The sequence below is a fragment of the Taudactylus pleione genome, unplaced genomic scaffold, assembly GCF_031769625.1.
Source record: "Taudactylus pleione unplaced genomic scaffold, aTauple2 ptg000449l, whole genome shotgun sequence".
In the NCBI taxonomy this organism is placed as follows: domain Eukaryota; kingdom Metazoa; phylum Chordata; class Amphibia; order Anura; family Myobatrachidae; genus Taudactylus; species Taudactylus pleione.
The window spans coordinates 1,726,509-1,870,687 of NW_028284851.1; positions in this window are offsets into that span (position 1 = coordinate 1,726,509).

A 144,179-nucleotide genomic window follows, 5' to 3' on the forward strand; every position below is an offset into this window, starting at 1 on the left:
TCAAGTTTACAGGGGCTGTCCTGTGTGGTGTAGGGGTACGCTGCCCTTTATCCAAATATTTTTTACAGGGGCTGTCCTGTGTGGTATAAGCTGCCCTTCATCCAAATAACTTTTACAGGGGCTGCCCTGTGTGGTGTAGGGGTACGCTGCCCTTTATCCAAATATTTTTTACAGGGGCTGTCCTGTGTGGTGTAAGCTGCCCTTCATCCAAATCATTTTTACAGGGGCTGCCCTGTGTGGTGTACGCTGCCCTTCATCCAGATAACTTTTACAGGGGCTGTCCTGTGTGGTGTAGGGGTATGCTGCCCTTCATCTAATTAATTTTTACAGGGGCTGTCCTGTGTGGTGTAGGGGTACGCTGCCCTGTGCTCTGTGTGCCGCCCACTTGTCTCACTTAGCATAGTCATCCAGTTACCTCGGTGCAACCTTTTGGCCTAAAAACAATATAGTGAGGTGTTCAGAATAGACTGGAAATGGGTCTAAATGAATGTTATTGAGGTTAATAATAGCGTAGGAACAAACAAAAAACAAATTCTGTGATTTTAGCTTTTTTTATGCTTTTATCCAAAAAAATACAGAACCAAAACCCGGAAGGGTGGTTTTGGCTTAACCAATCCAGATCAAAAAAACACGAAGAAAGATCCAGATCCAAAACCAAACACAAAACACGACAAGTGGCCAGTGCACACCCCTAATATATACCTAATATATATATATATATATATATATATATATAATTTTATGGCACTGGTGAGCAGCAGATTCTGTGTGGGGCAGGGGAGATCCGCCCACACAGACTAGAAAAGCATTGTGGGAAGATGCCTAATTGCTGCCTTGTGGATAGAGCTCAGATGTGCGCTGGATAGACCAGTCAGGCTGCTGGGGGGAAACAATCTATGTGGGATTGTGGCAGCCAGAGAGCCCAGTGAAACTGAGCGAGCCATTGGGGGCCAGGAGGCCTGTGTCTGGACCTTGCAGGAGGCAAGAGGGGACAACAAACTCTCAGACTGTGTAAAACTGCAGGCTGAGGAAGCCAGGGTCTATATCTGTATGATACAGGGAAGGCCACCAGGGAATGGGTATGCGGCCGGCGGTTCGATTCCCATCAGCGGCAGCCCGACAGGAGCAGAGTGCGATGCAGCGGAAGCCCGACAGCGCTGGAAATCCCGATCGTGGATAGGTAAGTATCCATTAACCTAACCTAACCACCCTAACCCTCCTTAGGGGTGCCTAACCCTAACTTCCCCCCCAAGAGCCTAACCCTAATCCCCCCTCTAAGTGCCTAACCCTAACCACCCCCTTCCCCGCTACCTAATCCTAAGTCCCACGGGGGGGGTGCCTAACCCTGTCCCCCCGGGGGTGCCTAACCCTAACCCTCCCTCCCCCTAGGCTAGCCCTAACCCTCCCGGGGGGGTGCCTAACCCTAAGTCCCCCCCGGGAGCCCTAAACCTAACCCTCCCCCCCCCGGCTGTCCGCTCGCGGCGCCCGGCATCACTACGATCGTGATGCCGGACGCTGGTCTCCCGGCGTCGGGGAAATGCGGGCGTCTACATCTAGACGCCCGGCATTTCACCCATGCCGGGATAAGACAGTCGGGAAGCCGGCTGCCGGTATATAGGTAGTCGGCTTCCCGATTGCTTCCCACCACCAGGACTGTTATTGGCAGACTAGCTGCACCATTGATAGAGAGGGTTCAAGAAGTGAGCTAGTGCCCTAAGAGAGGGCTAGGTTGTTTTTTATTCTCTATTCTTGTTTCCTAACTATCATGCTGAAGTAAAGCACCATTTCCTTTATTTTACTGGAATGCCGAATGTGGTCCCTCATTAAGCACCTAAACACGGCATCAATCCACCCTCTGCCGAGCTAATTAACCCCAAACCATCACAATATATATTTAACTCATTTTGGATCGAGTTGGACTCTGTGCATCTGTGTTCCAGATCAATAAAATTCCCTCAGGACCCGAGTGTATTTAACTCTTGCATTGCTTCTTCTTGACATTGTATTCGGACTTGTTAACTTGTATTAATTGTAGTATAAACTGGATACTGGATCAGAGTTTTAATAGTGAATAACATCTTACATTGTTTTAAAAAGTACATTGGTAAAACACCTTGTTGCCTACATTAACGCCCAATTTACTGTGAGAACTGACAAGAATCGAGAGATAAATCAGACCGGTAAGGACACCTCTATATTACACCACGATTGGGGCCAAAGTAACAGGGGCTTATCACAAAGGGCCACATGGGTCTGAAGCTGAAAATGATCAAGGGCCTATTATATGAGGAGCTGAGTAGGTGTGACCAGTGCTGTGTGGGTGTGACCAGTGCTGTGTGGGTGTGACCAGTGATGTGTGGGTGTGACCAGTGCTGTGTGGGTGTGACCAGAGCTGTGTGGGTGTGGTCAATGATGTGTGGGCATGATCAGTGCTGTGTGGGCATGTACACTCCCTACACCATCAGCCTCAATGTCTCCCTAAATATATAAAAGTAGAAACATTTTATAATTCTGTGAGAAAAATAATAAATACAATGTTAATACTTATGATTTATGACCAACTGTGGCAGTTGGGCTGCTGCTCTTAATGCCGTCATGCTGATGGGCCTATTATGTATGTGGAGGCCAGGGTCTGTAGTCCTAGCCACCCCATTGTTAATCTGGCCCTTGCAACCTAATCCTAACCACAGCAACCAATTAATAACTCCAAATTAATAATGCAGTTCCCAAATGTTATATAAATGTATCATGCCATACTCCAACACTACATAAGTAACCATTAACACTGGCTCCCAACGTTTTATACCCCTATCCCAAATTCCAAGCCATAAATCCTGCACATCAGGCCAAGGTTCTTAACTGAAAGTCCCAATTTCACTTCCTATTCCCTAACCAAAACCACAATCTACAATCCCACATCCCAGTCCATAATGTGTATTCCAAAAATTTGACTCTAAATAAATGTTGCAACCAACCAGAGTCTAAACGAACTGAACCTACATCATAGAGCAGACCAGATTCTAATTTGGCAGCAAAGCAAATACAGCAGTAACTTTGCCCCTGAACAGACCATGCTGTAATGCAAGGGGGGCAAATACATTTATTATTTTTGCATGCAGTGTAAATACTGGATGCTTTTGCATGTAGCCCACAAGCGCTGGTCAGTTTTATTTTTATGCGGTCATTTTGATCTGAGTTTAGACTCTCCCTTCCCAAATCTAAATCTCTCTGCACATCGTATATATCTGTCTCACCTGCAGTGCAGCCTGGTGTTACCCAGGGGCAAAGTTACTGGTTCTTTTTTGCTCTCCTTGGCCAGGAACTGCCCCCCGGCCATACAATCAGGAATAATCTGGGGCTATGGGGCTGTAATTCAGAATGCTCTGCACAGTTTAGCAAAATATATTAAATGACATAAAAACACTGTGTTTCTCTAAACTGGACCTGACCTTCCTCTCCATAAGTTGTTTAGCAGTGCTCCTTATTGTGATTTTAGCAGGTGACTGTAGGGAACCATGTCTTCAAGCACTGAAGAGGATGCTGGATAGACAGATAGATAGTAGGGATGTGCATGCTCGGTTCTACTCGGTTCCGTACGGTTTTTTTTCCCGAATCTTATTGGGTTTCAACTGTCACGAGTTTTGGATAGCCAATAAGATTCGGTAAAAATAACCGAACGGAAGCGAGTAGAACCGAGCCTGCACATCCCTAATAGATAGATAGATAGATAGAGCAGGCTTGCCAATTTGGTCGGGAGCCTCCCGAATATCGGCTGCCGCCTGCCGCCCCGACTACCTACTAGAAACCCTGATGACGATTTGCGCTGAATCGCGTCATTGTGCCTCCTCCCCCTGCTTCACAATGCCTTTATTTTCGGCATTGTGAGGACACGGACCCATAGCCCAGCCACGCCCCCCACTTTCTGCAGGCATTCTTCTCCCTCCCGGAAGATAGATAGATAGATAGATAGATAGATAGATAGATAGATAGATATGAGATAGATAGATATGAGACAGATAGATATGAGATAAATAGACGATAGACAGATATGAGATAGATAGATAGATAGATAGATAGATAGATAGATAGATATGAGATAGATAGATGATAGACAGATATGAGATAGATAGAGAGATAGATAGATAGATAGATAGATAGATAGATAGATATGAGATAGATAGATAGATAGATAGATAGATAGATAGATAGATAGATAGATCCGGCATAAACATCCCAGTAATGACTATTCCATTACCTTGTTCTGTTATTTACTGTATTATGTGTGTCAGATGTTACAAATAAATACAATGCCGACATTAAATGATTAAACTAAATCACTATCATGTATAAATACAGAAAGTTGCTCCCAGTTTATAGACAATGGGTGTTTAGTTGAGAAACATTCAGAGAGCTGGGGGTCTGTACCTCATTATTATTGCAGGGATTCCTTGTTTGTACCGGTCTGTGGACTCAGGGCATGTTTACCTCACACGTTACGGTAGGAAGGCAATGTAATCATTTTCCTTCAGAAACACTTGCCTATGTTACAGCTGACTTCCTGCTACTGCCTCTGGGCCCCGCCGAGCACGCCACATTTCTTATTGCAGGAAATGTGGGTTTTGTTTTTTTGTACCATGTTAGACACTTGCATCTAAATGCTTAGTGTTTACTAATTTATTCATATGTGCTTCAAGCATTCATTGGCTCCCAGTTATGTACGTGGAAGGGAAAGCAATGCAGGCATCAATTCTGTCTCAGTCCTCTGAAGTGAGAGCACCACGAGTAAATGCGAGGTCACAGTAACCTGTTTCTGGCAGCTTTTGTGTCATTATGTCTTTCAGCTATTACATTTACTGTATATGTGGCTGCCTTTATGTCTATTAAAGATTCTTTCCAGAGGGTCAACAACACTTCCTAACAATACATAGCGACTCATTGGTTCTGTCCTCTGTCCTTCCCTGAAATGTCCCACTTGAGTCACATGACTAGTGACCTAAAGCTAACTTCTGATTGGTCGTGGCCTACCTCTTGCACAAAAAATGATAAAAGCATACTGTATATGACCACAGCTTTTTTTAAACTCTATTATAACCGTATATGCCAACACCGGCATACTACGCAGGCACAATTATTGCGTCGAGGGCTTCTCAAATAAATCCCTTGGGCTTAATTGCCCATTATAACTGACTAACTTTAAACAAACCAGTTAACTAACTTTACATATGAAAGCTTTAACAATAATGAAATGCAGCTATCAGTATGTAAAAACTACACTCATTACAAAGTTGGACCTCTCTGCGATCTGAATCTCCCATCCACACTCATTACCTCCCATCCGCGGTTACATGAGTTTTTCAGGCTCGGTGGAAACCTCTAGTTTAGAGTCGTATTCAATTTGAGCCGAGCTGCGATACTTTTTCGCCTCCCGGACTTTTCGTCTGTGTTGTAGGCGGAAAAGTATTGCGCGTATGCAGGCCTGCTGAGAGCTGCGGTGGGCCTGGGTAATAGGGGCGTGGCCTAATCGTGGGAGGCGTGGCCACGCCCCCTTCCCGGAACATTTTTTGAGTAATGTCTGACCAGTTGTACATGTGCGTGAGGGGCCGATGTTACTCCTTGTACTCAATGTATACGTAGGACTGCAAGGTATTACGGATGTGAGATAGCGTAGCGGTAGTGGGCGTCTCTATGCTGGCTTTGGGCGGCTCTACACTAGATTTGCGATTTCAGTCATTAGCATACTTTTGCAGCATACCTGCGTGCGTAATCACATCTGTGATTGCAATAGCGATCCGTAGTGAATCAGGGCCTAAGTCACGTGTTAAATATAACAATGTTTGGGGGGTGATTTAGGAGAAGGTAAAACTTTGGTGAGCAAAATGCAGAAAGTTTAACTAATAATAAAACAATTGTATCATTTTCAGAAAAGTGGAGCAATAAGGATGCGATATAAAGAAATGTTATTAGTTTCACACTTTGATACATTTTTAACAAGGCAATGGGTCAATTTCATTTAAATCACTAAAAGCATAAAGTGTCTGCACCCTCCGAGTAGTTTGTGTTATAGGTGTATGTGACAGCATATTTATAATGGAGCGAATGTTTAGTTTGAAAGGTACAGTAGCATCTCTAGCTGACACTGGGCCTGATTCAGAGCCAGACGCAATTAGCGCTCGCTCGTCCAGAAAATAGGGGCTGGCTATTCAAATGAACCGTTCGCGCTTTGCGGTCTGTTCACGCCTCCAGGTCTGAATGAGCGAACAAAACTTGCGGTCGTTTTTTGGATAAATACGCCCCCTGGCCGCTCGCATCCAACGTCATGTCCGCTATTTATTAGATTAATCGAGTACATCGACCAGCGTATGAACTGCTCGCTATTCTTGTGGTTGGTTTTTGCTACCACAATCTTGCGAGCAGTTCTGGCTATAAAATAACCTAGTGACGTGGTCAATGACGCTGCTGTTTTAATTATGCACACCCTTAAAACGCCCGTTTTGACCTTTAAGCACGCCTGCGTTCGGATCTCCACTCCCCGTTTTCAAGCACCTTCCCCTGTTACCACCCACATACGCCTCATCCTGTCACTCAAATTATCAGGCATTCGCTATTTTGCGAGCACATGAATTTCGACCGCACTGACTGGTTCGCGCATGCGTATAACGATCCGTACGCATGCGCAGTTGGGCAAACATCGCTCGGAGCGAACGAGCGGCCGCTTACGAGCGGCTCTGAATCAGGCCCACTGTTTGCAGCGATAAGAGATGTTGTACCTGGACCACCAGGGACAGTCTGCCGACAGTACATCATGTAAACATGTAATCCGTTTGTACACGATGATTGTCGGCAGTTCAACTATGTCGACATTCTATGTTGACCTGACAAATCATACCACATCCCAGAAATAAAGGGTTGGTAACATCGGGCCCTGTACCATGAAGAAAGCTCCGTCCACATTATGGATTCTTTTCCGGCCACATGAGGGAGCCGAATGTGAACAATAAACATCACCCATCCCAGCACTATGGCTTGGAATAACTGCAGCTGGCACCCAGAGGTGCATGTGCAGTATTGTGCATGTCAGCAGGAGTATTGAGGAAATACAATATAAAAAACACTTGAAAACCTTCTGCGAGTTTCATAAGATAGAAACAGAATAATGACTAATATTAAAGTTCTACAAACAAAAGTTCTGTGATACAGAAGGTGTCACTGTATCATTCGCCAGTCACAGGATTTGCGGCACCCTTTGATATCAGTGGGTACAGAGCTGCTGTGTATATTGGTGCAGGCAGTAACGGTCACTTACTAGCCGCACAGCAAATTTACAGTTACCTATCTGACCAGCAGAAATGCAGGGTTACTTCCCAATCTATTGTCAGTGCCTCGGTGCAGATGCTAGTGTAACAATTTCTAGGGTCGTGGTTCCCCATAGCAGTGGCGGGCTGGGCCGGGGGGCAGGATGCCATGTGCTCCCTGGGCCGCAGCGCCATGCGGGCCACGGGCAGTCTGTGTCTGTGTGACACAGCTGCACCGCGCGTGTAGCGCTGACCGGACGGAGTTCGGTCACCGCTACACAGTTACAAACACACAGCCGCCGGCTCCGGCAGCTGTTTGTTTGTTTTGAGTGGCAGCCAATGAGAGAGAGTCTGCCGCTGCGCCCACTGCAGGAGTCGCTCCATCATGACGTCTCTCCCCTAATGCAGAGCGGCCCGGCCCGGGAGGACAGACGGAGGAGCGAATGGCAGCGGCGGGGATTCAGGTAAGTGTATTTTTTAATATTTTTTATGTGAGTGTGTGTGTTTGTACTGTGGGAGGGGGGGACCACTACTGGGGGCACTACAAGGGGGGGGACTACTACTGGGGGCACTACAAGGGGGGGGACTACTACTGGGGGAGAACACTACTGGGGGCACTACAAGGGGGAGAACACTACTGGGGGCACCACAAGGGGGGGACTACTACTGGGGGAGAACAGTACTGGGGGCACTACAAGGGGGAGAACACTACTGGGGGCACCACAAGGGGGGGACTACTACTGGTGGCACTACAAGGGGGGGACTACTACTGGGGGCACTACAAGGGGGAGAGCACTACTGGGGGCACTACAAGGGGGAGAACACTACTGGGGGCACTACAAGGGGACTAATACTGGGGGCACTACAAGTGGGGAGACTACTACTGGGGGCACTACAAGGGGGAGAGCACTATTGGGGACACTACAAGGGGGAGAACACTACTGGGGGCACTACAAGGGGGAGACTACTACTGGGGGCACTACAAGGGGGGGACTAATACTGGGGGCACTACAAGGGGGGAGACTACTACTGGGGGCACTACAAGGGGGAGAGCACTATTGGGGACACTACAAGGGGGAGAACACTAATGGGGGCACTACAAGGCGGAGAACACCACTGGGGGCACTACAAGGGGGGGACTAATACTGGGGGCACTACAAGGGGGAGACTACTACTGGGGGCTCTACAAGGGGGATAGCACTACTGGGGGCTCTACAAGGGGGATTACTACTGGGACACAACAAGGGGGGGCTACTACTGGGGGCACTACAAGGGGGAGAACACTACTGGGGCCACTACAAGGGGGGGACTACTACTGGGGGCACTGCATAGGGGGTACCACTACTAGGGATACTATATAAGAAGCTTACTACTGGGGGCACAAGGGGCACTGCACAGGGGGGACAACTACTGGGGACACTATATAAGAAGCTTACTACTGGGGGCACAAGAGACACTGCACAGGGGGGACCACTACTGGGAGCACTGTATAACGGGCACTCCATAGGAGGATCACTACTGGTGGCCTGTATAAGGGGGTCCTCTCCTGGGGCACAGGGGGCACTGCATGTGGGCATCACTACAGGGGGCTTCCCCATATCTTTATTTTTACTTTACATTAATTCCATATGGACCCGCCTCCTCCCTGGAACATTGAGCGCGCACGTGCTCCGGGCACCCTAGCTACACGCTACTCCTCTGCCAGGGCCACCTGCATGCATTTGCCCCCCAGGCTAAAAGTTGCCAGCCTGCCCCTGCCCCATAGGATTATATTGCTCCAGAGATATGCCTATTATTACTTTGGGAGCACCACTCATTCATTTTACAGATGTTTCATCGTGTTTTGAGTCATTGGAGTCTGATTTATGTCTTAAATAAGTCACGAGAGTAAGGGAGCATCTCAGGAATCTTTATGTTGTTGTCACATTACTACTTTTCAATTACATTGGAAGACCTGCTATTATAAATGAGATTTCTTGCATAAAGTAGATTTGCTTGGTGTAACCAGTGTCTTAGTGTGTGCAGGCTGGATTGTGGCAGATAGACACTATATGCTCATGGGAAAATCAGGTCATTTTGCGTAGGGTTAGAGGATTGCTGGTGCGCTGGATGCCCCCCTAAATGTCGGATATTGCTTGCAGGAGCCTCATTTAAATTCCTAATTCAGAGTTGGGAGCAAAACAAAAAGGAGGCAGTAACTTTGCACCATGGCAGGAGTATGCTGCACGGCAGGGGGGGGGGGGCAGATGTTACATGTGCAGTGAGATTTAAATTTGGGAGGGGCGTGTTCTAACTCAAATCTAAAAATAAAGCTGTCCAGCATTTGTGGGCTACAGGCAACAGCAGCCAGTGCTGACCCTGCATGCGGAATGATAAATCTATTTGTACCCATTGCAGTGCAACATGTACATAGCTACTTGCTATTACTCTCTGCTCCCAGCTCAGAATTAGCCGCATAGTTCACGAGACAAAGGGCCTGAATCAGAGCCGGACGCAAGTGGCTGCTTGTTCGCTCCGAGCGATGTTTGCCCAACTGTGCATGCGTACGGATCATAATACGCATGCGCGAACCAGTCATTGCGGCTGAAAATCGTTTGTTCGCTAAATTGCGAGTGCCTGCTATTTTGAGTGACAGAATGAGGCGTTTGTGGGTGGTAACAGGGGAAGGTGCTTGAAAACGGGGAGTGGAGATCCGAACGCAGGCGTGCTTAAAGGTCAAAACGGGCGTTTTATGGGTGTGCATAATTAATACAGCAGCGTCATTGACCACGTCACTGGGTTATTTTATAGCCAGAACTGCTCGCAAGATTGCGGTAGGAAAAACCAACCACAAGAATAGCGAGCAGTTCATACCCTGGTCGATGTACTCGATTAATCTAATAAATAGCGGACATGACGTAGGATGCGAGCGGCCAGGGGGCGTTTTTTCCTAAATTACGTTCTCATGTTTTGTTCGCTCGTTCAGACATAGAGGCGTGAACAGACCTCAAAGAGCGAACGGTTCATTGAAATAGCCAGCCCCTTTTCCTGAACGAACGTCCGCAAATTGCGAACGGCTCTGAATCAGGCCCAAATTCTCTTATTTGCACATAGCAGAAGTGAGTAGTGCATCTCTCAATCACTACAGCGCCCCCTATCTAAAGAAGATGTGAAATACTGCGCCCCCTGAGCTGCTGCTATCTTGATGCGTTAAGCTACCCATAAACAGGCACATGGCTTTGGTACCGTGCTTTTACTCAATGGAACTTTTTGTCTTACCTATGTCCTGGTAATCTGTAGCTTTTGTGCAACTACATATCCCAGCAAGCCCTGCCATCCAAACACCAGGCCGTGCGGCCGGGGAGAGACAGGTTTCCCACCTCTGATATAATAAAACACCACGGCCCACTCTTTGCAGTGTGGTTAAAAAAAGACCTCACATTGGGCGCTGTCCGCACTGGGAAGGTGCTGAATGTCATTGTTGGAGAGCCCTGAATAGGCTGGATATTGACTCCAGCTCAAATAATTTTACTGCAATTATCCTAAACCCATTTTGCTTTACCTCTGTAAAATGTACTAGAGATATTTTCCTTTGTGGACTTGTATCTAGCTCCTGGAAATATTATACTCTATTTCTATGTACTTGTCTGACATTCTGCTGGTCGGTTAAAACAACACCCACGCATGCAGGCACCTTTCTGTAATTATAAGTGATCTATGAAGGCCAGTTCAGTGTAATGATCCAGCATACGGCAGGGCATGGAGGAGCAATGGTTTACAGCTCACGCGCTGTTTGTGCAAGGTCAGGCAGCGCAGAAAAATAAAACTTTCTAAAGTGCTTTATTCCATATTATTGTACTTAGCTAGTTAGACCTGTGCAGCAGCGAAATAGAATTTGTTGACACCGAACGCAGCACAGCCCTTCAGACTTTAGCGCGGGTCACTTTGTCGGCGGTGGTTTGGCCGCTCGTCGTTTACCCAAGTGATGACACAGACAACCCGCCTAACATGTGCACTGATGAAAACGGTAATAGGAAAATTAGAGAGCCCAATTAATTGCAGGCTTTATAGAGGCTCAGGGGGATCTAGCAGACTTGTTATTGCAATGTGTATTTCTGCGCAACACTACTTAGTACAGTATAAGGTCAACATTTGTCACATTCCCAAACCGTACAATTAATGCAACGCCTCCATACTAGATGTTAGTTGAGGATTTTTGTAAACATTAACAGTCGCTGGTGCAGAACATGCCACAAGATTTCAGTGAGAGTGAGCTCTAATTTGATGTGGACGAATGATGTTCCTGGGCAGGATAATCTATATTAAATAAAACAAATGCACCCCTACGGGCATGAGTCAAGTATGGATACTCAGGGCCAGCTGCAAAGGGGCTGCATTAGCCGAATGAGCTTACTTAGGCACCAGTGCAGATCGGCGGGGATATTCCCAGTAGCATGGAAGGGGTGTGGTATATTCTGTTGACATTGACCAAGTCGACATTTCTCATGTTGGCACTGATGAAATATTAACATGATTAAAATGTCGACAAAACGTCCCTGGTGGTCTAGTGGTGACTTACCTAGTAAGGCGGCTAAAGCTGTGTCTTCCATGTCCGACAGTGATGTCATGATGACTTCCAGCGGATCCTGCGGTGCTTCCAGTGGTATGACTTATCCTAACCCCTGTTCCCTAGTGCCTAACTCTAACCCTCCCCTCCCGTAACCTAACCCTAACCTCCTCTCCTGTAGCCTAACCCTCCCTCTAGTTCCTAACCATCACCTCCTCTCCTGTAGCCTAATCCTCCCTCTAGTGCCTAACCCTCACCTCCTCTCCTGTAGCCTAGCCCTCCCTCCAGTGCCTAACCCTCACCTCCTCTCCTGTAGCCTAACCCTCCCTCTAGTGCCTAACCCTCAACTCCTCTCCTGTCGCCTAACCCTCCCTCTAGTGCCTAACCCGCAACTCCTCTCCTGTCGCCTAACCCTCCCTCTAGTGCCTAAACCTCGCCTCCTCTCCTGTAGCCTAATCCCACCTCTAGTGCCTAACCATCGCCTCCTCTCCTGTAGCCTAACCTTCCCTCTAGTGGCTAACCCTCGCCTCCTCTCCTGTAGCCTAACCCTCCCTCTAGTGCCTAACCCTCACCTCTCCTGTAGCCTAACCCTCCCTCTAGTGCCTAACCCTTGCCTCCTCTCCTGTAGCCTAATCCCACCTCTAGTGCCTAACCATCGCCTCCTCTCCTGTAGCCTAACCTTCCCTCTAGTGGCTAACCCTCACCTCCTCTCCTGTAGCCTAACCCTCCCTCTAGTGCCTAACCCTCACCTCTCCTGTAGCCTAACCCTCCCACTAGTGGCTAACCCTTGCCTCCTCTCCTGTAGCCTAATCCCCCCTCTAGTGCCTAACCCTCGCCTCCTCTCCTGTAGCCTAACCCTCTCTCTAGTGCCTAATCCTCACCTCCTCTCCTGTAGCCTAATCCCCCCTCTAGTGCCTAACCCTCACCTCTCCTGTAGCCTAACCCTCCCTCTAGTGCCTAACCCTAAACTCCACTCCTGTAGCCTAACCCTCCCGCTAGTGCCTAACCCTGACTTCCCTTTTTATAGTCTTACTCTACCCAAAGCCTAACCCTCTGCTGTCCCCTCCTATATCCTAACTATGACCCTCCTTCTAGTGCCTAACCCTAATCTTCCCCTCCGTATTTTAACCCTAACCTTCCCCCTAGTGCCTAACCCTAATCCTTTCCTCCCATAGCCTAACCAACCTCTTCTGTAGCCCAACCCTAACCTCCCCTCCTGTAGCCTAACCTAACCATCCCCCTAGTGCCTATCCATAACCCCTCTTCTGCAGCCTTACTCAAATGCACATCCTCCTGCAGCCTAACCCTCCCCTCCCCTTCTGTAGCCTAACCCTAAGCTCCCCTTCTGTAGCCTAACACTAACCCTCTCCCTAGTGCCTAACCCTAATCCTCCCCCTAGTGCCTAACCCTAACCTCTCTTCTGCAGCCTAACCCTAGTGCACATCCTCCTGCAGCCTAACACTAATGCTCTCCTTAGTGCCTAAACCTTACCAATCCTTCCATAGTCTAACCCCAACCCTCTGCTGCCGGTCCACATAGAAGGTCACATGTTGCCATTGTGAACATGGCGACATTCTGCAGGTGGCGACATGTTCAAAGTCAGCTTTTTGCCAATGACGTGTGGTTTCAAAATGATAACTGTCGACATTGTGTCCACATCCTGTATGGAAGTCCTGATCGTCACCCGTAGCCACATACAGTAGGTGTAGTTGGGCGTAGAAAGTTTATCCATACATGTTTGCAGTTGGCATGTTGCGGGCATGTAGATGGAACTGCAGCCTATTCAGAGGTGAGCGTACACAGCTGTCCTTACAAGCCAATGAATAGGGGTGCGGGCGACTCTGCGTACAGGCGCGTAATGCCGCCCTCAATGATCAAATTGGTAGTTTAGAGGTGACCGTATGGAAAATGTACAGTTAGTGAATGGAATTCGATAGCGCTGCTGATGAAGCAGAAGGAGAAATGGTAATATGCGTACATCGCCACATACCAGCCCACTATAACCGCTAATCTTACCACAAATATATAGTGTTTTAAAAACCTAAATCCTATATAGTTGTGTAACTTATTCAGAGTAACGGATGTGAACAGATGCTTCAGTTTGATAACATGAATTGGCCACTTAGGGATCTGTGTACTAAGCCTTGGAGAGAGATAAAGTACCAACCAGTCAGCTCTTAACTGTTACTTTACAGGCTGTGTTTGAAAAATGACAGTTAGGAGCTGACTGGTTGGTACTTTATTTCCATCCACTTCATCTCGCTCCATGGTTTAGTATATAGACCTGTAAGCCTTAAACACAAAACTACCTTACCAACGGCAAGCAAATATGTGCAGAAAAGTTGCAGGAGCTTATCAGAATGGAAGATGTGTGGGAGACGTCCGTATACCGCCACAGCGCTGGCTTTCGCAGAAGCACTGAGGATATCCTAGTGCAAATATTGTTTTTAATATAATTGAAATATAAATGGAACTTTGGAAATAGACTCACGGCGGTGAGATGAAGTGATAGCAGTTTGCATACAAAGTAGCATTCGGCAGACGGCTCATCCCAAACCTGTGACCATGCAATGGAGAACGGACTGACCATGTAGCTCGCTAGACAGTGTTTAAAGACAGAAACATGGATATCCGACATTACTGAGCCTGGGGCATGAAAACACCATTCACATTCAGTCCCTGCCTGACCCCAATGGAGCTTACAGTCTAAGGACCTGATTCAGAGCCGGACGCTATTTGCGGACGGTCGTTCCAAAAAAGGGGCCAGCTATTTAAATTGAGCGCTCGCTCTTTGCGGTTTGTTGACGCCTGTATGTCTGAGCGAGCGAACGAAAAAATGTGCTCGCTATTTTGTAAAGACGCCCCGTTGCCGTTCGCATCACACGTCATCTCCGGTATTTATTAGATTAATCGGGTACATCGAAAGGCATCTGAACTGCTCACAGTGCTTGTGGTAGGTTTTTCCTACCGCAGTGTTGGCTAACCTTGACACTCCAGCTGTTATGGAACTACATAACCCAGCATGCACTGCTACAGTTTTGCTATTATGGCATGCTAAAACTGTGGCAGGGCATGCTGGGATATATAGTTCCTGGAGTGTCAAGGTTAGCCAACACTGTCCTACCGCAATCACTGCGAGCAGTTCAGGCTAAAAGACAACCAAGTGACGTGGTCGATGACGCTGCTTTACTAATTATGCACACCCTTAAAACGCCCTTTTGACCGTTTGGCACGCCTGCGTTCGGATCTCCACTCCCCCGTTTTCAAACACCTTCCCCTGTTACCACCCACAAACGGTACATTCTGTCAATCAAATTAACAGCCCCTCGCTGTTTTGCAAGCGCACGATTTCCGACCGCAATGACTGGTTTGCGCATGCGCATTACGACCCATATGCATGCGCAGTTGTGCGAACATCGCTCAGTGTGAACGAGCGGCCATTTACGAGCGGCTCTGAATCAGGCCCTAAATTCGTTATAACACATACACACTAAAGTCCATTACAGCAGAAGTCTATCAACCTACCAGTATATTTTTGGAATGTGGAAGGAAACTAGAGTATGCAGGGGGGTTGGGGGGGCAAACATGCAAACTCCACACAGCGACAAGGCTATCATCAAGCTGACGAGCCCAGTGCTATGTGGCTGTTATGCTGACCACTGTGTCACCATGCCAGTTGAATCTGGCAATGCTGAGGCCATGAAGAACTAAAGTGATTGGAGTGGGGTGGACACAGTAACCCAAGGGGATAATATTGGAGATTTGGGCACAATGCTTTGGATCTATGCTTGAATGCAACAGATGTAAAGCAATCATGCCACCAGGCTGTTGAGAGAAGGCATCCTGGCCATTTATATTGCAGCTGAATGGCTGCCTGCATCACAATGTATCTTAGGAGGAACAATTAGACAAATCAGACACATGTTAAGACCGGAAGGCCATCCATTACAGGGATAACAAGGAACACAATCTGACGGACATGGTCTAATGTGCGTCTACACAAACTCCTCAATTAGCATCCACCTTCCCTGGCGTACAGAACATCTGGATGCAGTGTTTCCCAATGCTTTCTGCTCTCGTTTACGGCTGTGATGGAGAAGCCCATTATCTGAGTGTTTGGATCATGTATGGATAGTACATATGAGTCCCGTCCAGTCATCCAGGTACATCAATCCCATGTGCCAGGGCTTGCTGTGCTCGCGTGAATGATCGTTCCTGGGGAGTTGGCGTAAACTCCTGTTTTGAATGAACCGTTGCTACATACAGTAGCTGTAGAGCATAGTCTTTAATTGCAGAGTGATCTGACATGGATTACAGCATTCATTCTATCATTATCACGCCCCTGTTATTGTATAATATCTATCTATCAATCATGGCTGGACTGGCCAACTTGCTCTTCTGACGGTTGACCTGATGGGTTGGTCCGACCCCAGAGCCTGGCCGGGCAGCTCCACATCCTGTGAGGCCACACCCCCGAGTCTCAATCTATCTGTCTATCTGTCTACACTAAGTAGACAAAAACTGATTGGTTACTGGCAGCAAATAGATCACTGAGATTTTATTGACGTCAGTACTTTGTAGGTCACCATGTGGCAGTGATTACTGCTCTCCCCCTTCTAGGTAAACTGTCCACAAGTTCCTGGATAACAGCAGGCAGTATGTTTTGCCATTCCGCCTTATGTACAGTGACCAACGGTGACATTGAAGAAGGGCGAATCAAACCAGCTGAGACGCAAGGGTGTCCAATCACTCTTGGACTATCATGCCCGGACTAATTACAGTATCTTGAAAGACCTGTATATTTACATATTTAAATTAACTGGGGGGGGGGGATGATTTGTCATTTATTCCTGCAATTCTGCCAAAATAATTAAGTTATTAAAAACTACTAATGTGACACATGAAATGAGAACAGTACCTACGCCGTTTTATTTATTTGTATATCTATGAGACTTATAATAGCTGTGCTTTAGGAGATAGTATGGAAATGATACAATCTGTAAGTAAGTCATGGGAATGATTCCTAAGCGATCATTACCTGCAGTATGATGGGCGCACAGTCTCATCTTAAATATTTTGAGTACATTACTGTTGTCTGGATACAAAAATGTATTAGCTGGATAGAAATAAAAATCTGATTAATTACCCCAAAGTTTCTAATAAACAGACTCCTGACATTTATCCAACAGACTGAAGGTAGACATATGCAAAAAAAAAGTTGCACGGGTACATTTTTTAGGATCGCTATGGTTTGCAGGCCTAGCGTTTTTTATTTTTCTGGCCTGGCACGTATGTGTGTAAGGATGCCAATGCAATTTGACATCGCCAAGTCATTTGGCCACACGTGTTGAAGGCTAATCTGCACAGGTCTGGCACATGGCTAAACAGCAGGTTTGCAATGTAGAAATGACACCAAGGAGCTTATTCAGAGGCGGCCGTACGCTCTACGACCGCACGGCCGCCTCGATGTTTTGCCAGTGCGCATGCGCACGAGGGAGCCGGCTCCCTCGTGCGCATGCGTGAGACCCGCTACGACCGACAGCGCTGGTCGTAGCGGGTCTCTTTCCAAAGGGGACGAGCTGTCGATGTTGATTGACAGCTCGCCCCGTTTGGAAGTCGGGCCGGGGGGGTGGCAGCCCAAACGGAGGCGTTCCTATGGGAACGCCTGCCATTTGGGGGAGGCCCCACTGACATCACTAGTGATGTCAGTGGAGAGCTTCCGGCTCAGACAGAGCCAGAAGCTCTCCGGGGCTTACGACAAGTGAGACCCTACCCTAGGGTCTCGTCGTAAGCCCCAATGGTCGTGATGGTCTATGACCACTGCGATCATCACCCTAGCGGTCGTTAGAGCTGTGGGTGTTAACTCACAGCCTAACGACCGCAACAGAGGCGGGCGGTCAGGATGCAAGTGGCCGCCCAGTTTCTGAGCGATCGCTTGCATCCTCCGACCACCTCTGAATGAGGCCCCAAGTACTTTCAGGTCAGCTAATGATTTACAAATGCACTTATTGAGCTGACTGACTGTCTATTATTACCAAATGAACCTTACGCAAAGAAATAATTGTTGTTTCAGAATAAGGTGTGAAGAAGGGCAGGAATAACACACTTGGCGAGTACTGTAAGATCTATCCATGTCTTTACAACCTTAGTTACTCTCTACTATGTGGGCAAAGAACCAACATGTAGCCAATCAAATCCTAATTTAAAGTCAAGTCAACAATTTGATATGTGCCATAGCAATATGGATGGGCTTGGTAAACGGTTCCTGCTTTGTGCAGTGTTTAAACTACTTCTATATCTTTTTGTTGGAGGATCTGTCATCATGTACAGAGGAAACCAGTAGTGGAACTACCATGGGTGCAGGCAGTGCACCCTTCCACCCACCCCTGTTCCCCAAGGCGCCTGCAGCCCTCCCAGAGGCCTTTCAACTGTACTGCGTATGCGCAGTAGGCGGACACACTGGGAGTCATGCTCAGAAAAGTAAGTGTGGTACCTCTATAACAAACTACATCAATACGGCGAGACTACCTTGTAGGCACCGTACATAAAAATAAGAAACCAATCTTGAAATCCAGGGATTTATCTTACTGTAGAAATAAAATTCAGATAATTAATTTACTAACTCACGTAACCTTATCAGTAAGAAAGCAAAGTGCCATGAATCTGCTGTGTGACCCTTTGTTCTGTTTTTCATTATTACTGTTTTTCTATTTAATTACTTTCTGTTGTCTACATAGTATATAATTTTTCAAAATGTAATGAATAGAAAAATTAATTAGTGTGTTAGTTGGTAGAATATGTGCACCTGTACAAACCACTTGGTGATGCAAGGGGTGGAAATGCTATTTATTTTCCATGCAGACAGGCCAGCGCCTGATTTTTCCATGTAGTGGACAAATACTGGACACTTTTATTCTTACACTGAGATTTAGAGTTGAGAGAGGACGAGACTCTCTTCCGCCTTTACACCTGTTCCCCCCCTTGCAGAGCAGCACTTTGTAGCTGGATTTACTCCTAGTTCTTAATGAGAACCTGTCAGGATGCAGCCTGGGATCGGCGTCTACTCACTGCTGAACTGGCGTCCTTGGGCTCTGAGGCATTCAGACGCCAGGTGTAAGTGGAAAGTTGTGGCTGAAGATTCTCCCCGGGGTCGGCTAGGACTTCCCTGCATGCGTCCTGGTTCCCGCAGTGGAGGACATGGGCGCAGCCATGTTGGTCTGTGTCACCTGTTCAGTCTCCTCCAATGGCAGCCCTGTGGTCTCTCAGCTGATCTCACGATCCTATGACCAACTGCCTAGGGGTAATTAGGTCTGGATACTGGAACAGGAAGTTGCCTGTTCTACTTCGCTGTATGACAGAATGCTGCTGTCCTTTCAAGACCTTCACTACTTCATGTCTCCAGTGTTCCAGTGACTTCCAGCTATACTCTCTCTAGTGTGCTGTTCAGATCCCTAGCTGAACTTTCTGTGTTAACTGATGCACCTGTGAAGCTGTTTTCAAGATTTCCAAGTTTATCCCTTTATGGTGAAATCCTAATATGCTGTTCAGACTCCAAGCTAAACTGTCTGTGTTAACTCTTTCAGCTGTGAAGCTGATTACCAGTATCTCTGTGCAAGTCCATGTCCGCACCTTCAGGTGTCTCAAGCTACCCTCTGTGCACTCTCTACCCGAATCTAAGTACAAGTCTATATCTGGATTTTCTCATCCTAGTGTTTCAAGTGCCATTTCTTTTCAGTTCCCTTTTAGTGTTTTTTTAGTTTCCAGTATCCCTAGTGTTTCCAGTCCTCATAGTGTTAGTATTTGTTTTGGTCTTCTGCCATTCCCAGGTACCTGTCCAGAGGGCCCCAACCTGCTCACTTGGTGCGGTGAAAACCAAATTCCAATTGGAGGGGTCACTGCAGAAAACCACCAAGAGAGTTAGACTCCGCGCATCTGGGCAGGTCTAGCCAAACCTGGGTTTTGCCACAACTAGGAGACCTAGTTACTGTCCCTCCCATCATTTATTCATCCTTATCCTAACCCCCCAGGTCTCGACCTGAACAGAGGTATCCCTAGTACCCAGTTGTGACAGAACCTATGTTTGCAAACAGAGAGGATCATTGGAAACCACCTTAAAAGTCTTGTGGAAGACCAACTTTCTTCCAGTTTCCTCAGCTATAAATGTTCCCTGAAGATACAACTAATTGACTAAAGTCTACCAGCCCCCTTCCAACTCTTCTTCTCACTCCCTCTTCCTACACTCCATGTCTGAATATCACATTCTTGCAGACCAAGTACACCCCTTTATGGCAACGGTATTCCCTGATAGCAGTGGCCTCTTTTAGCAGGATATTGCGCCCTGCCACACTGCAAACATTGTTCAGGAATGGTTTGACAACGATGACAAAGAGATCAAGGTGTTGACTCCAAATTCCCCAGAACAGTCCATTCGAGCATCTGTGTGATGTGCTGGGAAATCAAGTCTGAGCCATTGAGACCCCACCTCACAACTTACCGGACATACAGGACCTGCTGAGAACATCTTGGTGCCAGATATCACAGGACACTTTCAGAGGTCTTGTGTAGTCCATACCTCAATGAGTCACAGCTGTTTTGGTGGCACGAGGTGGATATATGCAATATTAGGTGTCTTTAATGTCATGGCTGATGGGTGTATGTATCAGAATATATGAAACAACACCCACTTTACTGTATTTCATCTAATCAGAAACAGTGCCCACCAAAGTGTTTCTATAGAGGTGTATTGTGATTTCTGCACCAGATGGCACAGTGAGTGGCATGGTGGCGCAGCGGTTAGTATTTCTGGCTCACAGAGCTGGGGTCATGGGTTTTCTGTCCCACCCCTGTGTCTGCATGTGCTTCTCTCCCACTGTTAGAGACATATTGGTAAGTTAGTTGGCTTTTGACCAGATGGGATCTGCAAATTCGCAGCACTAAACACTCGTCCAAAAATAAAACTAAAATTAGAGTATTCATTTTAAAAAACAAATCTCGGTGGATGTATCGAAAACAAATATTTAATTAACGCATTTTGCAAATACTCTAAAAGTAAAGTGCACACTATAAGGAATAATATTAATCTGGTAGCTGGCAGTGAAGAGATAGTGCTATCGGTGAAGAGAGTTGTTGAGTTACACTGAGTGGTATGGAAGAGCTGGAATGCGGGTTCCGGACTACAGACACACAGTAATTAGTTAGACAATGTCTAGATAGACACCAGATGTTAGACAGTTAATAGTTAGACAAGGATAAAAGTTTGACACAGACAAAAGTCAGACACACTAAAGTTAGACATGTAAAAAGTTCGACAGGTACAAAAGATCGACAGGATCAAAAGTTCGACATGAAAAAGATCGACACAAAAATGGTCGACACATTTTTTTTTATTTTTTTTTTAAGGATGAGGGTTAGGTTTAGGGTTAGGCACTTACTGGAGGGTTAGGGTTAGGCACTTACCCCCACTGTTAGGGTTAGGCACTTACCCCCACAGGTAGGGCTAGACACATACCCAGATGGTTATGGTTAAGTACCAAGGGAAGGGTTAGGGTTAGGTGAAGATTAGGGCTAAAAATAAATAAATAAATAATTGTCGACCATTTTTGTGTTGATCATTTTCATGTTGAACTTGTGACCCTGTCAACCTTTTGTACCTGTCGAACTTTTTACACGTCTAACTTTAATGTGTCTGACTTTTGTTTGTGTCTAACTTTTTTCCCTGTCTAACTACTGACTGTCTAACATCTGGTGTCTATCTAGACCTTGTCTAACTGATTACTGTCTATCTCACACCACCGGAACGCTGACATTACTAATTCCTTCTACGGAAAATGACCAAAAACTACAGCAGGAAAAACATCTTTCTAAGAGATTCTGATGTCTGAGGTCAGGTTCACAGGAGTCTGGAAAGTTAATAAAGAGAACAGAGAGAAATCTCATTAGTGCGAAGCCTTTGTGGTTCCACAATTATCCCCGGCATCAGCAGCTCAATTAACACTAATTGATAAAGGGGTGAGGACACATGCTTAGCTGGAACGCCAGCATCTTAACTGCAGCTACAGGGCATGTGCCAGGCACACAAAGCCGCAAAGCAGCCACAAACAAACTTCCCCCCTCCAACCTCCAGCGCTCGCCGTTTCTCCCAGTTTTCCTGGCGCTCCTGAACTTTCTTCGTCGCAACATCCAAGGGCTGATAGTTTCTTCCTATTAGTCTTGTTGAAAACGTAATTACCATTTTCCATAGTGCAGGTTTCTGTGCGCTTTGTAGGCACCGCAGAATATTATTAGAGACATAGCAGAGGTCTAATTGAGCTGGGTAACAGGATGTGTTTTCTCTCTAATTGATAAGGGTACGTTTTATACTCAGAACAGGCAGAACATCATTAGGTGGGATATTTATTCATTATTTGGGATGTAACTTGGTGATCTAAAGGTAATGAAACTTTCAGAGTTCTCACTTAGCTGCAAACTGAGCTATGTCCCACCACGGCGTAAGTATCGAGTGCCTTTGACATTCAGTAATATAGTTCACCTCGTCTGACCAGAGCCTTCCCCAACCTTCAAACGTTTTCAAAACATAACTCTTTACTAGTGGCAATCCCACTCCCACCAAATCCTACTCACTGCTGATCCCACTCCACCCTGATCACACTCCCTCCAGGTCCCACTCACACCAGATCCCACTCCCACCTGATCACTGCTGATCCCACTCCTCCCTGATCACACTCCCTCCAGGTCCCACTCACACCAGATCCCACTCCCACCTGATCACTGCTGATCCCACTCCTCCCTGATCACACTCCCTCCAGGTCCCACTCACACCAGATCCCACTCCCACCTGATCCTACTCACTGCTGATCCCACTCCTCCCTGATCACACTCCCTCCAGGTCCCACTCACACCAGATCCCACTCCCACCTGATCCTACTCACTGCTGATCCCACTCCTACCTGATCACACTCCTTCCAGGTCCCACTCACACCAGATCCCACTCCCACCTGATCCTACTCACTGCTGATCCCACTCCTACCTGATCACACTCCTTCCAGGTCCCACTCACAGCAGATCCCACTCCCACCAGGTCCTACTCACTGCTGATCCCACTCCCACCAGATCCTACTCACTGCTGATCCCACTCCTACCTGATCACACTTCCTCCAGGTTTCACTCACAGCAGATCCCACTCCCACCAGATCCTAGTAACTGCTGATCCCACTCCCACAAGATCCTACTCACTGCTAATCCCAGTCCTACCTGATCACAGTCCCCCCAGGTCCCACTCACAGCAGATCCCACTCCCACCATATCCCACCATATCCCACCAGATCCTACTCACTGCTGATCCCACTCCTACCTGATCCCACTCCCACCAGATCCCACTCCCACCAGATCCCACTCTCACCAGGTCCCACTCTCACCAGGTCCCGCTCCTACATGATCTCTTTCCAACCTGATCCCACTCCCACCAGATCACATCACACTCAGGGCCTGATTCAGCAAGGATCGCTATTGCTAAAGCGTACTCAGACGGGCGACCGTTGCGTATTACGCATGCATATGCATTGCAGTGCGTGAAGGCACCACTGCGATCGCACTGTGATCACGGAGACCACGTAGAGCCATCGCAGAGTGATGTACAGACAGTGAACATTTGGGGATGGTGATGGGGGTGGGTGGTCGGAGAGACGCAGTGGTGCCTGACTATTTGAACGCCGTTGCGTGGGTGTGCATAAATTAGCCTTTGCGACGGCATACGCAGCTTGTGTACTCACTGTGTGCAACGAGGTTAGCAATTTCTAAGTAAGGTCAGGGCTGCTGTAATTCTGCGCGAGGAGCCGATGGTACATGATGTTACCCATCTATATATGTAGGTTTGCAAAGTATTACGGATGTGAGATGGCGGGTAGTGGGAGGCAGTGGGCGTCTCTATGCTGGCAGTGCGACGGCATGGCGATAGCAATCATTAGCATATTTTCGCAGCAGACCTGCGTGCGATTACGAAGCTGCAATCGCAATAGTGATCCATACTGAATCAGGCCCTCAGTCCTGATCCCACTCCCACGTGGTTCCACTCTCACTAGGTCCCACTCCCACATGATCCCACTCCCACATGATCCCACTCCCACCTGATCCCACTCCCACCTGATCCCACTCTCACTAGGTCCCACTCCCACATGATCCCACTCCCACCTGATCCCACTCCCACCTGATCCCACTCTCACTAGGTCCCACTCCCACATGATCCCACTCCCACCTGATCCCACTCCCACTGGGTTCCACTCCCAGCAGGGTGCACTCTCACCAGGTTCAACTCTCACCTGATCCCACTCCCACGTGGTTCCACTCTCACTAGGTCCCACTCCCACATGATCCCACTCCCACCTGATCCCACTCCCACCTGATCCTACTCCCACCTGATCCCACTCCCACTGGGTTCCACTCCCAGCAGGGTGCACTCCCACCAGGTTCAACTCTCACCTGATCCCACTCCCACATGGTTCCACTCTCACTAGGTCCCACTCCCACATGATCCCACTCCCACCTGATCCCACTCCCACCTGATCCTACTCCCACCTGATCCCACTCCCACCTGATCCCACTCCCACTGGGTTCTACTTCCAGCAGGGTGCACTCCCACCAGGTTCAACTCTCACCAGATCCTACTCCCACCTGATCCCACTCCCACCTAATCCCACTCCCACCTGATCCCACTCCCACTGGGTTCCACTCCCAGCAGGGTGCACTCCCAGCAGGTTCAACTCTCACCAGATTCTACTCCCACCTGATCCCACTCCCACCTGATCCCATACCCACTTGATCTCGTTCCCACCTGATCCTATTTCCATCTAAACCCACTGTCACGTGATCCTACATCCACCTGATCTCACTTCCAACAGTTCCTCCTTCCACCAGATCCCACTCCCACAAGATCCTACTCCTACAAGGTCCCACTCCCACCTGACCTGATACCACTCTCACTACTTACTATTAAATCTTACTACTGCTTCAGTTTCCACTCTGAGGGTTCTTAGATCAGTGGTCGCCAACCTCAATTGAGGTGTGAGCTACTCCTGAAGAGCTACTAAAATTGTAGAAAAAAAATCTGTTTAATAACCAAACAATTGTACGTCAATTAATGACAATGTAAAAAAAATGTTTCACAGAAAACAACAATGTATTTCATTAATATTGTTGCAATTTGTAAATACATTTTAGGATTTGGCACATTTCACTGTTAATTACCATATCTAAGGAGGTAAAGTGCAGTAGAGGAGCAAAAGATATAGGCAGGGCTGGGCAGGAGTCACTTGCGGTGCTCGTCACGTATTGTGCCACACCGCCGTGGCATAGACGCCGTCGGTGGAACCACGGGGAAGCACATCAGGTGATTGCCTTAGCGGCTACGACAATCACTTTGCTTCCCCATGGCTCCATACATGGCGTTGAGGCCACAAGGGAGCATGCATCAGAGATCACTTCCACCTAGTTGACTCCTAGCTGACTCGGCAGTACTGCAGCTAGAAGAGCTACCAAACTTAAGACTGCGAACTACGGGTTGGAGACAGGTGCCTTAGATGGAGATAAAGTGAAATGAGATAAAGTATCAGCCAATCAGCTCCTAACTGCCATGTCACAGGCTCTGTTTGAAAAATGACAGTTAGGAGCTGGTTAGCTGGTACTAGGGAGGCAAATCCCAGGAACGGGATCAGTGGGATCCTGGGATTTTGGGCCAAAATTGTCCGGGACTGAATCCCGGGATTTCAGGATTGGCCTATTTTTTAAACGCCACGCAGCGCTGAGCACCTTCTGCAGAGTGCTCAGACGCTGCCCAGCTCCCCCTGCCTCCGGCTGCGTGCACTGCACAGCATGACGTGATGACAGAGGTCATGCACTACAGCTAACTTAGGCAACTTTGAGCTGCTACGTGCCATTCTGACTCGTACATATCTGTCGCTTCTCAGCAACTGTAGAATGGGAGTCACTGAGTGGCAACTAGGCAGCGATGGGACGTTTGCGCTTGAGATACAGTATGCATCCTGCAGGTGCACTGTAGGAGTTGAGCGCGCGGATTGGGCACGCCATTTTCAGTCATATGTTCTGCACCAAGCATGGGGCAGGATTAAGTGGTGGATAGTAGCTCCGATCACTGCAGGCATCCGGAATGGTGACCGCATTCCATGCGTCTGAGAATCGGGCTCTTTGTTTTCCCCAGTGTTGGGTGCTATGGAGCATTTTAGCGCCCGACAAATATACAATGATGATTTCAAGGCCTCTTATCATTTATTATTAGTTTTTGCAGTAATGACAAATACCATCCATCAACTCAGTCACTGCCATCCCCCCTCCTCTCCCCTCCCTGCTGGAGTTGGAACTCCACTCTCTTCATTCTCATCCTGCACTACCCTTGTCTCCAGTGCCCCCCTACTCACATTCAGCGTCTCTGATCCTTACTGTCCGCCCCTCCCGGTGACATTGGGTCACTGAGTGCTATTGTTAATAACTGTCACTGTCCCATACCCTTTTACAGTCACTTACAATCCAGGGTTGATGCACATGAACGCGCATCAACCTGGGATTTTTGTAATTGTAAACGGATCAACCCAGGTCCAGTGACCCGGAGATCCAACTCGGCTAGCTTGCAGGGTTGAGCACAAGTCGTTACCGTCTCACCCTGCAGTGTAAACGGCACGACCTGGGTCAGCCAGAACGGAGCAGCGCACCCCACCCCATCTGCCCTCCCTCCCTCCGAACCGCTGCGGAGAGAGCTAAGAGGGTTTGCGGAGGGGGAGGGAGGGGATGAAGCATTGCTCACCAGGGGTCTGCTCCTGGGTTGGAAACGTGTTCCAAATCCCAGATCAGACCTGAGACTTTGGTGTAAAGATGGTATTAGCTGCCAGTCTCTTAGTTACCTTTATATCGCACTGTTTGATTGTTTGCCCCTTGTACTGTCTGTTTTAACCTTGGTATAGTGTATTGATTTTGCGGCATTTTGTATATTCATGTACGGACACTTGGGGCCAAATGTAATAGGGTGTCAGTTTTAGTAACAGTACAAACTCGCACTTTCTCGCACTTTTAAAAAGTGCGAGTTTGTACTGAAACTCGCAAATTCAATAGCCTGCGAACTTTTCAGCTCGAGGCTACTGCATTTGCGAGTGTAGGCGAGTTTAGGACTATGTAAACTGACACCTTTTAATGCGAGTAGCATTAAAAGGTGCGAGTTTTAGAGAAGCCATCACAGATCAGTGAGATCTGTGATGGCTTCTGTGTGTGTTAAAAAAAAAAAAATGTGCACCCCCTCCCCAAAAGCATAACCAGCCCCGGGCTTTATAAAGCCTGTTCTGGTTCTTAAAATACAGGGGCCAAAATGCGTAGGGGGCCCCTGTATATTAAGAACCAGCACAAGGCTTTGTAGAGCGTTTTTCTATACGTGGTGCAGAATAGTATTCAGGAGTATTTTTTCCAGAAAATAAGTTATCCCAGCAAATTTGGGGTACTTGAAAATGGGGGCCAGCATATTTAAAAGTTGCTAAATTGAATTTGAAAAAAAATTGTAAAAAAATCCACCTGCCGCAAGCACCTGCAATCGAAAAAACACCTGGGGCATACTTGGGGACCCCTAACCCCAGAGTGAAGTTCGCTAGTTTTTAACTTTGCCCCCCAACATTTTTTTTTTACACCCCCAAAGTCATTTTTGGGGTGTTATTGTTGTTTTAAATTTTTTTGACACAGTTTACCTTTGGGGGACTGTCTGAAGGCTGCAGGGGGGTTCCCGCAACATTGCACCCCAAAACCCCAATTCTGCACTTTTTTCCACCGCCCAGTCATAGGCGAAACTTTTTCAACTGCGATAGTATTCATTGCGATTCGCTATGCCACGCCCACTTTACCATACATCCGTAATGTTTTGCAAGACTGCGAAACCATCGGTACAATCGAGTACCATCGCAGCCTCACGCACACTTGCACAAGTTCTGACCTGACTCAGAAATTGCTAACTTCCACGCACGCTATGAGACCTCAGACTGTGTAGGTCATCGCAGTGGGTAATTTACGCACGCCCCTGCAACGGTGATGAAAAGCACTGGCGTGCTTGCGCGAGACCCGACGAGCGAAGGACTTTCCTTCGCTCGGAGTGTCTCATCAAAGGGGGCGTGCTGTCGATGGTGAGTGATAGCACGCCCCCTTTGGTGGGCGTGCCGAGGGCGTGCCTGCCAGACGGAGGCGTTCCCATGGGAACGCCTACCGTCTGAAGCCGGCCCCACTGACATCACTAGTGATGTCAGTGGGAGTGATTTTGGCTCTGATAGAGCCAAAATCACTCCTGGCCTTACGGTTGAAAAACCCAACCGCAGGCTTTTACTCGCAGTTCCGATGGTCGCGATGGTCAAGACCATTGCGACCATCATTCTGCACGCTCGTATATGCTGTGGGTGGTGACCCACAGCTATACGAGCGTCCAGGAGGACGCTCCATATTAATGGAGGTGGGCCCTGATGCAGAGCGAGCGCTCTGGTCAGAGCATCCGGCTCTGAATCAGGGCCACAGTCCCGACCGCAATAGCTAGTTTGCACACGCGCACAGCAATGCAGGACGCAACAGGTGGCCAATTGCGTGCGATATCTCAGTTGCTTACAGTAGTGAATCAGCCCCATAATTGGAACCACTTACAACAACTGGCAGAAAAAGTTTCTGCATAAAATGTAATTAACTTAGAGTATTAGTTGCTTAGTTATTATTGTGACTCTATTAGAAAATGTCATTGAATGACCTAGTGTTTGGAAACCAGCGATGTCAGCAGCTGAAACCCTCAGTAAGACAGTAAGACAAAGATCTCTCTATCAATACAGTGTTTGTGCCCCTAAAACCTTCTGTCATTGTGCTTATTACATAATATTTCCCTTAGTATCTTTTCATTCCTTCAGCATTTCCACCACCTGCCCTGGCGCTTCCATATGGTGCCACAGCTGGCAGAGGGCACGGATAGTGCTAGGTATTCAGACCTAGGGGGGTGACAAATTGAGAGGAAATATTCAATGTACTTGTAATACAGATACAATCCTATGTACCTGTCTGAAGGATGAGTGATTAGCGGCTATATAGACGCTATATTTAAAAATATAATTTTTCCTGAACGTGTTTGTGTTCGTTGGTGCTTTGTGGCGTATGGTAAGTTGTGGTTTATGCTGATTTGCGTCAGAGGGCCTGATTCAGAGCTGAACGCTCTGACCAGAGCGCTCGCTCTGAATCAGGGCCATCCCAGCTAAATTTGGAGCGGCCTCCTGGCCGCTCGCATAGCTGTGGGTGACCACCCACAGCTTATGCGAGCGGCCAAAAAGATGGTCGCCATGGTCAAAGACCATGGCGACCATCGGGCTTGCGACGAGACCCTGCGGTAGGGTCTCGCTTCCGCAAGCCCAGGAGTGATTTTGGCTCTATCAACATCGACAGCATGCCCCCTTTGGTGCGAGACCCGGAGCGACGGAGAGCCCGTCGCTATCCGGGTCTCGCGCATGCGCACGACGGAGCTCCCTCCGTCGTGCGCATGCGCAGTGGGGCAACATCGACCCGTTTGCGAGCGTCCTTTGCTCGTGAATGGGTCTGAATGACCCCCAGAATGTCTGCAGAAATGTGGGCACAGGGCATACACCCAACAATGTAAACACTACACAGATCCGTCATACAGTATATGTCTATGAAGTCATGCAGGATGGTGAGCCGATCGCACCTCAGCTACTCCCGATCAGGACGCAAGGGGTGGAGGCTGGACAGTCTGCCTCTGTAGGGAATCCCCCCGTCCAGCGGAGGCATCAGATAGCAGAAATGATGGTCCGCACAAACAGGCTCAGCAATGTCCTTCAGTGTGTCTCAGCAACAGTGGTGGGTATTAATATGCAGGTACTGCAAATCACCAAACAATGGTTCCACCGATGGAATACAGCAGTGTAGTTGGTCAAAAGTTGGAAAAGCATTCCAGAGAACTACTTATGCTCTCATGTTCTATATGTCAGATGTAATTCTCAGTATATGTTCTTATACGGTAATTACTGACAAACGCGCAGTACCCATTCTCTCATTCTCTTTGCTGGATGTAATTCTCAGTATCTGCTATTATTCTGTAAATCTGAAAAACTGCGCAGTAAGGTCAATATTTTTGTTCTGCATTCTTTAACCAACAGTGCAACTTCCTTTACTCTGTAATCGGTATAATTGCTATTGTGTGTTCACAGCTGTAATAGTGACTTATCCCCCATCATATAGGGGCCTATTTATCATTAAATATTTGCGGCATATTCCTCCTAAAACATATATTTTCGGGGATATCCATAGATATTAGGTATCCCACAAATGTACTATGGAGGGATACTACCATCGGAGATACCTGCTGCGTTCCCTCAATTTCCGCCAGTAGACGCAGTCCCCGTAGGTTTCTATGAGGGATGTAATGCTGCCAGATTTACCAACTCCAGATTGTGAAGCATTCCGGAGCATTGTCCCCGCAGATAACGCCATCTAATGATGGCATTGCGCTGCTGTAGGCTATGGGCTACACTTACTGAACCCTCCTAGGCACTGGCCACAGCACATGCATAGTCTGTGGACCGCGCATGCACAGTAATCTCCAGGAGTGAAGAGACTGCTCAGTTCACTCCACGCACACGGCAGGCAGGGCCGGCTCTAGGGGTGTTCGACCAGTGCGGTCGGACAGGGGCACCACCCATAGAGGGCGAACCCATCCCCAACATCCCAATTTCAGCGGGATAGTAGTACTGTCCCACTGTTCCACCCGTAGGTCGAAGTGGCCCGCGGGTGGTGAAATCGGGAGGTTGGGGACCCCCACCGCCGCTGCTGTGCGGTGGTGCTGGACCCCCGAAGTGTGAATGGATGCAGCACGCATCCATTCACAGATGGGAGAGGGCTGGGGGAAGCCCAGCCAGTGACGGAGGGCTTTACCCCCAGCCTGACGTCACATAAGGGGTGTGGCCTATGGTAATAAGCATACCGGGCCGGCACAGGGTGCTCAGACCCCTGGAGCTGGCCCTGACGGCAGGGACAGGCTCCTTTTGGAGTCTCTGTAACTGCATGTGCTATTTAATACATTCGGGAGCTAATATTGCAGAATGCAGTGTGATCACGGGCGCTAATATCACACCCACATCGCATAGAAGTATGTGATTAGTGACAGATGGCCCCCCTAGTCTGTAATCCCCTCTGCGTACTGTAAGGTGAGTGTATACCATACTTGCCGACATTCAGCTCCCTCCTTCCGGGAGGGAGCTGAATGCCTGCATTCTGTGGGGGGCGTGGCCGGACTGTGATGCCGTTTTGGGGGCGGGGCGTGACCGCCCAATCGCGTCATAGTGGCCCCGCCCCCTCTTCACAATGCCGGAAAAAAGGCATTGTAAAGCAGGGGGCAGAGCCTCGATGACGCGATTCAGCGTGAATCGCGTCATCGGTCCCCTTGGCAGCGGGGTTTTTTACTAGTAGTCTGGGGGGGTAGGCGGCAGCCGGGAGGCTTGCCTGCCTTTCCGGGGGGTCGGGAGCGGCACCGGATATTAGGGAGGCTCCCGACCAAATCGGGAGGGTAGGCAAGCCTGGTGTATACAGTACCTGTGTTGAGCTGCGTGCTGTGTCTATGTACATTAATCCTAGGCTCACATACAGACAGCCATCCCTGCAAAACCAAATATGCAGCACGGCATTTACCGGCACATAACTCCCTTCTCGTTTCAGCATTCTTAGTACGCCCATTATACAGAGACTGTAATTTCCATCATGACAGATAATTCTGGATGACCTTCAGAGAAATGTACCATGTTTTGGCCCTGTGACATGTTTGGGTGACTATAAGGTAGGCTGCAGCATGGAGGACACTAAATGCTGCCTGTTGAATCATCTTCAGTTCCTCCAGTAACCTATCATTGAGCATTCGTCGCAATCCCAGCAAAATACATATTTCTTGAGTACGAAGTAATCAAAATCAGCCCCCTGCTGTTCTCTGCTCGCTGTGACAGATCTCACTGAGTCGGCATCTAATGAGACCAGCAGCGGCACTGACACTAATTGACACCCCGGCTGCCAGTCCCAGCGACAGGCCAGAGAGTAAATGGATCTGCAGCCTGTATTAACCTCTCAGCTCCGCGGTCGGCCACATAAAGAGATTCTAATGTGCTGCAGCGTAGCAAGGTGAGCACAGCGGCTCCCAAACCCCAACACCCAGGAGCTCTACGCGGGGCCTAGGTGCTGTTCTGCTCTGGGCGATATGTGTCAGCTGAGAAGCAACCAGGTCACTCATACTATTGTCTCATGAATTACTATGGGTACAGTTTTAAATAAATATATATATATATATATATATATATATATATATACACACACACAGGTTGAGTCTCCCATATCCAAAATGCTTGGGACCAGGGATATTTTGGATATTGGAATATTCCGTTGTTTGGAATAATTGCATCCCATAAAGAAATATCTTGGGAATGAGACCCAAATCTAAACACAGAATGCATGTATGTGTTATATACACCTTATACACACAGCCTGCAGGTCATTTCATAAAATATTTGTAATAATTTTGTGTATCAAAAAAAGTTTGTGTACATACTTGAAATTAATTTATGTTTCATATACGCCTTATACACACAGCCTGAAGGTTATTTTATACTATATTTTAACAATTTTGTGCTTTTTAAACCAGTGCTCGAAGTGTGCCGGTATACAGCGGTATGATATACTGGCACTTCCTTCCAGCACTGAGCCCTGCTGTGCCTCCCATTGCCAACCGTGAAGATGTTTGTTCTTGCAAAAAGAAAAGATTGCAAGAACAAACTGGTTTCCATGGAAAGAGTGTAGCACACAGCGCAGCCATCATTAGTAATCTGGGACTGTCCGCGAGCTAATTGGAGCTCGCGGACAGACAGCCAATCAGGAGCAGCCGCAGCGGCGGCTCTTGATTGGCTGCCGGTCCACGAGCTAATTAGCTAACGGACAGCCCCAGATTAGAAATGATGGCGGTACTGTGTGCTGCGCTCTTTCCTTGGAAACCACGTCCTCATTCTGGACCCGGCCATCAATAAGTGGCTGTGCCCCCGTGACCGCCGCTGGCCCACCCACCGCCGCATAATATAAACTGTTCACCGACCCGCCGCACTGCCCTCACGCTGCCCGCCCACCACCATCTTTTTGGAGACCCGGGCACGAGAACAAACATGCACGGCCGGCGAGAGGACACTTATCCCCTGGGCTGGAGGGACCTTTCCAACATCAGGCTCTGGGCGGAGCTGAGAGCGGAGTAAGGTGCTCCTGACCCAGTGCTAAGGGGACAGCAGTCTGAGCAGGGGGTGGGTTAAGTGATGTCAGGAAAGGTGTTTGTGCTGTGAGGGGGGTCTGTGCTGTGAGGGGGAGGGGTCAGTGCTGTGAGAGGGGGAGCCTGTGGTGAGGGGGGTCTGTGCTGTGAGGGGGGAGTCTGTGCTGTGAGGGGGAGGGGTCAGTGCTGTGTGAGGGGGAGTCTGTAGTGAGGGGGGTCTGTGCTGTGAGGGGGGGTCTGTGGTGAGGGGGGTCTGTGCTGTGAGGGGGGGGTCTGTGGTGAGGGGGGTCTGTGCTGTGAGGGGGAGGGGTCTGTGCTGTGAGAGGGGTCTGTTCTGTGAAGGGGGAGTCTGTGCTGTGAGGGCGGTCTGTGCTGTGAGGGCGGTCTGCTGTGAGGGGTCTGTGCTGTGAGGGGGAGGGGTCAGTGATGTGAGAGGGGTCTGTTCTGTGAGGGAGGAGTCTGTGCTGTGAGGGCGGTCTGCTGTGAGGGGGTCTGTGCTGTGAGGGGGAGTCTGTGCTGTGAGGGCAGTCTGTGCTGTGAGGGGGTCTGTGCTGTGAGGGGGGGGTCTGTGCTGTGAGGTGATCGGGGTCAGTGATGTGAGAAAGAGGGGGGGTCTGTGCTGTGAGGGGAGTCTGTGCTGTGAGGGGGGTCTGTGCTGAGAGGTGAGAGGGGTCAATAAATGTAAGAAAGAGGGGGTCTGTGCTGTGAGGGGGGGAGTCTGGTGAGAGGGGTCAGTGATGTGAGAAAGAGGGATTCTGTGCTGTAAGGGGGGGTCTGTGCAGAGAGGTGATCGGGGTCAGTGATGTGATAAAGAGGGGTCTGTGTTGAGAGGTGATTGGGGTCTGTACTGTGAGGGAAGGGGGCGGTCTGTGCTGAGAGGGGTTAGGCTGCTAGGGGGATGGTTAGGTTTAGGCTGCAGGAAGGGAGGGTTAGCTTTAGGGGAAGGGTTAGGATACTTATCGGCAGGTATCAGTGTCCTAACCTTGTCGGGATACTGAGTGCCGGCATCCCATACCCAAACCATACATACATAGCTGTACACCTGCTGCTGCTGACTGGGAGGTAAGAGGCTACTGCTGGTTGCTCATCAGAGGTAGGTTATAGGATGTTTTAGGGACACGGGGCCGTAAAAGGCTGCGCAAGAGCTTAACTGTGGCATGATGTGTAAGGGGCACTAATACTGCATGGCAGAAATTGTAGAGGGTATTATTGTGAGACATAATGTGTAAGAGGCATTACTATGTGTGGAATAATGTGTAAGGGGCAATACTGTGTGGCATAATGTATAAGAGGCACTATTACTGCATGGCATAATGTGTTATAAGGGCACTATATATTGTGTGGCATAATGTGTATAAGGGGTACTTCAGTGTGGTACACTACATTCATGACATGAGGGCGTGCCTTAAGAGCTCACCTCTTTTGAAATCCCCTTTTACGATGTGCAAGCACCTCCGGCACGTACATAGGTGCAGCCTTAAATTTTCCATACCCCCACTTAAAAATTCCCACTTCGACCACTGCTTTAAACAAAGTTTGTGTACATTGAACCATCAGAAAGCAAAGGTTTCACTTTCTCAGTCATGCTAAAAATATTCCGTATTTCGGAATATTTGGATATGGGAGACTCAACCTGTGTATATATATATATATATTATATATATACACTGTATAATAATCCAGGTTGGTGTGTCCTATCTCTGATATGCTTGCGGTTTGTGTCCCACTGCTGACGACGTCCTGCGGGAGATGACAGGAGGACCGGTAAGTATAGCGTGGAGGGAACAGGGCGAGATTGGGATAGAGTGAAGCAGGATGGTCTGAAGTGACCCGACATAACAAAAGTTGACTACATATAATATCGCTTGCTCATATATATTGTGACACAGTTAGGTTAGGGGGTCCCTCTCCTGAGTAGAGGATTCCTTCCTTTCACACACAGCAGCTGGGAAACAGTACACCAGACTGGATGCAAGTACAAGCTGGTTGGCGCCAGTCTTTATTGTACAATATCAGAAACAGCATAAAGAAAACATAAACATAAATCCTAGCCCTGTCGGGGCACTAACTTCACAGGTAGTTCCCTCACTACCAGAACCTGGCAGGGCCTAATGCCCTCACCAGCAACAAAAGCACAGCACAACACTCACGGATAGGTTTTCAAGTGTCTCTGAGCAAACTCCCTGTCTGCTCTCCCAGGTGAGACAATCAGCCCTAAACACACTAGGCTTATATTGGCCACTCTCAGGTGGAAACCCTAACAAGCCTGTTACCATGCTAAGAGAACCAAAACCTGGAGTGGCCGTGGGTGGAGCCCTCCCTCTCCTCTCACCCACAACCCCCAGGTCCTAAACCGGCTTTTCAAAAAGCCGAAACTCAAGCCTGCTACACTGCAGACTTTCTCCTGGGGGTTTAAAACACATAAGACAGGAATCTGGGACAAATGTACGTGCCAGAGACCACTTTACCAATGATCCTATCACAATATATATATATATATATATATATACGCGTAGTGTTACTACACGTTCCAACACAACCATGTCTGTGTCATTTGGGTAGAAACATTGACCAAGATGGCAGATGGGAACGGATATGTCCATCTATTCTGCCCTTATTTATGAATTACTGGAGATGTGCGTGGACCCCCATGTTTTGGTTTTGGTTCTGATTCATCATCGTGTTTTGGTTTTGTCAAAACCACCCTCAACTGTTTTTGTTTGGATTCGGTTTTGGTTCAGTTTTAAACTCCTTAAAGATTGATGCAATCCAAATAATGGTTTTCAAATTCGAGTTCCGAACTGATGACAGAACCAAATTGGGTCTCGGTTCACCTCGGAACCCCAAAGGGATCCGAGTGGATTCCGAACTGGGACTCGATTTGACTCGGAGCCCCAAAATTTGAGTGTGTTCGTATTTCAGGATAACCAAACCGCACATCTCTATGAATCTTTTTTTTTTTTTCTTGGAGGTATGCAGGTTTTTTCTTTTGGATGTTCTTTTCTTACTATTGTCTTCTATACAAGGTCAATTCAAAGTCGTATTTTTGTCTGATGTATTCCTTAGTTCTGTACACGTCCCAACCACAGCATTTTGAAAGATTCTTCCATGGGTCTTTCTATGAAGACTCCTATCTTATATTATCGCTCAGTTTTCGGAATCAGTATGAAAGCCCGGCAGTGAAGATCCTGACAGGTGCGTATTCTTTCTGTTTACTAACCTAACCTCCCCCCTAACCCTAACCCTCCCTTAGGGGTGCCTATCCCTAACCTCTCCCCCAAGTGCCTAACCCTAACCCTTTGATTTTGGCAAAATTATCCTCAAGTGTTTTAATTCAGTTTTGTTTTTGGATTTCTCTAAAAATGTATAAAAACAGCTAAAATCATGTAACTTGGACCTGTTTTTGTTCCTATAGTATTAACATCAATAACATTACTTCCCAGTCATTTCCAGTCAATTTTAACCACCTCACAGCACCTGAACTCATGAGGGAGGGACTTAAATACAATCCAAAATATGCAAGATCTGGTTTTTAGATCCGAGTTCCGAACTTGGCGAGATGACCCAAGTCAGGACCCAGTTCAACTTGGAACAGCAAAATTCAGGTGTGTTTGATTTTCAGCAAAACTCAACAGCTCATCTCTAAAAATAATTAAATAAATGCATCCTTAACTCTATTAAAATGTTTAATATATTTTAATCTTTCATATCAATCCTGACCCTTCTGTCCTCTAAGTGGGACTTGTGCTCCTGACAACTTTGTGGGTAAGTTTGGCTAAGCAGTCCATGTAGAATTTTCAGATAGTTTTGTATTTGTATATTTTTGGAAATAGAGCCACCAGAACTCCACACACCTCTAGGTGAGTTATATTACCCGTGACCTATAAACATATTTGCTGACTCTTTTCACATTCTGCACCAATTTAGGAGTATTGTCCTTGGATGCCTGAGATGTCCTGGTTACCAGCCCTTCACCTGATCCTGAATAAACACAATATTGTTACTTTAATATTAGAGAAATGAAACCCGAATAATAAACGCAATTTTTTTTTTTAACGAGATGTATATTTATCTCCACTAAAGCTGCCATCACGGCCTGCCTCTAAGACAAAGGACGTTATTTGTATGTGTTTGTTATATGGCAGCATGAATTGTTATACAAAGTGTCCAAGCTGTTCGGTATCCTCAATGACCCTCAGCTATACTGACCAGATGGCTATACACTGCTTGGGAATGGGATGTGCTCTTCAATTCATATTTTCCACCCCAGTAAATCTATTTAACTGTCCAGGGAAATAGTCTCAAGATTTTGCTTAGGAAGTTTTGCTTAAACCAGCAGACTTCTGGAACATTTAATGTACGTTTCTTGAGGACAAAACTGATCCGGATGAGGATGACTGTGTCACACGAGCCTTATTAGACACAATGCAAGGTTAAAAATAATATTTTTATTATTATTATTAATAATACTTGAATAACTTCCATCATGGGTACATTTCTGATAAACACTTTTAAACACTTAAATAAGGACATCGCCAGTTAATCATTATGGGTGGGTCTTTACCTGAGGCTAAGATGTGCTGGAGACACAATTGGGAATATCACCGTGACCTTGGATAAATCACTCTGTCTTCGTATGTCACAGGTACCAACAATTTAATTGTAAGCTCTGTTGCGCAGGAAAACTGTCTAGAAATATTTGGCTGGAATGTACCATGTACAAATAAATGCTCTACAAAATGAATAACAACCTATGAAATCTGAATTTGAGTATTTATGTAAAACTGATGTCCCTATAGTACGTCACCTTCTGGAAGCCACCGGATGAGCTCAAGGCCAACTAACGAACACAAAGATAAATAAAATTTTAGGGTGGAATTCAGTTAGCTGCGGCAAAGTCTTGGTTTACTGCAGCTTGGTACCACATGCATACCGTGCGGTAATTTCACTTACTAACTAACACTGGATAACGGTGTCGAAGTTGATTAATGGTCAAAAGCAAAGTATTTGAGGCTCTTAAAAGGTGTCAGATGGCTGATTTTTGCCTTTCTTAATAACAGAGTATACATTATAGAAATCAAATGACTTTCAACAAATTAATGCTCTAGATCAGAGGTTCAGGGCACTTACAGGGGCGCCTCGGGTTGGTGGTCCAGTACCAAATAAGATGCTTTTTAATAAGTGTGATTGGCAGCCATTAGCACTGATTTTTCCTATCAAAAAATATGTGGACAAAAAGAAGCACGGCGATGTCAACCACCATATAACTGACCCTAAAGGTGACATACCTTGCAAAAGTATTCACTCCCCTTGGCCTTTACCTTTTATGTTACATTACAACCTGAAATGAGAAAAATATATATAAAAGAGAATCTTTATAAATAAAATTCTGAAAATTGGCATGTGCATATGTAATCACCCCCTTTGCTATGAAGCCCTTCAAAAGTTCTGGTGCAACCAATTACCTTCAGAAGTCACATAATTAGTGAAATTAAGTCCACCTGTTTGAAATCTAAGTGTCACATGGTCTGTCAGTATAAGCACACCTTTTCTGAAAGGCCCCAGAGGCTGCAACACCACTAAGCAAGAGGCATCACACCATGAGGACCAAGGAGCTCTCCAAACAAGTCAGAGACAAAGTTGTTGAGAAGTACAATTCTGGGTTGGGTTATAAAAAAATATCCAAATCTTTGATGATCCCCTGGAGCACCATCAAATCCATCATCATCAAATGGAAAGAACAAGGAGGGCATTAATCAGAGAGGCAGCGCAGAGACCAAAGGTAACCCTGAAGGAGCTGCAGAGTTCCACAGCAGAGACTGGTGTATCTGTGCATGTGACCACAATAAGCCGTACACTCCATAGAGCTGTGCTTTATGGAAGAGTGGCCAGAAAAAAGCCATTACTTAGTGATAAAAATAAGAAGACACAATTTGAGTTTTCCAAAAGGCATGTGGGCGACTCCCCAAATGTATGGAGGAAGGTGCTCTGGTCAGATGAGACTAAAATTGAACTTTTCGGCCACCAAGGAAAACGCTATGTCTGGCACAAACCCAACACATCCCATCACCCCAAGAACACCATCCCCACAGTGACACATGGTGGTGGCAGCATCATGATGTGGGGATGTTTTCTAGCAGCAGGGACTGGGAAACTGATTTGAGTCGAGGGAAAGATGGATGGTGCTAAATACAGGGATATTCTTGAGCAAAACCGGTTTCAGTCTGCCTGTGATTTGAGACTGGGACGGAGGTTCACCTTCCAGCAGGACAATGACCTGAAGCATACTGCTAAAGCAGCACTCAAGTGGTTTAGGGGGAAACATTTAAATGTGTTGGAATGGCCTAGTCAAAGCCCAGATCATCCAATTGAGAATCTGTGGTCAGACTTGAAGATTGCTGTTCACAAGCGGAAACCATCCAACATGAAGGAGCTGGAGCAGTTTTGCCTTGAGGAATGGGCAAAAATCCCAGGGGCAACATGTGGTAAGCTCATAGTGACTTATCCAAAGCGACTTGCAGCTGTAATTGCCGCAAAAGGTGGCTCGAAAAAGTACTGACTTTAGGGGGGTGAATAGTTATGCACGCTGAAGTTTTCTGATATGTTGTCCTAAATGTTGTTAGATTCGCAATATATAAAAAAAACAACTTCACAGTTGTAGGCACGTTCTGAAATGATGCACACCTTCACACAATCCATTTTAATTCCAGGTTGTGAGGCAACAAAACATGAAAAATGCAAAGGGGGATGAATACTTTTGCAAGGCACTGTATAAGCACAAATTACTTCATTTAATTTTTGCTGAATTTCTCAATAAGAAACTATTGACCCAGGGGGTGCCATGGAAAAAATGCTGATACTCTAGGGCGCCGCGATTTGAAAAAGTTTGGGAACCCCTGCTCAAGATGATTTTGTCGCGCACAAAAATGCCTGTAAGTTGATTTTTGCGTCATTTTAAATGTCTTAAAAATGAGTTAAAAAACATAACTCACCTGCAAGCTTAAAATAACAATACAGCACCCCCATATACCTGTCCCACATAATTTAACCCACTATGGTGCATTTTGCAGAATATTATCCAAAAAACTGTAAAGATTGCCCAAATTATGCTAATTAAAAACAACTATGTGCCTAAGTAATCATTAAGGGGGTGACCCAAACATTCTCAACCAAGTCCAGGCATTTTTACCCTAAAATAGGAATTTTCCAAAAACTTTTCACCTACTCAGGGGCTGCTAACTACACTTACTACACCTACTCAGGGGCTGTTATAATTTCACTCAGCTTTACCAGGGAAATTTTCGGGCAGAGGTCATTATATCCGTTGACACTACATAGACAAGTAAAGGACGACAGACAGCTCCTTTGGACGCATGTGACCCTCCGAGCCCCCAACCCTTTCTTGAATGCTTTAATGTCTGCTGTTACAGACAGGCATATCTGTTTTTAATGAAATGTATTTTAACTTAACTGAAATTAATGGTAAGTGGTGCTGTATTAATGTTTTAAAGAATCGCCCAAGAAGCCCCGGACATGTATCAGATTGTTCATCACTGGTATTGACTTACCGGATACAACAGTATTTAATGCAAAAGGCATAGGTGTAATAACCCAGGGAAACCAAGCCAAGCAACTCTGCTTGGTAATCTGACCACTAGACCTGTTGCTCCTTAGAAAGTAGGACAGCAGAGCGCCATTCTACGTTCCAGCTGCTCACACCCCATCGTCAGAATAAAGCCAAATATGGCAATGCATCGCGCTTACTGTACGTGCAGTTGCTGCACATTTTCAATTTACTTAAAACTTTTTAAAAACTTTGCAAATATTGCCTTTTAACGTCATCAGATTTTAACTACAGAAATGCCATGCAATAATCAACTTATTTAACCATCAACTAGGATAACTATTACTTTCATTCAAATTCCCAGTGTATCGGCACACCTACGCAGCATAAAATTTACAGTAGTCTGTTCATTGGGGTGTGAAATATCCCCAGTCATGGGTTAGAGAATGAAGCTAGAAAGATATATGAATGTGCTTAGTAAAATAATAAAATGCAGCGTGAAAGTCTTATTAATGACATGTTTTCTGGTGATTGCACCTTGGTAGCCATTTAATTCCTGCTGAAAATTATGCATTACGTGTATGCATCTGCATAGATAACAGCTTTCTGTAATGTGATTTGAGCTGAAGCTGATATAAAGGACTGCGCAGTTCCAGAAGGCTGCTCTGCACAATGGACATGTAAAGTATTGGCAGAAATGTTACTAAAAAAAAAAAACCCCAATCAATATTTTTATTATCCACAGGAGAAATTTGCCTAACCAGAAAGTCTTCCAAATATATGAACTTAAGACACGTCCAGTTGTTTTCCACTCCTGGCTTCCTGCGGTTACATCCATTTAACGTTAATCCGATATTCAGTCAGTCTGCCCGGCGATGGCGGTTGGCGATACGCGTCAACACTTAAGTGTTAAACAGGAGGCAATTTATGGGAGATAAGGAGAATTAGACTGACCTCAGCTCCCTAATTCATGTTAAACTTTAATTAGATCACATTTTATGTTACTTTTTATGGTTCTCGTGTGTTTTAACTTAGTCTGCCGTTCTGCGAACGTACAAGCGATTTTCATATCCTTCGTTACATTTAGCGTATTGATTACATTTTTTTTTTTTTGAAGGGATGATTCAACAACACAGAAATCCTTAGCGCCAATGGATCTTACAAGCAAGACTTTAACTAACAAATCCATGTTAACCCCTTCCCTGCCACAATGTCTCTCTCTCTATATACTGAAAAGCAATAAGCTCCATCTAATGGTGGATTTCTTACAAATAATGACAAATATAAACCAGACAGAGAACAACAGCTCGGAACTCACCAGCTGGTAATAATAATAAAACACCTGTGTCCGGGTTATATGATAAATGTGTATTGATACATCATGGATAAATAAAGTTACCTATTTATGAATCGGCTGAAGTCTGGTGAGTGCACCCCTATACTATGTTAGATATATATATATATATATATATATATATATATATGTGTGTGTGTGTCACACACAGAGTATACATACACCCAAAACATACTTACATACACTCACACATCATGCATACACGTTCCCCCGTCATTTTTACCAATTAATATATCCATTAAACAAATAGGAAAATATGGAATAGTAATAGAGTTTATTTACAAAAAAAAAAAAAACGCCGGAGCTGTTAGAATTTCATATTACTATATTCCCTCCAGGGACTTTCCCGATGCAGCTGCACAGCACCAACCTGGCCAATTGGACCACACTGACACCAGCAATGTCTGTGTAGATATAGCTTTATTGTATATAATCATGGTGGCACCAAACAGCCCCCCCTCCCTTTCCCTGGGACTCCTATGTCTCACACAACCCAAACACCCTCCCCCCTTCGTCCCTGGGAATTCAATGTCACACACATTCATCACACATACACACACATACACATTCATCACACATACACACACACACACCTACCCAGCCAACAATAACAAGAGACTGACCTGGCATGATTCAGCAGTTAGCCTCTCAGTGTCGTGCTGCTTTCCCACGCCGCACCGCGCCAAACAGCTCCTCGATCCCTCCCTTGTATGCACTGTGGGAATTGTCACTGGAGAGACATGCCGTCTCTCCATAGCGCCAGTACGCCACGCGGGAGCGCCGGAGGAGGCGGAGCTTACAGGCTCACAGCAGGGTTGTGGATAGATCCCCTTCCGTAGATGTACCTACGGAAGGGGATCTATACAAAACCCTCATAGCAGTCAGGACAGCTGAGTGCGCACCAGAGCAGCGGGCGCCCGGCAAATAGAAATTGCAGACGTGAATCGCGTCACTGGCTGCCCTCAAAGCGGGGGTTAAGAGTAAGTTGCGGGGGATGTCGGGGGGATCGCCAGCTGCCGGGAGGCTTGCCTGCCTTTCCGGGGGGGCGGGAGCTGCACCCGATTATCGGGAGGCTCCCGCCCAAATCGGGAGGGTAGGCAACCCTCTCTTAGATGTTGATCAGAGAGCCCAATTATTGGCATTTGTGTGCCAGGCTCAGAATCCACCTGAGGCACCTCATGAGTTTTGTTACCAGCCAACAACCGCCATTTGCACTTATATTGACTGCAGGTGGAAGTAGACATGGGTAAGTGCTGCTATGTTTGTAAGTGCCGGGTAACACCAGAATGAAAAGGTTTAAATGGGCGCAACTCTAACACTATGAGCACTGAAGAGGCAGCGTGATGAATGCAGGGAGGCAAGCTAAAAACATTGGGCCTGATTCAGAGCCGCTTGTAAGCGGCCGCTCGTTTGTTCCAAGCGATGTTTGCACAACTGCGCATGCGCACGGATCGTAATATGCATGCGCGAACCAGTCAGTGCGGCCGAAAATCGTTTGTTCGCTAAATAGCGAATGCCTGTTAATATGAGTGACAGGAGGAGGCGTATGTGGGTGGTAACAGGGGAAGGAGCTTGAAAACGGGGAGTGGAGATCAGAACGCAGGCGTGCTTAAAGGTCAAAACGGGCGTTTTATGGGTGTGCATAATTAATACAGCAGCGTCATTGACCACGTCACTGGGTTATTTTATAGTCAGAACTGCTCGCAAGATTGCGGTAGGAAAAACCAACCACAAGAATAGCGAGCAGTTCATACGCTGGTCGATGTACTCGATTAATCTAATAAATAGCGGACATGACGTAGGATGCGAGCGGCCAGGGTTGTAGTTTTCCAAAAAACGACCGCAAGTTTTGTACACTCGTTCAAACCTAGAGGCGTGAACAGACCGCAAAGAGCGAACGGTTCATTTGAATAGCCACCCCTTTTTTCTGAACAAGCGAGCGCAAATAGCGTCCGGCTCTGAATCAGGCCCATTGTCCTTACTACCCCTAAATTTAAGCAAACTATTGAAGGAATGCTTCTGGCTGTTGCAGTACTGCTTGTGTCCAGCAGGACACCCCATGTAGTCGTTGATCTCTACAGCTCAGTGTTACCTACTGTATATGCAGTGACTGGTACTTCATTCTTGGGCAGAGCTAACACCTTGTAGTACACCATTACACTATCAACGTTTCTAAGTATATATGAAAGTTATTAATAGAAATATGATTTAGAAATTTGCTTCACTGAAAGGGTGACTTTCAGCCACCACAGGTGACCTTACTGAATATATACTGGCGGCAGGTGTCATATTTTCTTGTGTAATAATTGCCACTCAGGTATTCCCCATAAATGTGGTAGGGAAAGAAAGCACTTTGTATGAAATGGTTACAGTATATGCGCAGCTGGATATCGCTGTGAGATCTGGCACGACACACCGCTCAGAATAATATATACCCCCTTAGGGTAATGCATAACTCAAGCTGGCCTGGAATTTACCCTCCAACTGGCTCCTACCCAATACAGCCCTCCTGGTTCCTAGATTTATCCTATTTGAGGGCCTGATTCAGCACTGCTGGACGCAGATTCACGGTGGTCGGGAATCTGCGCAGGTGCCGTCCCCGTACTTTGCATATGCAGTACGGATCCTGCATGATCGCACGCAGACTGCCAGTAAATGACAGTCTACTACCGTTTGTGGGCGGGGAGGAAGCGATGAAGGCCTCTGTTTCCCAGAACGGAGGCGTGTCGCCGCCATGAGGGGGGAGGGAAGAGGCCAGGATCTCTGTCAGCTGACGGAGATTTCCTGGCCTCTTTCTCTGATCTGCGGCATACCTTTGTTTTTCTCTCCCCGGGGAGGAAAAGCAGGAGGGTGGCGACAGAGGGCAGGGACTGATGATTCGCGTAATTAAGCCCTGCCCCTCACAGTAAATTGCCGTGATTGGCTCAATATTAAATAGGGGTGGTGCCATATGACGAAATTCATGAAGAATCACATCATTAAGACCCACCCCTTACACGGAGACCCACGATCACCGCCGAAATTCTCCTCATTCTGACCCACTTCGCTAGGAAGTGGGCAGGAACGCGGGGGAAATGCCTACTCTACCGGGGGTGCGAGGGGTAACCCGAAAAATCATGAGCCTCCCGCGAATTCCGGAAGAGTGGGCATGTATGCTCCATGGGTCATAACCAGCCAATGCTATCGCAGATTGTCAGATGCTGCGTTGTACAACAAAGCTCAGATAGGTAATTCATGCAGGAGGCGGGATTATTATAACTGCGTTCAGCCCTGAGATAACAAACAGACAGCAATAATAGTACAAATATAATTTCTTTATACACAACATCGCATTCCCCGTCATTTAATAAATACACTATGGATTGATTTCTGCTGCCGTTTATTCCCGTCTCTTGTTAGACATTTCAAGATTGGCTCCATCTCTGCAAAATTATAATTGTTCACTATATATTCTTTGTTTAAAGGATTATACTGGATACTATGCGCCTGGCCTGTGTTGGAGCAGCGCGGATTGCCAGAATCTGGGGGTGCTCAGTTGGCTTTTGCAGAGATGGAAATCACCAAATGATTACAGTGTAGTTGTTTGTGCTACAAAGCACGGCTGTAATAGTGCAACTAAGCATGGCTGTGCTGTAATAGTGCTACCAAGCATGACTGCGCTGTAATAGTGCTACCAAGCACGGCTGCGCTGTAATAGTGCTACCAAGCACGGCTGTGCTGTAATAGTGCTACCAAGCACGGCTACGCTGTAATAGTGCTACCAAGCATGGCTGTGCTGTAATAGTACTACCAAGCATGGCTGCGCTGTAATAGTGCTATCAAGCATGGCTGTGCTGTAATAGTGCTACCATGCATGGCTACGCTGTAATAGTGCTATAAAGCACGGCTGTGCTGTAATAGTGCTACCAAGCATGGCTGTGCTGTAATAGTGCTACCATGCATGGCTGCGCTGTAATAGTGCTACCAAGCATGGCTGCGCTGTAATAGTGCTACCAAGCATGGCTGTGCTGTAATAGTGCTACCATGCATGGCTACGCTGTAATAGTGCTATAAAGCACGGCTGTGCTGTAATAGTGCTACCAAGCATGGCTGTGCTGTAATAGTGCTACCATGCATGGCTGCGCTGTAATAGTGCTACCAAGCACGGCTGCGCTGTAATAGTGCTACCAAGCACGGCTGCGCTGTAATAGTGCTACCAAGCACGGCTGCGCTGTAATAGTGCTACCAAGCACGGCTGCGCTGTAATAATGCTACCAAGCACGGCTGCGCTGTAATAGTGCTACCAAGCACGGCTGCGCTGTAATAGTGCTACCAAGCACGGCTGCGCTGTAATAGTGCTACCAAGCACGGCTGCGCTGTAATAGTGCTACCAAGCACGGCTGCGCTGTAATAGTGCTACCAAGCACGGCTGCGCTGTAATAGTGCTACCAAGCACGGCTGCGCTGTAATAGTGCTACCAAGCACGGCTGCGCTGTAATAGTGCTACCAAGCACGGCTGCGCTGTAATAGTGCTACCAAGCACGGCTGCGCTGTAATAGTGCTACCAAGCACGGCTGCGCTGTAATAGTGCTACCAAGCATGGCTGCGCTGTAATAGTGCTACCAAGCATGGCTGCGCTGTAATAGTGCTACCAAGCATGGCTGCGCTGTAATAGTGCTACCAAGCATGGCTGCGCTGTAATAGTGCTACCAAATACCAAGCATGGCTGCGCTGAAATAGTGCTACCAAGCACGGCTGCGCTGTAATAGTGCTACCAAGCATGGCTGCGCTGTAATAGTGCTACCAAGCATGGCTGCGCTGTAATAGTGCTACCAACCTCGGCTGCGCTGAAATAGTACTACCAAGCACGGCTGTGCTGTAATAGTGCTATAAAGCATGGCTACGCTGTAATAGTGCTACCAAGCATGGCTGTGCTGTAATAGTGCTACCAAGCATGGCTGCGCTGTAATAGTGCTACAAGCATGGCTTCCCTGTAATAGTGCTACCAAGCATGACAGTGCTGTAATAGTGCTACCAAGCATGGCTGCGCTGCAATAGTACTTCCAAGCACGGCTGTGCTGTAATAGTGCTATAAAGCATGACTGCACTGTAATAGTGCTACCAAGCACGGCTGCGCTGTAATAGTGCTACCAAGCACGGCTGTGCTGTAATAGTGCTGTAAAGCATGACTGCACTGTAATAGTGCTGTAAAGCACGGCTGCGCTGTAATAGTGCTACCAAGCACGGCTGTGCTGTAATAGTGCTATAAAGCATGACTGCGCTGTAATAGTGCTACCAAGCATGGCTACGCTGTAATAGTGCTACCAAGCATGGCTGCGCTGTAATAGTGCTACCAAGCATGGCTGCGCTGTAATAGTGCTACCAAGCATGGCAACGCTGTAATAGTGCTACCAAGCATGGCTGCGCTGTAATAGTGCTACCAAGCATGGCTGCGCTGTAATAGTGCTACCAAGCATGGCTGCGCTGTAATAGTGCTACCAAGCATGGCTGCGCTGTAATAGTGCTACCAAGCATGGCTGCGCTGTAATAGTGCTACCAAGCATGACTGTGCTGTAATAGTGCTACCAAGCATGGCTACGCTGTAATAGTGCTACCAAGCATGGCTGCGCTGTAATAGTGCTACCAAGCATGGCTGCGCTGTAATAGTGCTACCAAGCATGGCTTCCCTGTAATAGTGCTACCAAGCATGGCTGCGCTGTAATAGTGCTACCAAGCATGGCTGCGCTGTAATAGTGCTACCAAGCATGGCTGTGCTGTAATAGTGCTACCAAGCATGGCTGCGCTGTAATAGTGCTACAAAGCACCTCTGCGCTGTAATAGTGCTACCAAGCATGGCTGTGCTTCAATAGTGCTACCAAGCACGGCTGTGCTGTATAAGTGCTATAAAGCATGACTGCGCTGTAATAGTGCTACCAAGCATGGCTGCGCTGTAATAGTACTACCAAGCATGGCTACGCTGTAATAGTGCTACCAAGCATGGCTGCGCTGTAATAGTGCTACCAAGCATGGGTGCGCAGTAATAATGCTACCAAGCATGGCTGCGCTGTAATAGTGCTACCAAGCACGGCTGTGCTGTAATAGTGCTACCAAGCATGGCTGCGCTGTAATAGTGCTACCAAGCACGGCTGCGCTGTAATAGTGCTACCAAGCACGGCTGCGCTGTAATAGTGCTACCAAGCACGGCTGCGCTGTAATAGTGCTACCAAGCACGGCTGCGCTGTAATAGTGCTACTAAGCACGGCTGCGCTGTAATAGTGCTACCAAGCACGGCTGCGCTGTAATAGTGCTACAAAGCATGGCTACGCTGTAATAGTGCTACCAAGCACGGCTGCGCTGTAATAGTGCTAGAAAGCATGGCTGCGCTGTAATAGTGCTACCAAGCACGGCTGCGCTGTAATAGTGCTACCAAGCACGGCTGCGCTGTAATAGTGCTACCAAGCATGGCTGTGCTGTAATAGTGCTACCAAGCACGGCTGTGCTGTAATAGTGCTATAAAGCATGACTGCGCTGTAATAGTGCTACCAAGCATGGCTGCGCTGTAATAGTGCTACCAAGCATGGCTACACTGTAATAGTGCTACCAAGCATGGCTGCGCTGTAATAGTGCTACCAAGCATGGCTGCGCTGTAATAATGCTACCAAGCATGGCTGCACTGTAATAGTGCTACCAATCACGGCTGCGCTGTAATAGTGCTACCAAGCATGGCTGCGCTGTAATAGTGCTACCAAGCATGGCTGCGCTGTAATAGTGCTACCAAGCACGGCTGCGCTGTAATAGTGCTACCAAGGATGGCTACGCTGTAATAGTGCTACCAAGCACGGCTGCGCTGTAATAGTGCTATAAAGCATGGCTACGCTGTAATAGTGCTACCAAGCACGGCTGCGCTGTAATAGTGCTATAAAGCATGGCTACGCTGTAATAGTGCTACCAAGCACGGCTGCGCTGTAATAGTGCTATAAAGCATGGCTACGCTGTAATAGTGCTACCAAGCACGGCTGCGCTGTAATAGTGCTATAAAGCATGGCTACGCTGTAATAGTGCTACCAAGCACGGCTGCGCTGTAATAGTGCTATAAAGCATGGCTACGCTGTAATAGTGCTACCAAGCACGGCTGCGCTGTAATAGTGCTACCAAGCACCTCTGCGCTGTAATAGTGCTACCAAGCATGGCTGTGCTGTAATAGTGCTACCAAGCACGGCTGTGCTGTAATAGTGCTATAAAGCATGACTGCGCTGTAATAGTGCTACCAAGCATGGCTGCACTGTAATAGTGCTACCAAGCATGGCTACGCTGTAATAGTGCTACCAAGCATGGCTGCGCTGTAATAGTGCTACCAAGCACGGCTGCGCTGTAATAGTGCTATAAAGCATGGCTGCGCTGTAATAGTGCTACCAAGCACGGCTGCGCTGTAATAGTGCTATAAAGCATGGCTACGCTGTAATAGTGCTACCAAGCATGGCTGCGCTGTAATAGTGCTACCAAGCACCTCTGCGCTGTAATAGTGCTACCAAGCATGGCTGTGCTGTAATAGTGCTACCAAGCACGGCTGTGCTGTAATAGTGCTATACAGCATGACTGCGCTGTAATAGTGCTACCAAGCATGGCTGCACTGTAATAGTGCTACCAAGCATGGCTGCGCTGTAATAGTGCTACCAAGCATGGCTGCGCTGTAATAGTGCTACCAAGCATGGCTGCGCTGTAATAGTGCTACCAAGCATGGCTGCGCTGTAATAGTGCTACCAAGCACGGCTGCGCTGTAATAGTGCTACCAAGCATGGCTGTGCTGTAATAGTGCTACCAAGCACGGCTGTGCTGTAATAGTGCTACCAAGCATGGCTGCGCTGTAATAGTGCTACCAAGCACGGCTGCGCTGTAATAGTGCTACCAAGCACGGCTGCGCTGTAATAGTGCTACCAAGCATGGCTACGCTGTAATAGTGCTACCAAGCACGGCTGCGCTGTAATAGTGCTACCAAGCACGGCTACGCTGTAATAGTGCTACCAAGCACGGCTGCGCTGTAATAGTGCTACCAAGCACGGCTGCGCTGTAATAGTGCTACCAATCATGGCTGCGCTGTAATAGTGCTACCAAGCACGGCTGCGCTGTAATAGTGCTACCAAGCACGGCTGCGCTGTAATAGTGCTATCAAGCACGGCTACGCTGTAATAGTGCTACCAAGCACGGCTGCGCTGTAATAGTGCTATAAAGCATGGCTACGCTGTAATAGTGCTACCAAGCACGGCTGCGCTGTAATAGTGCTATAAAGCATGGCTACGCTGTAATAGTGCTACCAAGCACAGCTGCGCTGTAATAGTGCTATAAAGCATGGCTACGCTGTAATAGTGCTACCAAGCACGGCTGCGCTGTAATAGTGCTACAAAGCATGGCTACGCTGTAATAGTGCTACCAAGCACGGCTGCGCTGTAATAGTGCTACAAAGCATGGCTACGCTGTAATAGTGCTACAAAGCACGGCTACGCTGTAATAGTGCTACCAAGCACGGCTACGCTGTAATAGTGCTACCAAGCACGGCTACGCTGTAATAGTGCTACCAAGCACGGCTGCGCTGTAATAGTGCTACCAAGCACGGCTACACTGTAATAGTGCTATAAAGCACGGCTACGCTGTAATAGTGCTACCAAGCACGGCTGCGCTGTAATAGTGCTATAAAGCATGGCTACGCTGTAATAGTGCTACCAAGCACGGCTGCGCTGTAATAGTGCTATAAAGCATGGCTACGCTGTAATAGTGCTACCAAGCACGGCTGCGCTGTAATAGTGCTATAAAGCATGGCTACGCTGTAATAGTGCTACCAAGCACGGCTGCGCTGTAATAGTGCTATAAAGCATGGCTACGCTGTAATAGTGCTACCAAGCACGGCTACGCTGTAATAGTGCTACAAAGCACGGCTACGCTGTAATAGTGCTACCAAGCACGGCTGCGCTGTAATAGTGCTATAAAGCATGGCTACGCTGTAATAGTGCTACCAAGCACGGCTACGCTGTAATAGTGCTACAAAGCACGGCTACGCTGTAATAGTGCTACCAAGCACGGCTACGCTGTATTAGTGCTATAAAGCATGGCTACGCTGTAATAGTGCTACAAAGCACGGCTGCGCTGTAATAGTGCTATAAAGCATGGCTACGCTGTAATAGTGCTACCAAGCACGGCTGCGCTGTAATAGTGCCATAAAGCACGGCTGCGCTGTAATAGTGCTACCAATCACGGCTGCGCTGTAATAGTGCTACCAAGCACGGCTGCGCTGTAATAGTGCTACCAAGCACGGCTGCGCTGTAATAGTGCTACCAAGCACGGCTACGCTGTAATAGTGCTACCAAGCACGGCTGCGCTGTAATAGTGCTATAAAGCATGGCTACGCTGTAATAGTGCTACCAAGCACGGCTGCGCTGTAATAGTGCTATAAAGCATGGCTACGCTGTAATAGTGCTATAAAGCATGGCTACGCTGTAATAGTGCTACCAAGCACGGCTGCGCTGTAATAGTGCTATAAAGCATGGCTACGCTGTAATAGTGCTACCAAGCACGGCTGCGCTGTAATAGTGCTACAAAGCATGGCTACGCTGTAATAGTGCTACCAAGCACGGCTGCGCTGTAATAGTGCTACAAAGCATGGCTACGCTGTAATAGTGCTACAAAGCACGGCTACGCTGTAATAGTGCTACCAAGCACGGCTACGCTGTAATAGTGCTACCAAGCACGGCTACGCTGTAATAGTGCTACCAAGCACGGCTGCGCTGTAATAGTGCTACCAAGCACGGCTACGCTGTAATAGTGCTACCAAGCACGGCTGCGCTGTAATAGTGCTACCAAGCACGGCTGCGCTGTAATAGTGCTATAAAGCATGGCTACGCTGTAATAGTGCTACCAAGCACGGCTGCGCTGTAATAGTGCTATAAAGCATGGCTACGCTGTAATAGTGCTACCAAGCACGGCTGCGCTGTAATAGTGCTATAAAGCATGGCTACGCTGTAATAGTGCTACCAAGCACGGCTGCGCTGTAATAGTGCTATAAAGCATGGCTACGCTGTAATAGTGCTACCAAGCACGGCTACGCTGTAATAGTGCTACAAAGCACGGCTACGCTGTAATAGTGCTACCAAGCACGGCTACGCTGTAATAGTGCTATAAAGCATGGCTACGCTGTAATAGTGCTATAAAGCATGGCTACGCTGTAATAGTGCTATAAAGCATGGCTACGCTGTAATAGTGCTACCAAGCACGGCTGCGCTGTAATAGTGCTATAAAGCACGGCTACGCTGTAATAGTGCTACCAAGCACGGCTGCGCTGTAATAGTGCTACCAAGCACGGCTGCGCTGTAATAGTGCTATAAAGCATGGCTACGCTGTAATAGTGCTACCAAGCACGGCTACGCTGTAATAGTGCTACAAAGCACGGCTACGCTGTAATAGTGCTACCAAGCACGGCTACGCTGTAATAGTGCTATAAAGCACGGCTACGCTGTAATAGTGCTATAAAGCATGGCTACGCTGTAATAGTGCTATAAAGCATGGCTACGCTGTAATAGTGCTACCAAGCACGGCTGCGCTGTAATAGTGCTATAAAGCATGGCTGCGCTGTAATAGTGCTACCAAGCACGGCTACGCTGTAATAGTGCTACCAAGCACGGCTGCGCTGTAATAGTGCTATAAAGCATGGCTACGCTGTAATAGTGCTACCAAGCACGGCTACGCTGTAATAGTGCTACAAAGCACGGCTACGCTGTAATAGTGCTACCAAGCACGGCTACGCTGTAATAGTGCTATAAAGCACGGCTACGCTGTAATAGTGCTATAAAGCATGGCTACGCTGTAATAGTGCTATAAAGCATGGCTACGCTGTAATAGTGCTACCAAGCACGGCTGCGCTGTAATAGTGCTATAAAGCATGGCTGCGCTGTAATAGTGCTACCAAGCACGGCTGCGCTGTAATAGTGCTACCAAGCACGGCTACGCTGTAATAGTGCTATAAAGCATGGCTGCGCTGTAATAGTGCTACCAAGCATGGCTGCGCTGTAATAGTGCTATAAAGCATGGCTACGCTGTAATAGTGCTATAAAGCATGGCTGCGCTGTAATAGTGCTACCAAGCATGGCTACGCTGTAATAGTGCTATAAAGCATGGCTGCGCTGTAATAGTGCTACCAAGCATGGCTGCGCTGTAATAGTGCTATAAAGCACGGCTACGCTGTAATAGTGCTACCAAGCACGGCTACGCTGTAATAGTGCTATAAAGCACGGCTACGCTGTAATAGTGCTATAAAGCATGGCTACGCTGTAATAGTGCTATAAAGCATGGCTACGCTGTAATAGTGCTATAAAGCATGGCTGCGCTGTAATAGTGCTACCAAGCATGGCTACGCTGTAATAGTGCTATAAAGCATGGCTGCGCTGTAATAGTGCTATAAAGCATGGCTGCGCTGTAATAGTGCTACCAAGCATGATGACAATATTGATATTTGATCTCTGTCTGATGATTCTAACACATCTATATTCATTTCACTTTTTATTACATATATAGGTAACAAGCAGTTATGAGAACCTTAGGTAGTTTGTCCATTCTTCTGAAGCCAAACATAATCAACTACTGTTAAAAGTATATAATGCAGTATGTGTGTGTATGTGTACATATACCGTTTATATATATAAAATTATTTTTCTCCTGTTTCTGAAATACAGTATATGCATTGTGAAATCAATCATTATGATACATACTGATAAATAATAGGGGAACCACCTTATACACAAAGGTAAACACAGCATCTACTTTGTACTAGACACCAAACTCATCATGATTCTATATCAGTGGTTCTCAGTCATGTTCCACCTGAGGACCCCCACGGCAAACCATTTTCATAATCTGTACCCCAACATTTGCATTGAATATAATTGCTACTAAATATAACGTGCAGGCACCACTGTTCATAAGAGCAATAAATCTGCTATTAACAAAACTGAATACAAATGGCAGAAGAATGTAGTGAATTGTACATAGATATTTCTCACATACTACAAGGTAATAAAAATGTAATAGTGACTATAGCCTTACCTGTTTCTTAGTATTGTCTAACGCTTTGTTATGTAACAATGACAGGGATACAGAGAGAGACTTTCTCACTTTCTAACTGTAATGATTACGTTTTATTACAACTTTATTATATTGAATCAGCTAGAACCTGGTAAATCACATAGTAACATGTAATATCATCAGCTGATGTCGTAGTCACAAGTTCTGACATCACGCGGAAATTGGTAAATCCGATGGGCGGAAATATAGGGGCCGCAGCACATCCTGGGGACGCTTAGATTTTGTGGGGATCCCCCGAAAACAGCTGTATTTCCCACAAAATAACTTTAATATAAACAATATGCCCCTACATCCAGAAAATCTCTTTAATGCAGGGAACATGAGTGATCCTGTCACTACATTGTCCTTTGTCAGGGTCCCTGATGTGATGTATGGGGGCAGGGAGCCCTAGGACACCGCTTTCTGGGCCTGATTCAGAGCCGCTCGTAAGCGGCCGCTCGTTCGTTCCGAGCCATGTTTGCACAACTGCGCATGCGTACGGATCGTAATACGCATGCGCGAACCAGTCAGTGCGGCCGAAAATCGTTCGCTAAATAGCGAATGCCTGCTATTTTGAGTGACAGGATGAGGCGTATGTGGGTGGTAACAGGGGAAGGTGCTTGAAAACGGGGAGTGGAGATCCGAACGCAGGCGTGCTTAAAGGTCAAAACGGGCGTTTTAAGGGTGTGCATAATTAATACAGCAGCGTCATTGACCACGTCACTGGGTTATTTTATAGTAAGAACTGCTCGCAAGATTGCGGTAGGAAAAACCAACCACAACAATAGCGAGCAGTTCATACGCTGGTCGATGTACTCGATTAATCTAATAAATAGCGGACATGACGTAGGATGCGAGCGGCCACGGGGCGTAGATATCCAAAAAACGACCGCATGTTTTGTTCGCTCGATCAGACCTAGAGGCATGAACAGACCGCAAAGAGCGAACGGTTCATTTGAATAGTCACCCCTTTTTTCTGAACGAGCGAGCGCAAATAGTGTCCGGCTCTGAATGAGGTCCTCTGTTCTCTTATTGGTTGGCTTTTTTGGGGAGGTTCTCCAGTGAGTAAAGGGGAACATTTTATACGATGTATCAGATTACATACTCTAAGATGATATAATACAATGGGCCTGATTCAGACCCACTCGCAAGCGGCTGTCCGCTCGCAAGTGGGTCGATGTTGTGCACTGAGCATGCGCACGACGGCGGGAGCTCCGTCGTGCGCATGCGCCAGACGCGACGAGCGAAGGACTTTCCTTCGCTCGTTGTGTCTTATCAAAGGGGGCGTGCTGTCGATGTTGATTGACAGCACGCCCCCTTTGGTGGGCGTGCCGGGGGCGTGCCTCCCTGACGGGGGCGTTCCCAAGGGAACGCCTACCGTCAGAAGCCGGCCCACTGACATCACTAGTGATGTCAGTGGGAGTGATTTTGGCTCTGATAGAGCCAAAATCACTCCGGGCCTTGCAGTTGAAATACTCAACCGCAGGCTCCGGCTCGCAGTGGCGATGGTCGCGATGGTCAAGACCTTCGCGGCCATCAAACTGCACGCTCGTATAGGCTGTGGGTGGTGACCCACAGCTATACGAGCGTCCAGGAGGACGCTCCATAATTATGGAGGGCGGCCCTCATTCAGAGCGTACGGCTCTGAATGAGGGCCAATGATACATAACCGCATGACAGACATACAGCATAAAATAGTATTATTATGTATTATCGGTGTGCATCCATACAGCATATGCACTAATCCAGTATATACAAACGAAGGTGCACAAACAGATTTTACCATTTGGGTACACATGCACTTTACAGCACTGCATACAGTAGTTCATTGCACACCCTGTAATGACACATTACTCCATATTTACACCACAGTTTCCAATGGTTTATTCTAATTTGGAAGGACACTGCACTGCTTACAGACATAAATATTTATATACATTTTAATTACTTTCATGCTTAACAAGTTATAGAGCTCAAAGACTGAGGCGGAAATGTAATAGCCTGCGAGGCGCAGACTTCGGTGAGATTCCAGCAAAAATCTGAAGATCCCCTCCCCCCCGAGAATAGATAGATTTGCACCTAACGTGTAGAAGAATAGGCGCTACACTGTATTGTTCTGTAATAAAGAAAATAGGGACATTTCTAGGAGCAAATCTTTAAGACTTTTCCTTAAAATTGGCGTGGGGGGCAAATTGGGGACAATTGCCAACGATTATACACATAAACCATTATTGTATGTACAGAGAAAATAAGCTGACACATTTGGCAGGCACAGTGGACACTGAATTGCACACCTGCAGCTACATAAATAGGAAAAGTCTGATTGCATATACTGTACAATACAAACTCAAACAGGCGCACAGGACCGAGTGCCCTTCTGTACAATAGCAGGAAAGCGATTACCTCTTACCCTTGTGCTGAGCCAGAATAGGACACACAGTAACGGAGGAATCACACTTACCTACAAAACACAAGGAGAGATCATTAAGTTTATTTTGCTGTTGCCTTGTACAATATATCATTATGATCATTTGCAATTTTTAACAGATTAACTGGTTGCTCTAATATCTACATCTGTGTTTTATTTATTGTATACTGTATTTATTACCAGTTATTTACATGGAGCTCACACATATTCCGCAGCGCTTTGCAGAGAATATTTGGCCATTCACATCAGTCCTTGACCCAGTGGAGCTTACACGCTATGGGCCTCATTCAGAGGACCTTGCAAAAAGCAAGCGCTTGCTCTGAATGAGGGCGGACGCTTTTTTTTGCGAGCAGCCAGGTGATGGTCACGATTATTGGGCTTGCGACGAGACCCTTGTGGTAGGATCTCATCTGCCGCAAGCCCCAGTGAGCTTCCTGCTCAAATAGAGCAGGAAGCTCACTACAGACATCATGAGTGATGTCAGTAGGGCCGCCCACAAACGGCAGGCGTTCCTTCAGGAACGCCTCCGTTTGTCCAGCTACCCCCACCCCGCCTACAAAATGGGACGAGCTGTCGATCAACATCAACAGCTGCCTCGTTTGTAGCGAGCCCCGGAGCGAGTGAAATTCTCACTCGCTACGGGGCTAGTGTGCACAGTGCCCCACCATCGACCTGCTTGCAAGCGCATGCGAGCGGGTCTCAATGAGGGCCTATATTCCTACATATTATCACATGCTCACACACACATATACACTAGAAACCAGTTAATCTCCCAGTATGTTTTTGGATTGTGGAAGGATATCGGAGCACCTGGCGTAAACCCACGCAAACCCAGCATACTTACCTACTCTCCCAGAAAGGCTCCCGAAAATCACGTGGCGCTCCCAGCCGCCTGGAAGAGTGGGTAAGTCACCCAGGGTCAGAGACGTGTCACTGTAGCCCCGCTCTCAGCTTTACGATCTATGCACTGTATAGCAGGGAGCGGGACCACGATGTTAATGCAATCGTGCCACCACGCCCCCGCACTGCCCACCAAGGACGCTGCCATGCCCTCTGCTGTGCCGACCTGGCTGCCACCACCCGGAGGGAATCAGCCAGAAAGTCGGCAAGTATGAAACACATGGAGAACATACAAATGCCAGTTACGCCACAGAGATAGTGCCTTAGTGGTAAGCAAACCCAAGTTCTCAGTGCTATGAGGCAGTAATGGGGTAGGGAAACATAGGGGCAGTAACGTTCCCCCCCTTTGTCTATGTTCAACTTTCACTCCATGGGGCCTTTTTATCTATCTCTTTTTTACTAAAATAATGTGAAAATGGGAGGAGCAGATGGAGGGGAACGGGTGTTAGCAGGTACAGTCTTGTAAGGAGGGAATTTGCAGGGACAGCACTTTCTCACAAGCAGTGGCGGGCTGGGCCGGGGGGCAGGGGGCAGGATTCAGTGTCATGCGGGCCGCGGGCCGCGGGCCGCGGGCCGCGGTGAGTCTGTGTCACTGTGACATAGACTGCACCGCGTGTGTAGCGCTGACCAGACGGAGTTCGGTCAGCGCTACACAAGTGACAAACACACAGCCGCCGGCTCCGGCAGCTGTGTGTTTGTTTTTATCAGCAGCCAATGAGAGTCTGTCAGACTCTCATTAGCTGCTGCGCCCACTGCAGGAGCCGCTCCATCTTCCGGCTCCCGCGGTGGGCAATGGGAGAGGCGTCATGACGTCATATGACATCTCTACCATAATGCCCGGGAAGGACAGACGGAGGAGCGGATGGCGACGGCGGGAGCGGGGATTCAGGTAAGTGTTTTTTTTGGTTTTTTATTACTACGTGTGTCTACTGGGGGGGGGAGGCTGGCACTACAGGGGGGAGACCACTACTAGGGGCACTGCAAGGGGGAGACCACTACTGGAGGCACTGCAAGGGGGGGACTACTACTGATGGGGGCAATACAAGGTGGGGACTACTACTGGAGGCACTGCAAGGGAGGACTACTACTGGAGGCACTGCAAGGGGGGGACTACTACTGGAGGCACTGCAAGGGGGGGACTACTACTGATGGGTGCAATACAAGGGGGAGACCACTACTGGAGGCACTGCAAGGGGGGGACTACTACTGGAGGCACTGCAAGGGGGGACTACTACTGATGGGGGCAATACAAGGGGGGGACTACTACTAATGGGGCAATGCAAGGGGGGGACTACTACTACTGGGTCACTACAAGGGGGGACTACTGGTGGCACTACAAAGGGGGAACCACTACTGGACTGGGGGCACTACAAGAGGGAGGGACTACTACTGGGGGCACTACAAGAGGGAGACCACTACTGGGGGCACTACAAGGGGGAGATCACTACTGGGGGCACTATGGGGGGGGCACTACAAGGAGGGACCACTACTGGGGATTATAACTGGGGGCAATTCAAGGGGGGGACTACTATTACAAGGGGGGACTACTACTACTAGGGGCACTACAAGGGGAGGGGACAACTACTAGGGGCACTGCATTGGGGGGAGGGGACTACTACTAGGGGCACTACATAGGGGGGAGGGGACTACCACTGGGGGCACTGCATCGAGGGACCACTGCTGGGGGCTCTATAAAAAGGGCAATACTGGGGGTGCTGCATAGGGGGGAGACTACAACAGGGTCCACTATTTAAGGGGAACTGCATAAAGGTTACCACTATTGGGGGCACTGCATGGGGTGAGGACTGCTACTGGGGGCACTATATAAGGAGCACTGCATAGGGGGTACCACTAATGGGGGCACTATATAAGGGGCTTACTACTGGGGGCACAAGGGGCACTGCACAGGGGGGACCACTACTGGGGGCACTGTATAAGGGGCACTGCATAGGGGGATCACTACTGGAGGCCTGCATAAGGGGATCCTCTCCTGGGGCACAGGAGGGCACTGCAGATGGGCACCACGACGTGGCTGTTCCTAATCTTTATTTTTACTTTACATTAATCCCATATGGACCCGCCTCCTCCCTGGAACACTTGAGGGGGCGGGGCGCCGTAGCACGCATGTTCTTCGGGCACCCTGGCTCCACGCTACCCCTCTGCCAGGGCCGCCTGCATGCATTTGCCCCCTTGCTAAAAATTTAGGCAAAAAATGTTCACACCACAACTGCTTTTTTAAATGCGGATTGTAGCAAATAGGCCCCTATATCTGTAAATATATTAGTGGTAGTAATTTGGAAATGTAAATTCTTTGCACCTGTGAACACAAACCGGTAATGCTGTATTTCAAAAGTGTTATACAATTACAGGTGTTTCACCCATTGACACATAGGTTAAAATTTACTAAGCGGCAGGTTCTAAACACCCGGCGGTTTGGCGGCGGTTCTGCTATCCGCAGATTTACTAATGCCAACACCGCTGCAAAAACCACTGTCAAAACACATTTTAGAATAGAACAGGACTAGGGCTAACATTACTAGTCAGCGGTTTTGGTGTAGCTTAGAACCTACTGTCAAACCGCCACCAAAGCGCCAGGGTTTAGAATCCGCCGCTTCATAAATTTTGCCCATAATATCAATGCCGAAATAATCCCGGAGGACAAGGTGAGAACTGTAAATGCTTGTTACCCAGCCACAAAGACCGCGGCCGGCGAGGTGCGGACAGGCCTGGATAACCCAGGAGGCGTGTGCTGGTTAAAAATCCATTAAAGTAAAAAGTTTTATCTCTGTGCTCTCCCTCTGCCTAGGAATAAGTGTCAGTGGTGGCTGCTTTCCAAGATCAGGAACTTCTCCCAGAACTGCCAGCCAAACCGCGACACGAAATCTACTTTATTATTATTATCATTTATTTATCTGGTGCCACAAGTGTTCCGCAGCGCCTTACAAAGTGTACTTAATGGCATTTTGTAATCTGTCGCCTGCTTTCCGCCTTACTTACATTTCATTTTCACCCGCTGAAAGCCTCATGACAAAACCAAAAATAAAAACCAGGAAACATCCCACAACTATGTAACGGCACAAAGGACCTCATTCAGAGTCCGTCGTTGCAGTCGCACGGTCGTATGCCACCGATGTTCGCTAAACTGCACATGCCTAAAGTTCGCAATGCGCGTGCTCAAACTAGCTGCTACGATCAGAAATTTCTCTCTCCTTGAACACAGCCAGGTCGGTAGTTTGAGTGACAGAATGAGGCGTTTGTGGGTGGTAACAGGGGAAGGTGCTTGAAAACAGGGGAGTGGAGATCCGAACGCAGGTGTGCCTAATTATGCGAACGGCATAATTATGGGAGTGCATAATTAACAAAGTAGTGTCATGGCACACGTGACATGGGTGGTTTGTACACTGACATGATCGTAGTGCTTAAGAGAGGGTATGGTCAACCTTAAGCTCTACGACCAGTTCCGATGGTTACCGATGGTCTCGATTAATCCTTATATGGCCGGAGATGACGTGCAATGCGTACGAGAAGGGGGCGTATTTTTTGTCTTACGGCCGCATCCTCCCCTTGGTCGACCAGCTAACGATCCGATCTTAAGGACGCAACTTGCGAGTGCATCATTTGTATATCCGGCCCCTTTTCCATTACGACCGTGCGGCCGCAACGACCGACTCTGAATGAGGTCCAAAGGCCCTTTCCAGGCGTTTTAGCAATACAATACCAGGATAGTGGCCTTTCCCTGTGTACTTGCCTGTAGCAAACAGGTATATTCCTATATCCGATAATTAGGTACTGAACGCGACAGTTGTAAAGTTCCGTGTCCTGTAGAACTATATGTTGCAGTTTATTTAAAATGTTGAATGCCACCTCCACCTGGCTGTCAGACGGTCACGATAATGATAAGGATCTTATCTGACACTATGAGCCACAGCTTTTAGTTTCGTCTCCAGGTCTAAGGGCCCAGGGCCAAATTCTCTAGGGGCACCGAGCTCAGGGATCCTTACTTGTCTCATCAGACTTTTCTGCTGTTCGTGTCACTTATTCTGCACGTCCCTGTGACTGGCAGCTGTTACAGTACATCCTCCCTGTTGGAGGGGGGGGGGGATTCACATATAGTAGACAAGCAGAAAACAAGTCGTTTAAATCATCTGTGTGTTTTTTCTTTACACGTGTAATTAAAGCTTATTTATCAATTCTGAGTGTAGGCTCACAGGCTGAAGAGAGAGCATTGATCTTTCACTTGAAGACAGATTTTATAGCGCTACTGATGGTTTATACTGCAATACGTCTCAATCATCTTGGGTAGGATGGTCCCCATTAAAGTTCCCAGCCATGAATAAAGTGAGCCCTTCTGTAGAGTTGGGTACTGGATTCTGGCGATTTCGATGCCGACGGTCAGAATACCGACAGAGGCATCCCCTTCCCAACTGGAAGAATCCCGAAAGAATATGGTAAGTAACCCTAACCCTCCAACCTTAAGGCCTGATTCAGAGCCGGACGCAATTAGCGCTCGCTCGTCCAGAAAATAGGGATGGCTATTCAAATGAACCGTTCGCTCTTTGCCGTCTGTTCACGCCTCTAGGTCTGAACGAGCGAACAAAACTTGCGGTCATTTTTTGGGAAACTACGCCCCCTGGCCGCTCGCATCCTACGTCATGTCCGCTATTTATTAGATTAATCGAGTACATCGAACAGCGTATGAACTGCTCGCTATTCTTGTGGTTGGTTTTTGCTACCACAATTTTGCGAGCAGTTCTGGCTATAAAATAACCCAGTGACGTGGTCAATGACGCTGCTGTATTAATTATGCACACCCATAAAACGCCCGTTTTGACCTTTAGGCACGCCTGCGTTCTGATCTCCACTCCCCGTTTTCAAGCACCTTCCCCTGTTACCACCCACATACGCCTCAATCTGTCACTCAAATTATCAGGCATTCGCTATTTTGCGAGCACATGAATTTCGACCGCACTGACTGGTTCGCGCATGCGTATAATGAATATGATCCGTACGCATGCGCAGTTGGGCAAACATCGCTCGGAGCGAACGAGCGGCCGCTTACGAGCGGCTCTGAATCAGGCCCTTAATCCATATTTCCTGCAACCTAAACCTAACCCTCCCCCTAGTGCCTAACCCTAATACTGTTCGTCGGGATATCAGCGGTTGGGGTTCTGGAGACGAGATCCATAGTGCTGTCGGGATTCCGTCACCGGGATTCTGACAACCGAAATCCTGACCGTAGGTCTGTAGGTTGAAGTCTATAACCATTGTTAGCATGAGGAGTTTGTTTTTGTACCAAGAGGACCAACATTGCCATATAATAGGGTCCTTAATAATCAGATCTGTCTGACGTATGTGTGTCTGTATACAGTACACCTATTTATTTATTGCTAGGCAAATGTACAGAAATACAGTACAAGAGGTACTATAGGTACAATATGTTGGCACAGTCGTTAGCATTGCTGGCTCAAAACACTGGGGTCATGGTTTCAATTCGCAACCAAGGACAACTATGTGTGCAGTTTGCATGTTCTTCCCACGTTGGCATGGCTCTCCTCTGGGTATTGCAGCACTCCAAACATATGCATTTGTGTAAGCTCCATTAGGGCAGGGACTGATATGAATGAGAAATGTTTTCTGCACAACGAAGCGCAAAGCTGTGGCGCTATGTGAGTTAATAAGACTAAAGATAATGAAATAGGTGGCCGAAAATAGCGAAGAGGTGCGAAACACAATCTCCAAATTCCGCATTTGCTTTGCCATTTCATGGGTTGCCATATCTGCTCTGCATGTATAAAATTGCGTTTAATTTAACTTAGGGCCTGATTCAGACCCACTCGCAAGCGGCTGTCCGCTCGCAAGTGGGTCGATGTTGTGCTCTGCGCATGACGGCGGGAGCTCCGTCGTGCGCATGCGCCAGATGCGACGAGCGAAGGACTTTCCTTCGCTCGTTGTGTCTGATCAAAGGGGGCGTGCTGTCGATGTTGATTGACAGCACGCCCCCTTTGGTGGGCGTGCCGGGGGCGTGCCTCCCTGACGGGGGCGTTCCCACGGGAACGCTTCCCGTCAGAAGCCGGCCCACTGACATCACTAGTGATGTCAGTGGGAGTGATTTTGGCTCTGATAGAGCCAAAATCACTCCGGGGCTTGCGGTTGAAAACCTCAACCGCAGGCTCCGGCTCGCAGTTTCGATGGTCGCGATGGTCAAGACCATCACGGCCAACAAACTGCACGCTCGTATAGGCTGTGGGTGGTGACCCACAGCTATACGAGCGTCCAGGAGGACGCTCCATTTTTATGGAGGGCGGCCCTCATTCAGAGCGTGCGCTCTGCTCAGAGCGTACGGCTCTGAAAGAGGGCCTTAAAGTCAACTAGGACGATGGGTAGAGGGTAAATACAATGTAATCTAAAATAGAATAATATCGTCCTAGCACCAATAAAGTTCAAACATATTCATATTAAATATTATATTACCTAGAACTATCTCTCTGCTATCTGTTTATGTGGCTGCCGTCATGAGCATAAATCACCATCGCCGCGTTCCACAATAGGAGCTGGAATTTCACCTGTTTCTCTATTGGGATTAGGATTATTGTTGTTGTTGTTAATAATAATAATAATAATAATAATAATAATAATAATTATATTATTATTATTATTATTATTATTATTATTATTATTATTATTATTATTACTACTAATGTTATTATCTTAGATGTTCTGTCCTGATGTCCTCCTGTCACGGCTGGCCTTTTCCCTTACTATGCCCCAACCACACCACGTGCCAGAATGAATTGACACAACCATACCAGTTCTACTTATTGACTATGGGCCTGATACAGCAAGGATCGCAACTGCGAATACGCACACAATCGGCCGATTGTTGTGTTCTGCGGATGCGTATGCGCGAGACCCGGCTAGCGACGGGCACTCCGTCGCTCCGGGTCTCGCACCAAAGGGGGCAAGCTGTCGATGTTGAGTGACAGCTCGCCCCCTTTGGTGGGCGGGCCGGGGGGGTGGCTGCCCGAATGGAGGCGTTCCCATGAGAACGCCTGCCGTTTGGGGGCGGCCCCACTGACATCACAAGTGATGTCAGTGGAGAGCTTCCGGCTCTGTTAGAGCCGAAAGCTCTCTGGGGCTTGCGATGAACGAGACCCTACCACAAGGGTCTTGTCGCAAGCCCGATGGTCGCGATGGTGTTGACCATCGCGACCATCATCATGGCCACTCGCTATAGCTGTAGGTGGTCGCCCACAGCTATGCGAGCGGCCAAGAGGCTGCTCCAAAAAAAAGCCTGGCCCTGATTCAGAGCGAGCGCCTCTGAATCAGGCCCACAGTTCAGATGGGAATCCTCAGAATAGAAACAGAGCCGAAGCATGAAGATTCTGGGGGCCATTCAGACCCAGTCGTTAGCGCCGATGCGCTCGGACCGGGTCAATGGCCCCCCACAGAGCATGCGCACGACGGCACCGGCGCCGTCGTGCGCATGCGTGAGACCCGCTACGACTGACAGCGCCGGTCGTAGCGGGTCTCGATCCAAAGGGGGCGAGCTGTCGATGTTGATTGACAGCTCGCCCCGTTTGGAAGGCGGGCCGGGGGGGTGGCAGCCCAAACGGAGGCGTTCCCATGGGAACGCCTGCCGTTTGGGGGAGGCCCCACTGACATCACAAGTGATGTCAGTGGAGAGCTTCCGGCTCTGACAGAGCCAGAAGCTCTCCGGGGCTTACGACAAGGGAGACCCTACCCTAGGGTCTCGTCGTAAGCCCCGATGGTCGCGATGGTCTCTGACCATCACCGGAGCGGTCGTTAGAGCTGTGGGTGTTAACCCACAGCCTAACGACCGCAACAGAGGTGGGCGGTCAGGATGCAAGTGGCCGCCCAGTTTCTGAGCGACCACTTGCATCCTCCGACCGCCTCTGAATGAGGCCCACTGTCCCTGGAACGTCACAACCCGGCAAAATGGCCTTTTACCCCACCAAAATTTCTGATGCGTCACCATGCACTGTAGCGTCTATATACGCCATATGGTGCAAGATGCCCGGTGTGACTTAGTCGCTCCGTGAGGAGTAGTGTACCGGATTTTTATTTCAATTTTGCGCAGACGCAGCGAAACACCACTCTCAGTGTACTAGAGACGCACAGGAATTCGTTTTAAACATGTAGAAAGTTGCAGATGAAGCACAACAAAACTTGCGCGGCCGCTGCACTGGAGCCCGTCTTCCACAGAAACAGTCTCACACAGAGGTACATATGTCGCACACCGATAAGTGTATGCTAGCGATATAGTTTTGTTGCTCCCTGTTGTTTTATTTATGCGAATAAGATGAACATTTTGAGCGAGAAATACGCTTGATGCGACTGACTTGCCTTGGACATGGCACACCGAGAGGGGCTATTTGCCGCGACTTCAGCAAGAGTGGACACATCTGTAAAAGAGGAAGATTTCCTGATTGTCATGATCTTTTCTGTACAGCATATGGCCCCACAAGGGCTCAGTTATGTCGTGTTGGAAGGAGTGCACTCCTGAGCTACCTCCAGTGGTGGATTCTACCCTGCAGCCCCTCCAGTAAAATCCGCCGGCACCAGTAAACCAGTCCGTGCACTGGCTTTAATGGCAGTGGCTTCCCATTTGACACACAGGGCAGGCAGTCTCAGGGGGAGATCTTTTCTCCCCCTGGGAATGACAGTCCGGGCTGCGATTATCAGATAGGAAGCCACTCGCCTGTCTTTAGGGCAGCTCTACCAGGCTCCTAGAGGCTGCTGCTGCTACAGGCCCTAGAACAGGGGTGGAGAACCTCTTTTCTGTAAAGGGTCATTTTGATATATAACGTTATTTGCGGGCCTGGTTTAAGCCATGCCCCCTCCGCGTGATGTCACATGGGGGCGGGGTCACAATCGCTGGTGATTACAGCAATGCCCGGTACATCCTCAGGGAGCTGTAACGGCAGCGGTGTGACCGTCTGAAGCGTCCTAAGGACGCTCCAGGTGGCACTGCTGCATCGATTCTGGCTGAAGGGTGCCATTCTAGGCACCCCGCTAGCCAGATGAGGCTAGCAGAAAATAGCTCAGAGGGCCAGAGCAAATGGTTCCGAGGGCCTTATACGGCCCCCGGGCCTGAGGTTCCCTATCCCTGCCCTAGAAGCCGATGTATTGATAATGCGCGGTCTCACAGCTGCTTGTGCGTATGCGCTGCCCTACCACTGACAAGCACTACTGCGCATTCGCAGCACATCCGCACATCTTTACCCCTTGGCGTTCCATGGGAACGGTCAGACCCAGGACAATCGCAGCATACATATATAGCTTGTATACAGAGCCGCAGAACCAAACAGCAAGTACACTGTATCCCCACCGCTAGTACAGTATCTACGGCACGAGTGCTACCATCTCCCGGTGTGTTTACCGCAATCACACTGGGTGCACTACAATGACCAGCAGCAACACCCTATGCTCCAAGCTGCCAATACTTATATTCTGCATAACACTGTTACACCTGTGACATCCTTGAGTCATAGGTTAATTGTTCTTCTACCTGATTCAATAACTCTAGGAACTGATTAAGCTGTACCACGTGTGGCCTAAGCGCCAACAGCACCAACGCCTGCGTTACCTATTCAACACTTAATGTACCTTGGCCAAAGTGCATTATACCCTGGTTTAACTTTCTGTCTGGAGGACTACTGCTCCCAGCACGTCCGCTCGCATTTCATATTGCTAGCCACATTAACCCTAACAGGTTGTGTCATCCAGTACGCTTACTCTGCTAAAACACAGCACATCGTGGACATAATATACAGAATCATTTCTTTGTACGTGGGTGTTTGGAGAAGACAATTATAGACACGTTTCAACTTTGCAAATATACATAATTACACAATTATTACATGCAAATTACATTATGACATAGGGACGAGGGACGACAGAAGGAGGGAGTGCCCTGCTCAGCTTCCATTCTAGAGGAGTATGAACGTAGTGAAGTTCAGATCACTTCTGTGTCACCGGTTTGCACCTCGACAAGATGGACGCCCCAAGTAATAGCAACACCATGATATATTAGCCTGACATCTATTCTAACTTGGGACTGGTAACTGGATGAATATTACAGGATGGCTACGCTGTGCCACAAAGGGTTAACCCGCCCATCTTACAAGGAGCCCAGAACGCGAGGAGAGGGGGGGGTGAGTCATTACATCTTTTGCAGAGTAGGCGAGAGATTCATTCTCTTGCCGCTTAAGGGAATATTTTAATGAAACATCAGCCTGGCTCAGTCTGTCCTCTACGGTCCCAATGTATTTGAAGGGAATGTCTTTCAACATAAAAGAACAGTCCGTTAACTTTATTAAAATGGGGATTCGCATTTTGGCTGAGAGCCTTTTTTTTTCTTTTTTAGTTTTTTGATGAGAAAAAAAAAGATGACACTATATTTTACATCAAAATGCTCATTTAGTTTTTCATTTTTTCAAATTTTGTAAAACTCTTGATCACAGAGTTTTGTCGCATTGCTACCTGTTTGCCTTGATCGTTGACGACGCGACATGACAGAGTCTAGGGTACTACCCTCACCTCTTACAAATGTTTACTGTTTTCACACTTGAAAGATCTGTTCGTGAGACACTACCTGAGGGGCTTTGCTGTTCAGTTATTGTTCAGCCGCAATGTGCCGAGGCTGAATGATTATACCCAGAAGGCATTATGGATTTCAGTATGAATTTTTGCTTTGCTCCGATTAAAGAATTTTAATAGGTCTTGGTTCTACCAAAGAATAATTTTTATTATTACTATTATTGTTATTATTATAATTTTTAGTAGTAGTAGTAGTATCATTATTTTCATATGTTATTATTACTATTGTTATTTCTAGATTTCTAGTTGTAGCATCATTATTATCATTGATATTATTATTAGTAGTAGTAGTACAGTAGTAGTAGTATCATTATTATTGTTAGTAGTAGTAATAGAAGAAGTATTATCATTGATATTAATATTATTATTAATAAATATTATTATTAGTATTTGTGTAGTAGTAGTATCATAATTATTATTATTAGCATTAATGCTATTATTATTATTATTATTATTATTATTATTATTATCATATCATTGATAGTATTATTTTTAATTATTAGTAGTTGTTGTAGTGTATTATTATTATTATTATTGTATTATTATTTGTTATAGTAGTATCCTTATTATTATAAGTGGTATTATTACTATTGTAATATAGTAAAATACAGTATTAGAAGTCGCCATCATTTTCTGCAACACTGTACATTACATTATGTAAAATTGCAAAAAATATATATGTTGAGCTTCAGTATCTGGCTTATCAGAATACGAGAAACCACAATAAACATATTATGGTGGCAATCATTGTGTGTTCAATAAGTGGGGGAAATCCTTAATAATTATCTTATAAAGGTTAATATTATTTTATGAATATATTAGGGGTCCAATATAATAAGCAATTAGATTAACAGACCAATATTTTTTATTGATCATATTAAGGTGTCAATATTAAATGATTACTAATAAAGCCAATGAAAATGTAATTATGACAGAAGAAACAATTAATATTTTTTTGTGACAATAAGAGTACCCACATCATAAAATTTTAATGTTTTCCTTCATCATAATAATATTTCATTGGCTGTATTAGCATTTATTAAATATTGGCCTCTTAATATAATTAATAAATATAATAGAATTAATGAATTAATAAATTAACTATAATTACGTAATATAGGTCTTTTAATCTAATAACTCATAAATATGTGCCCTAATATAATCATTCAAAAATATTTTGCCCATATGACAATTACATATATAAACTGCTTATAGAAAATATTTTACGTGATCTGGTAAAATTTAAAACTTAAAATTTAAACTGGTAAAAGGTTGGGAGCAAGACCTAGAGACTGTAGTCAAAGAGTATAACTGGTCTAACAATTTCTGTGCTAGTCATGCCTACTGACCCAATGCATTCATTGGGGAGACCCAATAAAACATATCTGCTGACCCAGCCTTCCAGCCCAACACTTGCTGGAGATGTTGTGCCGTGGTGAAGACAGCTCTACATATTTTGTCGGAGTACCCCAACATTCGCCCCTATTGGGCTACTGAAACTGCCACCTACAATATCTACATGCAGGAAGATATGCCCAATAGCTATTTGCTATCAAATCTCATCAACATGCATTCAGCGGAATACAAAAAGTCTTTTTGAGACATCTCAGTTTGTCAAAGATTGTGATAGCAAAGAAACTGGAGATCCCCCATGCCACCCAGTATACAATCGGGAAACCGGCTGCCTTAATGCCGACAGCCGGCTTCCCAACTGTCATATTCCGGTGAGGGTGAAATGCCGCATTTCCCCGATGCCAGGAGACCTTCGATTGGGATGCTGGGCGCCGCAAGCGGACAGCCACGGGGGGGGGTTAGGTTTAGGGCACCCGGGGGGGACTTAGGGTTAGGCACCCCCTGGGGGACTTGGGTTTAGGCAGCAGGAAAGGGGGGATTAGGGTTAGGCACTTGGGGGAGAGGTTAGGGTTAGGCACCCCTAAGGAAGGTTAGGGTTAGGGGGTTAGGTTAGTTTATACTTACCTTAGCAACGATCAGGATTTCCAGCGCTGTTGGGCATGGGAACTCAGCTTTTGTAGGCCAGGCACTGCCGGGAATGGAACCGATTCCATGCCACCCACTGTGATAGAATGGCTCTGCAGAATAGACATGTACATGATCATGGATGATTTGACCCTGGCCTCAGCAGACAGAATTTCAGGTACTCTATGCTAACTGCTCTTGAATTCACGAAATTGAAGTGCAACACTTCCTTGTGCAACAGGACCTGAATAAAACCTTCTGGTGGACCACTAGTAGTATTATGTTACCATTGTCTGCCACCCCTAGCCCTCTTGTCGAGTCTTCAGGTCAACCCAAAAAAATATTCTTCATCTCCCCTGGGATCTCTCCCCTCTTACCCATCCCTTTTCACCTACTTTCCTTCTCCTTGTCACAACCAGGGTTTCTCGGCATGCCAGCCATTAATACCTTTGAGGATGCTATGGCGAGGGGCGTCTGGCGGTGACGCTGGTGTCTGGCAGCGTGCATTGGCTGTGCGTAGTCCTGTGCGGGCATGCTGTCACTCTGGTCTGGTTAGGCCTGGTGGTGCTTCCGTTCCGCTCTGGTATGGGCGTAGCCATCTTGCCTCCGGACATGTGACCTAGTCGCCCTATCCTGGTGTGTCACATGCTCTCTCTGGCCTGTCACAGTGCGGCACTGGGTATTTAAGGGAGTGTAGAGCTTCCTTTCATTGCCAGTGCAATGTGTTTCTCAGCGAGAGCTGAGAGAGAGTTCCTGTGCTCATTCACCTGTCTGTTGGGATCATTACCTAGCCTGCTTCACCCTGCCTGTTCCAGCCCGCTGGATTCTCCTGCCTCCTCGATTGCCTCTCCCTTGCCTGAGTACCTGTATCAGCTGTTACCCTGCACCTTACCTCCATTTCAGCCTGCATTTAATTTCAGCCTCACAAAACCTGGAATACTGGACTACCTTCTGTTATCACACTCTAGACTTTTTCCCATTGCCTCACTACAGTTCCCAAGTGCACTTTAGTGCTATACCCGGACTTTTTATTTTGCCGCATTCATGTCTGTTAAGCCACTCATTAAACACTCCACGTTTATTTTTAAATCAGCTTCAGTATCTGCTCCTATTACCACCCCGGGCCCACAACAAAACCAGAACCTCACACTCCTTAATTTTACTTATCCCCCTCTATAGAAAGCACTAGACAGGGATTCCATGAGACTCACTTTTGCTAATTGCACTCATTACGTGAGAGAGCACTAGTTGAAGGTTATTGTCCCTCTCTATATTGATGACGTGATTCCAGGATAACTCATTGGGGCCAAATGTAATAGGGTGAGAGTTTAGAAAATGTGAGAGTTTAGCAGTAACTTCTCACACTTTTTAAACTCGCCCAATGTAAGAGTCCGAGAACATGGAAACTCGCATGTTTTTAGACTCTCGCGATTTAAACTCTCATCCAGATGTTTTCCCATTTTGAAGATAAAACTCGACCAATGTGAGAGGCTACTGCTAAACCCTCATATTTCTTTTAACTCTCACCTTATTACATTTGGTCCATTATTTTCTGTGCTATTGAATAAAATTGCAAAAGATATAAAATAAATACAACTGTAGTTGGGAAGGAAAAGGTAAAACTATAGGTGTCAGTATATACCGGTGTGTCTGGGTATACTGACTACATCTTTGTTTCACCTGGGGAAAAAGCTACTACGTGCCACAGTAGGTGAAAGCCCAAACTGGGTTCTGCTAGTGCTATGCTTATTAAGTGACCCGATAATAGCATATCGTTTGCATATCGTTTGAAGTGCTGCCATCCCAGTACTGGTACTATGTAATGGTACTAGGTCATTTCAGCTGTTGTATCATAGTTTGGGCAAATGAAGGTAGGTTACCATCAGCCATGCCTTAGAAAGCTGTCAGGGCCTCAGCACAATAGTAGATACCTGTCTCGGGATTCTGACAGGTGTCGAGATTCCGGCACCGGCATTCTGACCACTGGAATCCCAGCGGTCGGGATATTGTCGGCGTCCCGTCTCCGACTGCTCAGTCCACTACTAGAAGGAAAGATCTATCGGCGGGTTAAGAAGAGTCCATTATCCTTCTGTTCCCTTGTGGTACTTATTTTTGCGTATTAATGACCCAAAGTTGGTTTAAAGTTTTCGCACTGATCACAAGTTGTCGCATTCTCCGGTAGCCCGGTACAGCTGCTTAGTTATCAGAGCAGCTGTCATATGGCACAGTAATAGTTGTAGCATGCACAAGAAAACTAAGATAATACCAAAATATTGCGATATTAGCTTTGTGCTAAGGAGTAGGTTATAAATTGATAATTTAATGAATAAGCAATATACTGTATTTACTGTGCCTTAACTCATCACCAGCTCTCATCCTACATAACTGTAATTTATAGATCACGATTTCAGTGTATTAATTATGCAATGTGCAATGATATTTCCAGCAGCAAAACAGTGGAAAAATCTGTCCGGGCCGCCATCTGCAGCTCGTGAAATGGAATTAGAAGCTGAGGCATTTGTCATGGTGTCATCTCTATCAGCAGTCCTCACAGAGAGGTTCTCAGGGTGCCAGCTTCACTGCCAAGCAGACGCTGCAGGACGCCCTTCACTACAAGACAGCGAGTTTTATCTGTCAGTGCATGGCGGCACCCTCACGTGGCAAAACTCACCCAGGCACGTCCCGTCTTTTCCAAATACATCAATATTTCCTTTTGTTGCTGGAAAACATTTATCCTGTATTCGCATTATTGTTATTATTTATTTATTGCCAGTTATTTATATAGCTCACAGAGAATATTTGATCATTCACATCAGTCACAAACTCCATGTTGTGGTTGACCAACTGCAGGCCAAATTATCATTCCGTTGTTCCGCGTAAATACTATGGCTTCAGTCATTGTTTCCACACAAAATTTGTGTAAAGACAGTTCTCTTCCTTGAAGCGCAATTTTAAAAACCTCTGTTCTCCTCCTCCTAACTGTAACAAAATGTCACTGTCACTATATCCCCCCCAGCCAACTGCCACCCTACTGTTCCAACTGTCACTTTGCCTTTGACCCCCTTTCACTTGTCTATATCGTGTCAAGTTTTTTTTTTTCAAGGGGTGTTGACATGCTTTACTAATACCCAAGCTAAGTACTATACATATGTAGTGCCATGTCACTCAAACATAGACTGCCCAGATGGCGCCGCACATGTGTAGAAGACCTAACAGCCGCCATCTTGGTAAATGAGCAGATGCTTCACTAAGGAGCATAATGGAGACAGTACAGTAGTGCACTCCATGTACCAATAAGTGCTGCCCACATGTTCCTATTATACGCATATAGGGACCTCCTATTTATCATCAATAATTTATACAAAAGCAGGTGAAAATTAACATTTTATCAGGCCATTCATCAAGAAGATAAAGCAGGAGATACCTACCTTCCTCTGGTGGAATGGCCCGCTGTCTCCATACACTAGTGTGGGGACAGAAATCATCAAGCTCCGAAAATATAATATATTCGGAGCTTGAGTGCGCGAGCATTCTTCATCTTCAGATGGTGAGTGCTCTCTCTCCGGGCTTGCAACTCAATCCTTCCCAAGTCCCGGGTTGTGAAGATGGATCCTTTCGGATTCCTCCGCCCCTGTCCGGCTCCTTCCGCCGGATGTCGGGGCTCTTGTGCGCATGCGTGACCTGTAGGAGCAGTGAAGCCGCTCGCGGGACAGCTGATTTTCAGATCAGCTGTCACTGCGCCGGAGCAATGCTAAATTGCTCGGGATTCCGCGGCGAGATAGAATGTTAATTATCGGGATTCATTCGGACCCCGATAATTACCATCATGAATAGACCCCATAATGAGGCAGCTGTCTGAGGTACTCAGGTACCATTGCAAGTTTTTGGTGGAGACAAACGTACTGGAGTTTAAATGTAAAAAAAAAGTACATTTTGAATGCAAAACTTAAGTTTACCATGTTGGTATGTCCAATAATGCTTTCAAATGCCCAGAGGTTTCTCATTAACTCCCATTACAATTATTATTATTATTATTATTATTATTATTTTTATTCTTCATATAAATAGTGCCAACATATTATGCAGTGCATTACCGAAAATGTTTTTAATTAGTTACTTCTGCAAGGACGACCTACATTACACAGATACACACACATACAGACACTCACACAGATACACACACATACAGACACACTCACACAGATACACACGCATACAGACACACTCACGCAGATACACACACATACAGACACACTCACGCAGATACACACACATACAGACACACTCACACAGATACACACACATACTGACACACTCACACAGATACACATGCATACAGACACACTCACACAGATACACACACATACTGACACACTCACACAGATACACACGCATACAGACACACTCACACAGATACACACACATACAGACACACTCACACAGATACACACATACAGACACACTCACACAGATACACACAGATACACATACATACAGACACACTCACACAGATACACACACATACAGACACACTCACACAGATACACACGCATACAGACACACTCACACAGATATACACACATACAGACACACTCACACAGATACACACGCATACAGACACACTCACACAGATACACACGCATACAGACACACTCACACAGATACACACACATACTGACTAGGGGTGAGCGGGTTCGGATTTCTGAAATCCGAACCCCCCCGAGCCCCCCCGATCCGAGTCCGATCCGAGTCAGGCTCGACTTTTCCCGCCTGACTCGGATCTGAAATCGAGGCAAAACGTCATCTTCCCGCCTTCCGAGTCTCGCGGATTTTGGATCCTATATAAGGTACCCACGTCGGCGCCATTTTCTCACTCGGCTGTGGACAGTGAAGAGGGAGGGTGGAGGTTAGGGCTGTGTAGTGTAGTGTAGTGTAGTGCTGCTGTTGTCCACTACTTCAAAGTCCATAGGGGCTGGCTGTGTTGTGCTGTGCTGCTGTTGTTAATAGGGGCTGTGTCCACTACTTCAAAGTCCATAGGGGCTGGCTGGACTGTGTTGTGCAGTCAGTTCTCCATAGGGGCTGTGTCCACTCCAAAGTCCTGTGCAGTGTCCCAGTCCTAAAGAGGTGCTGTAGTGTTGTCCAGGGGGTGCTCTGTCCATCAGGGGTGCTCCCCCCAAGTGCTAAAAATATAATATATTTTCTGTGTTTGTGAATTGTGTGCGCAGTAGCCGCACGTGCATCAACAAAGTAGTGCCAAGCGTGCGCCTGTGTCATAAGTAAAGGGCCGGCTGGCTTGACCGTTAAAGGGTGCTGTAACCCCCGAAAGTACACTCCAGTCCAAACCAAAAAAAAATTATTTTCTGTGTTTGTGAATTGTGTGCGCAGTAGCCGCACGTGCATCAACAAAGTAGTGCCAAGCGTGCGCCTGTGTCATAAGTAAAGGGCCGGCTGGCTTGACCGTTAAAGGGTGCTGTAACCCCCGAAAGTACACTCCAGTCCAAACCAAAAAAAAATTATTTTCTGTGTTTGTGAATCGTGTGCGCAGTAGCCGCACGTGCATCAACAAAGTAGTGCCAAGCGTGCGCCTGTGTCATAAGTAAAGGGCCGGCTGGCTTGACCGTTAAGGGTGCTGTAACCCCCGAAAGTACACTCCAGTCCAAACCAAAAAAAAAATTATTTTCTGTGTTTGTGAATTGTGTGCGCAGTAGCCGCACGTGCATCAACAAAGTAGTGCCAAGCGTGCGCCTGTGTCATAAGTAAAGGGCCGGCTGGCTTGACCGTTAAAGGGTGCTGTAACCCCCGAAAGTACACTCCAGTCCAAACCAAAAAAAAATTATTTTCTGTGTTTGTGAATTGTGTGCGCAGTAGCCGCACGTGCATCAACAAAGTAGTGCCAAGCGTGCGCCTGTGTCATAAGTAAAGGGCCGGCTGGCTTGACCGTTAAGGGTGCTGTAACCCCCGAAAGTACACTCCAGTCCAAACCAAAAAAAAAATTATTTTCTGTGTTTGTGAATTGTGTGCGCAGTAGCCGCACGTGCATCAACAAAGTAGTGCCAAGCGTGCGCCTGTGTCATAAGTAAAGAGCCGGCTGGCTTGACCGTTAAAGGGTGCTGTAACCCCCGAAAGTACACTCCAGTCCAAACCAAAAAAAAATTATTTTCTGTGTTTGTGAATCGTGTGCGCAGTAGCCGCACGTGCATCAACAAAGTAGTGCCAAGCGTGCGCCTGTGTCATAAGTAAAGGGCCGGCTGGCTTGACCGTTAAGGGTGCTGTAACCCCCGAAAGTACACTCCAGTCCAAACCAAAAAAAAAATTATTTTCTGTGTTTGTGAATTGTGTGCGCAGTAGCCGCACGTGCATCAACAAAGTAGTGCCAAGCGTGCGCCTGTGTCATAAGTAAAGGGCCGGCTGGCTTGACCGTTAAAGGGTGCTGTAACCCCCGAAAGTACACTCCAGTCCAAACCAAAAAAAAATTATTTTCTGTGTTTGTGAATTGTGTGCGCAGTAGCCGCACGTGCATCAACAAAGTAGTGCCAAGCGTGCGCCTGTGTCATAAGTAAAGGGCCGGCTGGCTTGATCGTTAAGGGTGCTGTAACCCCCGAAAGTACACTCCAGTCCAAACCAAAAAAAAAATTATTTTCTGTGTTTGTGAATTGTGTGCGCAGTAGCCGCACGTGCATCAACAAAGTAGTGCCAAGCGTGCGCCTGTGTCATAAGTAAAGGGCCGGCTGGCTTGACCGTTAAAGGGTGCTGTAACCCCCAAAGTACACTCCAGTCCAAACCAAAAAAAAAATTATTTTCTGTTTGTGAATTGTGTGCGCAGTAGCCGCACGTGCATCAACAAAGTAGTGCCAAGCGTGCGCCTGTGTCATAAGTAAAGGGCCGGCTGGCTTGACCATTAAAGGGTGCTGTAACCCCCGAAAGTACACTCCAGTCCAAACCAAAAAAAAATTATTTTCTGTGTTTGTGAATTGTGTGCGCAGTAGCCGCACGTGCATCAACAAAGTAGTGCCAAGCGTGCGCCTGTGTCATAAGTAAAGGGCCGGCTGGCTTGACCGTTAAGGGTGCTGTAACCCCCGAAAGTACACTCCAGTCCAAACCAAAAAAAAAATTATTTTCTGTGTTTGTGAATTGTGTGCGCAGTAGCCGCACGTGCATCAACAAAGTAGTGCCAAGCGTGCGCCTGTGTCATAAGTAAAGGGCCGGCTGGCTTGACCGTTAAGGGTGCTGTAACCCCCGAAAGTACACTCCAGTCCAAACCAAAAAAAAATTATTTTCTGTATTTGTGAATTGTGTGCGCAGTAGCCGCACGTGCATCAACAAAGTAGTGCCAAGCGTGCGCCTGTGTCATAAGTAAAGGGCCGGCTGGCTTGACCGTTAAGGGTGCTGTAACCCCCGAAAGTACACTCCAGTCCAAACCTAAAAAAAAATTATTTTCTGTGTTTGTGAATTGTGTGCGCAGTAGCCGCACGTGCATCAACAAAGTAGTGCCAAGCGTGCGCCTGTGTCATAAGTAAAGGGCCGGCTGGCTTGACCGTTAAAGGGTGCTGTAACCCCCAAAGTACACTCCAGTCCAAACCAAAAAAAAATTATTTTCTGTGTTTGTGAATTGTGTGCGCAGTAGCCGCACGTGCATCAACAAAGTAGTGCCAAGCGTGCGCCTGTGTCATAAGTAAAGGGCCGGCTGGCTTGACCGTTAAAGGGTGCTGTAACCCACAAAGTACACTCCAGTCCGAACCAAAAAAAAATTTATTTTCTGTGTTTAGCCGCACGTATATATCAAATCGATATAACATAAATGGAGGACCAAACTTTCTCCGATAAAAATAAAATAGAGAAAGATCAAGAACCACTTCCTCCTAGTGCTGAAGCTGCTGCCACTAGTCATGACATAGACGATAACATGCCATCAACGTCGTCTGCCAAGGCCGATGCCCAATGTCATAGTAGAGGGCACATACAATCCCAAATGGCAAAGTTCAGGAAAATGACCTTGAAAAAGACATTTAAATCAGCTGAAGAGAAACGTAAACTTGCCAATATGCCATTTACGACACGGAGTGGCAAGGAACGGCTAAGGTCGATCCCTAGTATGTTCATGACTAGTGGTTCAGCTTCACATGACGATGGAAGCACTCCTCCCACTAAAAAAATCAAAAGAGTTAAGCTGGCAAAAGCACAGCGAAGAACTGTGCTTTCTAAGAAGATATCACAAATCCCCAAAGAGAGTCCAAGTGTGGTGGTGGTTGCGATGCCTGACCTTCCCAGCACTGGACGGGAAGAGGTGGCTCTTTCCACCATTTGCACGCCCCCTGCAAGTGCTGAAAGGAGCACCCACAGTCCACTTGCTGATATGCAAATTGAAGATGTCACTGTTGAAGTACAACAGGATGAGGATACTGGTGTAGCTGGCGCTGAGGAGGAAGTTGGCGAGGAGGATTCTGATGGTGATGTGGTTTGTTTAAATCAGGCTCCGGGGGAGACAGTTGTTGTCCGTGGGATGAAAAAGCCCATCACGGTCATGCCTGGGCAGAAGACCAAACATTCCACCTCTTTGGTCTGGCAATATTTCTATCCAAATCCGGACAACAACTGTCTTGCCATATGTACCATATGTAAAGGTGAAATAAGTAGGGGTAGGGACGTCAACCACCTAGGAACATCCTCCCTTATACGGCACCTGCAGCGCGTTCATAAAAAGTTACTGTCAAGTTCAGAAACTTTGGCTCAGACCATAAGCAGTCCAGGGACACCTAAATCCCGTTGTCCTGTTGTATCCAAGCGCCTGCAAACCACACCGTCAACTCCCTCCTCGTCAATTTCCTCCTTAGTCAGGATCGGAAGTAGTCCTGCAGGCCATATCACTGGCATGACTGACTCTCCTATCCGGGATTCCTCCGGAGGATCCTGCATTGCTACGCCTACTGCTGCCGCTGCTGCTGTTGCTGCTGCTGCTGGGAGTCGTTCATCATCCCAGAGAGGAAGTAGGAACACCACTACTTTTACTAAACAATTGACCCTCCAACAGTCCTTAGCGAGGAGGATGAAGTACGACAGCAGTCATCCTGAAGCAAAACGTATAACTGAGGCCTTGACTGCTATGTTGGTGTTAGACGTGCGTCCGGTATCCGCCATTAGTGCAGTGGGATTTAGACAATTGATGGAGGTAGTGTGTCCCCGGTTCCAAATCCCGTCTAGATTCCACTTCACTAGGCAGGCGATACCGAGACTGTACAGAAACGTCAGAAAAAGTGTCCTCAGTGTCCTGAAAAATGCCGTTGTACACAATGTCCACTTAACCACGGACATGTGGACAAGTGGAACAGGGCAGACTAAGGACTATATGACTGTGACAGCCCACTGGGTAGATGTATCACCTTACGCAGCAACAGCAGCAGCGTCACCAGTAGCAGCATCTCAGAAACGCCAGCTCGTTACAAGGCAGGCTACGCTGTGTATCACCGGTTTCAGTAAGAGGCACACCGCCGACAACCTCTTAGAGAAACTGAGGGAAATCATCGCCCAGTGGCTTACCCCACTTAGACTCTCCTGGGGATTTGTGATATCTGACAACGCCACCAATATTGTGCGGGCATTACATCTGGGCAAATTCCAGCACGTCCCATGTTTTGCTCACACAATAAACTTGGTGGTGCAGAATTTTCTGAAAAGCGACAGGGGCGTGCAGGAGACGCTTTGGGTGGCCCGAAAAATTTCTGGCCACTTTCGCCATTCAGCGACTGCGTGCCGAAGACTGGAGCGCCAGCAAACACTCTTGAACCTGCCCCGCCATCACCTGAAGCAAGAGGTTGTGACGCGGTGGAACTCAACCCTCTATATGCTTCAGAGGATGGAGGAGCAGCAAAAGGCCATACAAGCCTATACATCCACCTATGACATAGGCAAAGGAGGGGGTATGCACCTGACTCAAGCCCAGTGGAGAATGATTTCCGTGTTGTGCAAGGTTCTTCAGCCCTTCGAACTTGCCACACGTGAAGTCAGTTCAGACACTGCCAGCTTGAGTCAGGTCATTCCCCTCATCAGGCTTTTGCAGAAGCAGCTGGAGAAAGTGAAGGAGGAGCTAAGACGGAGCGATTCCGCTCGGCATGTGGGACTTGTGGATGAAGCCCTTCATTCGCTTTGCCAGGATTCCAGGGTGGTCAATCTGTTGAAATCAGACCACTACATTTTGGCCACCGTGCTCGATCCTAGGTTTAAAGCCTATGTGGTGTCTCTCTTTCCGGCCGACACAAGCCTGCAGAGGTGCAAAGACCTGCTGGTGAACACACTGTCAGCTGAAGCGGAACGTGACACGTCAACGGCTCCTTCTTCATTTTCTCCCGCAACTGGGGCTGCCAGGAAAAAACTTAGGTATCCTAAGCAACCCGCTGGCGGTGATGCAGGGCAGGCAGGACCAAGTTTGGACATCTGGTCCGGACTGAAGGACCTGGCAACAATTTCTGACATGTCTACTGTCACTGCATATGATACTGTCACCATTGACAGAATGGTGGAGGATTACATCGGTGACAGCATCCAAGTAGGCATGTCAGACAGTCCATACCTGTACTGGCAGGAAAAAGAGGCAATTTGGAGGCCCCTGTACAAACTGGCTCTATTTTACCTGAGTTGCCCCCCCTCCAGTGTGTACTCCGAAAGAGTGTTTAGTGCAGCCGGGAACCTTGTCAGCGAAAGGCGTAGGAGGTTGCTTCCACAGAATGTGGAGAAGATGATGTTCATCAAAATGAATTATCAGCTCTTCCAGGGAGACCAGCCTCCAGAAGGTACAGAGGGACCTGTGGTGGTGGATTCAAGTGGGGACGAGTTAATACTTTGTGAGGATGAGGATGTACACACTGAAGAGGGTGAGGAATCGGTGGATGAGGAGGATGAGGATGACATCTTGCCTCCGTAGAGCCAGTTTGTGCAGGGACACATTAATTGCCAGCTTGTTTTGTGGGGGCCCAAACGAACCAATCATTTCAGCCACAGTTGTGTGGCAGACCCTGGCGCTGAAATGATTGATTTGTTAAAGTGTGCATGTCCTGTTTATACAACATAAGGGTGGGTGGGAGGGCCCAAGGACAATTCCATCTTGCACCTCTTTTTTTCTTTGCATTATGTACAGTTTGGGGCCTAGTTTTTCTAACTGCCATCCTGCCTGCCACTGCAGTGTCACTCCTAGATGGGTCACGTGTTTGTGCCGCCCACTCGTGTCGCTTAGCATAGTCATCCAGCTACCTCGGTGCAACCTTTTGGACATAAAAACACTATTGTGAGGTGTGAGGTGTTCAGAATAGACTGGAAATGAGTGGAAATTAAGGTTATTGAGGTTAATAATAGCATAGGAGCAGAAAAACCTACAAATTCTGTGATTTTAGCTGTTTTTATGCTTTTTTTCAAAAAAATACAGATCCAAAACACAAAACCCAGAACCCAAAACACGGAAGGGTGGTTTTGGCAAAACCAATCCAGATCCAAAACACGAAGAAAGATCCAGATCCAAAACCAAAACACAAAACACGAAAAGTGGCCGGTGCACACCCCTAATACTGACACACTCACACAGATACACACGCATACAGACACACTCACACAGATACACACACATACTGACACACTCACACAGATACACACGCATAGAGACACACTCACACAGATACACACGCATACAGACACACTCACACAGATACACACAGATACACACGCATACAGACACACTCACACAGATACACACACATACAGACACACTCACACAGATACACACAGATACACACACATACAGACACTCACACAGATACACACGCATACAGACACACTCACACAGATACACACGCATACAGACACACTCACACAGATACACACGCATACAGACTAAGGGTGTGCACCGGCCACTTTTCGTGTTTTGTGTTTTGGTTTTGGATCTGGATCTTTATTCGTGTTTTGGATCTGGATTGGTTTTGCCAAAACCACCCTTCGGTGTTTTGGGTTCTGGGTTTTGTGTTTTGGATCTGTATTTTTTTTTAAAAAAGCATAAAAACAGCTAAAATCACAGAATGTGTTGATTTTTCTGCTCCTATGCTATTATTAACCTCAAAACCCTTAATTTCCACTCATTTACAGTCTATTCTGAACACCTCACACCTCACAATAGTGTTTTTATGTCCAAAAGGTTGCACCGAGGTAGATGGTTGACTATGCTAAGCGACACGAGTGGGCGGCACAAACACGTGGCCCATCTAGGAGTGACACTGCAGTGGCAGACAGGATTGCAGTTTGAAAAACTAGGCTCCAAACAGTACATAATTCAAAGAAAAAAAAGAGGTGCAAGATGGAATTGTCCTTGGGCCCTCCCACCCACCCTTATGTTGTATAAACAGGATATGCACACTTTAACAAACCAATCATTTCAGCGCCAGGGTCTGCCACACGACTGTGGCTGAAATGATTGGTTTGTTTAGGCCCCCACAAAACAAGCTGGCAATTAATCTGCCCCTGCACAAACTGGTTCTACGGAGGCAAGATGTCGTCCTCATCCTCATCCACCGATTCCTCACCCTCTTCAGTGTTGTGTACATCCTCATCCTCACAGAGTATTAACTCGTCCCCGCTGGAATCCACCACCACAGGTCCCTCTGTACGTTCTGGAGGCTGGTCTCCCTGGAAGAGTTGATAATTCATTTTTATGAACATCATCTTCTCCACATTTTGTGGAAGCAACCTCCTACGCCTTTCGCTGACAAGGTTCCCGGCTGCACTAAACACTCTTTCGGAGTACACACTGGAGGGGGGGCAACTCATGTAAAATAGAGCCAGTTTGTACAGGGGCCTCCAAATTGCCTCTTTTTCCTGCCAGTACAGGTACGGACTGTCTGACATGCCTACTTGGATGCTGTCACCGATGTAATCCTCCACCATTCTGTCAATGGTAACAGTATCATATGCAGTGACAGTAGACATGTCAGAAATTGTTGCCAGGTCCTTCAGTCCGTACCAGATGTCCAAACTTGGTCCTGCCTGCCCTGCATCACCGCCAGCGGGTTGCTTAGGATACCTAAGTTTTTTCCTGGCAGCCCCAGTTGCGGGAGAAAATGAAGAAGGAGCTGTTGACATGTCACGTTCCGCTTCAGCTGACAGTGTTTTCACCAGCAGGTCTTTGCACCTCTGCAGGCTTGTGTCGGCCGGAAAGAGAGACACCACATAGGCTTTAAACCTAGGATCAAGCACGGTGGCCAAAATGTAGTGGACTGATTTCAACAGATTGACCACCCTGGAATCCTGGCAAAGCGAAAGTAGAGCTTCATCCACAAGTCCCACATGCCGAGCGGAATCGCTCCATCTTAGCTCCTCCTTCACTTTCTCCAGCTGCTTCTGCAAAAGCCTGATGAGGGGAATGACCTGACTCAAGCTGGCAGTGTCTGAACTGACTTCACGTGTGGCAAGTTCGAAGGGCTGGAGAACCTTGCACAATACGGAAATCATTCTCCACTGTGCTTGAGTCAGGTGCATACCCCCTCCTTTGCCTATGTCATAGGTGGATGTATAGGCTTAAATGGCCTTTTGCTGCTCCTCCATCCTCTGAAGCATATAGAGGGTTGAGTTCCACCGCGTCACAACCTCTTGCTTCAGATGATGGCGGGGCAGGTTCAAGAGTGTTTGCTGGCGCTCCAGTCTTCGGCACGCAGTCGCTGAATGGCGAAAGTGGCCCGAAATTTTTCGGGCCACCCAAAGCGTCTCCTGCACGTCCCTGTCGCTTTTCAGAAAATTCTGCACCACCAATTTATTGTGTGAGCAAAACATGGGACGTGCTGGAATTTGCCCAGATGTAATGCCCGCACAATATTGGTGGCGTTGTCAGATATCACAAATCCCCAGGACAGTCTAAGTGGGGTAAGCCACTGGGCGATGATTTCCCTCAGTTTCTCTAAGAGGTTGTCGGCGGTGTGCCTCTTACTGAAACCGGTGATACACAGCGTAGCCTGCCTTGGAACGAGCTGGCGTTTCTGAGATGCTGCTACTGGTGATGCTGCTGCTGTTGCTGCGTAAGGTGATACATCTACCCAGTGGGCTGTCACAGTCATATAGTCCTTAGTCTGCCCTGTTCCACTTGTCCACATGTCCGTGGTTAAGTGGACATTGGGTACAACGGCATTTTTCAGGACACTGAGGACACTTTTGTTGACGTTTCTGTACAGTCTCGGTATCGCCTGCCTAGTGAAGTGGAATCTAGACGGGATTTGGAACCGGGGACACACTACCTCCATCAATTGTCTAAATCCCACTGCACTAATGGCGGATACCGGACGCACGTCTAACACCAACATAGAAGTCAAGGCCTCAGTTATACGTTTTGCTTCAGGATGACTGCTGTCGTACTTAAAGGACTGTTGGAGGGTCAATTGTTTAGTAAAAGTAGTGGTGTTCCTTCTTCCTCTCTGGGATGATGAACGACTCCCAGCAGCAGCAACAGCAGCAGCGGCAGCAGGAGGCATAGCAATGCAGGATCCTCCGGAGGAATCCCGGATAGGAGAGTCAGTCATGCCAGTGACATGGCCTGCTGGACTACTTCCGATCCTGACTAAGGAGGAAATTGACGAGGAGGGAGTTGACGGCGTGGTTTGCAGGCGCTTGGATACAACAGGACAACTGGATTTAGGTGTCCCTGGACTGCTTACGGTCTTAGCCAAAGTTTCTGAACTTGACAGTAACTTATTATGAACGCGCTGCAGGTGCCGTATAAGGGAGGATGTTCCTAGGTGGTTAACGTCCCTACCCCTACTTATTCCACGTTTACATATGGTACATATGGCAAGACAGTTGTTGTCCGGATTTGGATAGAAATATTGCCAGACCAAAGAGGAGGAATGTTTGGTCTTCTGCCCAGGCATGACCGTTATGGGCTTTTTCATCCCATGGACAACAACTGTCTCCCCCGGAGCCTGATTTAAACAAACCACATCACCATCAGAATCCTCCTCCCCAACTTCCTCCTCAGCGCCAGCTACACCAGTATCCTCATCCTGTTGTACTTCAACAGTGACATCTTCAATTTGCATATCAGCAAGTGGACTGTGGGTGCTCCTTTCAGCACTTGCAGGGGGCGTGCAAATGGTGGAAAGAGCCACCTCTTCCCGTCCAGTGCTGGGAAGGTCAGGCATCGCAACCGCCACCACACTTGGACTCTCCTTGGGGATTTGTGATATCTTCTTAGAACGCACAGTTCTTTGCTGTGCTTTTGCCAGCTTAACTCGTTTGATTTTTTTAGCGGGAGGAGGGCTTCCATGGTCATGTGAAGCTGAACCACTAGTCATGAACATACTAGTCGTACTAGTATGACACACACTAGTCATAGGGAAAGACCTTAGCCGTTCCTTGCCACTCCGTGTCATAAATGGCATATTGGCAAGTTTACGTTTCTCTTCAGATGATTTAAATGTTTTTTTTAAGGTCATTTTCCTGAACTTTGTCATTTGGTATTGTATGTGGCTTCTACTATGACATTGGGCATCGGCCTTGGCAGACGACGTTGATGGCATGTTATCATCTATGTCATGACTAGTGGGAGCAGCTTCCGCACTAGGAGGAAGTGGTTCTTGATCTTTCTCTATTTTATTTTTATCGGAGAAAGTTTGGTCCTCCATTTATGTTATATCGATTTGATATATACGTGCGGCTAAGGCGCACACAAACACAGAAAATATTTTTTTATTTTTGCTGGAGAGTAGAGCACTTTGTGGGTTACACCACCCTTTAAGAAATGAGCCAGCCGGCCCTTTACTTATGGGACACAGGCGCACGCTTGGCGCTGCTCCTTTGTTGATGCACGTGCGGCTACTGCGCACACAATTCACAAACACAGAAAATATTTTGTTATTTGGTTTGGAGTGTACTCTGGGGGTTACAGCACCCTTTAACGGTCAAGCCAGCCGGCCCTTTACTTATGACACAGGCGCACGCTTGGCACCACTTTGTTGATGCACGTGCGGCTACTGCGCACACAATTCACAAACACAGAAAATATTTTGTTATTTGGTTTGGAGTGTACTTTGGGGGTTACAGCACCCTTTAACGGTCAAGCCAGCCGGCCCTTTACTTATGACACAGGCGCACGCTTGGCACCACTTTGTTGGTGCACGTGCGGCTACTGCGCACACAATTCACAAACACAGAAAATATTTTGTTATTTGGTTTGGAGTGTACTTTGGGGGTTACAGCACCCTTTAACGGTCAAGCCAGCCGGCCCTTTACTTATGACACAGGCGCACGCTTGGCACTACTTTGTTGATGCACGTGCGGCTACTGCGCACACAATTCACAAACACAGAAAATATTTTGTTATTTGGTTTGGAGTGTACTTTGGGGGTTACAGAACCCTTTAACGGTCAAGCCAGCCGGCCCTTTACTTATGACACAGGCGCACGCTTGGCACTACTTTGTTGATGCACGTGAGGCTACTGCGCACATAATTCACAAACACAGAAAATATTTTGTTATTTGGTTTGGAGTGTACTTTGGGGGTTACAGCACCCTTTAACGGTCAAGCCAGCCGGCCCTTTACTTATGACACAGGCACACGCTTGGCACTACTTTGTTGATGCACGTGCGGCTACTGCGCACACAATTCACAAACACAGAAAATATTTTGTTATTTGGTTTGGAGTGTACTTTGGGGGTTACAGCACCCTTTTATCGGTCAAGCCAGCCGGCCCTTTACTTATGACACAGGCACACGCTTGGCACTACTTTGTTGATGCACATGCGGCTACTGCGCACACAATTCACAAACACAGAAAATATTTTGTTATTTGGTTTGGAGTGTACTTTGGGGGTTACAGCACCCTTTAATGGTCAAGCCAGCTGGCCCTTTACTTATGACACAGGCGCACGCTTGGCACCACTTTGTTGATGCACGTGCGGCTACTGCGCACACAATTCACAAACACAGAAAATAATTTTTTTTTAGGTTTGGACTGGAGTGTACTTTGGGGGTTACAGCACCCTTTAACGGTCAAGCCAGCCGGCCCTTTACTTATGACATAGGCGCACGCTTGGCACCACTTTGTTGATGCACGTGCGGCTACTGCGCACACAATTCACAAACACAGAAAATAATTTTTTTTTTGGTTTGGACTGGAGTGTACTTTCGGGGGTTACAGCACCCTTTAACGGTCAAGCCAGCCGGCCCTTTACTTATGACACAGGCGCACACTTGGCACTACTTTGTTGATGCACGTGCGGCTACTGCGCACACTATTCACAAACACAGAAAATATATATTTTTTTGGTTTGGACTGGAGTGTACTTTGGGGGATACAGCACCTTTTAACGGTCAAGCCAGCCGGCCCTTTACTTATGACACAGGCGCACGCTTGGCACTACTTTGTTGATGCACGTGCGGCTACTGCGCACACAATTCACAAACACAGAAAATATTTTGTTATTTGGTTTGGAGTGTACTTTGGGGGTTACAGCACCCTTTTATCGGTCAAGCCAGCCGGCCCTTTACTTATGACACAGGCACACGCTTGGCACTACTTTGTTGATGCACATGCGGCTACTGCGCACACAATTCACAAACACAGAAAATATTTTGTTATTTGGTTTGGAGTGTACTTTGGGGGTTACAGCACCCTTTAATGGTCAAGCCAGCTGGCCCTTTACTTATGACACAGGCGCACGCTTGGCACCACTTTGTTGATGCACGTGCGGCTACTGCGCACACAATTCACAAACACAGAAAATAATTTTTTTTTTGGTTTGGACTGGAGTGTACTTTGGGGGTTACAGCACCCTTTAACGGTCAAGCCAGCCGGCCCTTTACTTATGACATAGGCGCACGCTTGGCACCACTTTGTTGATGCACGTGCGGCTACTGCGCACACAATTCACAAACACAGAAAATAATTTTTTTTTTGGTTTGGACTGGAGTGTACTTTCGGGGGTTACAGCACCCTTTAACGGTCAAGCCAGCCGGCCCTTTACTTATGACACAGGCGCACACTTGGCACTACTTTGTTGATGCACGTGCGGCTACTGCGCACACTATTCACAAACACAGAAAATATATATTTTTTTGGTTTGGACTGGAGTGTACTTTGGGGGATACAGCACCCTTTAACGGTCAAGCCAGCCGGCCCTTTACTTATGACACAGGCGCACGCTTGGCACTACTTTGTTGATGCACGTGCGGCTACTGCGCACACAATTCACAAACACAGAAAATAATTTTTTGTTTTGGTTTGGACTGGAGTGTACTTTCTTGGGTTACAGCACCCTTAACGGTCAAGCCAGCCGGCCCTTTACTTATGACACAGGCGCACGCTTGGCACTACTTTGTTGATGCACGTGCGGCTACTGCACACACAATTAACAAACACAGAAAATAATTTTTTTTTTGGTTTGGACTGGAGTGTACTTTGGGGGTTACAGCACCCTTTAACGGTCAAGCCAGCCAGCCCTTTACTTATGACACAGGCGCATGCTTGGCACTACATTGTTGATGCACGTGCGGCTACTGCGCACACAATTCACAAACACAGAAAATATATAATTTTTTTAGCACTTGGGGGGAGCACCCCTGATGGACAGAGCACCCCCTGGACAACACTACAGCACCCCTTTAGGACTGGGACCCTGCACAGGACTTTGGAGTGGACACAGCCCCTATGGAGAACTGACTGCACAACACAGTCCAGCCAGCCCCTATGGACTTTGAAGTAGTGGACACAGCCCCTATTAACAACAGCAGCACAGCACAACACAGCCAGCCCCTATGGACTTTGAAGTAGTGGACAACAGCAGCACTACACTACACTACACTACACAGCCCTAACTCCCACCCTCTCTCTTCACTGTCCACAGCCGAGTGAGAAAATGGCGCCGACGCGGGTACCTTATATAGGATCCAAAACCCGCGAGACTCGGAAGGCGGGATGATGACGTTTTGCCTCGATTTCAGATCCGATTCAGGCGGGAAAAGTCGAGCCTGACTCGGATCGGACTCGGATCGGGGGGGCTCGGGGGGGTTCGGATTTCAGAAATCCGAACCCGCTCACCCCTAATACAGACACACTCACACAGATACACACGCATACAGACACACTCACGCAGATGCACACGCATACAGACACACTCACACAGATACACACACATACAGACACACTCACGCAGATACACACACATACAGACACACTCACACAGATACACACGCATACAGACACACTCACACAGATACACACGCATACAGACACACTCACACAGATACACACGCATACAGACACACTCACACAGATACACACGCATACAGACACACTTACACAGATACACACGCATACAGACACACTCACACTCACTGTGGGTGCGGCTGCTATGGTGCTACCTCTGTGTCCCACCACTCCCCCTGCCCACAGTCACATACACAAGGTGGGCCTGTCCAGTCAGAGACGTCGATGGGGGCCTGGGTGTTAGCAATGTTGATTTGGTGCTCGTCCGCCAGCTGATTACAGCTGGAGCACTGGCAGTTAGTCATGGAGAGACAGTGCCGCCGGTTGCTAGGCAATCAGAGCAGTGGCGACTCCTGATTGGCTACTGGTCCGCAAGCTCCGGTTAGCTTGCAACTGGCGCCAGATTCAAATTGTACCGGCGCTGTCTGTCCATGTCTGCCAGTGCGCCAGCTGTAATTAGCTGGCGACTCAGCCCCAAATCCACACCTGCTAGCTCCTGATGGCACACGGGGGAGATGAGAGGCTGCTGGAGGGACACAGGGAGGTGAGTAGTGCCCCTTACAAATTATATAATTTGTAAGGGGCACTACTGTTGTTTGGACTAATGTGTTATATGGGGCACTACTGCTATGTGGCATAATCTGTAAAGGGTACAATGTGCTATAATGTGTAAGTGGCATTACTGTGTGCTGTGTTCTAGTTACGCCCTAGCATGCAAACACAGAGGCTCTGAATTTAATATGAACTTGCAGGAGTCATCAAGTTCTCAGGCTAACGTTAAAATGATACTTTTGTTGCATTCTCACAGGTTCTTGGCAGACTGCCAATTTCCACTGGCGCCAGCCCTCGGACCTGTGTAATTAAGGGTGTCCCCATTTTTAGGGATTGTGTGACAGTGTGTGGCCCTGACAAAGTTCAAACCTAGGCAAGAAACCTAATTCTGGTCACACTACACCACCCTGCCAAATATGGTGTGGCTGTGCTTAAAGGACAAAAAGACGGACAGACAGACATGCTCTCTGGCTTATTATATAGATATGCCTCTAATGCCCCGTTATACATTGAAATCTGACTCTCCGCAAGTTGTGGCATCAGATACCATAGTAGTTGAGCAATTCAATATTTTTCCGGTGAGGGGACATTTTAACACAGTCCGATTCCACTATTAATTATTAGCAGTGGAATTTTACACTGCTGGGTCCAGTGGCGACCCTCCCCATGGTGTGACCTGGTGCGGCAATGGATGCTGTGCATGCCTCAAAGCTGGGAGCCAACAAAAAGGGGGTGTGGTCACACTGGACCTCGCGGCCCGAACCCCCGTGATAACATGCTTCTTACTGGTGGGGGGGATGCAGGAAGTGCGGAGTCCGACTGCCCTGGCTGCAGTCCTGGCTCCCTCACAGTGTCAGGTGCACTTGGCTCCTGTCACTGAAGGGGAGTCTGCACCTTGGTGTCACTCCTCGACGGGTGACACCCGGGTGCGTCCCGCACCCCCTTTGTGACACCACTGGTTGGGTCTGACCTACTGTACGTTCTCACATGCACACTGCTGGAGAGGACGCAATACAGAGGAAGGAGCGGGGCTCCGGAAATAACCACCATCTGAAGATGGCATAGGCTCCTGGTGTTGCAGTACAAAAACCTGTGGGATTTCTACAAACGAAGGTCCCCTATACGGCAGCCAGGATCGTAGATGAAGGGTAAGCGGTGAGTACCACCACTGTGTTGAACAGCTCCAATGCCTGGATGGGCACCATCTCCACGTCTAAAAACCCACACTTTACTAAACATACCCCTGAGAGTTTGATGCACCCGACACCTGCTGAGAATCTACTGTGCACCACATTTAGTTGGACGTGAGGATTTGGGATTTGGCGCTGGTAAAAAGTGGGTTCCATGGTTTATTATCTGTTATTCAAGCAATGTGTCTATTACCTGTCCCCAGCCAATCCCCTTTACCTATTATGCCAAGCACCATAGTACATTTGCTTGAGGCACATCCTTCTGTGGCCCCTGCTTTGAACTGGAGAGACACTGTGGGGGCAGGAGGGACACTGTGAGGAATAGAGGGACACTTCAGGCTGGTGAGATAGAAGGGGTCTCGGTATGGAGAGGCAGAAGGGGGTGGCTAGGGCTGGAGAGACAGAAGGGGTCTGGAGAGACACAGGGTGGCTGAATAGACACAAGGGGGATGAAGCTTGGGGACAGTAATCTTAATTCTAAAGAAACATTACTAATACACATGGCATGGTACCAAATTAGCAAATACAGGCCCTCATTCAGACCCGCTCGCAAGCGCTATGCGCTTGCATGCGGGTCGATGGTGAGGGCCTGCGCATGCGCAGTGCTCGCAGTGCGGGTCTGAATTCACTCACTCCGGGGCTCGCTACAAACGGGGCGGCTGTCGATGTTGATCGACAGCTCGCCCCGTTTTGTAGGCGGGGTGGGGGGTTGACCGGCCAAACTGAAGCGTTCCTGAAGGAATGCCTGCCATTTGTAGGCGGCCCTACTGTAATCACCAGTGATGTCAGTAGGGAGCTTCATGCAGAAAGCTACCTGGGGCTTGCGGTAGACGAGACCCTACCGCAAGGGTCTCGTCGCAAGCCCCGATGGTCACGATGGTCTCGACCATCGCGACCATCACCTGGTCACTTGCTAAAGCTGTTGGTGGTAACCCACAGCTTAGCGAGCGTCCAGGAGGCCCGGCTTTCAAAACAAAAGCGGCCACCCTCATTCAGAGCGAGTGCTCGCTTTTTGCGAGCGGCTCTGAATGAGGGCCACAGTTTCATAATATAAAATTGTTTGATCAGGGAACTTCACATTTTGCCCTGCACCAAAACTTCTTTTACTATGTTATCTGGTCGAACCTCTACTATATGACGATGACAATGGTTATATTCCTATGCAAACAGGCATCTTCCGGACCATGTGATCTAGTACATGAATAGTAAATACAGACTGATGTCACTGTCTACCCATAGAGGAACAATTCCTTCAGGGGTTCCTCAGAGATACCACATATAGGTAAGGCAGACTCTCAAACAACTGGCTTGTACCTGCCAGAGACCCGGGGATGGAGAGGTCCCTAGAAAAATGGGTGCACCGGGCCCCATGATTTCTGTTGCCGGCCCTGGATATAATCCAATCATTTGTCACAGAGCGATTACACAGCAACATGGGAAGTGGGTGCACAAATAGGTGCAATCGAGCAGAATAATAATGTGTTGCATGTTCGCAAGTTCTGAGCTCTGTAAAATACATTTTAGACACTTGAAAATGTGGAACAGCCTTGGAACTATTACAGCATTAGGTACGTAACTTCAGAATGATAATTTCCTCAGCACGTCCTGTCATTGGGAGAAAGCTACGGTTCTGACGCTCAGCCCTCAGAAGATGCAACATATCAAAATGTTTTCTCAGCTCTTATTCCACCTGTATAAAAACAGTAACCAACATAAGCACAGGACCTGAAGGTGGACTTCAGAAAGAGCGGTTTTCTACTGAGCTAATGTAGGCGAGGAAGGTGCAGATGGTAAGATGGCTGAGTGTTGAAGTTATCAGTAGGGAAGATACATGATCTTATCTATCAATATATATATATATATATATATATATATATATATATTAGGGGTGAGCGGGTTCGGATTTCTGAAATCCGAACCCCCCCGAGCCCCCCCGATCCGAGTCCGATCCGAGTCAGGCTCGACTTTTCCCGCCTGACTCGGATCTGAAATCGAGGCAAAACGTCATCATCCCGCCTTCCGAGTCTCGCGGGTTTTGGATCCTATATAAGGTACCCGCGTCGGCGCCATTTTCTCACTCGGCTGTGGACAGTGAAGAGGGAGGGTGGGAGTTAGGGCTGTGTAGTGTAGTGTAGTGTAGTGTAGTGTAGTGCTGCTGTTGTCCACTACTTCAAAGTCCATAGGGGCTGGCTGTGTTGTGCTGTGCTGCTGTTGTTAATAGGGGCTGTGTCCACTACTTCAAAGTCCATAGGGGCTGGCTGGACTGTGTTGTGCAGTCAGTTCTCCATAGGGGCTGTGTCCACTCCAAAGTCCTGTGCAGTGTCCCAGTCCTAAAGGAGTGCTGTAGTGTTGTCCAGGGGGTGCTCTGTCCATCAGGGGTGCTCCCCCCAAGTGCTAAAAAAATAATATATTTTCTGTGTTTGTGAATTGTGTGCGCAGTAGCCGCACGTGCATCAACAAAGTAGTGCCAAGCGTGCGCCTGTGTCATAAGTAAAGGGCCGGCTGGCTTGACCGTTAAGGGTGCTGTAACCCCCGAAAGTACACTCCAGTCCAAACCAAAAAAAAATTATTTTCTGTGTTTGTGAATTGTGTGCGCAGTAGCCGCACGTGCATCAACAAAGTAGTGACAAGCGTGCGCCTGTGTCATAAGTAAAGGGCCGGCTGGCTTGACCGTTAAGGGTGCTGTAACCCCCGAAAGTACACTCCAGTCCAAACCAAAAAAAAAATTATATTCTGTGTTTGTGAATTGTGTGCGCAGTAGCCGCACGTGCATCAACAAAGTAGTGCCAAGCGTGCGCCTGTGTCATAAGTAAAGGGCCGGCTGGCTTGACCGTTAAGGGTGCTGTAACCCCCGAAAGTACACTCCAGTCCAAACCAAAAAAAAAATTATTTTCTGTGTTTGTGAATTGTGTGCGCAGTAGCCGCACGTGCATCAACAAAGTAGTGCCAAGCGTGCACCTGTGTCATAAGTAAAGGGCCGGCTGGCTTGACCGTTAAGGGTGCTGTAACCCCCGAAAGTACACTCCAGTCCAAACCAAAAAAAAAATTATTTTCTCTGTTTGTGAATTGTGTGCGCAGTAGCCGCACGTGCATCAACAAAGTAGTGCCAAGCGTGCGCCTGTGTCATAAGTAAAGGGCCGGCTGGCTTGACCGTTAAAGGGTGCTGTAACCCCCAAAGTACACTCCAGTCCAAACCAAAAAAAAAATTATTTTCTGTGTTTGTGAATTGTGTGCGCAGTAGCCGCACGTGCATCAACAAAGTAGTGCCAAGCGTGCGCCTGTGTCATAAGTAAAGGGCCGGCTGGCTTGACCGTTAAGGGTGCTGTAACCCCCGAAAGTACACTCCAGTCCAAACCAAAAAAAAATTATTTTCTGTGTTTGTGAATTGTGTGCGCAGTAGCCGCACGTGCATCAACAAAGTAGTGCCAAGCGTGCGCCTGTGTCATAAGTAAAGGGCCGGCTGGCTTGACCGTTAAGGGTGCTGTAACCCCCGAAAGTACACTCCAGTCCAAACCAAAAAAAAAATTATTTTCTGTGTTTGTGAATTGTGTGCGCAGTAGCCGCACGTGCATCAACAAAGTAGTGCCAAGCGTGCACCTGTGTCATAAGTAAAGGGCCGGCTGGCTTGACCGTTAAGGGTGCTGTAACCCCCGAAAGTACACTCCAGTCCAAACCAAAAAAAAAATTATTTTCTCTGTTTGTGAATTGTGTGCGCAGTAGCCGCACGTGCATCAACAAAGTAGTGCCAAGCGTGCGCCTGTGTCATAAGTAAAGGGCCGGCTGGCTTGACCGTTAAGGGTGCTGTAACCCCCGAAAGTACACTCCAGTCCAAACCAAAAAAAAAATAATTTTCTGTGTTTGTGAATTGTGTGCGCAGTAGCCGCACGTGCATCAACAAAGTAGTGCCAAGCGTGCGCCTGTGTCATAAGTAAAGGGCCGGCTGGCTTGACCGTTAAAGGGGTGCTGTAACCCCCGAAAGTACACTCCAGTCCAAACCAAAAAAAAAATAATTTTCTGTGTTTGTGAATTGTGTGCGCAGTAGCCGCACGTGCATCAACAAAGTAGTGCCAAGCGTGCGCCTGTGTCATAAGTAAAGGGCCGGCTGGCTTGACCGTTAAAGGGTGCTGTAACCCCCAAAGTACACTCCAGTCCAAACCAAAAAAAAAATTATTTTCTGTGTTTGTGAATTGTGTGCGCAGTAGCCGCACGTGCATCAACAAAGTAGTGCCAAGCGTGCGCCTGTGTCATAAGTAAAGGGCCGGCTGGCTTGACCGTTAAGGGTGCTGTAACCCCCGAAAGTACACTCCAGTCCAAACCAAAAAAAAAATTATTTTCTGTGTTTGTGAATTGTGTGCGCAGTAGCCGCACGTGCATCAACAAAGTAGTGCCAAGCGTGCGCCTGTGTCATAAGTAAAGGGCCGGCTGGCTTGACCGTTAAAGGGTGCTGTAACCCCCGAAAGTACACTCCAGTCCAAACCAAAAAAAAATTATTTTCTGTGTTTGTGAATTGTGTGCGCAGTAGCCGCACGTGCATCAACAAAGTAGTGCCAAGCGTGCGCCTGTGTCATAAGTAAAGGGCCGGCTGGCTTGACCGTTAAAGGGTGCTGTAACCCACAAAGTACACTCCAGTCCAAACCAAAAAAAAAATTATTTTCTGTGTTTAGCCGCACGTATATATCAAATCGATATAACATAAATGGAGGACCAAACTTTCTCCGATAAAAATAAAATAGAGAAAGATCAAGAACCACTTCCTCCTAGTGCTGAAGCTGCTGCCACTAGTCATGACATAGACGATAACATGCCATCAACGTCGTCTGCCAAGGCCGATGCCCAATGTCATAGTAGAGGGCACATACAATCCCAAATGGCAAAGTTCAGGAAAATGACCTTGAAAAAGACATTTAAATCAGCTGAAGAGAAACGTAAACTTGCCAATATGCCATTTACGACACGGAGTGGCAAGGAACGGCTAAGGTCGATCCCTAGTATGTTCATGACTAGTGGTTCAGCTTCACATGACGATGGAAGCCCTCCTCCCACTAAAAAAATCAAAAGAGTTAAGCTGGCAAAAGCACAGCGAAGAACTGTGCTTTCTAAGAAGATATCACAAATCCCCAAGGAGAGTCCAAGTGTGGTGGTGGTTGCGATGCCTGACCTTCCCAGCACTGGACGGGAAGAGGTGGCTCTTTCCACCATTTGCACGCCCCCTGCAAGTGCTGAAAGGAGCACCCACAGTCCACTTGCTGATATGCAAATTGAAGATGTCACTGTTGAAGTACAACAGGATGAGGATACTGGTGTAGCTGGCGCTGAGGAGGAAGTTGGCGAGGAGGATTCTGATGGTGATGTGGTTTGTTTAAATCAGGCTCCGGGGGAGACAGTTGTTGTCCGTGGGATGAAAAAGCCCATCACGGTCATGCCTGGGCAGAAGACCAAACATTCCACCTCTTTGGTCTGGCAATATTTCTATCCAAATCCGGACAACAACTGTCTTGCCATATGTACCATATGTAAAGGTGAAATAAGTAGGGGTAGGGACGTCAACCACCTAGGAACATCCTCCCTTATACGGCACCTGCAGCGCGTTCATAAAAAGTTACTGTCAAGTTCAGAAACTTTGGCTAAGACCGTAAGCAGTCCAGGGACACCTAAATCCCGTTGTCCTGTTGTATCCAAGCGCCTGCAAACCACACCGTCAACTCCCTCCTCGTCAATTTCCTCCTTAGTTAGGATCGGAAGTAGTCCTGCAGGCCATGTCACTGGCATGACTGACTCTCCTATCCGGGATTCCTCCGGAGGATCCTGCATTGCTACGCCTACTGCTGCCGCTGCTGCTGTTGCTGCTGCTGGGAGTCGTTCATCATCCCAGAGAGGAAGTAGGAACACCACTACTTTTACTAAACAATTGACCCTCCAACAGTCCTTAGCGAGGAGGATGAAGTACGACAGCAGTCATCCTGAAGCAAAACGTATAACTGAGGCCTTGACTGCTATGTTGGTGTTAGACGTGCGTCCGGTATCCGCCATTAGTGCAGTGGGATTTAGACAATTGATGGAGGTAGTGTGTCCCCGGTTCCAAATCCCGTCTAGATTCCACTTCACTAGGCAGGCGATACCGAGACTGTACAGAAACGTCAGAAAAAGTGTCCTCAGTGTCCTGAAAAATGCCGTTGTACACAATGTCCACTTAACCACGGACATGTGGACAAGTGGAACAGGGCAGACTAAGGACTATATGACTGTGACAGCCCACTGGGTAGATGTATCACCTTACGCAGCAACAGCAGCAGCGTCACCAGTAGCAGCATCTCAGAAATGCCAGCTCGTTACAAGGCAGGCTACGCTGTGTATCACCGGTTTCAGTAAGAGGCACACCGCCGACAACCTCTTAGAGAAACTGAGGGAAATCATCGCCCAGTGGCTTACCCCACTTAGACTCTCCTGGGGATTTGTGATATCTGACAACGCCACCAATATTGTGCGGGCATTACATCTGGGCAAATTCCAGCACGTCCCATGTTTTGCTCACACAATAAACTTGGTGGTGCAGAATTTTCTGAAAAGCGACAGGGGCGTGCAGGAGACGCTTTGGGTGGCCCGAAAAATTTCTGGCCACTTTCGCCATTCAGCGACTGCGTGCCGAAGACTGGAGCGCCAGCAAACACTCTTGAACCTGCCCCGCCATCACCTGAAGCAAGAGGTTGTGACGCGGTGGAACTCAACCCTCTATATGCTTCAGAGGATGGAGGAGCAGCAAAAGGCCATACAAGCCTATACATCCACCTATGACATAGGCAAAGGAGGGGGTATGCACCTGACTCAAGCGCAGTGGAGAATGATTTCCGTGTTGTGCAAGGTTTTCCAGCCCTTCGAACTTGCCACACGTGAAGTCAGTTCAGACACTGCCAGCTTGAGTCAGGTCATTCCCCTCATCAGGCTTTTGCAGAAGCAGCTGGAGAAAGTGAAGGAGGAGCTAAGACGGAGCGATTCCGCTCGGCATGTGGGACTTGTGGATGAAGCCCTTCATTCGCTTTGCCAGGATTCCAGGGTGGTCAATCTGTTGAAATCAGACCACTACGTTTTGGCCACCGTGCTCGATCCTAGGTTTAAAGCCTATGTGGTGTCTCTCTTTCCGGCCGACACAAGCCTGCAGAGGTGCAAAGACCTGCTGGTGAACACACTGTCAGCTGAAGCGGAACGTGACACGTCAACGGCTCCTTCTTCATTTTCTCCTGCAACTGGGGCTGCCAGGAAAAAACTTAGGTATCCTAAGCAACCCGCTGGCGGTGATGCAGGGCAGGCAGGACCAAGTTTGGACATCTGGTCCGGACTGAAGGACCTGGCAACAATTTCTGACATGTCTACTGTCACTGCATATGATACTGTCACCATTGACAGAATGGTGGAGGATTACATCGGTGACAGCATCCAAGTAGGCATGGCAGACAGTCCATACCTGTACTGGCAGGAAAAAGAGGCAATTTGGAGGCCCCTGTACAAACTGGCTCTATTTTACCTGAGTTGCCCCCCCTCCAGTGTGTACTCCGAAAGAGTGTTTAGTGCAGCCGGGAACCTTGTCAGCGAAAGGCATAGGAGGTTGCTTCCACAGAATGTGGAGAAGATGTTCATCAAAATGAATTATCAGCTCTTCCAGGGAGACCAGCCTCCAGAAGGTACAGAGGGACCTGTGGTGGTGGATTCAAGTGGGGACGAGTTAATACTTTGTGAGGATGAGGATGTACACACTGAAGAGGGTGAGGAATCGGTGGATGAGGAGGATGAGGATGACATCTTGCCTCCATAGAGCCAGTTTGTGCAGGGACACATTAATTGCCAGCTTGTTTTGTGGGGGCCCAAACGAACCAATCATTTCAGCCACAGTTGTGTGGCAGACCCTGGCACTGAAATAATTGGTTTGTTAAAGTGTGCATGTCCTGTTTATACAACATAAGGGTGGGTGGGAGGGCCCAAGGACAATTCCATCTTGCACCTCTTTTTTTTCTTTGCATTATGTACAGTTTGGGGCCTAGTTTTTCAAACTGCCATCCTGTCTGCCACTGCAGTTTCACGCCTAGATGGGTCACGTGTTTGTGCCGCCCACTCGTGTCGCTTAGCATAGTCATCCAGCTACCTCGGTGCAACGTTTTGGACATAAAAACACTATTGTGAGGTGTGAGGTGTTCAGAATAGACTGGAAATGAGTGGAAATTAAGGTTATTGAGGTTAATAATAGCATAGGAGCAGAAAAACCTACAAATTCTGTGATTTTAGCTGTTTTTATGCTTTTTTTCAAAAAAATACAGATCCAAAACACAAAACCCAGAACCCAAAACACGGAAGGGTGGTTTTGGCAAAACCAATCCAGATCCAAAACACGAAGAAAGATCCAGATCCAAAACCAAAACACAAAACACGAAAAGTGGCCGGTGCACACCCCTAATATATATATATATTAGGGGTGAGCGGGTTCGGATTTCTGAAATCCGAACCCCCCCGAGCCCCCCCGATCCGAGTCCGATCCGAGTCAGGCTCGACTTTTCCCGCCTGACTCGGATCTGAAATCGAGGCAAAACGTCATCATCCCGCCTTCCGAGTCTCGCGGGTTTTGGATCCTATATAAGGTACCCGCGTCGGCGCCATTTTCTCACTCGGCTGTGGACAGTGAAGAGGGAGGGTGGGAGTTAGGGCTGTGTAGTGTAGTGTAGTGTAGTGCTGCTGTTGTCCACTACTTCAAAGTCCATAGGGGCTGGCTGTGTTGTGCTGTGCTGCTGTTGTTAATAGGGGCTGTGTCCACTACTTCAAAGTCCATAGGGGCTGGCTGGACTGTGTTGTGCAGTCAGTTCTCCATAGGGGCTGTGTCCACTCCAAAGTCCTGTGCAGTGTCCCAGTCCTAAAGGAGAGCTGTAGTGTTGTCCAGGGGGTGCTCTGTCCATCAGGGGCGCTCCCCCCAAGTGCTAAAAAAATAATATATTTTCTGTGTTTGTGAATTGTGTGCGCAGTAGCCGCACGTGCATCAACAAAGTAGTGCCAAGCGTGCGCCTGTGTCATAAGTAAAGGGCCGGCTGGCTTGACCGTTAAAGGGTGCTGTAACCCCCGAAAGTACACTCCAGTCCAAACCAAAAAAAAATTATTTTCTGTGTTTGTGAATTGTGTGCGCAGTAGCCGCACGTGCATCAACAAAGTAGTGCCAAGCGTGCGCCTGTGTCATAAGTAAAGGTCCGGCTGGCTTGACCGTTAAGGGTGCTGTAACCCCCGAAAGTACACTCCAGTCCAAACCAAAAAAAAAATTATTTTCTGTGTTTGTGAATTGTGTGCGCAGTAGCCGCACGTGCATCAACAAAGTAGTGCCAAGCGTGCGCCTGTGTCATAAGTAAAGGGCCGGCTGGCTTGACCGTTAAGGGTGCTGTAACCCCCGAAAGTACACTCCAGTCCAAACCAAAAAAAAAATTATTTTCTGTGTTTGTGAATTGTGTGCGCAGTAGCCGCACGTGCATCAACAAAGTAGTGCCAAGCGTGCGCCTGTGTCATAAGTAAAGGGCCGGCTGGCTTGACCGTTAAGGGTGCTGTAACCCCCGAAAGTACACTCCAGTCCAAACCAAAAAAAAAATTATTTTCTGTGTTTGTGAATTGTGTGCGCAGTAGCCGCACGTGCATCAACAAAGTAGTGCCAAGCGTGCACCTGTGTCATAAGTAAAGGGCCGGCTGGCTTGACCGTTAAGGGTGCTGTAACCCCCGAAAGTACACTCCAGTCCAAACCAAAAAAAAAATTATTTTCTGTGTTTGTGAATTGTGTGCGCAGTAGCCGCACGTGCATCAACAAAGTAGAGCCAAGCGTGCGCCTGTGTCATAAGTAAAGGGCCGGATGGCTTGACCGTTAAAGGGTGCTGTAACCCCCGAAAGTACACTCCAGTCCAAACCAAAAAAAAATTATTTTCTGTGTTTGTGAATTGTGTGCGCAGTAGCCGCACGTGCATCAACAAAGTAGTGCCAAGCGTGCGCCTGTGTCATAAGTAAAGGGCCGGCTGGCTTGACCGTTAAGGGTGCTGTAACCCCCGAAAGTACAGTCCAGTCCAAACCAAAAAAAAAATTATTTTCTGTGTTTGTGAATTGTGTGCGCAGTAGCCGCACGTGCATCAACAAAGTAGTGCCAAGTGTGCGCCTGTGTCATAAGTAAAGGGCCGGCTGGCTAGACCGTTAAAGGGTGCTGTAACCCCCGAAAGTACACTCCAGTCCAAACCAAAAAAAAAAATTATTTTCTGTGTTTGTGAATTGTGTGCGCAGTAGCCGCACGTGCATCAACAAAGTAGTGCCAAGCGTGCGCCTGTATCATAAGTAAAGGGCCGGCTGGCTTGACCGTTAAAGGGTGCTGTAACCCCCGAAAGTACAGTCCAGTCCAAACCAAAAAAAAAATTATTTTCTGTGTTTGTGAATTGTGTGCGCAGTAGCCGCACGTGCATCAACAAAGTAGTGCCAAGCGTGCGCCTGTGTCATAAGTAAAGGGCCGGCTGGCTTGACCGTTAAAGGGTGCTGTAACTCCCAAAGTACACTCCAGTCCAAACCAAAAAAAAAAATATTTTCTGTGTTTGTGAATTGTGTGCGCAGTAGCCGCACGTGCATCAACAAAGTAGTGCCAAGCGTGCGCCTGTGTCATAAGTAAAGGGCCGGCTGGCTTGACCGTTAAAGGGTGCTGTAACCCCCGAAAGTACACTCCAGTCCAAACCAAAAAAAAAATTATTTTCTGTGTTTGTGAATTGTGTGCGCAGTAGCCGCACGTGCATCAACAAAGTAGTGCCAAGCGTGCGCCTGTGTCATAAGTAAAGGGCCGGCTGGCTTGACCGTTAAAGGGTGCTGTAACCCCCAAAGTACACTCCAGTCCAAACCAAAAAAAAAATTATTTTCTGTGTTTGTGAATTGTGTGCGCAGTAGCCGCATGTGCATCAACAAAGTAGTGCCAAGTGTGCGCCTGTGTCATAAGTAAAGGGCCGGCTGGCTAGACCGTTAAAGGGTGCTGTAAACCCCGAAAGTACACTCCAGTCCAAACCAAAAAAAAAATTATTTTCTGTGTTTGTGAATTGTGTGCGCAGTAGCCGCACGTGCATCAACAAAGTAGTGCCAAGCGTGCGCCTGTGTCATAAGTAAAGGGCAGGCTGGCTTGACCGTTAAAGGGTTCTGTAACCCCCAAAGTACACTCCAAACCAAAAAAATATATATTTTCTGTGTTTTTGACTTGTGTGCACTGTGGCTGCACGTGCATCAACAAAGGAGCAGCGCCAAGCGTGCGCCTGTGTCCCATAAGTAAAGAGCCGGCTGGCTCATTTCTTAAAGGGTGGTGTAACCCACAAAGTGCACTACTCTCCAGCAAAAATAAAAAAATATTTTCTGTGTTTGTGCGCGCTTTAGCCGCACGTATATATATCAATATAACATAAATGGAGGACCAAACTTTCTCCGATAAAAATAAAATAGGGAAAGATCAAGAACCACTTCCTCCTAGTGCTGTTGCTGCTGCTGGGAGTTGTTCATCATCCCAGAGAGGAAGTAGGAACATCACTACTTTTACTAAACAATTGACCCTCCAACAGTCCCTAGCGATGAGGATGAAGTACGACAGCAGTCATCCTGAAGCAAAACGTATAACTGAGGCCTTGACTGCTATGTTGGTGTTAGACGTGCGTCCGGTATCCGACATTAGTGCAGTGGGATTTAGACAATTGATGGAGGTAGTGTGTCCTCGGTTCCAAATCCCGTCTATATTCCACCTGCATCCTCAAAGCAGCAGCGACAAGCATGCGTCTGTCTGTTAAAGGGTGGTGACACCCTCAAAGTGTGCTACACAAACAATAAAAATATTCTTCTTCTTTTTTCTGTCTTTGTGAATTGTGTGGGCTGTAGCCGCACCTGCATCCTTAAAGCAGCAGCGACAAGCGTGCGTCTGTCTGTTAAAGGGTGGTGACACCCTCAAAGTGTGCTACACAAACAATTAAAATATTGTTCTTTTTTCTGTCTTTGTGAATTGTGTGGGCTGTAGCCGCACCTGCATCCTTAAAGCAGCAGCGACAAGCGTGCGTCTGTCTGTTAAAGGGTGGTGACACCCTCAAAGTGTGCTACACAAACAATTAAAATATTGTTCTTTTTTTTCGGTCTTTGTGAAATGTGTGGGCTGTAGCCGCACCTGCATCCTTAAAGCAGCAGCGACAAGCGTGCGTCTGTCTGTTAAAGGGTGGTGACACCCTCAAAGTGTGCTACACAAACAATAAAAATATTCTTCTTCTTTTTTCTGTCTATGTGAAATGTGTGGGCTGTAGCCGCACCTGCATCCTTAAAGCAGCAGCGACAAGCGTGCGTCTGTCTGTTAAAGGGTGGTGACACCTCAAAGTGTTCTACACAAACAATTAAAATATTGTTCTTTTTTTTTCGGTCTTTGTGAAATGTGTGGGCTGTAGCCGCACCTGCATCCTTAAAGCAGCAGCGACAAGCGTGCGTCTGTCTGTTAAAGGGTGGTGACACCCTCAAAGTGTGCTACACAAACAATTAAAATATTGTTCTTTTTTTTTCGGTCTTTGTGAAATGTGTGGGCTGTAGCCGCACCTGCATCCTTAAAGCAGCAGCGACAAGCGTGCGTCTGTCTGTTAAAGGGTGGTGACACCCTCAAAGTGTGCTACACAAACAATAAAAATATTCTTCTTCTTTTTTCTGTCTATGTGAAATGTGTGGGCTGTAGCCGCACCTGCATCCTTAAAGCAGCAGCGACAAGCGTGCGTCTGTCTGTTAAAGGGTGGTGACACCTCAAAGTGTTCTACACAAACAATTAAAATATTGTTCTTTTTTTTTCGGTCTTTGTGAAATGTGTGGGCTGTAGCCGCACCTGCATCCTTAAAGCAGCAGCGACAAGCGTGCGTCTGTCTGTTAAAGGGTGGTGTAACTCTCAAAGTGCTCCAAAAAATAAAAAACTATTTTTTTAATGTGTTTGTGACTTGTGTGCGATGTAGCCACACTTGCATCCTCAAAGCAGCAGCGACAAGTGTGCGTCTGTCTGTTAAAGGGTGGTGACACCCTCAAAGTGTGCTACACAAACAATAAAAATATTCTTCTTTTTTCTGTCTTTGTGAATTGTGTGGGCTGTAGCCACACCTGCATCCTTAAAGCAGCAGCGACAAGCGTGCGTCTGTCTGTTAAAGGGTGGTGACACCCTCAAAGTGTGCTACACAAACAATAAAAATATTCTTCTTCTTTTTTCTGTCTTTGTGAATTGTGTGGGCTGTAGCCGCACTTGCATCCTCAAAGCAGCAGCGACAAGCGTGCGTCTGTCTGTTAAAGGGTGGTGTAACCCTCAAAGTGCGCTCCACAAACAATAAAAATATTCTTTTTTTTTTCTGTCTTTGTGAATTGTGTGGGCTGTAGCCGCACTTGAATCCTCAAAGCAGCAGCGACAAGCGTGCGTCTGTCTGTTAAAGGATTACATCGGTGACAGCATCCAAGTAGGCATGTCAGACAGTCCGTACCTGTACTGGCAGGAAAAAGAAGCAATTTGGAGGTCCCTGTACAAACTGGCTCTATTTTACCTGAGTTGCCCCCCCTCCAGTGTGTACTCCGAAAGAGTGTTTAGTGCAGCCGGGAACCTTGTTAGCGAAAGGCGTAGGAGGTTGCTTCCACAAAATGTGGAGAAGATGATGTTCATAAAATGAATGATCAACTCTTCCAGGGAGACCAGCCTCCAGAACGTACAGAGGGACCTGTGGTTCCAGCAGGGACGAATTAATACTCTGTGAGGATGAGGATGTACACACTGAAGAGGGTGAGGAATCGGTGGATGAGGAGGATGAGGATGACATCTTGCCTCCGTAGAGCCAGTTTGTGCAGGGACAGATAAATTGCCAGCTTGTTTTGTGGGGGCCCAAACGAACCAATCATTTCAGCCACAGTTGTGTGGCAGACCCTGGCGCTGAAATGATTGGTTTGTTAAAGTGTGCATGTCCTGTTTATACAACATAAGGGTGGGTGGGAGGGCCCAAGGACAATTCCATCTTGCACCTCTTTTTTTTCTTTGCATTATGTACAGTTTGGGGCCTAGTTTTTCAATGCCATCCTGTCTGCCACTGCAGTTTCACGCCTAGATGGGTCACGTGTTTGTGCCGCCCACTCGTGTCACTTAGCATAGTCATCCAGCTACCTCGGTGCAACCTTTTGGACATAAAAACACTATTGTGAGGTGTGAGGTGTTCAGAATAGACTGGAAATGAGTGGAAATTAAGGTTATTGAGGTTAATAATAGCATAGGAGCAGAAAAACCTACAAATTCTGTGATTTTAGCTGTTTTTATGCTTTTTTTCAAAAAAATACAGATCCAAAACACAAAACCCAGAACCCAAAACACGGAAGGGTGGTTTTGGCAAAACCAATCCAGATCCAAAACACGAAGAAAGATCCAGATCCAAAACCAAAACACAAAACACGAAAAGTGGCCGGTGCACACCCCTAATATATATATATATATATATATATATATATATATATATATATACACACACACACATGTATATATAATATTTCTGACTGTCTGTACATGTTAACTATCACCCTCTGGTGATCTTAATGAAGTGGTTATTTAAAAAAAGAAGAAAGATGAAAAGTCCTGTCTGAAAATGTCAGCCATGGCCCGTGGCTTTATGTCTCTGTATTTGATATACTGCTCACAGATTTTTTTTTTTCCCCCATTACTCCGATATATGTTGATATTGAGCAGAGGATTGCAAGCGCAGCACTTTGCGTTGAGTCCTGATTGGGAACATTCACAGTTCTCGCACAGTTCATTAAGGCCAATCACTTTGTTGCAAACATCAGGCTATGATGTGGCGTATATATATTTTTACACTGAAAGTTTGTGTCACCGTCCTTTAAGGTATCTGAATCATTTTTTTTCAGCGCTTGTAGTTTTGCAGGAAATCCTAAGAATTGGGTCAGCCCATCAATGCAGCTTGTTACGGGAGGGTCACAGGACCGGTGCTCTTGTCGGTTTGTGAGTTTGCAATTGAATTCTCGAGGGGGGAAATGACAGAAATCTAACCCACTGTATCTGGTCATTATACATTTGTACATAGGCCCTGATTCAGAGCCGAACGCTCTGACCAGAGCGCTCGCTCTGAATCAGGGCCCACCTCCATAAATATGGAGCGTCCTCCTGGACGCTCGTATAGCTGTGGGTCACCACCCACAGCCTATACGAGCGTGCAGGATGATGGTCGCGATGGTCTTGACCATCGCGACCATCGCCAGCGCGACCAGAAGCCTGCGGTTGAGTGATTTTGGCTCTATCAGAGCCAAAATCACTCCCACTGACATCACTAGTGATGTCAGTGGGGCCGGCTTCTGATGGTAGGCGTTCCCTTGGGAACGCCTCCGTCTGGCTGGCACGCCCACCAAAGGGGGCGTGCTGTCAATCAACATCGACAGCACGCCCCCTTTGATCAGACACAACGAGCAAAGGAAAGTCCTTCGCTCGTCGCGTCTCGCGCATGCGCACCATCGACCCACTTGCGAGCGGACAGCCGCTCGCGAGTGGGTCTGAATGAGGCCCATAATCTGTACATCAGAATAAGGGGCTTGTACTACTCTGAGTAGATTTCACACTGGTTGCGTCTGTAGTGACAAAATAAGGTGAAATTTATTTTTATAGTGCAAAAGAGTGTCAGTAGACCCAATAGTTGCTATAACATGTACCGAAATATTTATTTATTACCAGTTGTTTATACACATTGGCACTCATTCAGAGGCGCTTGCAAAATGCGAGCACTCGTTCTGAATGAGGGCGGCCTCTTGTATTTAGAAGTGCGGCCTCCTGGTCGATAGTAAGCTGTAGGTTACCACCCACAGCTTTAGCGATTGACCAGGTTGATGGTCGCGATGGTCAAGACCATCGCGACCATCGGGGCTTGTGACGAGACCCTAAGGTTGGGTCTCGGCAACCGTAAGCCCCAGGGAGCTTCCTGCTCTAATCGAGCAAGAAGCTCCCCACTGACATCACTGCTGATGTCAGTGAGGCCGCCCACAAAACGGCAGGCGTTCCTTAAGGAACGCCTCCGTTTCTGAAACCACCCCCCCGCCACGCTTACAAAATGGGGCAAGCTGTCGATCCACATCGACAGCTGCCCCTTTTGAAGTGAGCTCCGGAGCGAGAGGATTTCTCTCTCGTTCCGGGGCTTGCGCACGAGCAGTGCGGCCGATGCGCGTGCACAGGGCCTACACATTGACCCGCTTGCGAACGCTCAGCGCTTGCGAGCAGGTCTGAATGAAGTCCATATTCCGCAGCACTTTACAGAGGATATTTCAGTCGCTCACATCAGTCCCTGTCCCAGTGGAGTTTACATTCTATGCTCCTAATTCAGCAGTGTACGTCAGTGTACGTCAGTGTAAAGCTGATTGCAGATTCCCGATGGTCGGGAATCTGCGCATGTGTAGCACGCATACTTACCGACTTCCTATAAATCCTTTCCGGGAGCAGCGCGGGGATTCAGCCTGGTGCTGGACGTTTTGGGGGGTAGGGCCAGACCGTTGACGTAATTAGGCCCCGTCTCTTTTCCTGTAAAAGACTGTGTAGAGGGGGCGGGGCTAAATGATGCAATTATCGCCGTTTAGCTCTGCCCCCTCCTCGTGGACCTGCAAATTCCCCATTAAATCTCCACCTCAGTAGGAAGTGGGCAGGATGCAGGAGGCCTTGACTACACTTCCAGGGGGGTGGGGAGGCTACCCGAAAAATCGGGAGCTTCCCGCGACTTCCGGGAGTGTAGCAGATTGACAGCCTGATGCCATTTTCGGGACGGGGAGGGTGTGGCGACGGCCTCCGTTTCCCAAAGTGGAGGCGTGTCCCTGCCGTTGGGAGGCAGTGGAGAGGCCTCTTTCTGCATTACCGTGGTAATATATTATAGCAGCTGCCATAGCAACGACGTCCGCAGCTAAATCAGGCCCTGTATTCTATACAACATGTACACACACACTAGGGTTATTTCTTGGCAGGAGTCAAATAACCTACCAGTATATATATATGGAGTGTGGGGGACACCCACTCAAGCACGGGGAGAATATACAAACTCCACACAGTTAGGGCCGTGGGCCTAAATATCTATATAGATGTATTACAGCCAGAATTCTGCTTGTCCTATTCTCCTCAAGTACTGCAGCTTATCACAATGGCACAGCCTTAGTTACTAAACCAGAGGTGACGAGGGACGGAGTCGGTGGTGGAGGGTGGAATCCAGGCATTTATTACAATAGAGCCCTGAATACAAGGAGCACACTGGAATTGTTCTGTACATGTACAAATAATTGTGGATGGCTATGTAAATGGATAAAAGATGGATGCTTTCATCAGCGGAGGAGAACAGAACAGTCATTTATATAATCCTCGTTCCCTCTGACATGTTTCCTGACAAATCCACTATAATTGTATCAATGGTCCCCTCGGAAATGTCTTTCATTCCAACCCTCAAATGCGGAATTTACTGTCGTGAACTGATTTCTCCAGCTCAGCAATCGCGTACTGATATTCTGCAACCGGCACCAGTTATTTTTTAGCGTGGTCTTGGGACAGTCATGGTAATCACTGCCTACGTAGGTGTGACCTAGCAATTAAGGGGTCAATTTAATTGCCTCAATGCACGTACCAGCGAATTGCGAGATTCAAATAGAAATGGCGATTTGTGGGACTTGTCTACAATAAGAGAAGTGGGAAAATCGTCCTGCACGCCAAAAAAATGGCGACTAAGGGTATGATTCAGTACAGATTGCAACTACGATTACGCGCGTAATCGGTCAATTGTTGGGTTCTGCGCATGTGTATGCATCGTAGTGAGCGTGCGCGAACGCTCCACTGCGATCGGGACTGCGTTCGCAGTGACTACACAGACCCATCGCGGAGTGATTGACAGTAAGCACTATTTGGGGGTGGTGATGAGGGGAGTGGTCGGCGATATGCAGGTGCGTCAGTGCTTTTGAACGCTAGTACAGGGGCGTGTATAAATTATCCATTGCGATGTCATACGCAGCTTGGGCTTTCACTTTGCGTGCGATGAGGTTAGCAATTCCTGAGTAAGGTTAGACCTTGTGCAATGCTGCGTGAGGCTCCGATTGTACTCGATGTTACCGATGGTTTCGCAGTCTTGCAGTATTACGGATGTGTGTAAGGTAAGGGGGGCGTCCTTATGTTAGGCTGCATATGGCATTGCGGTTGCATTCATTAACATATCTACACAGTGAGACTGGGTGCATAATCGTTATTGCGATCGCTATAGTGATCCTTACTGAATCAGACCATGAGATAACACGACAGTATAGAAGGATGCTAATGACCGTAAGGAAAGTACTGGATGTTCTTAAAAGGTGATAAATTACAGCAAATTATAGTCCAAAATACTGTAAAGTGATAAACATTTTCCACTTAATTTACACCTCCACACACCTGTCCCACATCACTTACACCTCCAAATACTTGTTCCACATCATTTATACCTCCACACACCTGTCCTATATCATTTATACCTCCACATACCTGTCCAACATCATTTACATCTCCACACACCTGTCCTATATCATTTATACCTCCACATACCTGTCCAACATCATTTACACCTCCACACACCTGTCCTATATCATTTATACCTCCACATACCTGTCCAACATCATTTATACCTCCACATACCTGTCCTATATCATTTACACCTCCACACACCTGTCAAACATCATTTACATCTTCACATACCTGTCCCACATCATTTACACCTCCACGTACCTGTCCCACATCATTTACACCTCCACGTACCTGTCCCACATCATTTACACCTCCACATACCTGTTCCACATCATTTACACCTCCACATACCTGTCCTACAACATATACACCTCCAAATACCTGTTCCACATCATTTACACCTCCACATACCTGTCATACATAATTTACACCTCCACATACCTGTCCCGCATCATTTACACCTCCACATACCTGTCCTGCATCATTTACACCTCCACATACCTGTACCACATCATTTACACCTCTACATACCTGTCCCACATCATTTATACCTCTACATACCTGTCCCACATCATTTACATATTCACATACCTGCCCCACATCATATACACCTCTACATACCTGCCCCACATCATTTACACCTCTACATACCTGTCCCGCATCATTTATACCTCCACATACCTGTCCTACATCATTTACACCTCCACATACCTGTCCTACATCATTTACACCTCCACATATCTGTACCACATCATTTACACCTCTACATACCTGTCCCACATCATTTACATATTCACATACCTGTCCCACATCATTTACACCTTTACATATCTGTCCCACGTCATTTACACCTCCACATACCTGTGCCACATCATTACTCCCCCACATACCTGTCCCACATCATTTACACCTCCACGTACCTGTTCCACATCATTTACACCTCCACATACTTGTTCCACATCATTTACACCTCCACATACCTGTCCCACATCATTTACACCTCCACGTACCTGTCCAATATCATTTACACCTCCACACACCTGTCCATCATCATTTACACCTCCACATACCTTTCCCACATCATTTATACCTCCACATACCTGTCCCACATCATTTATACCTCCACATACCTGTCCCACATCATTTATACCTCCACAAACCTGTTCTATATCATTTACACCTCCACACACCTGTCAAACATCATTTACACCTCCACACACCTGTCAAACATCATTTACATCTTCACATACCTTTCCCACATCATTTACACCTCCACGTACCTGTCCCACATCATTTACCCCTCCACGTACCTGTCCCACATCATTTACACCTCCACATACCTGTTCCACATCATTTACACCTCCACATACCTGTCCTACATCATATACACCTCCAAATACCTGTTCCACATCATTTACACCTCCAAATACCTGTCCTACATAATTTACACCTCCACATACCTGTCCCACATCAGTTATGTCTCCACATACCTGTCCCACATAATTTAAACCTCCACATACCTTTCCCACATCTATTATACCTCCACAAACCTGTCCTATATCATTTACACCTCCACACACCTGTCAAACATCATTTACATCTTCACATACCTGTCCCACATCATTTACACCTCCACGTACCTGTCCCACATCATTTACACCTCCACATACCTGTCCCACATCATTTACACCTCCACATACCTGTTCCACATCATTTACACCTCCACATACCTGTCCGTCCATCATCTACACCTCCAAATACCTGTTTAACATCATTTACACCTCCACATACCTGTACTACATAATTTACACCTCCACATACATGTCCTACATCAGTTACACCTCTACATACCTGTCCCATGTCATTTACACCTCCACATACCTGTCCCACATCATTTACACCTCCACATACCTGTCCTGCATCATTTACATCTCTACATACCTGTCCCACATCACTTACACCTCAACATACCTGTCCCCCATCATTTACACCTCCACATATCTGTCCTACACCATTACACCTCTACATATCTGTCCCACATCATTTACACCTCCACATACCTGTCCCACATCATTTACACCTCCACATACCTGTCCCACAATATGTATCACATTATGAGCTTTTAAGAGAAATTCACCTGAAAACTGAAATGTATTTCTGGGCCAAGTTATGCTAGTTAAACCTCTCTCTACAGGCTCTATTCATCATCGGTGACTGTATCGGGGTATACTTATCACTGGAGCTATTCATCAATGCTCCGGAGCACGGACAGCTGCTCTGAATAGCAGCTGTCCCCACAATTAGGAGTGAGGGATTCCGCTCGGATCCCTCTTCGCTTCTCCGAAACTCCTTCCCATAGGAAGTAGCAGGGCTACGAGAACAAGCGCCATCTGAAGATGGCGCTTATTCTCGCAGGCAAAGTTCAAAAGCTTTCAGTTATCGGAGTTTGTTGAGTATCAGGGAGTCCTACCGGACATCTGATGATGGATGGCCCGGTAACCTAAATATACGGCAACTAGCATTTCTGCATGGTTAACGGGTAATTTATCGTTTGATGAATAGGCCCCTAAGAGATCTTTTTGCTTTGGTCACAAAATGAAACCTTATTCATTCTAACGAGTAAGAGAAAGTCAGTTTAGCCATATACAGGTGGATTTAAATAAAAATAATGATCATTATAGTGATAATAATACGTATTAGAATAACAAATTTCCCACAAAGTGACTTTTCCAGCCCTGAAAACGTCGCTCTCACCGCTGTTCACAGCCGCCATATTACTCATCATTATTCCAAACTCTTAAAAGTAAAACAGAAATATTATTTTTTGTTCTTTATTTATGGAATAAAAACATCTTGTTTTCCCTGAATTCTCTCTGTGAAGCTCCATCTGTCAGCGTTACCCTGTGTTGCAGAGCTAGAAATTTTATGGTTCCCCATCGCTCCATCCAGTGCGGAGAGAAAAGAAACCAGCAAATGAGATGATTTCATTCCAGGCTGGCGTTTTTATATGGAGCCTTAATGCAGCTGTAACTCTGCGAATTTGTGTGTTTGTGTCCTTTCTTTATTTGATATTTTAGGCGTTTGACAGTCAATTTGTATCTGTCTGATAGAGAACGTGCAGAACAGCAACTTTTTGTTGTAGACCGAAGATTCCAGGTGGGTAATCTGGCAGCTCGCTGAGGGAGCCGCACATCCAACAGTGATGCAGATGTTTAACAACTGTTAGCGACCTGGCACAGGGACGAAGCTTAGAATGCTGAAACTGGTTCAATGAGTACAGAAAAATGGTTGGAATTTCTTGAATTTTAGAAACATCAAGATAATTGAATTGACCGTGTATTATCCTGTTCAACAGTGATGGCATCTCATAGTGCATCCCCAATGGTGTCTCTATAATGGTTGTAGGGTGTGCGGATTACACAGGTACCGCAGTCTCCAGAGTGCTGTTCTGCCAGCGCTGGGCCGGCACTTCAGGGCAGCTAAAATCACAGCTAATATGGCGGCGGCCATTTTCACAGTGACCTGCGCTGTAGAGATGTCCCCGGTAATAAGGCGCGGGTGCCATATTCCCACAGACCCGCACATGAAGTATATTAGGCCCATATGAACATTAGGTCAGAGTATACAGCACAACATGGTCACCTGTGCAGTAGAGGTATGCCACACTTTAGTGCCCCCAGTGGGGGGCGCTGTTTGGCTGGCTTCTTTGGAAAAGGGCAGGGCACATTTGATGAGATGTGTGCTGCGCTGTCAGTGAGTGGAATAGGGAAGGACGGCCGCATCCCATTGGTCAGAAAGCATCTTTTGAGTCCCGCTCAGTCTCTGTGTAAAAGGATCACTGTAGAGCATAAATGAGAACTCTACGCCGGCCTCCCAGGGGCTAAAATTTGTGGGTGGCTGAGTGAGCTGGATGGTGCCCTGACACCCTTGGTATGTGGCATCCAGCCAACCGCTAGTTATTACCCCATGACAAATAGCATGGGAAGCAGTCGGGAAGCCGACAGACGGAATTCCGACCGCCGGCTTCCCGACTGTCTAACTCCGGCAAGGGTTAAATGACAGGTGCCTGTCATTTTATCTACGCCGGGAGACCAACGCCCGGCATCCCGATCAAAGGTAACCCGGGCGCGGACATGGGCGGGGAGGGTTAGGTTAGGGGCTCCTGGGGCGGACTTAGGGTTAGGCACCCCACCGGGAGGGTTTGGTTTAGGCTAGGGGAAGGGAGGGTTAGGTTAGGCACTTGGGGGGGTTAGGGTTAGGCACCCCTAAGGGAGGGCTAGGTTAGTTTATACTTACCTTTACCGCAGTCGGGATCTTCACCTCTGCCAGGCTCCTACTGTCGGGATTTGAACCGCCGGCCATGCGCCAGCGATAAATCATACCGATCCCCATATCATGTGTCTCTTCCCTCGTCGTATATGTCCTGCCTGCCTCTCCCACCTTTTCTGCACAGCTTCCGTCTCTGGGCCTGATTCAGAGCCGGACGCTCTTTCAGAGCGCTCGCTCTGAATCAGGGCGGCATTTTTATTTTTCAGAGCCGGCCTCCTGGCAGCTCGCTACGCTGTGGGTGACCAGCCACAGCTTTTGCGGACGGCCAGGTGATGGTCGCGATGGTCATCGGGCTTGCAACGAGACCCTTGTGGTAGGGTCTCGTCCATCGCAAGCCCCAGTGAGCTTCAGGCTCTAATAGAGCAGGAAGCTCACTACTGGGGCCGCCCCCAAACGGCATGCGTTCCGTCGGGAACGCCTCCGTCTGGCCAGCCACCCCCCCTGCCCGCCTCTAAAACGGAGCGAGCTGTCAATCACAATCGACAGCCGCCCCTTTTTGGTGCGAGACTCGTAGCGATGGAAGCGCCCGTCCCTGGCCGGGTCTCGTACATGCGCAGTGGGGGACCATCGACCCGCTTGCGAGCACTCGCGAGTGGGTCTGAATCAGGCCCTGTGTTCCCTTCTCACATCTATCTCTCTCCCACTTCTATGTGCTTCTTTTTCTCTCTCTATTCTCCACCTAGCTCCTGCCGGTCCTTCCCCTCTCTCTGCTCTACTGCCTGGACAGCTTGTGTCAGTCTCTACCCTGCTGCTGCCCAACATCTGTCTCTGTAGAGCTTCAGCCACCAGATCAGACACAATTCAATGTTGCCTGTTACCATATAGAGACAGCATGTGGCCACTCATTGGTGCCATTGCAACACCCCCAGCGGTAAGTGTTGTGTGCCAATGCAAGAGTCCTACAATACAACCTACAAATAAATAGTCCCTTACTAATGGAGTAACCTTGGAGTCTTCCCTGGCCAGGCTTTCGTGGGGTGCACATCAAACGCACAGGGAGCAAGTGGAGAGAGAGAGACAATTACACACAATATTACTCTGAAGGATTTGGTTATTGTCTCTGCAATTTCCAGTAAAATATTCTGGCACAATAGCAGTGAGGGCCAGAATAGTGCTGCCCTGAATAACAGAATAATGCTTACATATTGCAGTGCTAGGTACTGTGGCCCTGATTCGCTATTTGCGAGCGCTCGCTCTGAATCAGGGCGGGCCGTTTTTTTTTTTACCGGCCTCCAGGCCACTCGCACAGCCCGGCTGTCCGCTCGCAAGTGGGTCGATGGTCTGCACTGAGCATGCGCATGATGGAGGGAGCTCAGTCATGCGCATGCGCGAGACGCGACGAGCGAAGGACTTTCCTTCGCTCGTTGTGTCTGATCAAAGGGGGCGTGCTGTCGATGTTGATTGACAGCACGCCCCCTTTGGTGGGCGTGCCGGGGGCGTGCCTCCCAGACAGGGGCGTTCCCAAGGGAACGCCTACCGTCAGAAGCCGGCCCACTGACATCACTAGTGATGTCAGTAGGAGTGATTTTGGCTCTGATAGAGCCAAAATCACTCCGGGCCTTGCGGTTTAGAAACTCAACCGCAGGCTCCGGCTCGCAGTGGCGATGGTGGCAATGGTCAAGACCATCGCGACCACCAACCTGCACGCTCGTATAGGCTGTGGGTGGTGACCCACAGCTATACGAGCGTCCAGGAGGACGCTCCATAATTATGGAGGACGGCCCTCATTCAGAGCGTGCGCTCTGCTCAGAGCGTACGGCTCTGAATGAGGGCCCTAATCTGTGATATAAATGTTTCAAAAGTATCAACTAATGCAACATTTACATAGCTGGCAACATTGTAATTGGAAAAATCAGCAAAAATTAGACCCAACCTGCCCAAATCACCATACAACTACAAAACCCAGCATGCCCAACCAGCCTTCAGGGGCTAATGCAGAGTTATGCAACTCATATGGCTCTCCCGCTCTGTGGATTTACAAAAATTCCTTGTTTGTCAGGTCATTCTGGGACTTACAGTTCTACAGAAGTTGTAGTCACAGATGATGCCATATTAAATAGGAATCGGTATGTATGACCGGCGGATTAAATCCTGACGCCAGAAGACCAGCAGATGAAGATCCCGACTGAGGTGCCTACCCTAACCCTCCCCTCCCCCCCCTAACCCTCCCTTAGGGGTGCCTAACCCTAACCTCCCCCGCTCGTGCCTATCCCTAATCTCCCCCCAGGGGTGACTAAACCTATCCCCCCTTCCCTGCACCCTAAACCTAACCCTCCCGAGGGGGGGGGTGAGTAACCCTAACCTCCCCCGGGGGTGCCTGACCCTAACCCCCTTCTCCTAGCCTAACACTCCCGGGGGGGGGCTAACCCTAAGTCCCCACGGTAAACCTTAAACCTAAAACGGCTATCCGCTCCCGATGCCCGGCTTACCTACGATCGCTATGCCGGGTGTCGGCATTTCGGCGTGGGGCTAATGATAGGCATCGGCATTTGAATGCCAATCATTAGTCCCATGCCGGGATTTCACTGTCGGGAAGCCGGCAGTCGGCATTTCGACCGCCTGCTTCCTGACTACATATCATTAAATGGATGCTGTAATATCATAAGGGAAATGCAACATATATTTTTCCTGCATGGCTAAAAACAACTACTATTGTCACTCCCAGCAAGAACAGGCTCCGGGGCAGGCGGCCATAGCCTACAGAACCCGGGGGCGATTACTTTCAGGTCCCCATCATTGCAGCCCAGTTTTATGAGCCTGTCTCCTCCAACTCCCCCCCCCCTCTAACACGCCCTGAGAGCCTGGACTTAGGTGGCTGTGTGGGCCTAATGACTGCATCCATAAACATCGTCGCATCACATTTTACCATCTGGCTGTGTGTTTTGGATCTGATTTCCCCAACTGATCTGTGCACGGAGCCGCCTGCAGCCAATTAATTACGTTCCGTACGCCCCCTTTGTGTTTAGCTGTCACTGGCTGCTCTATGCCGCAGACCTGCTAATGTCTTACACTATGATCTAAGGCCAGAGAAACCGCATTCCGCTGACATTAATATATATATATATATATATATATATATATATTAATGTAAGAAATAATGAGAGGATTTAATACAAATCTCACAGAAATGATTGCATCTTACAATTATTCTCTGAACTGTGCAATAGTGTTTAGGGCAGAATTAACAATGTAACAAACTTATTTATTGGGGCGGCCCTGGGTGGTAACTGGCTATGGGCGACCAGCACAGAGGTTCTGTGGGCAGCACTGTTGCCGCTCCACGGCCCTTGGTCCTGGTGAGCAGGGTGCTTGGAACGGCGTCCTGCAGCCAGGATTGCTGCTGCAACACCCGCCGGGCGTCCTGTGGGCGCTGCAGATGGGCACCCTGCACAGCCTATTTACCAAACTGCAGACATAAGGAGATGCAGTACTCTATTAAGAAAATATAGTATCACTGAGATGCTTCCAACCCCCTGAGGAATTCGTAACAGATGAAATGCGTAGGAAGATTCTGGGACTCAAGGAGGTCTTCTAGCCCTAGCACTTATGGAGTGACACCACTAAATCCAAATATTTAGGAGTTACTACTGCCATTATTACAGCTGGATATTCCACATCACCTGTGTTTATGATTATTGTAAAAACATGTAAGTTACCTTTTACTGTTAAATTCTGACTGATGTTTTAAAAGGTTGGGTACGGGATGCCGGCGGTCAGAATCCAGTTCCGGCATCCAGGTGCCTGTATTACGACCAAGTTACCATCCGACACCTGTAAGTAAGTATACTTACCTAACCCTTATCCCCAAACCTAACCCTCCCTCCCTCCCTCCCCGGGGCCTAAACCTAACTTCCCCCTTAGTGCCTATTCCTAACCTCCCTCTCCAAGCACCCAAAACCAAACCCTCCCCCATTAGTGCCTAAACCTCCCCCTAGTACCTAACTCCTATACTTACCTTCGGCATCCTAGTGGTCAGAATGCCGATAAGTGTTGGGATTCCGGTGTTGGCATTATGAACGCCTGAATTCCAGCTGTCAGAGGGCCTGATTCAGACCCGGTCGCTCTGACAGAACGCTTGCTCTGAATCAGGGCTGGGCTATATATTTTTTTAATGGCCTCCTGGCCGTTCGCATAGCTGTAGGTGACCACCCACAGCTATAGCGAGCGGCCAGGAAGATGGTTGCGATGATCAAGACCATCGCGACCATCGGGCTTGCGACGAGACCCCTGTGGTAGGGTCTCGTTGCCGCAAGCCCCAGAGAGATTTCGGCTCTAACAGAGCCGAAATCTCTCCCACTGACATCACTCGTGATGTCAGTGGGGCCGCCCCCAAACGAGAGGCGTTCACATGGGAACGCCTCAGTTTGGGCAGCCATCCCAAAGGGGGCGAGCTGTCACTCAACATCGACAGCTCGCTTCCTTTGTTGCAAGACCAGGAGTGACGGAGTGCCTGTCGCTATCAGGGTCTCGTGCATGCGCACGACGGAGCCGGCTCCGTCGTGCGCATTCGCTCTGGGCCACCATCGAACCGGTTGCGAGCGCTCAGCGCTCGCGACCGGGTCTGAATCAGACCCAGAATTCTGAATGTATCCCATTTTAAAGTAGTAATCAAATTGGCATTTTTAAATGCTTGCCACTTTAAAACATCGGGCAGACTCGCCGGAATCTCACTGCTCACCGATGCCTACATATTGCAGGCTATTACATATACCCCCTAGGCTAATAGTGTACTACCCCAATCTCTTTAGTTTTACCTCTACTACCGCTACATAAAATATCGGCCACCTTCCCTTAGATTGTTACTCTGTTTATCATCGCAGCCATTATGCGGCCTGTAAAAACAACCTGCAAATAGTTTGTTGCCAAGCATGCGGTGAAGGTTTCAGCAACCATATAAGATGATAATATACTGAGGTAGATGGATGATGTGCAGCCCCTTCTGTAATAGCACAGACACAACATCCAATTCAGTTTCTGCATTATGTTATCACAAACATGGAACATTGGGCCTGATTCAGAGCCGGACGCAATTAGCGCTCGCTCGTCCAGAAAATAGGGGTGGCTATTCAAATGAACCGTTCGCTCTTTGCGGTCTGTTCACGCCTCTAGGTCTGAACGAGCGAACAAAACTTGCGGTCGTTTTTTGGAAAAATACGCCCCCTGGCCGCTCGCATCCTACGTCATGTCCGCTATTTATTAGATTAATCGAGTACATCGAACAGGGTATGAACTGCTCGCTATTCTTGGGGTTGATTTTTGCTACCACAATTTTGCGAGCAGTTCTGACTATAAAATAACCCAGTGACGTGGTCAGTGACGCTGCTGTTTTAATTATGCACACCCATAAAACGCCCGTTTTGACCTTTAAGCACGCCTGCGATCGGATCTCCACTCCCCGTTTTCAAGCACCTTCCCCTGTTACCACCCACATACGCCTCCTCCTGTCACTCAAAATAGCAGGCATTCGCTATTTAGCGAACAAACGATTTTCGGCCGCACTGACTGGTTCGCGCATGCGTATAACGATCCGTACGCATGCGCAGTTGGGCAAACATCGCACGGAGCGAACGAGCGGCTGCTTACGAGTGGCTCTGAATCAGGCCCATAGGCTCTGATTCATTACGGATCGCTATTGCGAGCGCAGTATCGATTACGCATGCAGTCTCATTGCAAAAATATGCTAATGACTGCAATCGCTATGCCGTCGCAGCCAAACATAAGGACGCCGCCTTTAGCTTACACACATCCGTAATACTTTGCAAGTGTGCAAAACAATCGGTAACATCGAGTACAATCGGAGCCTCATGCACAGGGTCTGACCTTACTCAGGAATTGCTAACCTCATCGCACGCAGTGAAAGCCCAAGCTGCGTATGGCGTCACAGTGTCTAGTTTATGCACGCCCCTGTTACGGCGTTCAAATGCACTGGTACGCCTGCGTTTCGCCGACCACACCCCCATCGCCACCCCCAAATGGTCGCTGCCTGTCAATCGCAGTCCTGATCGCAGTGGAGTCTCCACGCATTGCGTTGCATACCCATGCACAGAACGCAACAATCGGTCGACTGCGTGCGTAATCGCAGTTGCAATCGGTAATGAATCATCCTCAGTTCCAATCACAAACCAGGATATGAAAAACTATCTATATCTCCCGCTATGTTACTCGCTCCCTGGGGCCGTCTGCTCACTCTTGTAAATTAAAGTGCTGAATTAAGAACAGCCCTCATATTATCTGAGATAATAGAAGTATTTCATGCATGGATATAATAAACCTTCCTCTTCACCTAACTGTCAAATCAGCAATTCTGTTCCCCAGTCACAGGTACAAGGGACAGACTACAAGGCTGCGCCGCTGACAGAGAGAGGGCCAAGTGCGTAGGGGGAGGCGAGAGGCAGACAGGACTTTGTGCCTCGTCTGTGTCAGCAGGAACAATGTTAATTAAGTGTTCCGCAGTATTCGGAGTAGTCAGGACAGTGACACTGGCACACAGACATGCCCATGCCAATTACAGATGATTTGCCACCTCCCCAGGACAAGGACCGCTATGTAGAATAAGCGCCACACATATATATAGGATACTACGATTTAAAACCAGACATCAAATAATGTATCAGCACCGTTCTACTCTATGAACCGAGTGATCTGCAAATAATAGTGTTAAATTAAAAAAAAATGAAATCAATGTAGGGTTGCACTGAACAGCAGACTGTCCATGCAGCCCTTTAGGGTGAGGTTTTATCTAAACTAAGGTTTTTTTACTCTGTCATTCAGTAGATGGACAGCAGATTGACAAGATATGGATGGATGATTTACCCTATGTTGTAGATTATAAAGGTAGGGGAATTTTGGGAACTCTCCTGAAGGGTACCGATAAAAATATGTATGTACTGTATGACCTTGACACTGTATGATGAACGTCTCAGTAGGTAAGTAGTTAAAATGCATAATAACTTTATTACAGCTCTGACACTGCGGTGCAAAATATTATGAAGTTAGGGCCTGATTCAGAGGCGCTCGCTGTTTGCGAGCGCTCGCTTTGAATCAGGGCATTTTTTTTTGTATGTTTCGGCCTCCAGGTCATTCGCAAACCTGTGGGTGACCACCCACAGCAAGTGCGAGCAGCCTGGCGATGGTCGCGATTATCGCAACCATCGGGCTTGCGTCGAGACCCTGCAGGAGGGTCTCGGCTCCTGCAAGCCTGAGTGGACTTCCTGCTCTAATAGAGCATGAAGTCCACTACTGACATCACTAGTGATATCAGTAGGGCCGCCCACAAACGGCAGGCGTTCCTAAGGGAACGCCTGCGTTTGTGCTGCCACCCCCCTCCCCGCCTACAAAACGGGGCGAGCTGTCAATCAACATCGACAGCTGTCGCTCGCTGGACCTCGCGCATGCGCACGCCGGATGCGGCAAATGCGCAGTGGGGGAAAATCGACCTGCTTGCGAGCGCTGAAATCTATAAGTATATTGTAGTCGACTAGCATCCAAATTACAGGAAGGGAGTTCATTGTCTTGGGGTGTGGTATTACAGATAGACAGTAAATGTCAACAGTGTCTAGATAAATACCAGATGATAGACAGTCAATAGGTCGACAGGGACAATATGTCGACACACTAAAAGTCGACTTTTAATAAGGTTGACAGGAACAAAATGTTCGATAGGGTCAAAAGATTGACACAAAAATGGTCGACACTTGTTTTGTTTTCTAACCCTAATCTTCACTCTAACACTAACCCTCCCTTCTGGTGCCTAACCCTAACCCTCCTGGTGCCTAACCCTCCCTCCTGGTGCCTAACCCTAACCCTCCTGGTGCCTAACCCTCCTTCCTGGTGCCTAACCCTAACCCTCCTTCCTGGTGCCTAACCCTAACCCTCCTGGTGCCTAACCCTCCCTCCTGGTGCCTAACCCTAACCCTCCCTCCTGGTGCCTAACCCTAACCCTCCTGGTGCCTAACCCTCCCTCCTGGTGCCTAACCCTCCTGGTGCCTAACCCTCCCTCCTGGTGCCTAACCCTATCCCTCCCTCCTGGTGCCTAACCCTCCCTTCTAGCTCCTATCCCTAACCTTAACCCTCCTGGTGCCTAACCCTCCCTCCTGGTGCCTAACCCTAACCCTCCCTTCTAGTTCCTATCCCTAACCCTCCGGTAAGTGCCTAACCCTAAAAAAATTAAAAGAAACATGCGTCTACCATTTTTGTGTCGACCTTCTTACATGTAGAACTTTAGTGTGTCAACCGGTTGTCCCTGTCGACCTTTGGTCCCTGTCGACCTACTGACTGTCTAACATCTGGCGTCTATCTAGATATTGTCTACCTTTTTACTGTCTATCTATATAGTCTGGAAGAACCCATTGTTTTGCCCATCAGGGGATCCTGTATGGTGATTATAATATCCCCGTTACTTGTAGTAGTACATTCGTCGCTCCAGATGGCGTTGGGAATTCATCTTTTTTTTTTCTGAAGTTTATTTTCGACATTCTAATATTAATTATACAGTTAATCCGGCTACTAATTACAGTATGCTGTTACAATTGACAGATTATTATTTTGCTGATATTATTTTGGTATGAAATAAGTGCCAGCAGAGGAGGTGCAAAAGGTGCCAACATGCCAATAACTACTGCGGCCGCGGGGGTAGCAGCTGTTACAGGGTCCGGCAGCTGACTGGGGAACACTGGGTGTAGAATAGTATATAACCTGTGCATTTATAAATGCAGTTCTACCAATGTAATCAGAAAGTATTCCAGTAACACCCATAAAAAATATGGTGGCTATAGTTTCACCATTGTTTGGAGGCCACCAATGGGAAACATCGGTAGCAGAACTCTGATGGTTAGTGCTGACTGTGCTCAGGGCCTGATTCAGACCCGCTCGCGAGCACTGAGCGCTCACAAGCGGGTCGATGTTGGCCCAGTGCGCATGCGCACAACAGAGCCGGCTCCGTCGTGCGCATGCGTGAGACACGGATAGCGACGGGCAAGCCGTTGCTCCGGGTCTCATACCAAAGCGGGCGTGCTGTCGATGGTGAGTGAGAACACGCCCCCTTTGGTGGTCGTGCCGGGGGCGTGGCTGCCCAGACGGAGGCATTCCCATGGGAACGCCTACCGTCTGGGGCCGGCCCCACTGACAGCACAAGTGATGTTAGTGGGAGTGCCTTCGGCTCTGATAGAGCCGAAAGCATTCCAGGGCTTGCGGCAACGAGACCTTACCACAAGGGTCTCGTCGCAAGCCCGATGGTCGCGATGGTCTTGACCATCGCGCCCATCTTCCTGACCGCTTGCTATAGCTGTGGGTGGTCACCCACAGCTATACGAGCGGCCAGGAGGCCGCTCTAAAAATTAAGAAGGACGGCCCTGATTCAGAGCGAGCGCTCTGTCAGAGCGTCCAGCTCTGAATCAGGGCCTCTGGGAATACATGGGCTCCATCTGCACATGCACAAAGGTAAACGATTGATGGCTCAACCATCAACGGTTTCTAGTTGCTAATTTAAAGCCATTGACCATTGATCTCAAAGCCATCGATAGACAATGCTTTCACTGAGGCTATTTTAAGGGTAATGGCGTATTGCAGAACGTTCCCGTACAACTGGTTAGGTGCCAGGTGAATTAGCCCAACAATAATTTTTTCTTCTTTTGTAAATGACCTGAAGTGTTTCTCCATTTTGCTGTGGGATGCAGTAGGGGGCGTCACTAAGAAACTCAAGACAAAATTCTGTCTCTGATACTGTATATGCGAAATCTACTGTAGCAGCCACATACTGTTCAAAATGAGGAGAACATCTGGAAGAACAGTTTTGAAAATTGCATTTAACTGTGAATATTGTAAATCTGGTCAATTATAATCTAGCTGTGCCCCGAGCCGGATTAAGGGTCTAATGTGAGAAGCGGAGGTGGTGTGACAAGTGATGTGTGGGTGTGGCCAGTGCCATGTGGGTGTGCCCAATGATGTGTGGGTGTGGCCAGTGCCATGTGGGCGTGTACACCCATGCACTATCAACCTTAATATCTCCCTAAATGTGTAAAAGTATAAAAAAAACTACAAAATGTTATAAGGAAAATTAGAAATGCACTTTTTTATAGTTATGATTTTTGGCCGACCGTGTGGCCAGCAGGTGACTAGTCTATTTTTATGTGGAGGTCTGGGGCTGTAGTCCCATGTGCCCCATAGTTAGTCTGTCACTTGCCGCCCTCCCCCCCCCCCCCTGCCCTCAATTCCACCAGGAACAGGCTGTGCCTGGGCAAATCATTTACTTCCTTCCTGTCTGCCTGAAACAATCTCTCCTAACAAACACAAACTTTTTTTTTCCCCCCCTCCAGTTCCATTTCATTTCTGTTTTGTTTTTGTTTCCTTTTATTTTAATAGGATGCAATTACAGCAAAGATTTGCACAGCTGTTCACCTCGGAGACACTGAGCTGTCAGGGAGATAGTGTGGGATATGTGTGATTATACATGCAGAGGCCGAGCCCGCTCCGTGCGCCACCTTGCCGGCTGGGGAGGGGGGTTTGGGATGGGGATGGGGGGTGGAGGCAAATGCAGAGAATAAACAGTTCTGGCTTTAGGCGCAACAGACAGCAGCGAGGCTCCTAAGTGTTCCAAATACCTTGGTGTCTTCGTTCGCTCATTACTGTCTATTTCATTAACTTGTTTTACATCTTTCATTATTGTTACATTTTTTTCTTCAGTGCTAACGGTATGGCTGCGGTGTTACATCTCTAACCATTGTTTATGGGCAGCCGACTTTATACTGTACAGTGCATCTATATATATATATATATATATATATATATATATTAGGGGTGTGCACCGGACACTTTTCGTGTTTTGTGTTTTGGTTTTGGATCTGGATCTTTCTTCGTGTTTTGGATCTGGATTGGTTTTGCCAAAACCACCCTTCCGTGTTTTGGGTTCTGGGTTTTGTGTTTTGGATCTGGATTTTTTCTTAAAAAATAAAAAAAAAACGCTAAAATCACATAAATGGGCCTTTTTTTGTTCCTACGCTATTAATAACCCCAATAACATTAATTTCCACTCATTTCCACTCTATTCTGAACACCTCACACCTCACAATATTGTTTTTAGGCCAAAAGGTTGTACCGAGGAAGCTGGATGACTATGCTAAGCGACACAAGGGGGCGGCACAAACACGTGGCCCATCTAGGAGTGGCACTGCAGTGGCAGACAGGAAGCCAATCAGCGTTATGGTGCCCATTTGCATGTAGCACGAACCCGGGAGATCCGTGCTACATGCATCTGTGTGATTGGCACAGAGCAATGACAGGTCCGTGAGACCCATCTGTGCTGCTGTGGTAAAAAAAAAAAAAAAAAACCTGTGTAAAAAAAGAAAAAAATGGCGTGCACCCCCCCAAAAAAGAGCAACCAGCCCCGGGCATTAGTAACCCAGTGCTGGGTGTGCTTAAATACAGGGGACAAACGACGTAGGGGTCCCCTGTACTTAAGCACAACCAGCACCGGGCTAGTCAGAACCAGCGCTGGTTGCCAAAATACGGGGGACAAACGACGTAGGGGTCCCCTGTATTCTGCGCAACCAGCTCTGGGCTCTGATCCGGTCCTGGTTCTGGAAATATAGGGGACAAAAAATGAGTAGGGTTCCCCTGTATGTTCCAGAACCAGCACTGGACTTTTTCTAGCGGGGGGCTGATGCCACAGCCAGGGGAGCCCTTTCACCGGGCCCCCCAGCCGCAGCATCAACCCTGACCGCTAGTCAGCCCAGGCCGGGGATCCCTGGAGAGCTGGGGACCCCCCCAATAAAGGGGTCACCCTCTCCAGGGCACCCCAGGCCCAGGCTGATAGCCCGGGGCTATCCCCGCCACCCCTGGTGGCGGTGGGTGGCGGGTTGATTGTGTGGTGTGGTGTAAATAAAGAATATCAAACATTGTCTTTACAAGTAGAACTGCAAGTCCCAGCTAGCCTGCCCCGCATGCTGGTACTTGGAGAACCACAAGTACCAGCATGCAGGGCATTAAGGGCCCACTAGTACCTGTAGTTCACCTGTAAAAAAAATGTTTAAAAAAACACAGGACACACACACCGTGACAGTATAAGTTTATTAAACATACATACACACACACACATGTACACATACTCACCTATGTAACCTGTAGCATCGGTCCACTTGTCCGGTAAAGTATCCCTAGGGGACCTGTGAAAAAAAACATACTCACCATCTCCTATGCGAGGTTCTGTCCTCTTCGTTCCAAAGTAGGCATCCCCGGACTTGGCAAAAAAAAAAAACGAAAACGCGATCCACGAACTTAGTACCGTTCTATAGAACGGTACTTCCCGAATGAGAGCTTAGCGGCGGGGTATCACCATGGAAACCCCGCTGCTAAGCGTTCATTGGCTGAGAGAGGTCATCTCCCGTCTCTCAGCCAATGAACGGCTCCCTCCATTGTAGTCAATGGTGGGAACCGCAGGGTAAACTTTAATAACCTTGCGGCTCCCACCATTGACTACAATGGAGGGAGCCGTTCATTGGCTGAGAGACGGGAGATGACCTCTCTCAGCCAATGAACGCTTAGCAGCGGGGTTTCCATGGTGATACCCCGCCGCTAAGCTCTCATTCGGGAAGTACCGTTCTATAGAACGGTACTAAGTTCGTGGATCGCGTTTTCGTTTTTTTTTTTTGCCAAGTCCGGGGATGCCTACTTTGGAACGAAGAGGACAGAACCTCGCATAGGAGATGGTGAGTATGTTTTTTTTCACAGGTCCCCTAGGGATACTTTACCGGACAAGTGGACCGATGCTACAGGTAACATAGGTGAGTATGTGTACATGTGTGTGTGTGTATGTATGTTTAATAAACTTATACTGTCACGGTGTGTGTGTCCTGTGTTTTTTTTAAACATTTTTTTACAGGTGAACTACAGGTACTAGTGGGCCCTTAATGCCCTGCATGCTGGTACTTGTGGTTCTCCAAGTACCAGCATGCAGGGCAGGCTTGCTGGGACTTGCAGTTCTACTTGTAAAGACAATGTTTGATATTCTTTATTTACACCACACCACACAATCAACCCGCCACCCACCACCACCAGGGGTGGCGGGGATAGCCCCGGGCTATCAGCCTGGGCCTGGGGTGCCCTGGAGAGGGTGACCCCTTTATTGGGGGGGTCCCCAGCTCTCCAGTGATCCCCGGCCTGGGCTGACTAGCGGTCAGGGCTGATGCTGCGGCTGGGGGGCCCGGTGAAAGGGCTCCCCTGGCTGTGGCATCAGCCCCCCGCTAGAAAAAGTCCAGTGCTGGTTCTGGAACATACAGGGGAACCCTACTCATTTTTTTCCCCTGTATTTCCAGAACCAGGACCGGATCAGAGCCCAGAGCTGGTTGCGCAGAATACGGGGGACCCCTACGTCGTTTGTCCCCCGTATTTTGGCAACCAGCTCTGGTTCTGACTAGCCCGGTGCTGGTTGTGTTTAAGTACAGGGGACCCCTATGTCGTTTGTCCCCTGTATTTAAGCACACCCAGCACTGGGTCACTAATGCCCGGGGCTGGTTGCTCTTTTTTTTGGGGGGGGGCACGCCATTTTTTTCTCTTTTTACACAGGTTTTTTTTTTTTTATTTACCACAGCAGCACAGACGGGTCTCACGGACCCGTCAGTGCTCTGTGTCAATGACACAGATGCAAGTAGCACGGATCTCCTGGTCCGTGCTGCATCTGTGTCATTGAAATACACAGCAGCACAGACGGGTCTCACTGACCCATCTGTGCTCTGTGTCACTGTCAATCACACAGATGCATGTAGCACGGATCTCACGAGTCCGTGCTACATGCAAATGAGCACCATAATGCTGATTGGCTGAGAGCCGTGACAGACGGCTCTGTCAGCCAATCAGCACTTTGCCCATTAAAGGCAAAGGCATTTTTTTTTAAATGGCCGCTCGAGGCAAAACCTCGAGATCCGACAGCAGATCTCGAGGTTTTGCCTCGGGAGAGGGATCCGGGGCAGACAGGGAGATCCGAGCTTGGGCTCGGATCACCCCGGATCCCCGAAGTTCGGGTGGGTTCGGTTCTCAGGGAACCGAACCCGCTCATCCCTAATATATATATATATGTGTGTGTGTATCACATAGTCCCGATCAGTCCCTTAGATCCAGACTATTGTCCCCATTCCAAGACAGCTGGCAGGTGCAGCAGTGCTGGAGTTATGGGTGCGCAGTGGGCGTGCGAATGGAGGTTAGTCCACACAGCAGACTGCTTAACTAGGTCGTTGGTTAGTTATACAGGTAGAAATATGTAGCGTAGGACGCAGGGTTAAACACAGGTACCGTACAGGCTGTAGATGATGTGTCACATATAGCCTGGAGCATATAGGGCATGCTGGGCACTGTAGTTTGCCAGGTGGTATGGGCACATACACCTTGTAGGCTCATAGCAGGATAGTCCCTGTACTGAGCGGTGGTGACACAGGGTAATGGGGTCTCTGGCCCTCATTCAGAGGCGGTCGGAGGATGCAAGCGGTCGCTAAGAAACTGGGCGGCCGCTTGCATCCTGACCGGCCGCCTCTGTTTCGGTCGTTAGGCTGTGGGTTTACACCCACAGCTCTAACGACCGCTAGGGTGATGGTCGCGATGGTCTATCGGGGCTTACGACGAGACCCTAGGGTAGGGTCTCACTTGTCGTAAGCCCCGGAGAGCTTCTGGCTCTGTCAGAGCAGGAAGCTCTCCACTGACATCACTAGTGATGTCAGTGGGGCCTCCCCCAAATGGCAGGCGTTCCCATGGGAACGCCTCCGTTTGGGCTGCCACCCCCCGGCCCGCCTTCCAAATGGGGCAAGCTGTCAATCAGCGTCAACAACTTGCCCCCTTTGGAAAGAGACCCGCTACGACCGGCGCTGTCGGTCGTAGGCGGGTCTCACGCATGCGCACGAAGGAGCCGGCTCCCTCGTGCGCATGCGCACTGGACAAACATCGAGGCGGCCGTGCGGTCGTAGACCGTACGGCCGCCTCTGAATGAAGCCCACTGTGTGTGTATGGGGGGGCTTGTATGTCAGCTGTACAGAAGAGTATCTCAGGGGCATGTCCAAGCACATAGGACGCCACAGGAGAAAGAAGTGCGGTGTAGCTGCACAAGTACAGTAGTGTATTTCGGAGGTCAGACCTCTGGGGAGAGAGCTGCTGGGTCCTAGTGTCCGGCGGCTGCAGGGCGACAGACAGAGGCTGCGCAGAGCGATCCTCTCTAACAACCATGTCCCTTTTTTGTGCAGAGGGCCTGATTCAGACCCGGACGCTAAGCCGCGATCGCTCGGTATTGGCGATCGTCGCCCGTCTGCGCATGCATCGCTGTGCACGTGCGCGAGTCAGTCACTGCGATCGGGAATCGTGCACTCCTAGCACAAAGACTGAGTGCTACTTTGAGTGACAGATAGTGCCATTAGTGTGTGGTAACAGGGGAAGGTGTTTATGAACGGGGGAGTGGTGGTCCTAACGTAGGCGTGTCTGGGCGTCAAAACGCTGTTTAAAGGGCGTGCATAATTAGCATGGAGGCGTCATTGTACACGTCACTTGGTTGTATTTCAGCCTACAGTGATCGCAGTGCTTGCGGCGGGGTAGGGTCTACCTCAAGCGCTGCGTGCAGCTCCGATGGCTCTCGATGTTACCGATTAATCATACACTTCCTGGAGATAACGTGTGTTAAGAAAGGAAAGTGGGCATCTTTATACACCAGCGTACACTCACTGCCGTTGCTCTCTAAGGCATAGAGGGCGTCCTTACACCACATAGTGTGATCACGGAATTTGCATACCCGGCCACTTTTGGCAGCGAGCGATTGCAGTTTAGCGCCCGGGTCTGAATCAGGCCATGAGTTCCCATTGCAATGATGTAAAAGCTGTATGGTATGGGAACCCCTAAGGCTATTATAGGTCAGCACATATATTTAATATGTACAGAAACAACTGTGAGCATGGGGCCTGATTCAGAGCCAGACGCTATTTGCGCTCGCTCGTTTAGAAAAAGGGGCCATCTATTTAAATTGAGCGCTCGCTCTTTGCGGTCTGTTGACGCCTCTATGTCTGAGCGAGCGAACGAAACATGTGCTCGCTATTTTGTAAAGACGCCCCCTGGCCGCTCGCATCCTACATCATCTCCGCTATTTATTATATTAATCGAGTACATCGAAAGGCGTATGAACTGCTCGCAGTGCTTGTGGTTGGATTTTCCTACCGCAATCATGCGACCAGTTCAGGCTAAGAAACAACAAAGTGACGTGGTCGATGACGCTGCTTTGTTAATTATGCACACCCTTAAAACGCCCGTTTTGACCTTTTGGCACGCCTGCGTTCGGATCTCCACTCCCCGTTTTCAAGCACCTTCCCCTGTTACCACCCACAAACGCCTCATCCTGTCACTCAAATTAGCAGGCATTCGCTATTTTGCGAGCACACAATTTCCGACCGCAATGACTGGTTCGCGCATGCGCATTACGACCCATACGCATGCGGAGCGAATGAGCAGCCGCTTACGAGCGGCTCTGAATCAGGCCCATGGTTCACCTGCTCATCTGTATTAAAGGGTCGTTACACTAATTAGGGAGAAAGTAGACTCTTCTTTGGGGGCTCTCTTATACTGTAGTTCAAAATTTTAAACTTAATTTTTATTTTATTTTTATAAAACATGTACTGAGGCAAACAACAGGAGAGTAAAAGATAATTAAACAGTAATTATATGGTAGCAAAAGAGAAAATAAAGTATATAAACATCACCTTCCAGCTATCATATAATGCTGAATATAGTGTCAATACAGTTGCGTCTCTCAAGTCCTATGTTACCTCCTTCCAAGACACCATAACCACAAAAACACAGGGAATCTAGAATCTAGTACTCATCAATCATAATTCATATCAAAATTGTGAGGATACAGAATATCATTAGTAATCAGCTGAGAAGGAGTTATCGGAAATGACCTCCGCACAGACTGATCACTTGTCACAATCTGAATAATAAGCCTGGAACAAACCTCTTATAATAGTTAAATAACCATGTTTAGTAAGATAGGGGGGAGATGTAATAAGCTCTGGAAAGTGATAAATTAGAGAGTGATGAACTACCAGCCACTCAGCTCCTAACTGTCATGTCACAAGGCTGCTGTTGAAAAATGACAGAAGCTGTTTGGTTGGTCGTTTATCACTCTCCAATATATCACTTTCCAGAGATTAGTACATGTGCCCCAGCCTATATTGATAGATGAAATTATATGAAATGTATCTCACTTCCCACAGATTGAATAACAGGTGGATTCCCATATATGCCCAGGATAATAGTCCTGGATCACAGCGATCAGGTAACAGGAAAAAAGGTGCAAAAGGCACATGTCCAACAATATGATTTCATTCTACTTTTGACCGTGTACCTTAAGGTAGTGAATGGCCAACAAGAGTTCCTAGAGCATATGTAACATGTGCACAAGAGATAGTCCTGCATCTGCTGTCAGTAAAAAGGGGTGAGCGGATTCGGTTCTACTTGGTTCCGTTTGGATTTAAAAACCGAATCTTATTGGCTATCAGCTGTCACGAGTTTTGGATAGCCAATAAGATTCGGTTTTTAAATCTGAATGGAACCGAGTAGAACCGAATCCGCTCACCTACTAATTATAATTACACACTATTAATGGTGCAGAGAAAGGAGTGTGCATGCTCAGTCTAACAAGAGGCAACGGGGTAATTTTACTAAAGGTCAATTCTAATTGATTTCAAATCGATCTAAAATCGATCAACATCGATGTTGTGTTTCAGGGCTAAATTATACATTTACTAACACTTACTAACATTTACTAACACTTACTAAGACTTAAAAATGTATGCAATAATAAAAATCTAAAAAAAATGAGTGATTTAGCCCCTGAAACACAACATCGATGTTCATTGATATGTAATTGATTAAAATAGATTAAATTTGATATTTAGTGACTTTGGACCCCATTCAGAGTCGGTAGTTGCGGCCGTACGGTCGTACGCCACCGATGTTCGCTAAACTGCGCATGCGTAAAGTTTGCAAAGCACGTGCGCAAACTAGCTGCTATGATCAGAAATTTCTCTCTCCTTGAACACAGCCAGGTCGGTAGTTTGAGTGACAGAATGAGGCGTTTGTGGGTGGTAACAGGGGAAGGTGCTTGAAAACGGGGGAGTGGAGATCCGAACGCAGGCATGCCTAATTATGCGAACGGCGTTTTGTGGAAGTGCATACGGTTTATGGGAGTGCATAATTAACAAAGTAGTGTCATGGCACACGTGACATGGGAGGTTTTTACACTGACATGATCGTAGAGCTTAAGAGAGGGTATGGTCAACCTTAAACTCTACGACCAGTTCCGATGGTTTTCGATGGTCTCGATTAATCCTTATATGCCCGGAGATGACATGCAATGCGTACGAGAAGGGGGCATATTTTTTTGTCTTCCGACCGCTTCCTCCCCTTGGTCGGCCAACTACCGATCCGAACTTAGGGACGCAACTTGCGAGGGAATCATTTGAATATCCGGCCCCTTTTCCCGTACGACCGCGCGGCCGATTCAACCGACTCTGACTGAGGTCCAAATTGCCTACATTGCTCAGTGTGTGCGCATGTTTGTCAGCTGCCACGGTCACTAGCGACGGCCACCATATGCTGCACATCAAACCTAGCCATATCGCTAACGGCCAGTGTATTGTTAATGAATGACGTAACAGTGATCGTTACTTCGTTCATTAAAGTCGTCCAGTGTGGACGTACAATCACTGTTGACGGGCATTGGTTCCGATGTCGGAACCAATGCCCGTTGCTCCATTGTGTACCTAGCTTCAGAGGGAAGGTAGACTACACAGCACATGTAGTGTCAATAAACCAAATAATGGTAAAAATGCCAGCACTTTGCATAATTTAACAAGAGGATAACCATAGAGAAGTCACTGATTTCTGCCGTTTGTTGCTGCCTCGATAGACCCAATAGACCACTATGGGGACGGAGGTCTTAGCCAAGGTACCAAATATGGTCAACTCAAGATAGATTAGCTTTACCCAACAATCAGGACCAGCAAAGTCAGGGAAGAAATTAGCCTTGCGTACTGCCGGTGACAGAGAGAAAACCCTAGCAGAGGAGGGCATGCACGGAGCATTGTGGTTCATTCATTCTCATGTGGTTGTTTGGGGGAGGTCGAGTGTCGCGGGTGTGCTGCATAACTGGTTGTGAACTCAGGCGCTTAATCGCTTACATTGGAGGCCATACTCAGTGCAGATAGCGGTTCTGCACCTAGCATTGGGGCAGGTGCAAGTTTCAGTGGTGCATTTGATGGATGCGGGATTGTTGTGTTCAAATATGTACAAAGTGGGCGTCCCAAGTCCTTGTGCATGCAGACGCATGTTTGTAAACCAGGGAAGGGCTGATATAGCATTAGCATGAAGTTGCGACTACAGCAAAAGACGCTAAGCGGTCCCAGCAACTTTTGATTCCAAATCAGCCCCTTCAGGCCTAATTGGAATTTTCTATGGAACAGTTTTGGAGATTTTCCCCGTGTCCAGTAAATACTGAATGGGCGATTTCACCTACAGTATATGTGGGCGAGGAAGACAAATAAACCTATTAGCAAAAGCATTATTAATTAACTATTATTATTAAATTAGCTTTAGGACCTGATTCAGAGGTGGATGCAGTGTAGATGCTGCACGCAAGCGCCCAATGGTTTCAGTCTGCACATACGTCTGAGCAGCACTGCGCTTGCGTCCTAATGGTTGCTGCCAGACGAATTTGGATGCAGAAAGAGGCAACTTCAGTGGGCGTTTCTGGGTGGTAACAGGAGTGGCTAGCCAGACGCGGGCATGTCACAGTCAGTGACTGTGTCTTTTGCCGCAGTTGCACTGACACTGGCGGCCATGTTCATACAGATTCCGCTTCTCCATTGGACTGGCGCAATCTCCGACGGTGCCAACGATGTGCAATCCTAATTCGCACAGCAGCGGAATAGTGCCGTAGGTGGTGGACGTCTCTGTATGAATTCCATGGGTCACACGATGAACATAAAGACGCAGTCACGCTACAGCAGAAGACGCACGTCTAAATCAGACCCTTAGCGACATTTAACTCCGTACACTTGTCTAAAAATATTTTGAAGCCTCGTTCTTCCATTGTATCAGATAAATGTTCTGAAGAGATTCCTCCGTGCATCTGATGAATAACGACAGCAGCATCAGCGACGAGAAGGGCATTAAAATATGGGCACCACTCTGAGAGAGGGCGTGAGAACCTGCCAGGGACATATTGCTGAATTTTAAATCTAGAGCTGTTTATCATTTTATTCCTATTGTTTTATTCCCTGCGGTGCCCCCGACTACCTTGTACAGAATACCTAATGCGGGCAGTGAACCAGACAGTGTCTTCCTGTACTGTCGCCTTGTCTGTTTCTGAATCTTCTCACGCATCACTTATACACAGCGTTACAAAAATAACACAACTAAAGCACAGCCATGCAAGCCGGTGTGTTTGGCCTCCTGTCAATCACAGGCCTGTTCTGCTACCCTGACACTGCCCCAGTGCAATCTGCTCCCAGGGCTACCAGATCCTGTCAAAATATCTCACTCAGCTCGTGGCCCGTGCCGCAAATGATTGACAGACTGGAGAGAGATTTTTTTCTTTTCCTCTGCCATGTGTATGAATGCAGATAGCATATTCTTATCTCTTTATTTTTTTTTTAATCGGTGCATTCTGTGATATGACACGTGGAGCGCAGCTGATAACAGCCGCGGCAGGAGCAAAATAGGCGGTAACCTTGTCCCAACAACATGACAGGCGCTTGTTGTTATAACGGAAGATTCATCGCTGTCATATACTGGCATAGTATTGCTCTTTTTAAAAAAAAAATACTTCCTTCCATGAATTACACTTTTAACAGAATAAAAAAGGGTTCTTGGGGGCTTATTCATAAAAGATTGAAACAACAAAGTATTCGCTTCCAATTTTTTTGATTCGCTTACCGCCGGTAGACTGTCAGTACTTGCATCATTTCACCTGCGTAAGAGGCATCTGGGGTATTTTTACTGAACTCAATTTAAATCATAAAAAACATTGCCACAACTTACACTCATACCTCCCAACTATACCAGGATCGTCCCAGGGGCGCCGAGAAAGGGGGGGGGCGGGTACTAATTACCCAGGCCCTGGCTGGCTGGAGGGGCCCGGCAGGGTCCCGTGTCCGGCACTACTTCTCCGCCTCTTACATCACAGCAGCCCAGCAGATGTTGCTAAGAAGCACCCACAGCAGTCTCCTATGCTTGTGAGGGGAATGATCAAGCTGATCGCGCCCCCCACTGGTTATGCGCCGGGCTGAAGGGGCTCACTGCACCCCCCTCACCAGTGCTGCAAACCTTTTTTTAAAAAAAACTAAGGGGGCGTGGCCATGCCTCCCGCAATTAGGCCACTCCCCCTTTTTAACCAGGGTCTGGCGCGGCTCTTGGCGGGCCTGGACCTTCCTGTGCTCGGTAAGTATATCCTAATTTTGGGAAGTTGGTAGGTATTTCCCCTACCACGTACAGCTGAGGCAGGCTAATTCAGTGCTTGCACCAATTCAACAGTGTTTTTGTACGAGAGGTAAGTGAACTAAAGATATGCGATTCAGTTCTTCAGAAGTCCGAATCCACCGGAATTTACAAAATCTGAACAGATCAGAGTCGCGGTTCTGAGCTTCTTGTGGTTTGGAATTCGGATCTTAAATCTGAATTTTGAGTTTTGGATTGCAAAAATTACATGATTTTAGCTGTTTTTAAAAACTTTTAACGAAAAAATACCGAGATCCAAAACACTTGAGGGTGGTTTTGCAAAGCCAAAATCAAAACAGGAAGATTTATCCAGATCCAAAATCAAAACCAAAATACGGGGGTCAGCACACACTTCAAATTTTGAGGTAGTCTAGCATTTCACATTGAGAATGTGGTGACACCCACTATACTGCTGCCACGCCTCCAAAGTGTTACAACCACGTCTTCAATGTGTTACAACCACGCCTCCAAAGTGTTACAACCATGCCTCCAATGTGTTACAACCACGCCCCCAAAGTGTTACAACCACGTCTTCAATGTGTTACAACCACGCCTCCAAAGTGTTACAACCACGCCTCTAATGTGTTACAACCACGCCTCCAATTTGCAGCAGCCATTCTCCCGTAACTCTAACTTTACTAATGTTGGGAGGTGAACAAAATTGTTTTCGTCATCATCTTGAAGGGAAGATAAGAATAATAAAAAGAATAAAAATAGGGACAGGCACACATTATTATTAATAATAATAATAATAATAATAATAATAATAATAATAATAATAATAATAATAATAATAATAATAATGATAATAATAATGATAATAATAATAAGTTAAGGGGGGAAATTAAAAAAAAGAGCTGTTACTGTATAACTCCTAAGGAACACTCCTGATCTGGGAACACTTCTATGCTTTATAAAAAGAAGGTTGACATGGGCAAAGTGTTGCTGAGTAATTAAGGACTGAAAGATATACCAGACATAGCTGATTTGTTAATCTATACTAAGTAATATAATAAGAATGTTGTATCTTTCTGTTTGTTCCAAGTTGGAATGAAAACCACAGAACAGATTTTCATGAAAACAGCATCATTGTTTAGTGTAGACTCCTAGAAATAACCTGAACTTTGTTTAATCTTCAGCCGTCAAGTTACAGCTGAGCAATAACAAAAACAAAATGTATTGACATCAATGCAAGAGATAGGTGTGACAACGTGCGCACGGCCGGTAAGGGGTGGGGGGAGAGGTGCTTTGCTTCTGTGGTCACGTGATTACGACAGGCTACAAGGCAGTCTGTGCACAGGGCACACAGTGACATAGGTGTGAGTGGTGGGTGAATAGGACAGGTTACATAGCAGTCTGTGCACAGGGTACACAGTGACATTGGTGTGAGTGGTGGGTGAATAGGATAGGTTACATAACAGTCTGTGCACAGGGCACGCAGTGACATTGGTGTGAGAGGTGGGTGAATAGGAGAGGTTACATAGCAGTCTGTGCACAGGGCACACAGTGACATAGGTGTGAGAGGTGGGAGAATAGGAGAGGTTACATAGCAGTCTGTGCACAGGGCACGCAGTTACATTGGAGTGAGAGGTGGGTGAATAGGATAGGTTACATAACAGTCTGTGCACAGGGCACGCAGTGACATTGGTGTGAGAGGTGGGTGAATAGGAGAGGTTACATAGCAGTCTGTGCACAGGGCACACAGTGACATAGGTGTGAGAGGTGGGTGAATAGGAGAGGTTACATAGCAGTCTGTGCACAGGGCACACAGTGACATTGGTGTGAGAGGTGGGTGAGTAGGAGAGGTTACATAGCAGTCTGTGCACAGGGCACACAGTGACATTGGTGTGAGTGGTGGGTGAATAGGAGAGGCTACATAGCAGTCTGTGCACAGGGCACACAGTGACATTGGTGTGAGTGGTGGGTGAATAGGAGAGGCTACATAGCAGTCTGTGCACAGGGCACACAGTGACATTGGTGTGAGTGGTGGGTGAATAGGAGAGGTTACATAGCAGTCTATGCACAGGGCACACAGTGACATTGGTGTGAGTGGTGGATGACTAGGATAGGTTACATTGCAGTCTGTGCACAGGGCACACAGTGACATTGGTGTGAGTGGTGGGGGAATAGGATAGGTTACATTGCAGTCTGTGCACAGGGCACACAGTGACATTGGTGTGAGTGGTGGGTGAATAGGAGAGGTTACATTGCAGTCTGTGCACAGGGCACACAGTGACATTGGTGTGAGTGGTGGGTGAATAGGAGAGGTTACATAGCAGTCTGTGCACAGGGCACACAGTGATATTGGTGTGAGAGGTGGGCGAGTAGGAGAGGTTACATAGCAGTCTGTGCACAGGGCACACAGTGACATTGGTGTGAGTGGTGGGTGAGTAGGAGAGGTTACATAGCAGTCTGTGCACAGGGCACACAGTGACATTGGTGTGAGTGGTGAGTGAATAGGAGAGGTTACATAGCAGTCTGTGCACAGGGCACACAGTGACATTGGTGTGAGAGGTGGGTGAGTAGGAGAGGTTACATAGCAGTCTGTGCACAGGGCACACAGTGACATTGGTGTGAGTGGTGGGTGAATAGGAGAGGTTACATAGCAGTCTGTGCACAGGGCACACAGTGATATTGGTGTGAGAGGTGGGTGAGTAGGAGAGGTTACATAGCAGTCTGTGCACAGGGCACACAGTGACATTGGTGTGAGTGGTGGGTGAATAGGAGAGGCTACATAGCAGTCTGTGCACAGGGCACACAGTGACATTGGTGTGAGAGGTGGGTGAATAGGAGAGGTTACATAGCAGTCTGTGCACAGGGCACACAGTGATATTGGTGTGAGAGGTGGGTGAGTAGGATAGGTTACATAGCAGTCTGTGCACAGGGCACACAGTGACATTGGTGTGAGAGGTGGGTGAATAGGAGAGGTTACATAGCAGTCTGTGCACAGGGCACACAGTGATATTGGTGTGAGAGGTGGGTGAATAGGCGAGGTTACAGAGCAGTCTGTGCACAGAGCACACAGTGACATTGGTGTGAGTGATGGATGAGTAGGAGAGGTTACATAGCAGTCTGTGCACAGAGCACACAGTGACACTGGTGTGAGTGGTGGCTGAATAGGAGATGTTACATAGCAGTCTGTGCACAGGGCACACAGTTACACTGGTGTGAGTGGTGGGTGAATAGGAGAGGTAACATAGCAGTCTGTACACAGGGCACACAGTGACATTGGTGTGAGAGGTGGGTGAATAGGATAGGTTACATAGCAGTCTGTGCACAGGGCACACAGTGACATTGGTGTGAGTGGTGGGTGAATAGGAGAGGTTACATAGCAGTCTGTGCACAGGGCACACAGTGACATTGGTGTGAGTGATGGATGAATAGAAGAAGCTACATAGCAGTCTGTGCACAGGGCACACAGTGACATTGGTGTGAGTGGTGGATGAATAGGAGAAGTTACATAGCAGTCTGTGCACAGGGCACACAGTGACATTGGTGTGAGAGGTGGGTGAACAGGAGAGGTTACATAGCAGTCTGTGCACAGGGCACACAGTAATATTGGTGTAAATGGTGGGTGAAAAGGATAGGTTACATAGCAGTCTGTGCACAGGGCACACAGTGACATTGGTGTGAGTGGTGGGTGAATAGGAGAGGCTACATAGCAGTCTGTGCACAGGGCACACAGTGACATTGGTGTGAGTGGTGGGTGAATAGGAGAGGCTACATAGCAGTCTGTGCACAGGGCACACAGTGACATTGGTGTGAGTGGTGGGTGAATAGGAGAGGTTACATAGCAGTCTATGCACAGGGCACACAGTGACATTGGTGTGAGTGGTGGATGACTAGGATAGGTTACATTGCAGTCTGTGCACAGGGCACACAGTGACATTGGTGTGAGTGGTGGGGGAATAGGATAGGTTACATTGCAGTCTGTGCACAGGGCACACAGTGACATTGGTGTGAGTGGTGGGTGAATAGGAGAGGTTACATTGCAGTCTGTGCACAGGGCACACAGTGACATTGGTGTGAGTGGTGGGTGAATAGGAGAGGTTACATAGCAGTCTGTGCACAGGGCACACAGTGATATTGGTGTGAGAGGTGGGCGAGTAGGAGAGGTTACATAGCAGTCTGTGCACAGGGCACACAGTGACATTGGTGTGAGTGGTGGGTAAGTAGGAGAGGTTACATAGCAGTCTGTGCACAGGGCACACAGTGACATTGGTGTGAGTGGTGAGTGAATAGGAGAGGTTACATAGCAGTCTGTGCACAGGGCACACAGTGACATTGGTGTGAGAGGTGGGTGAGTAGGAGAGGTTACAGAGCAGTCTGTGCACAGGGCACACAGTGACATTGGTGTGAGTGGTGGGTGAATAGGAGAGGTTACATAGCAGTCTGTGCACAGGGCACACAGTGATATTGGTGTGAGAGGTGGGTGAGTAGGAGAGGTTACATAGCAGTCTGTGCACAGGGCACACAGTGACATTGGTGTGAGTGGTGGGTGAATAGGAGAGGCTACATAGCAGTCTGTGCACAGGGCACACAGTGACATTGGTGTGAGAGGTGGGTGAATAGGAGAGGTTACATAGCAGTCTGTGCACAGGGCACACAGTGATATTGGTGTGAGAGGTGGGTGAGTAGGATAGGTTACATAGCAGTCTGTGCACAGGGCACACAGTGACATTGGTGTGAGAGGTGGGTGAATAGGAGAGGTTACATAGCAGTCTGTGCACAGGGCACACAGTGATATTGGTGTGAGAGGTGGGTGAATAGGCGAGGTTACAGAGCAGTCTGTGCACAGAGCACACAGTGACATTGGTGTGAGTGATGGATGAGTAGGAGAGGTTACATAGCAGTCTGTGCACAGAGCACACAGTGACACTGGTGTGAGTGGTGGCTGAATAGGAGATGTTACATAGCAGTCTGTGCACAGGGCACACAGTTACACTGGTGTGAGTGGTGGGTGAATAGGAGAGGTAACATAGCAGTCTGTACACAGGGCACACAGTGACATTGGTGTGAGAGGTGGGTGAATAGGATAGGTTACATAGCAGTCTGTGCACAGGGCACACAGTGACATTGGTGTGAGTGGTGGGTGAATAGGAGAGGTTACATAGCAGTCTGTGCACAGGGCACACAGTGACATTGGTGTGAGTGATGGATGAATAGAAGAAGCTACATAGCAGTCTGTGCACAGGGCACACAGTGACATTGGTGTGAGTGGTGGATGAATAGGAGAGGTTACATAGCAGTCTGTGCACAGGGCACACAGTGAAATTGGTGTGAGAGGTGGGTGAACAGGAGAGGTTACATAGCAGTCTGTGCACAGGGCACACAGTAATATTGGTGTAAATGGTGGGTGAAAAGGATAGGTTACATAGCAGTCTGTGCACAGGGCACACAGTGACATTGGTGTGAGTGGTGGGTGAACAGGAGAGGTTACATAGCAGTCTGTGCACAGAGCACACAGTGACATTGGTGTGAGTGGTGTGTGAATAGGAGAGGTTACATAGCAGTCTGTGCACAGGGCACACAGTGATATTGGTGTGAGAGGTGGGTGAGTAGGATAGGATACATAGCAGTCTGTGCACAGGGCACACAGTGACATTGGTGTGAGAGGTGGGTGAATAGGAGAGGTTACATAGCAGTCTGTGCACAGGGCACACAGTGATATTGGTGTGAGAGGTGGGTGAATAGGCGAGGTTACAGAGCAGTCTGTGCACAGAGCACACAGTGACATTGGTGTGAGTGATGGATGAGTAGGAGAGGTTACATAGCAGTCTGTGCACAGAGCACACAGTGACACTGGTGTGAGAGGTGGGTGAATAGGAGAGCTTACATAGCAGTCTTTGCACAGAGCACACAGTGACACTGGTGTGAGTGGTGGGTGAATAGGAGAGGTTACATAGCAGTCTGTGCACAGGGCACACAGTGACACTGGTGTGAGTGGTGGGTGAATAGGAGAGGTTACATAGCAGTCTGTACACAGGGCACACAGTGACATTGGTGTGAGAGGTGGGTGAATAGGATAGGTTACATAGCAGTCTGTGCACAGGGCACACAGTGACATTGGTGTGAGTGGTGGGTGAATAGGAGAGGTTACATAGCAGTCTGTGCACAGGGCACACAGTGACATTGGTGTGAGTGATGGATGAATAGAAGAAGCTACATAGCAGTCTGTGCACAGGGCACACAGTGACATTGGTGTGAGTGGTGGATTAATAGGAGAGGTTACATAGCAGTCTGTGCACAGGGCACACAGTGACATTGGTGTGAGTGGTGGGTGAACAGGAGAGGTTACATAGCAGTCTGTGCACAGAGCACACAGTGACATTGGTGTGAGTGGTGGGTGAATAGGAGAAGCTACATAGCAGTCTGTGCACAGGGCACACAGTGACATTGGTATGAGTGGTGGATGAATAGGAGAGGTTACATACAAGTCTGTGCACAGGGCACACAGTGACATTGGTGTGAATGGTGGGTGAATAGGATAGGTTACATAGCAGTCTCTGCACAGGGCACACAGTGACATTGGTGTGAGTGGTGAGTGAGTAGGATAGGTTACATAGCAGTCTGTGCACAGGGCACACAGTGACATTGGTGTGAGAGGTGGGTGAATAGGAGAGGTTACATAGCAGTCTGTGCACAGGGCACACAGTGATATTGGTGTGAGAGGTGGGTGAATAGGCGAGGTTACAGAGCAGTCTGTGCACAGAGCACACAGTGACATTGGTGTGAGTGATGGATGAGTAGGAGAGGTTACATAGCAGTCTGTGCACAGAGCACACAGTGACACTGGTGTGAGAGGTGGGTGAATAGGAGAGCTTACATAGCAGTCTTTGCACAGAGCACACAGTGACACTGGTGTGAGTGGTGGGTGAATAGGAGAGGTTACATAGCAGTCTGTGCACAGGGCACACAGTGACACTGGTGTGAGTGGTGGGTGAATAGGAGAGGTTACATAGCAGTCTGTACACAGGGCACACAGTGACATTGGTGTGAGAGGTGGGTGAATAGGATAGGTTACATAGCAGTCTGTGCACAGGGCACACAGTGACATTGGTGTGAGTGGTGGGTGAATAGGAGAGGTTACATAGCAGTCTGTGCACAGGGCACACAGTGACATTGGTGTGAGTGATGGATGAATAGAAGAAGCTACATAGCAGTCTGTGCACAGGGCACACAGTGACATTGGTGTGAGTGGTGGATTAATAGGAGAGGTTACATAGCAGTCTGTGCACAGGGCACACAGTGACATTGGTGTGAGTGGTGGGTGAACAGGAGAGGTTACATAGCAGTCTGTGCACAGAGCACACAGTTACATTGGTGTGAGTGGTGGGTGAATAGGAGAAGCTACATAGCAGTCTGTGCACAGGGCACACAGTGACATTGGTATGAGTGGTGGATGAATAGGAGAGGTTACATACAAGTCTGTGCACAGGGCACACAGTGACATTGGTGTGAATGGTGGGTGAATAGGATAGGTTACATAGCAGTATGTGCACAGGGCACACAGTGACATTGGTTTGAGGGGTGGGTGAATAGGAGAGGTTACATAGCAGTCTGTGAACAGGGCACACAGTGACAATGGTGTGAGTGGGGGGTGAATAGGAGAGGTTACATAGAAGTCTGTACACAGGGCACACAGTGAAATTGGTGTGAGTGGTGGGTGAATAGTAAACGTTACATAGTCTGTACACAGGGCACACAGTGACAAAGGTGTGAGAGGTGGGTGAATAGGAGAGGTTACATAGTCTGTACACAGGGCACACAGTGACATTGGTGTGAGTGGTGCGTGAACAGTAAAGGTTACATAGTCTGTACACAGGGCACACAGTGACATTGGTGTGAGTGGTGGGTGAATAGGCGAGGTTACATAACAGTCTGTGCACAGGGCACGCAGTGACATTGGTGTGAGAGGTGGGTGAATAGGAGAGGTTACATAGCAGTCTGTGCACAGGGCACACAGTGACATAGGTGTGAGAGGTGGGAGAATAGGAGAGGTTACATAGCAGTCTGTGCACAGGGCACGCAGTTACATTGGAGTGAGAGGTGGGTGAATAGGATAGGTTACATAACAGTCTGTGCACAGGGCACGCAGTGACATTGGTGTGAGAGGTGGGTGAATAGGAGAGGTTACATAGCAGTCTGTGCACAGGGCACACAGTGACATAGGTGTGAGAGGTGGGTGAATAGGAGAGGTTACATAGCAGTCTGTGCACAGGGCACACAGTGACATTGGTGTGAGAGGTGGGTGAGTAGGAGAGGTTACATAGCAGTCTGTGCACAGGGCACACAGTGACATTGGTGTGAGTGGTGGGTGAATAGGAGAGGCTACATAGCAGTCTGTGCACAGGGCACACAGTGACATTGGTGTGAGTGGTGGGTGAATAGGAGAGGCTACATAGCAGTCTGTGCACAGGGCACACAGTGACATTGGTGTGAGTGGTGGGTGAATAGGAGAGGTTACATAGCAGTCTATGCACAGGGCACACAGTGACATTGGTGTGAGTGGTGGATGACTAGGATAGGTTACATTGCAGTCTGTGCACAGGGCACACAGTGACATTGGTGTGAGTGGTGGGGGAATAGGATAGGTTACATTGCAGTCTGTGCACAGGGCACACAGTGACATTGGTGTGAGTGGTGGGTGAATAGGAGAGGTTACATTGCAGTCTGTGCACAGGGCACACAGTGACATTGGTGTGAGTGGTGGGTGAATAGGAGAGGTTACATAGTAGTCTGTGCACAGGGCACACAGTGATATTGGTGTG